Source organism: Rhinoderma darwinii, chromosome 1 (assembly GCF_050947455.1).
Source record: "Rhinoderma darwinii isolate aRhiDar2 chromosome 1, aRhiDar2.hap1, whole genome shotgun sequence".
Classification (NCBI taxonomy): domain Eukaryota; kingdom Metazoa; phylum Chordata; class Amphibia; order Anura; family Rhinodermatidae; genus Rhinoderma; species Rhinoderma darwinii.
This window is the reverse complement of record NC_134687.1, coordinates 593,384,580-593,528,758: the sequence shown is the minus strand read 5'-3', so window position 1 is coordinate 593,528,758 and position 144,179 is coordinate 593,384,580. Positions and strand designations below refer to the sequence as shown.

Here is a 144,179-nt window from a genome sequence, read left to right as displayed (position 1 = left end):
CACTGAACTAGTTCAGCCCAGATTGACAATAGTTTTGGGTGCGTTGAGCTTTGTTTGATGTGTATTCGGCTGCAGGGAATCGTGCATCATCTTGTTACTTGTATGGCTTATACTCATATACAACCCACTCAGTCATTAATAATTGTATTCATGTTCATGAAGGATAAGGATTCAGCTGCTAAAAATAGGCGTAATGATGATGAAGAGTCGCATTATGTTGCAATGTGCAAATTGGATAATAACATAGTGAGGGGGATTTTTAGTGGTCTAGGCGCAAAGCTGACATAACCTTAATATGATCTGATAAGACATGTACATTACAGCAGTGACGGAGTTATAGGAGTTGCACAAGGAGCAATCTCAACACCTTTGAGGCCAATAGTCGACCCATTCCCATAAGAAAGCAGTATGATAATAATGTGCTGCAATGACTTGCACAATAATGTAATCTTGCTAAATAATGCAATACAAATTATTATATTATATAATACATAGCTTCTATATAACATATCATCATTAGATACAGTGATGTCATCGGCAGTTGTACATTTGAGATAAAGGCAGGGGTCAATTATCAGTGCCGGTAGCTATAGCTTGAACTTCCAGATCATAGATCAACAGTCTGTCTTTTTGACAGATACAATAACATAGAATTTTCAAAAGGGAGGTTCCAAGGGCAGTGAAGCGACTGACGGAGATGGCATCATGCCCCTGCTTTATCTCTGACTTTGCCAACTTTCTACTTGTACTACATTACACACTTTTACCTAGGGTTGCGAGCGGATAGTGATAGTATGCCTGTAATATCCCTGGGGGGTCTGGGGTGGATTAGCAGATAATACCTAATAATTTCGGTGGTCTAGACTGCTAAAGGTGTTAATTTGGATATCAACTATCCATGGTGGTCTATAGGATGGTTATGGATACATATCTAAAATATCTGGTGGTCTAGAGGGGTTTTGTGCTTAACACATAATATGATATAATATTATAATTATACAGTTTATTATTAATTTTTTTAGGATGGTAAGGGGTTAATGGTTGTGGTTCCAGACAGGAATATGTACCTACAGTATAATGTAATTGTTTTTCATCTAAATAGGTCTGTAGTTCTTTATATAGTTTAAAGCTCTGGTTTTCTGATTCATCACTCTAGATCACGGGTCAGCAACCTATGGCACTGGTGCCACAGCTGGCATGTGGAGCATGGTATTCTTCCCTCTCCTGGTGTCCAGCGCCGCAGTGTGAATGTCTGTGCTGAACACAGGGAGAGAGAGCAATGCTTCATTGTGTTTGTCGCTGCTGAGCACTTGGTAAGCTCACAATGCAGCGACACTCTCTCTCCTGGTGTTCAGCATTGCCAAACGCATAATAAAGCGCTGCTCTCTCTCGGTGATCAGTGCCTCAAAGACGGAGTTTAGTTACCACTCTGTAAAGACGAAGGTTAGCAAAAGTTGGCATCTCTCTCTTCTATGTGCACCCCCCAAACTGGAGTTTAGTAGTAGCGGTCTCTTCTATGTGCACCCCCCAATCTGGTGTTCTGTAGTCACTCTCTCCTGTGTGCAGCGCCCCCAACTGGTGTCCAGTAGTCACGGTCTGTCTAATGTGCACCCTTCATGCTGGTGTTCAGTAGATGCAGTCTCTCCTATGTGCACCCCCCCTAGCTGGTGTTCAGTAGTCGCGGTCTGTCCTTTGTGCACCCCCCAAGCTAGTGTTTAGTAGCCACGGTCTCTCCTATTTGCAGCTGGTGTTCAGTAGTCGTGGTCTCTCCTATGTACACCCCCCCCCAAGCTGGTGTTCAGTAGCCACTAATCGGTGTGCAACCTCCCAAGCTGGTGTTTAGAAGCCGCGGTCTCTCCTATATGCACCCCCCAAGCTGGTGTTCAGTAGCCTTGTATGCACCACAGATGGGTCATCTTTGCAAAGAAAGTCAGGGACAAGCGTCACACTGAAAAGTAAGTTTAATTAACTGATTAATAGGTTTATGTCACATACGTGGTCTTATATGATTTTGATGTTTGCATGGCACACAGTACCTTATCTGTAATGATGGGGGTAGGGAAACAGACAAGTGAGCCCTAATCTACCCGCCACTCAGTCCCTGCCTACTTGCAACGACCCGCCCTAGGCGATGGGGTACAACTGGGCGACGGTCCCTACGCTCAATAAGTGCACGACAGACAAACAGACAAGGGTACAAAGAAGCTAAGGGAGATGGGGCAGTGAGCAACAAGAGTGGTGAACGAGCCGAGTCAAACCAGGAGTGTACGAGGTACCAAACGCAGAGCAGGAGAGTAGTGAACAAGCCGAGTCAAACCAGGAGTGTACGAGGTACCCAACGCAGAGCAGGAGAGTAGTCAGTAAGCCAGGATCAATATGAAGCAGGGTCAAATAGTTCAGAAGCTGCAGCAGGGCCAGGAAACCAAACGAGAAGAATCACAAGCAAGGAGGAACAGGAAAGGCAGGTATAAATAGACAGAGGGCGGAAGCTAGCTCCATCTGGCCAGGCTGTGATAGGCTCTCCCACTCCTAAGCCTGCCATCCTGAGTGGTGGAAGATGGAGTCAGTCTCACAGACATAGAAGCAGGTGCAGACTGATTACCTATGGGCGTTGACACAGAAGTTGTGCCTGGCAGATCCTTTACATTATCATTGATTTATTTTTATTTCTTGGGCCATACAAAATTATCAACTTAAAAATTAGCCTGCTATTTTTGGTCAAACATTGAATTAACTCACCCCTAATGTGATGGCTGGAACTGCTTCTATTTGGTGAGGCGTGTTATGATGTTAGCCGGTATTGATGTTGTTGCTAGCGCATCGGTCAGTCTGGAGTGCAGTCGACTCTTTGCAATGGTAAGTTGTGAAAAGAACTCGCAGCAGTAAGTTGTTCCGAATTACTTACTTAAAGGGGTTTTCCCATCAGGGACATTTATGACCTTTCCACAGGGTAGGTCATAAATGTCATATAGATGCAGGTCCCATCTCTGGGACCAATGGCGGATTATCATAGGGCATTTTGGGCGGCCGCCCGGGGTTCATGTGTACCCAGGACTAATAGACAAATGCATGTTACCATTTCCATTGTCAAGAGGAAGTGTCCCTACACAGTGTTATACTGTCAGCGATGGTTGGAGACTGTCAGTATGTAGGGACACAGCCATTTGACAAGGGGAATCGTAACAACTATTTGTCAATGCTCACACAAAAAGGTGCTGTTCTCTATAGACATGGCAGAGCAGTGGTGGGGAAGGGGGACCCAAGTTTGTGGAACAGCCCACGGCCTACTTAATCCGCCACTGTCCGGGACCCACACCTATCTCTAGAACGGGGCCTCCTAAACCCCGTTCTACTGCTCTGTGTTCTGGCTTATTTCCAACCATCAATAAGAAAACAGCGTAGCTCGCCGAGCTACGCTGTTTCCGTAACTCCCATAGTAGTGAATGGCGGTTACAGAAGCAGCGTTGCATGTGAGTTGCTCTGTTTTTGTAACTACTATTCAGTTCTATGGGACTTACGAAAACAGCGTAGCTCATCGAGCTACGTTGTTTTCTTATTCATGGTCGGAAATCATACACTAGAAAGGGTTTTAGAGGGCCACGTTCTAGAACTAGATCTTGGATCCGCACCTATCTGACATTTATGACATATCCTGTGGATATATCATAAATGTCCATAGTGGGAAAACCCCTTTAAGTCACCTGACCTCACTTCATGCATTTAGCATAGGTCCTTTGTCTACACTACAGCTAAATTTCTACATTTAGGCCTCAGCTAAGTTTACAATTTTTAGGTCAGGAACAGGAGGAGGGTAGATGGAGCCAAGTACTGTTATTCACTACCTAGTGAAAGAGGATGCGGTGGTCTGAGTGAGGAGGTCAGTGCATGCCGGCACGGAACTGGACCAATCCAATCACCTGACCTGAGTCACCTGATCTCACGTCAGATGACTCAGGTCAGGTGACTGGACCGGCCTCACTCAGACCACCGCAATACTTGGCTCAGACCGCCGCCCTCCTCCTGCTCCTACATGTGAGTGAGTAGGGCGGACGAAGCCAAGCAGGGAATGACACAGCAGCAGCGGCGGTCAGAGTGAGGTCGTTGCGTGCTGTGACTGGAGTGGACCAGTCCAGTCCCCAGACCTCACGTCACTGAACGGTCAGGTGACTGGACTGTGCCAGCCCGTGAGTGGACCAATCCAATCACCTGACCTGAGTCACCTGATCTCACGTCAGGTGACTCAGGTCAGGTGACTGGACTGGTCCACTCCCAGGCCGGCACGCACCGGCCTCACTCAGACCACCGCCATACTTGGGTCAGACCGCCGCCCTCCTCCTGCTCCTAAATGTGAGTAGGGCGGACGAAGCCAAGCAGGGAATGACACAGCAGCAGCGGTGGTCAGAGTGAGGTCATTGCGTGCTGTAACTGGAGTGGACCAGTCCAGTCCCCTGACCTCACATCACTGAACGGTCAGGTGACTGGACTGTGCCAGCCTGTGAGTGGACCACTCCAGTCACCTGACCTGAGTCACCTGACCTGTCCACTCTCGGGCCGACACGCACAGATCTCAATCATAAAGCCGCCGCCATACTTTGCTCCGTCCGACCTCCTCCTGCTTCTAAATGTGAGTGAATAGGGCGGACGGAGCCAAGTAGTGAATGACGTGGCGGCAGCGCTGTCTGAGTGTGGTCGGGCCAGACCAAATGATCTTGCAGGCCTTATACGGCCCATGGGCCGGACATTCCCCACCCCTCTGTTAAAGGATACCATTCTGGCTGCCTGTAGCTACCACTAGAGGTAACTCACTGCAAAGGGATTTATACAGCTTCCATTGAACGCAATAATAATTCAATATAAAGGGTGCTGCCATAGTGGGGACAGAAAGCATTTTGTTACTTAACTCAATGTTTACTAGGTAATCATGTTGCCCTGTATTAGGAAAATACCTTTACCCCAAGTTTACCCATGTGTATTAAAGCTTTTTCCTTTTTTAAAATACCTTATTTGCTTGAGGTTGCAGTTTCCTGCGAGAAAAACTTCAGTGCCTGTGTTCTCATGGCAAAATTCCTGCCCCTGTGCTCCATCAGCTCATAGCTATCATAAGGGAACTGAGCCTCTTAAAGAGGCTCTGTCACCAGATTTTGCAACCCCTATCTGCTATTGCAGCAGATCGGCGCTGCAATGTAGATTACAGTAACGTTTTTATTTTTAAAAAACGAGCATTTTTGGCCAAGTTATGACCATTTTCGTATTTATGCAAATGAGGCTTGCAAAAGTACAACTGGGCGTGTTGAAAAGTAAAAGTACAACTGGGCGTGTATTATGTGCGTACATCGGGGCGTGTTTACTACTTTTACTAGCTGGGCGTTCTGACGAGAAGTATCATCCACTTCTCTTCAGAACGCCCAGCTTCTGACAGTGCAGACAAAGCCGTGTTCTCGAGAGATCACGCTGTGTCGTCACTCACAGGTCCTGCATCGTGTCAGACGAGCGAGGACACATCGGCACCAGAGGCTACAGATGATTCTGCAGCAGCATCGGCATTTGCAGGTAAGTCGATGTAGCTACTTACCTGCAAATGCTGATGCTGCTGCAGAATCAACTGTAGCCTCTGGTGCCGATGTGGCCGACACGATGCAGGACCTGTGAGTGACGTCACAGCGTGATCTCTCGAGAACACGCTGTGTGTCTGCACTGCCAGAAGCTGGGCGTTCTGAAGAGAAGTGGATGATACTTCTCATCAGAGCGCCCAGCTAGTAAAAGAAGTAAACACGCCCAGATGTAACACACATAATACACGCCCAGTTGTACTTTTACTTTTCAACACGCCCAGTTGTACTTTTCCAAGCCTCATTTGCATAAATACGAAAATGGTCATAACTTGGCCAAAAATGCTCGTTTTTTAAAAATAAAAACGTTACTGTAATCTACATTGCAGCGCCGATCTGCTGCAATAGCAGATAGGGGTTGCAAAATCTGGTGACAGAGCCTCTTTAACATTTAAGCATTATCTACTTTCTAAAGCCAGCCTTAGAAATCAGGTGAAAGTCGATCAGCACGATGTGTCAATATAAATCTGGCAGCTTATTATTTTCTTCTGCTAAAGAAGAACCGGGCTGACACGTGCCCTGGATTCAGTAGCACAGTCCTAGTTTATATGTGCTGTCCCCAAGGTTTCCTTTCATAATCTCCCAAGAAAACCTACATTGAACTCACATTGGCAGATAAGAGAAGATGGAGGGGTCTAGTATATCTAGGCCTCCCATGTGTTTTGGATCAAGTGGGACAGCTATTTAGATTTTGGGCAGTGTCCAACGTGTCCTTTCTGTTTCTCAAAAGACCCAACAACTGGGAGAAGCTTTGGCACTCAGAAACCTGCTCTATAGTAATGTCAATGAGTTTATTCTCAGTGAGGAAAACAAAAAAAAATATGAAGTGGCTGCTCTTTCATGGAGGGTCGTAGGCTCTATGTCGGCATTTTATACATTAAGTAGACAATGGATACACTATTTATCGGCGAAAAGTATGGCACTCCTTGGATACGTTATGGAGCTATTTGGCTGTATATGAGCACAGTATGGCCCAACCGGGATTGGACACAAATTGGCTATTTGTAGACAATGCATCACACTCTCTGGGAAAACATTGGTGCTGTAGAGCTTTATTTATCACTATGTTGTCAAAATAAGGCACTCTTTAGGCACTGCTTGAAACTGTGGACACAGTATGGAACTCTCCAGCAAATATGTGTACTGTTATCTGGGTATTGTATAGCACTATTTATCCAGAGAACATGGGTACTGTTTGGCTATGTGGACACCATATGACACTATCTGGGCAAAGTATGGCACTTTAATAATGTAGAATGCACTACATCTGGACAATGTATGGTACTAATTTGACTCTCTACGTACAATCTGTGCACTATATGCAGTAAATGGGTGCTATATCATACTATCTGAAGACAGTATGTCCCTCTCTTGGTAATGTGTGCACTACTTATATGGGGAACTGTACGACACTAAGGTGGTATATTCATTTATGGGTGTTACTAGGGCGAAGATAAAAGTTTAAACAAACTGGGAATTATGCTAAATGAACTTCACATGCTGATCAGAAACTTGTAGGCATGGTACAAAATAATATTGGCAGAACTATGGCTGGTCCAGTTATTGAGAATTAGGTGCTGTTAATACAAAACCTAATTTGGGAGGTATGAGTAACCTACATATATGCCTGAGCAGAATGGACAAGTTAAGAAAGATAGATTAAAAACAGAACTATGACCAATCGCCCAAGAGCTTTCTAATATCTTTAGCCAGCTGAACACAAGAAAGGAAAAATGAATGAAATGTTCTAACTGGTTCATATAAGGACCTGTGTCCCTATGATAGCAATGAGCTCCCAAAGCACAAGGGCAGGAAATTCTCCCTGGGATGAAGGCATTTGTGACTTCCAATTAATTCTGAAGTGTTGCCAGTTCACGGATATTTGCATAGGGTATAAGGTGTCCCAATTCTCAGATCCAAATAGGGTGGCCCTTACTGAGAAAGGACATGGGTACCAGAGAAATTGTGCTTGCTTCTGATTTGGAATAGGTCTTGTGAGGATGACCAGGAGTAGGATAGAGGGAGCTATTGTACATACAGTAGCATAGTTGTCCTCTCTTAAGGAATGTAGAGGTAATGGAGGAGTAGTACTTTGACTGGGACTCCTCAGAGAGCAGCTGACTCATTCTAAGATCACTGGACTCCATATTTTATGCAGATGCTCATCGCTTTAGTTGTGTGCTCTACTTGAATATGCGGCTTTACAGAAACTTACTGGCTTCAAGTCTGCATTGCAGCATTGGAACGTGTCATGACAATGCCTCGTTTAATGACCTCTTACTATATATTTCTCTTCGTACCAAGCAGTAGCTAGGGCCAACATGTCACATGACGTCAATTTTTCTTGGCTCTAACTACCATAGGATGGGCCTTGTCATTTAAGAGGTTTGATGAGTATCGTGCCTAATAATCATGTAGAGACAGAACGCGCCATTAAATAAACTCATCTGGATAAAAATTATAGGGCACAGTTCTACCAAAGGCTAAATCAAATCAGACAGCACAGCAATAAAACATTATATGGAGGTTCATTAAAACCATGTTATGGCTTGAATCTTGTTATTGCTAAATCTAAAATCAATACAGCGTTTTCTACTTAATCCAAAATATAATAATAAATAGCTTTATCCTATAGTAATCACGCCGGGCAGGTACAGTACTGTCTGTTTATTCAGAAAGGCAACATTACTCCAAAATCATTACAGACATGAACTTTGTCAACAATATTGTTAGGTGTACTGATGCTTCTCAGTAATTGTATATAGCAGGACTTCATAGAACTCACTGTCAGATTCCCCTGCATAGATAAATACAAGTATACAAAATTACAGCCTCTTTAACAGCACCTTTCGTCCAATCAGGACTTCATCACTGAAGTCCTTATTGTACGAAACGCGTTGGTGCTGTCAGATGCCAGGTGCCATGTGTTGGATACTCCGGGCTGATATGGCTCGTATTGAACAGAGCGGGGATCATTAAGAATTCATATGGATATGGTCAAATTCTTAGGCTTACCTATTACTATGTGACTTATACAGAGCTACCCGAGATGTTTTCCACTTTACCAATCTTGCAGAACGCATGGTTTGTGAGTAATACTGGGATAAATTATCCATAATACAATATACGTTCTCTACAATCCCGCACAGTGGTCCCTCATCCAATTCTAATGTTATACAGTCACATTTTTAGCAATTGAGCCTTTTATGGTTATAGGCTATTTATTATAACTGTAATCACTGGTAACATTAGTTTGCTTGTGGACAGGTTCAGCTAGGTCTATGAAGCAGTATTCATTAATATTTCAGTATAAATTTTCGATATTATAAATAAATAATCTTGTTTACTTGATATCAGTCTGAGTGCTCATTGTGATCCCATAACTTTGTGTTTTTTGTTATTGATCTGTAATTGGTATATGTTGCACCACACAATAATTTCTTCTGCTTTGACCAATGAGCAGGGATAATATCACTTGTGTGGTTATTTGGTTATAACTACTATAATACTGCTCCCTATGTACAAGAATATAACGACTACAATAATGCTCCTATATACAAGAATATAACTGCTATAATACTGCTCCCTATGTACAAGAATATAACTACTATAATACTGCCCCCAAATATGTACAAGAATATAACTACCATAATACTGCCTCCTATGTACAAGAATATAACTACTATAATACTGCTCCTATATACAAGAATATAACTACTATAATACTGCCCCCTAATATGTACAAGAATATAACTACCATAATACTGCCTCCTATGTACAAGAATATAACTACTATAATACTGCTCCCTATGTACAAGAATATAACGACTACAATAATGCTCCTATATACAAGAATATAACTGCTATAATACTGCTCCCTAATATGTACAAGAATATAACTACCATAATACTGCCCCCTATGTACAAGAATATAACTACTATAATAATGCTCCTATATACAATGTAAGGGGATTAGGTAGCGGGACAGTCGTCTCCTGGGGTAGACGGGCACTCGGTATCAAACACGCCAGTAAATTTCAGTCCGCACAGCAAAGATGTGGTACTACTGGCCTCAGCCAGTTTTATTTACAGGTTGTACATGAATAAAAAGAAAACAAACAAAAAGAAAACTCTATGCCTGTCCGGCACTAACTATACAGTCAGGTATCCTAACTAACACAGTGCAGGCCTAATGCCTGGCACCATAAACCATGCAGACCATACAACCTGTTATGAATGCAGTGGTTTGCTCTGACAAGCTCCTCTCCCAAGGCTGAGAGAGAGTGTGACTGAACTGCAGCCTTTTTAAAGGGCTATCACACCTGACCCCTGACTAATAGCTAGACAGCCCAAGACCAGGACAGTGTGGATCTCCCCACTCCAACAACCAGGCCCTTTTCCAGGTTTTAGATAAAACCTATTGCAGAGGAAGAACCACATTCTCTGCTGAATTCAGTCCCTGGTTGTTTTCAGATAGCAGAAGACAGAAATCTTGGGGAAATATAGACACCATCCACAACCTCTCCACATGGTCTGTCACATTTCCTCCCCCCTGTTTCAGACTAGTGGCTGCAACACATCTGGTCACACAGCAATGAACTCGGGACAATGCCTCTGCATTTCCCATTTGAGTCCCTGGCCTGTGCTTTACAGTAAATCTATATTCCTGTAAGGCCAAGGACCATCTTGTGACCCTCCTATTTTTCTCTTTGTTTTCACACATCCACTTAAGGGGGGCATGATCTGTGACTAATTCAAAGTGACGACCAAGAAGGTAATAGCGGAGTGCCTCCAGTGCCCATTTAATAGCAAGGCACTCTTTCTCAACAATAGCATATTTTTTCTCATGGTCGATCAGCTTCCTACTCAGATATAGTATGGGATGTTCTTCCCCATTTCGTACCTGTGACAGTACAGCCCCCAGACCCACATCAGATGTATCCGTTTGTAGAATAAATTCTCTTTTAAAGTCTAGGGTAATCAATACCGGCTGAGCACACAAAATGTTTTTAAGAGCCTGAAATGATTGTTTAGCCTCTGGTGTCCACTTGACCCTTACAGAGTCTTTCCCTTTAGTCAGGTCTGTCAAAGGGGCTGCCAGTGAAGTTTGGTATAAATCTTCTATAGTAGCCTGTGATCCCCAGGAAAGCACGAACTTGCTTCTTGTTTACAGGGTGAGGCCAACCTTGGATGGCTTCAATCTTACTTACTTGGGGCTTCACCAACCCACGGCCAATTGTATACCCCAGATACTTGGCTTCCTCCAATCCAATTGTAGATTTTTTTGGATTAGCAGTAAATTCCCACCTCGGCAAGGGAATCAACAACTGCCTGTAAATGGGTTTCCCAATCTGGACTTTGGATGATGATGTCATCAAGGTATGCTGCTGCATACCGCATGTGGGGTCGTAAAATTTTATCAATAATTCTCTGAAAAGTTGCTGGTGCCCCATGTAAACCAAAGGGCAGGACAACATAATGAAACAACCCATCAGGCGTGGCAAAAGCTGTTCAGAAAGAGGTATTTGCCAGTACCCTTTAGTTAAGTCTAGGGTTGTTATATATCGTGCACTTCCTAGTCTGTCAATGAGCTCGTCAACCTGCGGCATTGGGTAAGCATCAAATTTAGAAATAGAATTGAGTTTACGGAAGTCATTGCAAAACCTCCAACTGCCATCTGGTTTTGGAATGAGGACTATTGGACTAGACCATTGACTATGGGATTCCTCAATTACTCCAAGGTCCAACATTTTCCTTACCTCCTCTGTAATAACCACTCTCCTTGCCTCTGGTATTCTGTAAGGTCTCAACTTAACCTTTTTACCTGGTTCAGTAATGATGTCATGTTTAATTAGACTGGTGCGACCTGGGATCTCAGAAAAAAAATCCTTATTTCTAATTAGGAAATTTTGCACTTCTACCTTTTGGGTATTTGCCAGGGTGTCCGGTACGGTTAACTCTGACAGCAATGGCTTCTTTGAGCCTACATGCTCAGGTTGAGACAAAGTTCCTGCAGCAAGAGAGTGTCTGTCTTTTCATGGTTTTATTAGATTTATATGATGCACTTGCTCAGGCTTCCTTTTCCCTGGCTGACGAATTTTGTAATTCACCTCGTTTAATTTTTTCATTACCTCAAAGGTGCCTTGCCACTTAGCCAGAAATTTACTTTCAATGGTTGGTATAAGAACAAGTACCCTGTCACCTGGTGCAAAAGAACGTACTCTGGCACTGCGGTTATACACCCTTTGTTGTGCCACCTGAGCCTGGGCCATATGTTCTTTAACAATGGACATTACTGCTGAGATTTGATCTTGCATTTCTGAAATGTGTTCAATGACACTTCTATAGGGTGTAGTTTCTCCTTCCCAGGATTCTTTTGCTATATCTAAAAGGCCCCTGGGATGACGACCATATAGCAATTCAAATGGAGAATACCCTGTGGATGACTGAGGGACCTCACGTTCTGCAAACATGAGATAAGGAAGAAGAAAATCCCAGTTTTTCCCATCTTTATCCACAACTTTCTTTAACATCGCCTTTAGTGTTTTATTAAATCTTTCTACTAATCCATCAGTCTGTGGGTGGTAGACCGATGTACGCAGTTGTGTGACCTTAAACAATTTACACAACTCCTTCATGACTCGTGACATAGAAGGTGTACCCTGGTCTGTAAGGATCTCCTTTGGCATTCCCACTCGACTGAACACCTGCACCAACTCTTTAGCGATGGTCTTGGATGACGTATTACGCAATGGTATAGCTTCAGTATAACGAATAGCATAATCCATAATAACTAAAATATGCTGGTGGCCTCGTGACGATTTTATAATAGGCCCTACCAGGTCCATTGCTATTCACTCAAATGGCACCTCAATAATTGGTAGAGGCACCAAGGGACTACGATAGTGTGGTCTGGGAGACGAAATCTGACACTCAGGGGAGGAATCACAATAATTTTTCACATCTTTGTGAACCCCAGGCCAACAAAAATCTTTGTAGGATACTCTCAGTGTTTTTTTCAACTTCCAAATGTCCCCCCATAATGTGGCCATGAGCAAGATCTAACACCGTTATTCTAAATGCTTTAGGGACCACTAATTGTTCCAAAAGATCTTCTCCATTTTTTACCACCTGATACAACAGGTCTCTTTTTATAGCCATGTAGGGAAAAGAAAGTCTAGTATCTGGCTCCACCAGTTCCTCATCAATAACCTTCACATTTTACCTGGCTCTCATTAGGGTGGGATCTTTTAACTGCTCAGCACTAAACAGATCTTTTCTCACTTCAAGATCAGGCATATTATCAGTCAGGGGGGTCTTCTCTCTCTGGATTGCTCTGACTCTCTGTAGGGACAGTATCACTATGGTCAGCGTCCTCAGAGTCTCCAGCTATGACAGAAAATGGAAAAGTTTGTGTGTTTACCGCAGCCACTCCCACAGGCATATATACTTCTGTACTAGCGTTACCCCTAACAGTTTTGTCCTCATATACAGGCAGTGTAATAGTAATTCTATTTTCCCACAACTTCCAGAAATGTGGGAAATCTCACCCCTCAATGACATCATGCATTAACAATGGTACTAAACCCACTGTAAACTTTACTGCACCAAACTGAGTGTTTATGTTCACCATAGCAGTGTGATAATCACAGGCATCCCCATGTATGCAAATTACATCGATGGTCTTATCCTGCCATTTTCAGGGGTATACTAAATCAGACTTTACCAAAGTCACCAAACTGCCTGAATCGAATAATGCATTTACATCTTTACCTTCCACAGAAATAGTGTACAATTGTTTCTCACCAGCTACATTAGGCAATGCAGTACATGCTGGCCGAGCATACAAAGACAAACTATGGTTTATATATGCAGCATCACATTGCATAGGTTCATCAGTCATTGGGCAATTAGCAATCACATGACCTGGCATATGACATCTAAAGCATCTTATTAAGTCTTTACTGAGTCGCTTATAAGCCACAGACCTCCCTGGCACAGTTTGCCAGTCTCTAGACCCTTCAGTCTCTCCAGAAGTAGGCACAATTCTATAAGATCTGCCAGCCTCTTTTTCCCTTAGAACAGTCTTACCAGGTAATCCTGTAGTTCACCGCTGTGGGGCTAGGGTGCGCTGTGGCAGATTCATCAGCTCCTTGGCTGCTGTGTACCTCTCCGCCATCTCTACTAGCTGGTCAGCATTTTTGGGATCCCCATGGCTTACCCACTTGCGTAAGGTAACAGGCAGGGACCTTAAGTATTGATCCATTACCACCCGTTCCACCATCTGTGGACCTGTCAGGATCTCCGGCTGCAACCACTTCTTGGTAAGGTGGATGAGGTCGTGCATTTGAGAGCAAGGAGGTTTGTCCATTTGGTAGGTCCAGTTGTGCACACGCGGTGCGGACGGAAACTGTAATTCCCAGTCTGGTTAAAATTTCCTTTTTCAGCTTGTCATAGTTTATGGCATCCTGGTTATCCAAGTTAAAGTATGCCTTCTGCGGTTCCCCTAAAAGGAACAGTGCCACAAGTCCTGCCCACTGTTCCTTTGGCCAACCCTCTCGTTCAGTGGTTCTTTCAAAGGTTGTTAAATAGGCTTCCACGTCATCTGCTGCCGTCATCTTTTGCAAAAAATGGCTAGCTCTTATTGCTGTAGAACTGGCACCTGCTACAGCTGGAACCCTTTCAACCACACTGTTTAGTTGCTGCACAACTCCTTTTAAAGTATCCCGCTCTTCTGTTTGTTCTGCCTGTGTAGCCTGCAGTCGGGCAGTCAGTCTTTTTCGGTTTGTTTCATCCAGAGCCATCTGCTGCACCCTGGTAGCCTCCTGTTGTGCTTTGATAGCCTCCTTTTGTGTTGCCACAGCATGCAGCATCGCTTTAAGCATCTCCTCCATCTTCTAAGTTGCAGAGTATCAGTCTTTGGAAAAATGCAATATATAAGGGACTCTGGCCCTTTTTAGTGTTTTTTTTTTTTCCCCCACAGTGCCTAAAGCTTCCTCCACCAATTGTAAGGGGATTAGGTAGCGGGACAGTCGTCTCCTTGGGTAGATGGGCACTCGGTATCAAACACGCCAGTAAATTTCAGTCCGCACAGCAAAGATGTGGTACTACTGGCCTCAGCCAGTTTTATTTACAGGTTGTACATGAATAAAAAGAAAACAAACAAAAAAGAAAACTCTATGCCTAACTATACAGTCAGGTATCCTAACTAACACAGTGCAGGCCTAATGCCTGGCACCATAAACCATGCAGACCATACAACCTGTTATGAATGCAGTCGGTTTGCTCTCACAAGCTCCTCACACAAGGCTGAGAGAGAGTGTGACTGAACTGCAGCCTTTTTAAAGGGCTATCACACCTGACCCCTGATTAATAGCTAGACAGCCCAAGACCGGGACTGTGTGGATGGAGTGGGGACCCACCCATCTCTCCCCACTCCAACAACCAGGCCCTTTTCCAGGTTTTAGATAAAACCTATTGCAGAGGGAGAACCACATTCTCTGCTGAATTTAGTTCCTGGTTGTTTTCAGATAGCAGAAGACTGAAATCTTGGGGAAATATAGACCCCATCCATAACCTCTCCACATGGTCTGTCACAACACGAATATAACTACCATAATACTGTCCCCTATGTACAAGAATATAGCCACTATAATACTGCCCCCTTTGTACAAGTATATAACTACTATAATACTGCCTCCTATGTACAAGTATATAGCTACTATAATACTGCCTCCTATGTCCATGAATATAACTACTATAATACTGCCCGCTATGTACAAGTACGTAACTACTATAATACTGCCTCCTAGGTACAAGAATATAACTACTATAATACTACCCCTAGGTACAAGAATATAACTACCATAATACTACCACTAGGTACAAGAATATAACTACTATAATACTGCCCCCTATGTATGAATTTTGAAAGCATAGGAAAATGTTCATATATGAGTAGAGCTGTTCAGCTCAGTAATTCGCATAGTTGCCCACATTTGAAATTTGTTTTCAGGGACACATAGGGTGTGGCATCTTTGGTGGGTGTGTCCTGTGGGGACATGGTTTATCTGATAAGTGTGACTAGTGGGGCATGGCTTTCCAGAATTTCTGCATACAAAAAAACAAACAAAATTTCTGCACTAGTTTGGCTGACAACTACTATGGTGGTCAGTATGTCTCCGGTTATCTGGTTCTTTACAGGCAAGTGATGTCTCACTTTATCACTAAGGCTAGCCTACATGGCAGCGTTCAAACCAGCATAGATAGTGGCACATTCAGTGCCCCTTGTAGATGGTGCTCCACACTGCTACCTGTAGATATTACCACACACTACTCCCTCTAGATGATGCCACACACTGCTCCATGTAGATATTGCCACACACACACTGCTTGCTGTAAATGATGCCACAGTGCCCCCTGTATATTTTTCCACATGGCTTCCCTGTAGATAGTGCCACAGTGCTCTCTGTAGATAATACCACAATGCCCTCTGTAGATAATACCTCAATGCCCTCTGTAGATAGTGCCACACCCACCCTGTAGATGATGCCACACACAATCCCTGTAGCTGATGCCACACAGCCCCCTGTGGACTATGTCACACATATCCCCTGTAGATGATACCACACAGAACCCCTGTAGGTGATGCCCCACAGACCCCCAGCAGATGATGCCACCCCCCCCATTGATGATGCCACTCAACCACCTTATAGATGATGCCACACACACCCCCTGTAGATGATGCCACACAGACCCACTGTAGATGATGCCACTCAGACTCCATGTAGATGATGCCACACAGACCCCCTATAGATGATGCCACACAAAACCCCTGTAGATGATGCCACACACAGCCCCCTGTAGATAGTGCCACACACAGCCCCCCTGTAGATAGTGCCACATACAGACCCCCTGTATATAGTGCCATATAGTCCCCCTGTATGTAGTCCCACATACTCCCCCTGTAGATAGTGCCACATACTCCCACTGTAGATAGCCCCTCCTCCCTGTAGATAGAGCCCTCTATAAGCGGATTCCCTGGCCGAGCGTCGGCAATGCTCTGGCCGGGGATTCCACTGCTGGAGGTGCCCCTGACATCACTGCCTTTATAAGGACAGTGAAGTCATTGGCTCATTCTATGAGTGGAATCCCTGGCCAGGCATCGGCAACGCTTTGGCCGGAGATTCCAGTGCGCGAGAAGGAGCCCCTTACTTCATTGTCCATATATAGACAGTGACATCGTCAGTGGCTCCCTCCATGAGCGGAATCCCCAGCCAGGCGTCGGCAATGCTCTGGCCGGTGATTTTGCTGCAGGAGGTGTCCCTGACATCACTGCCCTTATATAGACAGTGAAGTCATGGGCTACTCTTGGAGCGCCGGAATCCCCAGCCAAAACATTGCTGACACCCTGGCCGGGAATTCCGCTCAAAGAGAGAGCCCTGTCCATATAAGGGCAGTGATGTCAGTGGCACCTCCTGCAGCGGAATCCCTGGCCAGGGCGTCGGCAACGCTTTGGCAGGGGATTTTGCTCCAGGAGGAGTGAATGGCAGAGCAGGAAGCAGATAGTTTCCTGCTCTGCCATAGTATTCAATTGTATTTGCGTCCTGAGGACGTGGATACAATTACATTTGAATGTAGAAGTTGCCGGGACAAGTCCTGGGACAGTAATTTGCTGGGACTTTCTCTGTAAATTCAGGACTGTCCCGGCAAATTCGGGACAGTTGGCAAGTATGCATTGGTGGTAGACATTTGTAATTTGAACCCATTTTACTTTGCCGTGGAATCAACATGCTCACTGGATGTAAAAAAAAACTGATAATGGAAACTTTTGAGACTTGTGGTCTTATTTATTACAGAGCCGCACAAACAAACAGTGCAGAAAGGACAGTAGGCAAAACCGCAGAGAAAACAGTGAACAGCAAGGAGAAGAAACAAGTGGATCTCTGACCAAATCATGCCCAACTTCCTAAAAATAAAATAATTCCATAAATTTTTCTTGAAAGAGTTAAAGGCAAAAAAGGATAAAGACAAATCTAAATCATGAATGTTACCTGAAGACCCAAAAACATTCAGACATTCTGGAGAAACATTATGTGGTTAATTGACACCCTTAAACTTTACTGTTTGTTTGTATTTTTTGTTTTTTTACAAACTGACCAATGTATGACAGTATTATTTGATTACAGTATAAGGGTATTATATGGGTAATGTATAGACATGGTATAGCATGGTTGATTGAGTACTATATGGCAAAAATATTAAGGCTTTGCATGACACTAATGTTTTGGAGCTGTGTGACCTTCGTTTTTGCAGTATAATGCAGGAACTGTTAACACTCTATTGCAGTAAAGTATGGGTACTGTTCGCACTATATGGCAGTATAATATAATTACCATTTTCTATCCTATGGGATTATATTGTGGTTACAGTTTAGCAGTACTTGGGGCATGTTGTGCATTTTTAATTACTCTAGGGCAGGGGTCTCAAGCATGCGGCACCTGGGGCTGTCATCTGCGGCCCGTGGGACACAGAGCCGCTAGTATAGGCTCTGCTCCGAGACTCTGGAATTCCCTGACATCGCTGTACACATATGAACAGTGTGTCAGGGTCTTCCCCAGAGCGGAGACCCGGGCAGAGCGCTAGTATCGGCTCTGCTCCGGGACTCTGTGGAATTCCCTGACATCGCTGTCCATATATGGACAGTGTGTCAGGGTCTTCCCCAGAGCGGATACCTGGCAGAGCGCTAGTATCGGCTCTGCTCCGGGACTCTGTGGAATTCACTGACATCGGTGTCCATGTTTGGACACACGATGTCCGGGGCTTCCGCAGAGCCAGAGTCCCGGGCAGAGCGCTAGTATAGGCTCTGCTCTGGGACTCTGGGGAAACCTCTGACATCGCTGTCCATACATCGACAATGATGTCACGGGCTTCCCCAGAGCAGGAGTCCCAGTGATGTCAGGAGCACAGCTGGAGTCCCAGGAAGAGCCTACTAGCGCTCTCCCCGGGACTCCAGCTCTGGGGTTGCCCCTGACATCTATGTCCATATATGGACAGTGATGTCAGGAGCAGAGCTGGAATCCCAGGCAGAGTGCTAGAAGCGGCTCTGCTCCGGGACTCCAGCTCTGGGCAAGCCCCTGACATCACTGTGGCAGCATCTGCGGAGGGCACTGTGGCAGCATCTGCGGAGAGCACTGTGGCAGCATCTGCGGAGGGCACTGTGGCAGCATCTGCGGAGGGCACTGTGGCAGCATCTACGGAGGCCACAGTGGCAGCATCCACGGAGGGCACTGTGGCAGCATCTGCGGAGGGCACTGTGGCAGCATCTACGGAGGCCACTGTGACAGCATCTACAGAGGGCACTGTGGCAGCATCTACGGAGGGCACTGTTGCAGCATCTACAGAGGGCACTGTGGCAGTATGTACAGAGGACACAGTGGCATTATCTAGGGGTGTGTTGCATTATCTACAGAGGGCACTGTGGCATTATCTACAGAGGGCACTGTGGCAGCATCTACAGAGGAATCTGTGGCAGCATCTACAGAGGGCACTATGGCAGCATCCACAGAGGGCACTGCGGCAGCATCCACAGAGGGCACTGCGGCAGCATCCACAGAGGGCACAATGGCAGCATCCACAGAGGGCACTGTGGCAGCATCTGCGGAGGACACTGTGGCAGCATCTACGGAGGCCACTGTGGCAGCATCTACAGAGGGCACTGTGGCAGCATCTACAGAGGGCACTGTGGCAGCATCTACAGAGGGCACTGTGGCATTATCTAGGGGTGTGTTGCATTATCTACAGAGGGCACTGTGGCATTATCTACAGAGGGCACTGTGGCAGCATCTACAGAGGAATCTGTGGCAGCATCTACAGAGGGCACTATGGCAGCATCCACAGAGGGCACTGCGGCAGCATCCACAGAGGGCACTGCGGCAGCATCCACAGAGGGCACTGCGGCAGCATCCACAGAGGGCACTGTGGCACTATCTAAAAAGGGGCTGCCCAATCTTGACATGTGTGTCTGCCAAACGCTGCTAACTGAGCCGCCGGACTGCATTTAGCGACACTTAAACTGGAAAACTGGATTGTTGAAATAAGCACGTGGAGAATTCTCTCAAATTTTAAACCTAGAACTATTATTATAGTAATGTCATATTATTATTATTATAGTAATGTAGTATTGTTGTAGTAGTTCAAATAACTAATTGATTAACAATAATTTTGTATTGTATCAAATTTGAAAGTAATGCGGCCCGTCAACTTCCCATTTTTTCTGTATGTGGCCCACCTACCCGGCCAAGTTTGAGACCCCTGGTCTAGGGTATAATTCAAACTGTGGTACACTAGGCACTAGGTTTATGCCTCACAAGAAAAGTGCAGGATTTGGTCCCTTACACCATGCTTCTGTCATAGACTTATTCCTGCGTCTTTCAATTTTGAAAGTTCTCATATAGATGTAGCCAAGTTTATCTTGACTGATCACTTGCTGTAGCGTGATATCACACAACAAAAGCCATTGAAAAGCCTTTGAAAAAGTCAAGTTAAAGTTTCTTGCTACTGTGTATTTAATGTGTTAAAAGTCCAGATAAAGATGGCTACATTTGCATGTTGGGGCAATATTGCAGGCTTGCTCTTTTATTAGGGCACTGCAGAAAAATGGCTTTGTTACAGTACATGGGCTGTAGTCTCTGCATTATCTCACTGCAGTGAAATGTTTTTTTATTTTTTTATTTATTTTTATAGGGGCACTTCTCCTTGGTTTCAATCTGCTAATTTAATAATATATATGGTATGTTAACTCTTAAGTTTACCTGACTCAAGCTACGGTCTGTGATATCACAGCAAGTTTCCTGACTGCAACTCACTTGTGAGGACATAGATTACCTGACAAAAGACACACTTGTAATGTCATAGCAGTCTACCTGACAGAAAAAAATCTGTTGTGATGTCACATTAGTTAGGCATTTTCACACTACCGTCCGTTAGTATACGTTTATCTCTCTTCCGTCAGAGGAAGAGAGGATCGAAACATTAAACGGAAAGTGATGGTTCCGTAAGAATTACCATTGTAATTCTTATGTTTCAGTTGCTTTCAGTTTGTCTCTGTTTGCTAGGTTTCCGTTGCTTTGAACGGAAGCAAAAGTCCTACAGATTGTACTTTTGTTTCTGTTCAAAAAAAACGGAAATGTAGCGAACAGAGACAAACGGAATGCAACTGAAACAAAAGAATTACCTTTTAAAATCAATGGTAAGTCTAATGGTACCGTTACTTACCGTTTAATGTTTCGATCCTCCCTTCCTTTGATGGAAGAGAGGTAAAAGTATACTTACGCTAGTGTGAACTTAGCCTTACCTGAAAAAATCTTTCTTGTATGTCATATTAGCTTATCTGACTGAAATAGTTGTGATACCACAGCAGTTACCTGACTGAAAGACAATTGTGAATTCAAAGTATCATACCTGACTATACCTTACTTGTGAGGTCACAGAAGCTTACCTTACAGGAAGACATTTATGATATCACAGAAGCCCACCTGACTGCAACCCACTTGTTATTCACAGCAACTTACCTGACTAAAACTTACATGTGATGTCACAACAGTATACCTGACTGAAACCCACTTGTGATGTCGAAGCAGCTGACTTGGCAATAAAACATTTGGGATGTCACAAAAGCTTACCTGACGAAAACCCCCTTGTGATTTCACAGTAGCTTACCTGACAGATATACAGTTATGATGTCACAGCCAGGGCCTCTTTAACCATATGGAGCAATTTTACTGTGTGGGTTCAAAGGGGGCACTAATCCTGCATGACGCCTTAGATGTTGCTCTATTACTGTGTGTGGCTTATTGGGGGCATTATTACTGTGTGGATCACAAAAGTGGGAATTTTTATTGTGTGGGAAACCAAGGGGGGCACTATTACTGTCTGGGTCACTATCGATTTGGCACTATTGTGTCAGGGGCAGTAGGTGTCTGACACTGTCTGGCACTATTATTTATTTCTGAAGTACAGTATTTGGGGCACTGTGCAACACAGTAGGTACAGTCATGGGGGAAACAGGCAGCAACAGGCCCAGCATTGCAGGTAGCAGCAGGATGAAGAATTTGAGTAAAAGATGGGAAGGGTGCTGGAAAAGCAAGGAGCTAAAGATGTTCGGGCAGCAAACTCTGCCAAGACAAGTTGTGGCAGCAAAAACTCTTAATGGCAGTCTGGGCCAGAGAAGAATCAGGATTCAACTCAAATTAGAGAAGATGTCACCTGTGAGTCAAAACCTTTTCCATTAATGTATCCAAAAATGTACCCTGTAAAATAGATATAAAAGTTTTTCTGAGCTTTAATTTGCTGTGTAGACATTGGAAGACAAAGTACAAAAGGTTTAGGGGGCCCCATTCATAAAAACTTTGCCCTGGGCCCACCAATGCATTAAAACAGCCCTGGTCACAATAGCTTAGCTGACTGAACCCACATGTGATGTTATAGTAGTCTACCTGAAGCTCACTTGAAGAGCTCATCGCTGTCAATCAGTATACAATGATTTCACAGCAGCTTTCCTGATAGAAAGACATTTGTATATGTCAGAGAAGCTGACCTAACTGATACACATTTGTGAGGTCACAGTTTTAGCAATCCCGACAGTGATACTAAGTATTCCAAAGCATTATACAAGCGATCAAAGAATCAGTGCAAATGAAGTTTAATGTAGATAAATGTAAAGTTATGCATCTGGGTACCAACAATCTGCATGCATGATATGTCCTAGGGGAGCTACACTGGGGGAGTAACTTGTTGAGTAGGATCTGGGTGTACTTGTAGATCATAAACGAAATAACAGCATGCAATGTCAATCAGCTGCTTCAAAGGCCAGCAAGATATTGTCGTGTATTAAAAGAGGCATGGACTCGCGGGAAGGGGATATAATATTAACACTTTACAAAGCATTAGTGAAGCCTCATCTAGAATATGCAGTTAAGTTCTGGGCTCCAGTTCATAGAAAGGAAGCCCTGGAGTTGGAAAAAATACAAAGAAGAGCAACAAAGCTAATAAGGGGCATGGAGAATCGTAGTCATGAGGAAAGATTAAAATAATTAAACCTATTTAGCCTTGAAAAGAGACGACTAAGGGGGGACATGATTAACTTATATAAATATAATAATGCCACATACAAAAAATATGGTGAAATCCTGTTCCATGTAAAATCCCCTCAAGACAAGGGGGAAAAAAAGGTTCAATCTGCAGAGGCAACAAGCCTTCTTTACTGTGAGAACTGTGAATTTATGAAATTGTCTACCACAGGAGCTGGTCACAGTAGCTATAGTAGATGGCTTTAAAAAAGGCTTAGATAATTTCCTAGAACAAAAAAATATTAGCTCTTATGTGTAGAATTTTTTCCTTTCCCTTCTCCCATCCCTTGGTTGAACTTGATGGACATGTGTCTTTTTTCAACCGTACAAACTATGTAGCTATGTAAGTCAGTCCTAGTGGGACAAAGAAAATGTATTAAAAAGTTATAAAGTACCCCCAAATTAAACCTTTTTTTAGCCCCAAAATTGTATGTAAATGGTTCATCTTAAAAAAAAGAAATACATATTATGTACTGCCACAATCATAGCAACCGGTAGAATGAAGATTAATTAATATTTAGAATTAATTTAGAATGAAAAAAATGCAGGCGTATTTGTTGTTTTTTTTATATACACCATCCAAAATAGTAACAATAAAAACCACATTTTATCCCGCAAAAATTTTTGCCATCTTACGGCTACATCAGTGGAGAATTTCTTTTTAAGGCTCACGGAATGCACAAAAATTAGTTTTCTATAAAACATATTTTATTGTGCAAAAGTACTAAAATGCAAAAAAAAAAACTACATATTTGGTGTTATCTACATGTTATTTTTACAGTAAATGGTGGGGGCACACAAAAATCAAAGGCACAATTGCTGTTTTTTTTTTTGCTTTCCCTTAAAAAAAATAACACAAGATAATCAATAAATGATATGTACCGCAAAATGATGCCATTGAAAAATAAAAGTTGTCCCACAAAAAACAAGCCCTCATATACGCTCCTCAACATTGAAATTGCAACACCAATAAGGGCAAGCCAAAATGTTATGAAAATCGAGGAAGTAGCAGGTGTCAGGGTATAAAAGCCAGATGGGATAATTGTGCGATGCCTTCTGTTCTTCGGCGCGCCAGTTATTGACACTTGTCGCAAACTGAGAGGGACAGAATCCTTGAACTGAGAGATCTTGGTTTATCACTTTGGCAGATCACTATGTGCCTAGGCAAGAATGATAGCGCGTAGTGATCTATTCTGTACTGCCAGTGAAATTGGACATCAAATCCCAAGCCTAGGGCGGCAACCAGTGTTGGTACAAACAATGAAAAAGCGTTTGCACTACATTGGGCTACGAGCCAGACCACCAGCTACAGGTGTTCCATTGACCACATGCCACCGCTCTCAAACGCTATCATGGTGCACAGCAAGACGGCAATGAAGGCTGGAATGCAAGTCTATCCTCTTCAGCGATGAGTCCGGCTTTTTGTCACGGACGCAGTGATAGCCAGAGATTGGACAGAGACTACGTGGGCAACGCCATGAATAAAACTTCACAAGGGACAGTCACACTGGTCCTACTCCCGGGATTATAGTGTGGGGTGGCATAATGTACGGTAGCCGGACCCCTCTAGTCTTCATTTCAGGTACACTAACAGCTCAATTGCATTGATTTGGTCGTGTAACCAGAGGTACAGCCATTTCTCAAACTCATACTCGATACTAAATAAATCAAGATGTTTGGAATATTTTGTTTCCATTTTCTTATCGTTTGCATATCATTAACATGTCTATCGATCCTGCGATTTCCACAAATCCAATACTTTTCCTTCTTTGTGTTCATTTTTGAGAAGCGTAGCTACATTGACAGAAAAATAAAAAAAAGTTATGTCTCTTGTGATGTGAGATTGAAAAATAAAAAAATAAAAATAAAAAGTTTAGTAATTCAGGCCCAGACAGGTCTGGTCATTAAGCAGTTAGAGAGGGCCTGTCACCTTTCCTGACATGTCTGTTTTAGTAAATAATAGTATTCCCCATGTAATAACAATTTAGAAGCATCTTTTCTTATAACTCTACTTTGTGCTTTTTCTGTTATTCCTCCTAGAACTTTATGAATAAATTGTCAACTGGGTGTTACCAGTTGAGGGTTTGTCCCTACACAGACTGAGAGCTTATTCAGACGAACGTATAATACGTCCGTGCTACGCGCGTGATTTTCACGCGTGTCGCACGGACCTATGTTAGTCAATGGGGCCGTTCAGACCGTCCGTGATTTTCACGCAGAGTATGTCCACTGCGTAAAACTCACGACGTCCTATATTTGACCGTTTTTCGCGCATCACGCTGCCTTTTGCTGGAGTCCATGAGCAGAGCATCAGCTAGCACTTTGCTCGGGACTCCAGCATTGCTCCCGACTTTTGGTCAGTGACTTCAGGGGTTTCCTATAGCTGAAGTTCCTGAGCAGAGCATCATCTGATGCTCTGCTCGGGGACTCCAGTGCTGCTGCTGACGTCACTGTCCATATATGTCCAGTGACAGTGACGTTGGCAGAAATGCTGGAGTCCCCGGGCAGAGCCTCAGCTGATTCTCTGCTCAGGGACTCCAGCGATAGGAAACCCCTGAAATCACTGTCCATATATGGACAGTGACGTCGGCAGCATTAGTGGAGTCCCCGAGCAGAGCATCAGCTGATGCTCTGCCTGGGGACTCCCGTACTGTTGCCGACGTCACTGTCCATATATGTCCGCTTCTTGTCTGTTCGGCTTTTTCCGGAAATAAATGTATCGGTGTATGGACTCAATAGAAAGTCTATGAGCCTGTACTCCGATACATCGGCTTCCCGGAAAAGCCGAACAGACTCTAAGCGGCTGAGCGCATACACGAGCGCTTCAGCTGCTTCGTTCTAGTGATTGGTGGGGGTCTCGGTGCTCGGACCCCCACCAATCCAAACTTCTGACATGTCACTGTGACATGTCAGAAGTTTGTCAAATATTTAGCTACACTTTAAAGTACACTTTGTCACGAGAAAACAATCTTAGAATCGCTTAGCTAATTACCCCATAAAGTGACACATGTCAGATTTGAAAAATAGGGCTGCGTCCTGAATTTGCCAACTAGTCCACGTCCTTAAGGGGTTAAGCAGAAAGCCTATTTTGGCATGTAGCAGTAATTTTTTTATTTTATGTCGCTGCATTTCGAGACCCATAACCTTTTTACATATCCATCCATATAGCTGTGTGAAAGCTTTTTTGTTTTTTCTGAATGAATTGTATTTTTCAATTACATCATTTTAAGGGGCATATCAATTACTGATTCGATTTTCTTAATTTTTTTGAAAGGCAATAGAAAAAAGCAGCAATCCTACAATTTTTCAAAGACTATGTTGTTCACCATGCAGCATAAATAGCAGGTATTTTATAACTTTATTTTATGGGTTGGTAAGATTAAGACAATATCGCATACTAGTATGTATAGTTTTTTTATGTTTTACTTCTTTTTGAACACTAAAAGAAAAAAAAAGTTTGTCACCGATTTCTGAGAGCTATTGTCCCTCTGTCTAACTTCTTAGATGCCGTGTACACTATTGACCACGGCATCTAAGGGGTTAAACTGCCAGCATAGCAATTATCTCCGATCCTGGTCATTGTTGTCAGATGTCGCTTTTATATTACAGCGGGCACTTGCTATTCCTGTTTTTGGCACAGGTTTGGTGCCCGTGCTATCCACTGGACATACTATTATGTCCTATTGTATTAAGAACACTGCAATTAGGACATAATAGTACGTCCAATTGCGGGAATGGATTAAAGCGCTATTACCTTCTTTTATGTCATATCAACAGGTTTTGTCATAAAAGTTTGATAGGTTGGGGTCCCACCTCTGGGACCTCCTCCTACCAGGAGTACAGCGGTCCCCTGATCCCCTGTTTGTTCACGCTAGTGATGCTACTTATTGCATCTGTTATAGTTATAGGTAGTTGTGCTTGCATGCGCCTCTCAACAGGGAAATCTATGGGAGTTATGAAAAAAGTCAAGCAAGGATCACTGGGCTGGCGGGCGCTTTGCATCAGCAAACAGGGATCAGCGGACACCCTTTTTTACAAGAGTTTGGTTCCTAAAGGGGGGACCCCCACCTATGATCCACCTAATCTATGGATATGCCATAGATGCTTCTGATGGGAAAACCCCTTAAAAGGCTTTCACTAAGTTTTCCCTCCCCATGGCTCCTTCTGCACACCTGGTGGTGTCTCTCTCCTTTGTCATAAGATGTGACCTATATCAGTTCCTAGAGAATCCAAAAAACATAACGTAACCCAAGGCCACACATACCAGGAATAGACATTCCACTACTAGGCATACATCACTGTATAGCAGAGTTACAATGTAACTGATAATGATCCTGCTTTACATCTCATACCACTTTATAAATAGGTCAGTGAAATAGAAACAGATTGAATGACTTTTCAGGGTAAATTATGATCAGTCATATATGTTACAGTTCTTTTAATTCTGAAAAAAAGGAAACCCCATGTGACCTCAGATACTGCTCGAAATATGAAGAAAAGCATTATTGTGGTCTAGGAATAATCTTAGATTTGCAATCAAATCTTATTTTATTTATAAAGGATCACTTATACACACAAAAAAAACCCCAAACACATGTGAAAGCGAATAGTATTATAGTAGCTACATACTTCCACAGGATCCGTATTATAATAGTTTTATTCTTATACATAGGGAGCAATATTATAGTAGTTATATTTTTGTACATATGGGGTAGTATTATAGTAGTTATATTCTTGTACATAGGAGGCAGCATTATAGTAGTTATATTCTTGTATACAGAGGGTAGTATTATAGCAGTTATATTCTTGTACATAGAAGACAGTATTATAGTAGTTATAGTCTTGTACATAGGAGCAGTATTATAGTAGTTATATTCTTGTACATAGGGAGTATTATAGTAGTTATATTCTTGTATATTGGGGGCAGTATTATAGTAGTTATATTCTTATACATAGGGAGCAGTATTATAGTAGTTATATTCTTGTACATATGGGGCAGTATTATAGTAGTTATATTCTTGTACATAGGAGGCAGCATTATAGTAGTTAGATTCTTGTACATAGGAGCAGTATTATAGTAGTTATATTCTTGTATATAGGGGCAGTATTATAGTAGTTATAGTCTTGTACATAGGAGCAGTATTATAGTAGTTATATTCTTGTACCTATGATGCAGTATTATAGTAGTTATATTCTTGTATATAGGGGGCAGTATTATTGTAGTTATATTCTTGTACATAGTAGACAGTATTATGGTAGTTATATTCTTGTGCATAGGGGGCAGTATTATATTAGTTATATTCTTGTACAAAGAGAACAGTATTATAGTAGTTATATTCTTGTACATAGAATTTTTTTTCTGATTTAGGCCTCGGTAGTCAATGCAAGGTCATAGCGATCCATCTTTTTTCTTAATAAAGAAGAACCCCGCTCCGGCCGGGGATGAGGATTTACGAATGAAACCCCTCTCCCGGTTCCCCTTAATGTAGGCCAACATGGACTGGGTCTCTGGCAAAGAGAGAGGGTACACTCTACCACGAGGAGGAGACGATTCAGGAACCAGGTTGATCGGACAATCGTATGCCCGATGTGGCGGCAAGGTCTCAGCCTCCTTTTTGTTGAAGACATCGGAGAACATGGAGAAACAAGAAGGCAACCCTGTCAATGGCTGAAGAGGAGCAGGCTGTGGTGACTGGATATGGCCCAGACAGCGGTCAAGACACTTTGGGCCCCACTGGAGAACCTCTCCAGAGTTCCAATCCAGGACGGGGGCATGCCGACAGAGCCAAGGCAAACCCAGCAGCACGGGGTTGACGGCCTTGGACAGGACGAACAGGGAGATGAGTTCAGCATGATGGGCTCCCACTTGGTGTCTCAACGACTTGGTCACGGACACAACTGGGTCAGGCAATGGCAGCCCATCCACCGAGGCAACGATCAACGGCCTTTCAAGCAGGATAGTAGGCAACTGAAGAAGATCCACAAGGTCTTGGCAGATGAAGTTGGCTGCAGAGCCGGAGTCCAGATAGGCAGAGACTGGATGGGACCTCTCGCCAGCAATGATGGTTACGGGAATGAATAGTTTGGAATAGAGTTCTCTATTCAATGTGTTGACGCCCAGGGTTGTCTCTCCAACCAAACCTAGGCGCTGTTTTTTTTTTGGCTTCCTAGGGCACAGACGCACAACATGGCCAGCGAGGCCGCAATATAAGCAAAGTCCAGAGGTGCGCCTGCTCTGTTTCTCCTGGACCAATAATTTTAGTCGGTCTACTTGCATCGGGACCTCGGGCAAAGCAATAGAAGGAGGCAAGAGGGGTTGCTGGAATTTGGGCGCCAGTCTAGGACGCCGACGCTCCTGACGAACCTCGTGAGATCTCTCCCTCAGCCTTATGTCTACCCGAGTTGCAGGCAGAATCAAGTCGTCCAAGGCAGAGGATAGGTCTCGAGCGGCCAGTTCGTCCTTTATCTCGGACAATAGGCCATGCCAAAAGGATCCCACCAAGGCCTCATTGTTCCAGGATAGCTCTCCTGCCAGAGTCCGGAACTGGATCGTATATTCGCCCACGGATGAGTCCTCTTGGCAAAGGTTGAATATAGCAGTGGCTGCCGATGAGACTCGCCCTGGCTCCTCGAAAACAGTTCGGAATATTCGCACGAACCCCTGGAAATCTTGGTTCACGGGTCCCTGACGTTCCCAGATAGGATTAGCCCATGCCAGGGCCTTGCCAGTCAGGAGGGATATGATGAATGCGATCTTGCCTCCGTCCGACGAAAATGCTCGGGAGTGCAGGGTAAAATGTATGTGGCATTGGTTCAGAAACCCCCGACATGCACTTTCGTCTCCATCGAACTGAGAGGGCAACGGCAGCGAGAACTGAGGATCCGGACCGGAACTGCCAGGAGGAGTAACAGGAGGGTCGGCTTGAGGGGCTTGCATAGAGGCAGGAAGAGAAGCAACTAGTATCCCTAGCTGCTGCACCATAGAGTCCACTGCCACAAGGAGCTGATCCTGACTAGCTTGGAGATCCAGCAGGTCCGCCTGCATGGCTTGGGAGGGTGACATGCCTTTGAATTGACCAGCGGAGTCCATGGCCAGAGCGTACTGTCACGTAGCGGGGAGTGGACCCACTGTGCCGTACCGCGTAGCGGGATGGCAGCTAGCCAAACAGGTAACGTACAGAGTTCAATACTTCAGCGAGGATACCTGAGGCAACGTAGACAGTAGCGAGGCATGCACGTCCAGGACCAGGCGGCGGGAAGACGTCAGGTGAGGCGTAGCAAAACAAGTGTAGACTGTAGCACAGCACGGCAACAGCACAGCACGGCACTAGAACTGTGTAACACGAAAACAGGATACGAGATACAGGAACAAGGTACACTGGGAAACTGGATGACACTGAGAGACCATTAGCAGGACAAACTATGGGTAACAAACAATGCTCTGGCAAAGAGCAAGAGGGCAGAGCCCTTTTTATAGCCCAAGGCATCCTGGGCTAGATTGCAGACTTCCTGCAAAATGCGCGATCTGGCCCTTTAAGACCGCGCACGCACGCCCGCCAGAGATTGTCTCGATGTCCGGAAGTGAGTGCCGGCGCCTCACAGGAGGACGACGCTGCACACAGGTAAGATGTCCATGGCCATGGCCGTCAAGGTTTAAGTCAGAACGACGGGCCATGGCCATAGACGTTACAGTAGTTATATTCTTATCTATTGGGTGTAGTATAATAGTAGTTATATTATTTTCGGGGGAAAAAACAAAATCTTATAAACTGTGTTTATGATGTAATGTAGGACTGAATATTGCTCCAATCATGTTAATATGACAAAATAAAAGAGCCATTTATTAACCTAATGTGACTTTGAACCACACAAAAATATTAACATCAAAATCCAAGGTACAGTTATCGTATCCTATCGTATCCTAACTGCAGAGTTTCAGACATTTCAGAGTTTTGCGCATTTCATTTATTTCCCTTATAATTGCTTAAGAACGAGCTCTGTGCAGCTTCCTGTCTTGTCTCCTGTTCTGAGAAGTGGATGTTAAATTCATAATATTAAATTATCTTCTCATCAACATCCAGAGAACCAAAACAAGGCAGCGCTGAGAGCAGCTGATTACTGATATTCTCCGGACTCGCCTCTCTGACTTTCATATCGTCTATTGACATGAGGTTTGAAAGGTAACTCCATTCAAAACATACAACTCTCCTATTGCTCAGTATCATCTTATCCCGCTTTTATCTTTGAAACTAGTTTCACATTTGAGTTCTTCATGTAATGTAGACATCAAATTTATTCTACTGTGAGTGCCACCATTTTTTGTTTTAGAAATACTAATTGGTCAGACTTTAATATGTCAACAAATTGAGTACATTTTCCTCCATAACTGAGCAATTTACAGTATAATGTTTCTATGCAAGGTACCGGGTCCCTATTACAAAGATAACCATAGTGCCCAGTGGTGTAACTACCACCTTATTAGCCATAGCAGCTACTGCAGAGCCAGTGGATTCAAGGGGACCCAGCACACAAGGGCCTTATGCTGGGGTCTGATTTAATTTAGGGGTCTGGTCTGGGGTCTAAATGAATTTTGGGGTCTGGTCTTGGGTCTGAATTACTTTAGGGATCTGGTCTGGGGTTAGAATTCATTTTGGGGTCTGGTCTGGGGTCTAAATTTTATAGGGGTCTGTTCTGGGGTTTGATGTTTCCACCATGCCCTATACTGCATTTTTTACTTATATCGCTGAGTTATAGTTTCCCAAGAGTTGTGATTCCTGTCCTGTGAAACTACAACTTTGTGGTCTGATGACAGTCAATTGTCAGCCCATGTTGGGAATTGTAAAGGAGTTGTGTTTGCTGTTTGGACCAGCACTTTCTAGCTACACCCCTGACGGTCCCAAATTATGCCAGTCAGCTTCAGTGCCTCCATTGCAGTGCCAACTACAGTTACCCCCATAACAGAGCCAACCAAAATGCCCATGTAAAAGTCAACCACAATTGTGTTAGTAACAGTGCCATAATTACAGTACCAAACAAAGAGCCCTCAGAACAGAGCTAACTACAGTGCCCCCATAGCCAAGTTAGCCATAGTAATACACTTACGTACTTACAACTTGTATACACCATAGAGACAGGGCACATATTCCAGGGAATATGTGTTTAAATACGCTAGTTTACACTATCGGAAAATATTATTTAGTTGTAAGTATTATGGTTTCATTAGTTTGCCGAATCATAAGGTTGTTCCAGCAAAGAAGACTGAACACATGACTAATTCTTACCATAATTATCTATTACTGAGATTATCTTCATATGGCAATTGTGAACATAATGGCACCAATACAACTACATTCTCCTGACAGACATACACTCATAAATCTTGAGATGACGTACAGGCGGAGGCCGGATATTGACTTATTAGAAAAATTTGATCCCAAATAAACACGTTATTGAGCAGAAGTTTGTATTTTTGTCTTCAGTATATAATTATGTTCTCAATTCTCCTATTAAAGTCTCTGAAACTTTAACGTTAAAAGCTACACTAATTGTAGTGTTTACGGTTATGTAAAATGATTGAGAGGAGATTTTTTGTTGAGGGATTAAAAAATAACCAACCATCAGCTAAGCAAATCATAAGATGTCCAAGAATAGACAGCAAAGGCCCAATGAGTTAAAATATAGCTAGAATTGACCAGCACATGCTCTATATAAACTCTGCCAAGCTGTGGCAGGATAGAGTATCATAGATGCAGAAATGTGAATGCTTGCGTCAGCAGCTGCAGACTGCTGAACGCAGCAGGCTGGGAGCCAAACAGAAAATTAAAAATAGGAAATACAATCCATCCAAAAGGACACCTACTGGCCCAAGAAAAACACCTTCAGCATGCTCGTCCTACAATGGACAGTGTATTACTACTTCTATACCTGGTACCTCAGTAGCCTCTTTGGTTCCCCCTACACTAACATCTGGGATACCAAACACCCCATCGTTTATGGGGACAAACAGAGATGTCTCTGGGAGAAATATCATGACCACAGTAAATATGGGTCCCGTAGCTATGAACCTGCAAATACCTTCTCCTCTATTCCTTTTTTAGGACTACACAGTGCATCGTGGAGTCAGATCAAATAACGCCCAGTGGGAATCACTCCTCAGACGAAATGCAGATAGTCAATTTGTCATGTGTCCAGCTGAACTCACAACAAGAGATGCTTTTACATAAAGGTTTATCTTACACCCCCACTCCCGCCTTTGATGAGTTTACCTGGACAAAAGACATTAACCTATTTGCAAGGAAACTCTGAGGCTCTGTCACCGGATTATCAAATCCCTATCTCCTATTGCATGTGATCGGCACTGCAATGTAGATAACAGTAACGTTTTGTTTTTTTTATAAACGATAATTTTTGGCCAAGTTATGAGCAATTTTATATTTATGCAAATGAGCCTTTCTAATGGACAACTGGGAGTGTGTTTTCTCTTATTTCCAACTGGGAGTGTATTGTGTTTGTAACATCTGGGCGTGTTTACTTGTTTTACTAGCTGGGCGTTGTGAATAGAAGTGTTTGTCAGCATCATATGTCAGCATCATACACTTCTATTCACAATGCCCAGCTAGTAAAACAAGTAAACACGCCCAGATGTTACAAACACAGAAAGAACTGCCTTGGATGAACTTTGTAAAAATGATGAAATTATATTCAAGCCATCTGACAATCGGGCAATATTGTTATCCTAAATCGAGTGGACTACGTCACCATGGTCCACAGGCTTTTGGACGAAACCTCTACATATATCATCTTAGATAAAAATCCCACTGACCGCTATTTACCGGAGTTACGCTCCTTACTCAATGATGCCAAATCTAATGGCCTAATTTCTCTAGAAGAATTCAAGTTAATGTTCAACCCCAATCCTACTTTAGCAACATTCTATGCTTTGCCCAAAATTCATAAAGACGTTTCACCGATACCCGGTAGACCAATCGTCTCGGTGAATGACAATTTAACACAGGGGATCAGCATGTATATGGATGAGATCTTATCACCCTTTGTCACAGCTCTGCCATCCTTCCTACGGGATACTAAGGACACCCTTACCAGGATCCAGTAGATTAATGTTTCTTCAAAAACTTTAATAGCCAGCATTGATGTAGAGTCACTGTATACCAACATCAAGCATGACCTGGGCCTCAATGCTGTGCAACACTTTCTAAACACTAAAGGGACCCAGTTTCAGGCACACAATAGAATTACTCTATCATTACTTCAATTCCTACTCACTCATATTATTTTCTTTTTGACAGAAAATTCTATCACCAACCTAAAGGCACTGCCATGGGCACTGTTTGTGCACCCGCTTATGCAAATCTATTTTTAGGGTGGTGGGAAGACACTTTGATTTTCAATGAGCATTTTTTTTTTCACATGTCACATTTTATTTTGGGGTAGATATATCGATGATATACTCATTTTTTGTGATGGTGATATTGCCCTCTTTTCTGATTTCATGGACATCATCAACAATAATCACATCGGCATGAAATTCACTCACACCATACACACGAACTAAATTAATTTTCTTGATCTTAAGATCTCTCTGGATCCTGGTGGCGGTGTCCAAACCAACATTTTTAGAAAATAAACTGCTACAAACAGTTTCTTACATTGGGGAAGCTTCCACCCACTAGCTCTTAAGAAAGGCATTCCAATTGGTCAGTACCTGAGAGCTAAGAGGAATTGTTCGGAAGAACATACTTTCAAACTTGAATGTGACACTTTATACAAAAAAATCCTAGCACGCAGGTATCCAAAGAAGACTCTGCATAGAGCTTATGCTAGAGCTAGAGTAATCAATCCTCTATTATCAGATGCATAGGGAACTTTGACGCTTGCTCCTATCAAATTAGGAATATTTTACAAAAACATTGGTCCATCCTACAGGCAGATTCAGATTTGTGTGATACAATTTCTAGCGTTCCCAATATCACCTATCGGAGAGGTAAGAATTTCCGGGAATTTCTTACACACAGCCATTACTCGAGACCTTCTACCTTGTGTAGCAGTTGGCTCCGACCCCCCACACATGGGCCCTTCCCATGTGGTAGATGTTCCTTCTGTCCATTCATGCCCACAAGCAAGACCTTCTCCAATCCAGTTGATGGAAAGAATTTTACTATCAAACAATTCATCAATTGTCAAAGCAGCGGTATTATCTATGCAGCCCAGTGCCGTTGCCCCAAACTGTATGTGGGCAAGACCATTCAACAGCTCCGAAGGAGGATCTCAAAACATATCAGTACTATTAACACCAAAGAGGACACCCCTCTTTCTAAACATATTAGATCCGTTCATCAGGATAACATTAGTGCCCTCAAATTTTGGGGCATCACCCATATCAAACTGGGTCCCAGAGCTGGAAATTTGGATAAAAAGCTTTTGCAGGAAGAAGCCAGGTGGATCCATAGATTAAGCTCTTTAAGCCCTAATGGGTTAAATGAAGGCTTCACTTTTGTAGCCTTCTTATAGTTCTTGTATCTGTATGCCTATTGTACACTTATTCATATTCATTGACATTATGTCGACATTTTACTATAATATTGACTGTATCACTATTGTAAATATATGTGGTATCCTTACTCCATAAATAATTTAACTGTCACCAATCTGTTTGTCCATTTGGGTTGATGCCATTCCTCTTCATCGTTAAATCGAGATACTCGGTAATAAAATCCGTTCACAGAACACCATTTTCCTCTTACAGCGCATTGTTAGGCATGCTTAGAAGTGTATTTACTCCGGTCTATTCATTTTCAATAAATATGATTAACTACCCCATAGTGTCTATATACCACATAACACTAATGGTACTACTTACTATTCCTATACATAACGTAGCCTGCCGACCTCCTTAGCATCAGGAGTTAAGTCTCCTATACATGGACTTCTAGATCTAACTTAGGTATTTGTTCTTTTGAACGCCTATCCATCACTTATCTATCAATCCAGTATATAGAATTCCAATATCGCGGACTCTAAGTGCCCAGACATGCGCACTTGCCCTTTGAAGCATCAAATCGGCTAAGTCCAGTCTGGGACGCTATCCGCATGCGCATTCTGCGCGTACTAATTGGACCTTGCACACACCTCCCTGATTGGCTAACTTGTATGCCAATCCTGCTATATGGAGGCTCGCCCCTGTTTGGGGAATCCTATTGGTTCCCACACAGGTGAATCCTGTGTGAGGCACGTCCGAGCTTCTAAATGAAGAGGAAGTAGAACGCGCGCTCACTAGCCCCATTGTGATCCCCTGAGGACGCTGTGTCTACAGCGAAACATGTCGGGGGGGGGGGGCTAATACAATTTTAATCGCTATATCGTACCAGCCTTGTACTACTATTCACTGTGACACCAGCGTACGTTCAGCAGTCTGCAGCTGCTGACGCAAGCATTCACATTTCTGCATCTATCATCTAGCTATATTTTAACTCATTGGGCCTTTGCTGTCTATCCTTGGACATTTTATTAGCATACCATTAAAAGTTATATTTTATTAACACTCAGTAGTTGGGAAATTGGTTTTCATTGTTCCTCTGGCACATTAGTTTTTCGATTTAATCATATACCTGCCAGCTACTAGGGTCTTCTTAGTATCTAAGCAAACCATAAGGACACAGAGAGGTGATAAAGGATTAGAAATAATACAACCCAATTTATGGCTCACTGCTAGTGTTTTCCCAGCAAAGTGATCTGGAAAAGGTGAGTCAATCTGCCAACATGTCTTCCTGTTCTACCAATTTGGTGTCAGACAAACACATTCTCCACCCATAGTAAATCCATGCCAGGAAACCAGTTTCTTGTCACATTACCATGGATCTGTTCTAAAACAACTAGAGACAACAAATCACAGATCTTATCCACTGTAGTCTAAATTTTACTAAAGTTTCAGCTACCACCAATTTAGATGTTATGCAAATGGACGATGTGTTACCACCAGCCACAGTACATGGAAAATGTCCTTTAAGGCCGGGTTCCCACAGGACGGATATGCTGCGTAAAAACCATGCAGTGTATCCGACCTGGAACCCGCAGTACATTCCGTCCGAAAACCGCACCACATTTATATATCTATCCATAGAGGAAGCTTAATGTAGTTTTTCCTTACAGAGCAGTCCTCAGCGACCGACTTTTACCTCTTTCGAAATGTAGTATTATGTAGCATCTTGGTACAAATAGTCTTAAGTGGCATCTGATAATCTATTACAGGCCATGGTAACCCTTCGCAGGCCACCATCGGATGGAACTTCTGCTGTGGTAAGCAGCAGTAAAAACAGCTCATACTTACGTAGGTCGTTGTTATGGCGACGCGTCTCTCCATCGCAGTCCGGCCTCCCTGGATGACGCTGCAGCCCATCTGAACAGATGGACTGCAGCCTTGATTGGCTGCAGCGGTCACCTGGAATGCAACGTCGTCCCAGGAGGCCGGACTGCAGGAAGGAGGAGGACATTCTGGGTAAGTATGATTTTTTAAAATTTTCTGTAGTTGTGATCTTTGCAGCGTAATTGCTGCGAATACGCTGCAAAAGTCGCAACCCTGGACTTTCTGTTGCGGGTCTTGCATCCCCATTGAATTCAATGGGGAAAAGCCACAATGAAAAATCAACAAAAACGCTGCATAAATTGATATGCTGCGGAATTAAATTCCACACAGCAGGTCAATTTATTCATGTTTAGGCTGCATTTTTTTTTTTTCCACAGCGTGGGCATGAGATTTTCTGAATCTCATCCACTTTGCTGCTGCTGTAAATGCTGTGAAATTTACGCACAGTATTCTGTTGCGAAAATTCCGGAGCATTTACGCTACGTGGGAAAATGGAATGAGTAATACATTTTGAGAATCAGAAATATGTAAAATCCCAGGAGTACCTAGAAGAGAGGTAAGTGGGTCCCAATGCAAAAATTATAATGTGGTGGTTGTTCATGATGCCTATTTCTCTCATTTTTATCCATTGTAGACGAGATAAACAGAATGGCTCTTGCGTTAGTTCCTTCACAATTATCATGCTGATCTACAGGGGGCAAGGGTGGTGGGGCACAATCTGAAACCATAGCCTTCGGAGCATGCCTGCCCTCACCTTAGTTTGACTCATGGAGAAGTCGAATAGAGCCACCTAAACAGGACCCTGCCTACACTATAAGCCCCATGGCATATGGCTGCCTTGAGGGTATGTACTACCATAAGCAAAATCCATATTTTCATCAGTAGGAAGTGATATCAACATGCTCAGCTGTGACTGTTCCTCACTCTTCTCTGACAATGAAGAACAGTTTCATACCATAATCAAAGAGCCCAGGTTCAGGACTTGCTTTGGTTAGGAGAAGTTTTAAGGAGGCTCAGCATCATGGAGCTTAAAGTTAGGAGTCAGAAACGATGAAAATTATTCGTATTGTATTCATGCCCATTAATCCTCATGCACACTTTCGTTGGGTGTCGTACGGCCGCTAATGACGGATCCGTGAAACACGGACCACACACGGATGGCTTCCATGTGCGGTCCATTGTTTCCACGGACCAAATTAATGAAAAGTCCGAGACTGTTCCATAAAAAAAGGACAGGAGTAGGACCTGCTCTATTTTTATCGGAACGGCCACACGTTTCCGTTAAAACAACGGAAGTGTGCATGGCCCCATATAAATTAATGTGTCAGTGCGCCATCCGTTAAAAGAATGGATTGCACACTGAAGAAAATAACTGAAGTGGGCATGAGGCCTAACTGACATACCGTGACCTCATACCTATGTTCTTGTATATACTATATGTGCATATGGACAAAGCCACATGATACTGACTATACGTTGACAAATTTTTTTTGAAAAAAGTTGCGTAAAGCTGTAGAAAACCTGAGATGAGGAATAAAATTACTTTGATAATTATGCACCTAAATGTAATGTATGTTAACGGCCCATACTGAATATACAGGTATGGGCTATATATATATATATATATATATATATATATATATACACACACACACACACACACACACACACACACACACACACACACACACACAATGTACAGATAATGAAAGGGATGCACAAATCTTTCTATAACAATGTTGTATTTAATAGCACATGAAGTGTATCCAATGCAAAATCAACTGCAATAAGGTATATGTACAAAGCTTACAGCCGTCATCTTAATATGAAATTTTGGCCATTATGATCTCTTCTATAAAAAGGAAAAAAAAAATCATTATAAAAAAACAAAACAAAAGCATTGTCTGATGATAAATTTAATATATTGCAATTGCAGTCAATGGTCTGGCCTGGCTGGTAGTATTACAAAAATGCCCATTGGAGCCACACATACATGGTAGTGGATTTATACATTGTATATGCATCAAGTATATCCATGGCTCTGGATCTACTAATTCTTAATGACGCCGGCCATAGACATTTCATTACTGCCCAGTTTGGCCAGGTTATAATTGAAACAATGGGAAAGAAAAGGATCTTACGGGGCGCTGCTGCATGGCTGATGCAAGAAGGGGAAATGGCAAGCAAAGTATTTAAAATATATATCTGTTTATTCAAACAATGGTGGCTACGCGTTTCAACGCTGTACCAGCGTCTTCCTCAGGCCAGTCTGGCCAGGTTGGAATTCTCTTGCCATTCATTGGTGAAAATGGTCTTGGAGACCAATCACGAATGACTGGTCTCTATTTAATCAGAGTTTCCTTTGAGTGTAGGACATCATAGAATGATTCCAAATGACCAAAAAGTCGTGCAATTTCTTAGGTGTCTCACCTGAACGATTATTTGCCCATGTGCCACCAGACTTTCCACTAATATCCATGGCCAGTTTAGAGTTTAAGCTTATCTCCGCTTGCTACACAAAGTCTTGCCCAAGCCTCCCACTCAATACACAGATAGCACGTGACGTACAATCTATCTTGATCCTGTACTTTTAACCCCCTTCTCTTAATGTTTTTCAGCCTATAACTGCATGATGCCAAATATCACAGTGGGAGGGATCTCAAACAAGCCTGTGTAGCGTGGACAGGGAGTCTCTTGTACAGCAGAGAGAACTTCCTGTGAGAACTTAAATGAGCAGAAAGAACTTCCTGCGAACACTTAAAGGGGTTTATGTGATACGAAAAACATGGCTGCTTTCTTCCATAAACAAAACCACATGTCGACAGGCTGTGTTGAGCTGTAGTACCAAACACAGTCCATAGAGTCGCACAGTTTCTATAAGAAAGCATCCAAGTTTTTCTAATCCCATACAACCCCTTTGAGTATATCAAGTGGTACTGATTGTGGTCACCCAAACAGGAAGATAGGTGGTCGCTAGGCAACATGAATTGCGTGTCCCACATAATACACTAAAAGGGAGCTGAAAGATTTGGCAAAAGTATCCAATGTTCATTAAACTATATGTTTGTAGCTACTCCGGGAGAGGTAATATTTCAGGGCATGGTTAATACTAATAAAATTTGTAATATTTGCAATTGGTTGCTCCCTAAAAATATGACAAATAATATTGATTGATCTAAGAAAGGTTACTTCGTTATAAACTCAGTGTGCTTGCATTCAGTGCTATAAGGAGCAATTGACAGGAGAAGACATGGTGTCACATAGCATTATTTAAGATGGGTCCCCCAATCTTGTGCTGGTTCATGCCACCAAACCCTAATCCCTGGATGAGAGGGTTCAGAGCTTGCACACTCCCTTCTCTACCTGCCCCTAATAGGAGAGATTGACAGCCTGACCATTGGAGGTTCCATTTCCCCCTATCCGGTAACATTGAGGAGCCTGGAAAAAAAAGAAGGTTGATGGGTATAACCCGAGCTGGACCTTCCTCCTCTCCAAAGGCCACGTAGTAGCTATAGGGGCTATTTCTATGGTGCACATGCCATTGAGAAATGGGATTAAATACGGTGCTCTTACATAACTCAATACCACAGTCCAGAGATGCTTTATGTACAGAGCATGATAAGGAAAGACGTATCTGCTCAAAAGCGGAAGACGTTTCTGCACATCTGACAAGCTACTAATAGTATACAAAAAATATCTAATGTCTAAGACACACGGAGGTCAACCGCCGTCTTGTTCTTGGCTAGTTCCAGCCATGTTATGAGTATTCAGTCCTCTAGTGGCTGCCTCTTTAGATCCTCTCTTTATGTTTGACGTTGGCCAACTTGACATTCTCTTGTTCAGTAGACTCTGGCGCAGGAACAATGTGGCAGCCAATCATTAGTTGGTAGACCAGAACTCCGGCAACGGCTCCCAGTAAAGGTGAGACGATGGGGACCCACCACCACATTTCGCCAGCACTATAAGAACAAAGTGAATTTTATTGATATGTTACATGGAAAAAATACAACATGAAAGTTGAAGTTAATCTACAAACATTTATGTATACACTATATGGCCAAAATTATGTGGACACCCCTCCTAATTATTGAGATCAGGTGTTTCAGCCACACCCATTGTAAACAGATGCATAAAATCAAGCACACAGTCATGTAATCTCCATACACAAACATTGCTAGTAGTATGGTTCATACTGAAGAGCTTAGTGGCTTTACACCTGGCACTGTTATAAGTCAGGCCTTGACATTTCTGATCTGCTACATCTGCCCCGATCACCCATAAGTGCCATTATTGTAAAGTGGAAGCATCTAGGAGTAACAACAACTCAGCCATGAAGTAGTAGACTGCACAAACTCAGAGTGCCGAACATTGCTGCATAAAAATCGCCTGTCAAGGCTGAGATCTCGGCTATGCAGAAAATACCTTAAGGTACACTAGCACCTATTTATTACTTTACAGACCGAATAAGCTGAAAAAATGCATACTACATGTAATAACATAAGCAAAATACCAAATACATGAACAGATTCTACTGCCTGGAGATTCCATTTAATAAATGAGGTAGTGATAGATCATCTTTATTTTACTTTCTTACGGACTAAAGGAATTTAACTACTATTTTTGTTGTTGGGGGATGTGATCCAAAAAAAGTTGTAACCTAATTAACAATTTCTACACTTACGTGAAAACTTCTGTGCCCCAACCAGCCAAGGCAGTGAATAGACGTGGTCCAAAGTCCCTAGCTGGGTTGACGGCATAACCAGAGTTAAAGCCCATAGACAATCCAATGACAAGGACGACAAACCCAACAGTAAAGGCCTCAAGCCCACGGGGGATGGGGTTGTTGTAAGGGTCAACGATGGCCAAGACACAAACGACTAAAGCTGCAGTGCCAATAAACTGGAAGAGGTAAAAAAGAGACACTTTTTATATTAATAAAATAAAAAGATTAAAACACAAAAAAAAACATAAAATGTACAAGAAATTCTTTAGTCACCCCATCCTGTTTCTGGGAAAGCTTGGTGACAAATAATTTGGCTGCCAATACATCTCCAATATGAGTTATCACTCAACTTTCCAGAATCCTGAATGGCAAATCTTCCTAGTTAGGCAGTAATACAGACATTGGGGATGTCTCGCTATATAACTAGATAGATGTGCTGTGCTGAACTGTAGGAAAGCAGGATGACAACACATGTGGGGACTCAGTAGCCTCATTTATGATCACCCAGCTTTCCCAGAAATATTTTTAACAAATATACTGATGAAAACAAATCAGAGGAATTTTTTTTCCTTTAAGGGAGGAGTGCTATTTAACTATTTCCTGACCAGAGTCCTGGAGGGTTTAATGGATGTTTGTTTTCTTGAAGTCGAACAAAGACCTTATTGAATCGGGAGTAGGGAAGAATCATCTGGTGTATTGTCAAGGTCAGATTTTTAAGGCATGTGAGGGGATATTTAATTACGGAGACATGTCTGAAGGTCATCGGAGGTTCGGAGATAGTGCTGAAGATGAATGGAAAAGCTCACTGAGCACTACTGATCTGAAACACATATGTCTGTGTATACATCACATTGCCACAGGCAAAATACTCTACAAGAACAATCATGAAATAATCCTAAAAACTGAAGTTAGAAATGTACAATGTACAGGAGATGACAGTCCCACTGTGGATTGTATTGTGGGGGGAAAAAAAATCACCAAAAAGGACTTAAAAGTATTACTAAACTTTAATAAAAGTTTTATAAAACTTTCTATTAAACCCATACACCACTTGCTCGGCTTTCTGTGGAAAGCCGATCAGAAACTAAGCGTCACAGCGCTCCCCCGAGCGCTTCTGGCATTTTGTTTTAGCGATTGATGGGGGTCTCAGTGCTTGGACCCCCACTGATCAAATCTTCTGACATGTCACTGTGACATGTCAAAAGTTTTATAAAAGTTTAGTTACACTTTAAAGTGAAGCTCCGCCACTGGACATCACTTTACAGACTACATGTAGAACTAAAGGGGTTGTCCCATGATTAAATATTCTATTTTTCTGTTAGATTAGGGAAAACATAATTTTTTTAAATTGGAATAATTTAAAAAAATGCTTCCGTGTGTAGATATTGCTATTACACACTTGTTACATACAGTGTTCTTTTGGTTCCCTCTCAGAACATTCACCTAATGTGTCCATTGCTGGTGGTCACACATGCTCAGGAGCTCAGTTCAACCTCCCGAAATTCTCTCATTCAGGGGAGGCGGAGTGATTCCTGCTATTGTGCATGCACTGGACACATTAGATGGACATTCTGAGAGGGAATCAAATGACAAGAAGGTGCGCCATAACAAGTATGTAACACTTGTATCTAGACACAGGAGTCGTTTTTAAAAAAATATTCCAATTGAAAAATTGTTATGTTGTGGAGATCTACAAAAGAAATGTAATATTTAATTGTGGGACAACCCCTTTAATCTATATATAAAGTTGAGTGACTTTGTAATACAATACATTACTTTTCCAGTATTGATCCTAAGTTATAGCTCGAGGAGGGGAAAGGAGCCACAAAATATTCCCATCAGAGCTCTAGTTCTTGGCTAGCTTTTATAGGACACCTTATCGTAGACCTGTTCTGGCAATTCTGAAATCCACATTATACCTGAATATTTATTCACATGTAATATACATGGCCTGCATACCATTAGGAGGGGTTCACAACCCCTTTGTTCCTTCAGCAAAGGAAACAACATATGCCTAGATGAGAGTAATAGGTTTTCTATTAAATGCTCCTTACATATGAACTCTTGTATGCGACACGATACAGTGGTCTGAATATTTCCATCTTTTCCATTTTTGTATCAGAAGACATTTCTTTACCTGGTCAAAGAAGCCATTCATCAGAGTGAGATGCTCCGTGGGGTAGGTGGCAAAAATACCAGCTGTGCCATTCGCACCGATTACATAGAGATTGTCATTTGCAAAATACCAGATGGCATCTGAAATTATAGGAAAGGAAAAATGTTATCTAAAGCCTGCTCTCAAAGGAATATGCAGTGCCAAACACAAGGCAAAATCTGTACCATAGTCACCCCTACCCTCCAAACTACCATATACCATTTAGGCCTGGTCCAGAGGCGGTGGATAATTCCCACCGTGAATTTGAAAATCCGCAGCATTCTCTGATATCCGTGTGGAATTTTTCAAGTAAATGTGAATGGGGTTTTGCAAACCGAATTCACTACTAGTGTACTGTTAGTTGCTGTAATATCTATCCAGGTTTTAAACAGAGTAAAAAAACAAACAACTATACACATATCCCTTGATAGGTCACTCCTGAGCCCGGGGGTCAAGGCTCTTTGTTTTTTTTTATGCAGAGTTCCAATTCCCTGCAGACACATAGTTACATTTTGCATATTTGGCTGCCTGCTTGTTGCATCCATTTATAAAGTGAACTCAATGATAAAACAGTATGCAGTAAGCTCCCCCTAGTGGTGACTGCAAGCAGCCAAAAATGTGTGGCATAGATATGATTTTCTGGCGCGAGGCTTGCCAGAGATACGATGAATTTATTAAAAGGTGCTATAAATTAGGGACATCTGACTCCAACGTGTTTAGATTAAGACTGGCATATCAAACGTCGATCTTAATAAATTCCCCCCTCTGTCTATCTCAAAAGGTAGACATTCATTTTAAAGGGGTTTTCTGGTTTTATATAAAGTTTCATCATTGTATAATGAAAAGTTCTTAAGCTTTCTGAAATACTCTGAGTTTAAGTACCTCATCAGTAGCAAGATCTCTGCTTGCACGCTATAAATAAAACAACTCATTGTTTGAATTTATAGCCTGAAAACTAGTCCTGACCTGGTCTGTCTTAGGGCTTGTCCACACGTAGCAGAATTGCTGTGTGTTTTCCATCCGGAATTGCAGACGGTCAAAACGCAGCAGAATCTCATCCACACGCTGCGTAAAATGTCTGACCAGAAATTGACCTGCGGTGCATATTTGTCGTACCGCAGAATGTCAATTCCTGCTGCGGAAAGTGGACTGAGCTGCTGTGTTTTTCAGAGGAGATATCACGATCTCTTGAGAAAAACTCCTAAAATCTGCACCATTTTCTGCAGTAAAAAAATGCGGTGTTTTTTTCGCAGCGGAAATCCTACTAGTGTCTGCGCCATTGCTGCAGACATTTTCTGCAGCAATTCCGCTACATGCGGACAAGCCCTTAGGGGGAAGTCACATGTGGCGTATTTGCCTTGTATTTCTGCAGCGTAAAAATACGCTGTGAAAAGCGTTACAATATAAGCCTATGGGGAAAATATTCCGCAACGCAAGAAATTGAGAAATCTGTCTGAGTTGCAGAATATTTTTCCCATAGGACTTTCTACATTTTTCCGGCGATGCATCTGTCTTTTCTCTATACCTTTCCTTCACTTTGGATACACTTCTGGCTTTGGCTAAAAAATAGAGCCAAAAACTGCATCCAAAACTGCGTGTGTGATCCTGCCCTTAACCTGCATTTGTTTCCAACACACAATTGAAATAATTGTTTGCAACACATAATAAAGAGATTGCAAACAATGACACTCAATAATATTGTTGCAATTTGTATTTTTTTTTTACCTCCTTGGTTGAAGTCCAACCGTTTTCAACAACCTGGTGCTGGTGGAACCTGTTCTGGTGGGTTTATCATCCAATTGGCTCTCTAACACATAATCAAAATACTTCAAAATGTCGCGTGTGAACGCTGCCCCAGGTAATTGTCACATCCTGCAATTTCCTAATGGCTTTATTTTTAGTTATATTTCACTCATGGAACAAAACTCTTGGGTGGAACCTGCTGTGTTTGGCAGGAAAATTATAGGTTTATAAGTGGGAAAACCTGAACAAGCCGCTTATGACATTTTGTATTTAGGAAGGTGGGGAGGGGGGGGGGTGGACATTCTTCTACTGTGATTTCTGTGCAGGAAAAAAAAATGTCCATATAATCTTCCCATATATTCAGTATTGACTCTACTTCATGTTGATACAAGTTACCTTACAATGTTATGCAACCCAACTGCTGCATCCAAAAGACTTGAAAGTCAAGTGGTAATTCTGGAGCCTTGGATGTATTTACTTATTTACAATTCCATTAATGCCATTACTATTTCTTTCATTTTTACAATTTGATTATTTTTATTTTAGATTCATTTTTTTTTTTTTTATTTATTTCATTTTTTTTTTCGATTTTATTTTTATTTTATTAATTTATATTTTATTTTTCTCTTTGTAAATCTTTGTAAATGTTTCTCAATAGCTCTTGTGAAAATACATATTTTACAATGGTGTAAATACTTGTGTTTTAAAAATTTGGCCTTGAAAATTGCTGCACCCTCTTAGGCCTCCTGCACGCGGCCGTAGCTGTGTGACGGTCCGTGATTACGGCACGGATGAGCCGCGGCGTGTCATCTGCAGGCAGTCCGCAATCACGGACCGTGCACACACAAGATGTGCATTTATTTCAATGAGCCTGGACTGCAATTGCGGACCGTATAAAGACATGCCCTATTTTTTTTTGCGGTCTGTACTCCGTGCTATGCACGGACCGTGGAAAACCTGGTTGTGTGCATTGGCCCATAGGTTAGCATGTGTTTTATGCTATTCAAAATTGTGGTTCGTATATAGCGGATAGTATACAGCCGCAAAACTATGGTCGTGTGCATGACGCCTTAGGCTGGGTTCCCACAGTACAGATTTGCTGCAGATTTTGCATGTATTTTTTAAGCCAAAGCCAGAAACGGAACCTTAACAGCAGTAATATATAAAGAATAGCCTTTATGTTTCCCCTCCTGGATCCAATTCAGGTTTTGACTTTCAAAATGCAGGCAGAATCTGCAGCAAATCTGCAGCAAATCTGCACTGTGGGAACCCAGCCTTATACAAATATCTCCAGAATATATTTTCTAGGTGTCACGTGCATTATTTATGGTGGCAAGTGGAAATATTTGTAAATGTAGTACAATTACACGGTTCATATCTCAGTGCAAAGACACATTATGTGGGGATCAGGAATTATTTACTTATTGGCCACTTTCACACAGAACAATTTTGCTCATTTTTTGCTTAAAGTGGTTTTCCCATAATTAATATTTATCACCTATCCACAGGAGGATGGCCGAGCATGCGCACTACTACTCCATTCCTATGGGGCTCCCAGGAACGGCAAGGTAAGCCCGTTCTCCAAAACTGACATAAGTATTTGGAAGGCAAAAACAAGGAGTTGGTCCAAAACACGGAAGAGGTGCAAATCTTTCCAACATGCTTTTCAGCTGTCAGGGCATGCTAGGAGTTGTAGTTTTGTGACAGCTGGAGAGCAACAGGATGAGGACCAGTGTCCTACTGTATATAATGTTCTGTATTTCACTTACCATAGTACAAGCCATAAACAATGCCGGCTCCAAGGAACGCTCCTAAGGTTTGTGCCAAGGTGTATACTGGGAACTTAATCCAAGGTTCTCTTGCCATAATACACAAGGCAAATGTTACAGCTGGATTCAAATGGCCACCTGCAGAAGACAATGAGCATTGTAAGAAATGTAACAATGGAAAGGAAAATTTCTCTGTGGAGAATGTAAATAGACGAGTTCAATTACCATGGATAATTAGTGTTTCTCTGAACGTGTGGCATTTGTAAATTAAAGGTACAGTAACCTAAAATATTCTTCTTAAAGGGGGGCTCCAGTATCTAAAATTAATATTTGCTCTATTTCTTTGTTGGTTTGGCTAAAGTTTTCCTGCACGGCAGTATTACTTATTAATTAATTCTTCATAAGATCCAATGTAGTTATATGACAACCATAGGACTTCATTTTTTATAAAAACTCTTTGAAGTTGTCACAGCCCCTCCTACTGCTAGCAACTTGGAAAAGTGATATAGATTTGTTTAAAGGGAGTCTGTTAATAGAAGGATTGAGGCATATGAGTTAGGGTATGTTCACACGCACTAATTACGGACGTAATTCGGGCGTTTTTGCCCCGAATTACGTCCGAAAATAGCGCCTCAATACCGCTGACAAACATCTGCCCATTGAAAGCAATGGGCAGACGTTTGTCTGTTCACACGAGGCGTATATTTACGCGCCGCTGTCAAATGACGGCGCGTAAATAGACGCCCGCGTCAAAGAAGTGACCTGTCACTTCTTTGGCCGTAATTGGAGCCGTTATTCATTGACTCCAATGAATAGCAGCGCCAATTACGTCCGTAATGGACGCGGCGTTCAAGCGCCTGCACATGCCGTTACGGCTGAAATTACGGGGATGTTTTCAGGCTGAAACATCCCCGTAATTTCAGCCGTTACGGACGCCCTCGTGTGAACATACCCTTAGGCTGGATTCACACGAGCGTGGCGTTTTTGCGCACGCAAAAATGCGGCGTTTTGCGTGTGCAAAAGCCACTTAACAGCTCCGTGTGGCAGCAGCATATGATGCGCAGCTGCGTGTTTTTCGCGCAGCCACCATCATTATGACACTCCATTTGGATGTTTGTAAACAGAAAAGTTTGACAGCTGTTGCGCGAATGACTTCAATGGGTGCGTGATTCGCGCAAAACGCCCAAAGAACGGACATATCGTGACTTTTTTCAGCAGACTCACGCTAAGTAAAAATCACGGACATGTCTGCACGGCCCCATAGACTAATATAGGTCCGTGCAACGCGCGTGAAAATCACGCGCGTTGCACGGACGTTTTTCCCGGTCGTCTGAATAAAGCCTTAGGGCTTGTTTACACGAGCGTGTTATTCGTCCGTGAGACGCGTGTGATTTTCACGCGTGTCGTACGGACCTATAATAGTCTATGGGGCCATGCAGACAGTCCGTGAATTTTGTGCAACGTGAGTCCGTTGCAAAAAACTCACGACCTGTTCTATATTTGTGCGCTGTTCGCGCATCACGCACCTATTCAAGTCAATGGGTGCGTGAAAACCACGCATGTCACACGGAAGCCCTTCCGTCCGAACAGCGTGATTCGCGCAACAGCTGTCAAAAGGATGAATGAAAACAGAAAAGCACCACGTGCTTTTCTGTTTATAAACATCCAAACGGAGTGTCATAATGATGGCGGCTGCGCGAAAATCACGCAGCCGCGCATCACATGGTGATGACACACGGAGCTGTTAAGTGCCTTTTGCGCACGCAAAACGGCAAATTTTTTGCGTGCGCAAGACGCACACGCTCGTGTAAACGAGGCCTTATCCCAGTGCATTTGATTTTCCTTCGGCTGGTTAATTTGCACACTTGATGCAACCAGTAAATTGTGATTGTTTTAGCATCTTACATCCCCCGACATTAGAAGGGCTTGTGATGTAAATAAAGTTTAATCATTACTGTCTGTATAATGGGATTTTTTGAGACTTTCTAAAACACTTTGCATTTCAGTTCCTAATTTTTTAGGATATCTGATTGCTGTCAGTAAATGGGAACAATTTTGAAAGGCCAAATACTTGTACAGACCTAAGGGTAGGGCCACACAGAGCAGCCCTGACATGGTCACAATGCGGCTAACAACCGTGCCGGCACCACGTTCGGTGCGGCTGTCAAACAGCCTGTTAGTGGCCGCATGTTAACGGGGGTAAACCGTCCCTTTATCTGCAAAATCGTGCGTCCATGAATTAATACACCCTTTATGGCCGAACGATTTTGCAAATTACAACAACTTACCCCCTATTCATTCTCTATGGCAGCGCCGGAAAAAGCCGAACACTGCACTCGGCTATCTCCGGCGCTCCCACAGGGAATGAATGGAGCGGCAGTGCGCATGCATGTAACCGGAATACCTCTTAACGAGGTAATTGTCAGCCGCTCCTACATGACAGGGCCGCTCCATGTGGCCCTAGCCTAATAGGTCTCAAAGATGAGAGTTTGTTACAGTATGTATATCCAATCCAGGCAATCTTCTAAGCCTGGGTTAAAAGATACATTTTACCTGAAAGCAGTGGCATAACTACCGCGGTACCAGCCGTATCGGCTGCTACGGGGCATGAGGGGGCCGTGCCGCCAGCCGACACGCCCCCCCATATGCCCGGTGGCGCCGCTAGCAGCCGTTATGGCTGCTACAGCGGTGGCGCCGCTACTATGGGGCCCACGCTGCCGATCCTCCAACAAGTATGGGCCAGGCGACACAGGCCCTCTCATGCCTGTAGGTGTCGCTAGCACCGGAGGGGGCCCCGGTGCTAGCGACAGCCAAATACATGCATTAGCACTGAATGGCAGGGCAGGTTCCGTGCCCGACCATCCAGTGCCTTACAATGACGCTGATTGGCTAGCGGCGCGATGACATCATCGTGCCGCTTCCATGCTTGAAAGGTGCTGATTGACGGGGCAAGTCATTCTGCCACGCCAATCAGCGTCATTGGACGATGCTCGTTCAGCTCCATCAGACATGCTCAGAAGAGAGCATGTCTGCATCGCCAGTGAACAGCGTGGGAACGGGATCATTTGAGTATGTCAAGTTTATCTTTTTTCTCATAAAACTGTGAGTGGCATTATTTATAGTGGGGGCTCTATCTACAGGGGGGTCATCTATATGTGGGCCAATATATACAGGGGGGGTCTATATGTGGGTCACAATATACAGGGGGGGTCTATATGTGGGGCACTAGCTACAGGGCCGGTCTGCATGTGGGGATGTGGGCCACTATATACAGGGGGCTCTATATGTGGGCCACTATATACAGGGGGCACTATATGTGGGCCACTATATACAGGGGGCTCTATAAGTGGGCTACTATATAAAGGGGGCTCAATATGTGGGCCACTATATACAGGGGGCTCAATATGTGGGCCACTATATACAGGGGGCTCTATATGTGGGCCACTATTTACAGGGGTGGTCTATATGTGGGGATGTGGGGCACTATCTACTGGGGGGTCTATATGTGGGGCACTATATACAGGGGGAGCTATATGTGAGACACTATACAGGGGTGGGCTATATGTAGAGCACTATCTATAGTGGAGCTATTTTTTTAGGGTACTTTCTATAGGGGTGGGCTATATGTGGGACACTATATACAGGGGTGGGTTATCTGTCGGGCACTAGCAACAGGGTGGCTATATGTAGTGCACAGTCTACAGGGGTGGGCTATATGTGGGACACTATATACAGGGGGAGCTATATGTGAGACACTATCTACAGAGGTGGGCTATACGTGGAGCACTATCTATAGGGGAAGCTATATGTAGGGCAGCACGGCGGCTCAGTGGTTAGCACTATTGCCTTGCAGCTCTGGAGTCCATATGTGGGCACTATCTACAGGGGCTTCTATGTAGGTCACTATCTACAGAGGCTCTATGGGGTCACTATGTGTGTGAGTGACAGTGTATGGTACTATTATAATCAGGGACACAGTGTATGGCGCTATTATAGTTAGAGGTGTAGTGTATGGTGCTTTATTATATTTAGAGGTGTTGAGAATTTTAACTTTGTTTATAGGTGCAGAAATGTTTTAAAAGTGAGAAGCTGAAGACATCTGAGCGGAAAACTGCAGAAATGGGTCATGGCCGGTAGAAATCCATCATAGATGTCTGGACCGGAGGGAGAAGAAAAGACCTAGAATCTGAGACGTCACCGGTGAGTCACTTAATGTAAATATTTATTCTGCCTCTAATCAGTATTGTAGTCACAGTGTGATCTGCAGCGAGATGATGGGTGGTATGATATTTTTTTGTGAAACAGCATCTCCCAGCATATCCTTACCATTGTTCGGGCCATGCTGGGAGCTGTAGTTTTACGCTGTACAAACCTATACAGCAGGGGTTGCACTAAATTGAGCTGTATTTGTTCTGGTGTTGTATATATCTATTGATCTTGGTTCTGATGCTGTATGTAAGTACTGAGCTTGGTTCTGGTGCTGTATATACGTATGAGATTGGTTTTGGTGCTGTGTATATATGTAATGAGTTTTGTTCTGGTGCTGTATATATGTACTGAGCTTTGTTGTAGTGCTGTATTTATGTACTGAGGTTCGTTCTGGTGCTGTATTTATGTACTGAGGTTGGTTCTGGTGCTGTATATATGTACTGAGCATTGTTCTGGTGCTGTATTTATGTACTGAGCTTTGTTCTGGTACTGTATACATGTCAGAGCTTTGTCCTGCTGCTGTAATTATATAGGATATATTTATAATAACAAAATTGCAGGGCAGATGGAATTGTTCTCAATTCATTGTATATTTAATAGGAATCTGTCAGGTAGTTTTAACCCCTTGAATCACCACCATGCGGTAATACATGACCTGACAATATTTCCAAACATTCCCTTGTATGTTTTTTTCAGATGCAGCAAAATCCGTAAAATCCACTTTTACAACGGCGCACACTATATGCTAATTACTCCTTAGAGGGTCATGGGGCGGTGCCGCTATGCTGAAGAGACACATAGTCCTGCCTCCAAACCCACCTTTCCATGTTTGAGTGAAATCTCCCTGGCTTATACAACTTTCTCGGATGCGCCATTGCCTTGTGGCACTATACACAAGGGGGGCTGTGTGGCACTATACACAAAGGGGGGCTGTGTGGCACTATACACAAGGGGGAGCTGCGCAGCACTATACACAAGGGGGAGCTGTGTGGCACTATACACATGGGGGAGCTGTATGGCACTATTTACAAGGGGGGCTGTGGCTCTATCTACAGAGGTCTGTGTGCTGCACTTTCTACTATGGGGGGGCTGTGAGCACTGTATACAAGGGAGTGGGGCTGTGTGGCACTATATACAGTGGGAGCTGTACAGCGCTAAATACAGTGGGGGCTTTATGGCGATATCTACAGGGTTCTGTATGGCACTATCTACAAGGGGGAGGTGGGGGCGCTATCTACAAATGGGGTGTTACACTGTCTATAGGCGGGGCTATATAGCACTGTCTACAGGGGGCTGTATGGCACATTCTACAGGGGGCACTATTTATAAGGGGGGCTGCTTGTGGCACTGGGGGGGGGGGGGCCCGGTCAAGAGTTTGCTATTGGGTCCAGTCTTCCCTAGTTACGCCCCTGCCTGAAAGGATACATTGTCGAAAACTGAGGACAGGAGAGAGTTTTGCTTAGAATGAATACAAATGCAGCAAACACTCAGCTGTGTGAACAGGACTAGGTAGGGCAGAACAAATTTTCTGCCTGTGGATGTAAACAACAATGCTCTCAGTTACTGACAGTAAGCAGACCAAAATGGTGAGGAACCAGTTGCAAAATATTTCATTATATAACAAGAAAGAAGTTTTCTCTGTCCTGATCCATAACATTATAAATGGATAACGCTACCCAAAACGTCCCCTATATCATCTCTAACGCTAGCCTCCTGCAAGGTGAAAGAGAATAAGAATACATCATGAGGAGAGGCAAAGGAAATAATGGGAGTTTACACAATTGGGAGGTTCACTGTAGCAGTTATAGTGTACGGAACATATTAGAAGAAGGATTCATTATCCAGAAAGTGTCCAAGGCTATTACATGAGAAACTGCACTTTTTGCTGTAACTTACCTGAGATCTGTCCTGAGATCAGGATACCTAGCATGACGGCAAATCCAAAAGCCAGATTAACAGTCAAGAAAAGACCATGGGAGCCTTTACTAAGGACGACCTGCGCCACAGAGCCACAGCCGAACATCTGCAGAAGAGAAAGAGGCCCCATCATTATTACCAATTCTCTATACATTCTGCAATTACAAAATACTAAATGGGGAGTAACTGAGCGAGACAAGACAGTTATTATTTATCTGTTGTCTATGTAACAGTGGCTGGTTCTCTCATTAGTTTGCATATACTGGCTCTTAAACAGGAGCTGTCACCTCTCCTGACATGTCTGTTAGTAAGTAATTGTGTTCCCCCATGAAACAATTCTGTAGCATCTTTTCTTAGAACTCTACGTTCTGCTGTTCCTCTGTTATTCCTCCTAGAAAATTAATTTTTTTAACCTGACAACTGAGTGTTATAATTTCCCTTGTCAAAGAGGTGTGTCTCTACACGGTCTCAGTCTGTCAGCCTTGATTGGTCATTGTCAGTCTGTGTAGGGACACACCCCCAGCTAATAACACCCAGCTGTCAATTTATTCATAAATTTCTAGGAGGAATAACAGAGTAACGGCACAATGCGGAATTCTAAGAAAAGATGCTCCAGAATTGTTATTTCATGGGGAAAACAATTCTTTACTAAAAACAGACATATAATCTACAGTTGCATCACAGGGTTATAGTTATATGGTTTTAGTTTAACGAAACGAATCCACAGCTTTTCAGCGCAAAATCCACATCAATCATCTGCATCAGAATAAGCTGTAGATTTTTCAATCCTTGTTGTGATCATTATTCTGCATGGATTTTTTATCAAACATGCGAATGGGGAATAAAATACCCCAATGCGCTCCTATATCCTCACAGAATCCACATCTTGTGAAGATGGCCCACACATCAACGCTTTAGCTTGAGACATTGTGCAACTGGTAGTAGTGAGATGTGAGGCCTTGCCGCCTCAAAGATAATCAGAACCCAACAGAATTCTAAATGCAGCTCTGGATGTGACTGGAGGCGGTGTACGATATAAGAAAACAATGCATTCATACAGTTACAGAATTTTGTACTATATGTAGATTTAAAGGATTTAAAACATTTGAAAAATAGGCTGCAGGCAGGGGACGTGCGGTTTACGTATACCGGAAGTGAGGGGATTCTGTTGCAACAATGTAAGGGATGTAGCCAATCACTGTCCTCACCGGTGATGCTGACATGAACTTTGCGTCATCGCTCAGGTCAGTGATTGGTTACAGCGGTCACATGGATGAAACAGAACGTCATCACTTTAAAAATAAACAATTGGCATGGAGCACTGGAACGGTGGGGAATTTACCAGGTGAGTATTACTTATTTTGTTATTTTATCACATCCCCTGCCTTCAGCCTGTTTTTTTAATTTCCTGGAAAACCCCTTTAATTAACTAGATTTTTCAGTTTTCATTACATTACTTACAAAACATTACATTACTTATCTTCTACCGGTTCCGAAATACAGCATGTATTATACTCTAGAGCTGCATTCATAATTCTCCACTCCATAGAGATGAAATCTCCCAGCAATCCTTGCTTGTTAAGTTCCCGCACATTGCTTGCATTCCGGGAAATTTTGTCTTTACGCCAGGCTTTGTTTGATGTGAGAAACTAACATTCACCCTCAATTTTACGAGCTCAAATAAGTTGTTAGGAGTATGTCTGAGAAGCTTCTGTTTCCAATAACAACCTGAAGAAGTCTGAATACAGCTCCGGAGTATAATACAAGCTTCAGGATCAGTAGATATGTATTAATCTTTACAAAGTGACTCCACTATTTACATAGATTATTCTATATATGAACAGGTTGATGATGCTCAGTAGAAATGAGGACTGACAAACTGGGTCCAACTTTGAACATCTAATTATGATTCACCATGTATTCAGGATCTTCCTATCACACACACATTTGGTTTCAACAGGTCATTCATAGTCCATGATTGTTGTTTGTTAGCCCCTTCATGTGATTTATTTGTCATGTCTATTCTTATTTATTTATCAGCTGAATACTGCATATAGACAGGGAGGTGAAGGCCCATCATATCCTTTGCTGCCAGACGAGTGGTACTCTTTGCGGAGGGCAGTAGTGTTGTGTGTGTGTATTTGATTCAACAAAAAATTGCCATAGTGTAGGCCTATGTACGCATCTGTCTATGTACACAAAAAGCAGTATAAATGTTTGGTAACAAAGGATCCTTGGCCGATGCCAAAAAACAGACACCCACGTGTTCGGACACCGGCCTTTATTGCAAACATCCAGAAGAGGATTATGATAAACACGAAGAAAACTACGCGAAAATGATCTCGGCAGAACAACGTGTAATGAAATCGCTTCACCTAAACCAAATACCGAGTGTCAGTTGTGCAAGAGTTATAGGATGGGGATAAACAGAAGAGTGGGGTGTATTGCAATTGGCTACCAGATATGATTGTTTACGGACACTTGGACCTGTTGTAATATATCATGTCCGATGAAGCGTGGTTTAATCTATCCGGGTGTGTAACTGTACAGAATAATAGGTACTGGCACACAGAAAATGTACACGAGCTGCTACTTCATGATCCAAAAATTGGCGTTTATTGGGCGGTTATATGTACGCGGATTGTGGGTCTAATATTCATTATTGGAAATGTGAACACAGCCGTGTACATGGAAATCTTTGAGCAATTCTATGCACAGTTATCTGATCACGAGCGTCAGTATGGTTTCTTTCATTAAAACTGGGGGACTTGCCATGCGTAGCACACGTCCATGTGCCTAGTTCATGAGGAGTTCACAGAAGAACGTACAGTGAGCAAAGGGATGAGGCCTCTGCGGTCACCAGACCTAACTACTGTGTGCGACTTTTATCTGCGAGGTTACTTGAAGGTTAGTGTTTATGAAACTAATCCCCAAGCAGTCCCCAAACTGAAACAGCAAATTGAAATTCATGTCTGGAATATGGAACATGTGGTGTTGCAGAAGGCGTTCCTGAACATGATAAGACGGGCACAACTTTGCATAGCCTCTGGCGGTAACCACTTCTAGTATCGCCTGTAACTGGCAAATACGTCATTCTTCTATTATCCTGTACAAACCGCACAAGGTAAACAGGCCTCTATTTTTCGTGGCCCACCCTGTGCAACTCTGATTTTATCTGCTAATATCATGTTTAGTGATACTATAAGAATATAGGACTTCATATCTGTCAATAGTAAATGTGATTTCCTTACTGGTCTAATTAGCAAAAACCAAATAGTGCTTTCTGGGTGAATGGAAAGACCCATTTATAGAATAAGTGATATCATGGCACTGTCCCTGTCACATGCAGCGCTGTCCTCACTGAAATCATCACATGAATAGACGGGAAACTGCCGCTCACTAGCACAATTCCCTCCAGAAATACTCTGTGCTGCTTGGGACCCTGCTCCTTCCTCAATGCAAATGCCCACAACCGTTGTGTGTCGGCAAGGTCCTGTCCGTGATCCGTGCAAATATAGGACATGTCCTATCATTCCACGGATCGGAGAATCGGCTGAGTTTTCACGGACCCGATTCACCCGCTAAAGTGAAGGGATCCATGAAAATTATTGGGTGTCGCACGAGTGCCGTGAAAAACGGCCCAAGCCGTACTCGGTCGTCTGTAACTTCACTAAGTCTGTGACCTCCCACAAGATCAGCATCCTACTCTCCTAAAATATCCTGTGCTGCTGTGAAGGACCCTGTTTCTTCCCCTGTGTTAGGCCTCGTTTACACGTGCGTGATATACGTGCGTGCGACGCGCGTGCATTTCACACGTGTCGTACGCACCTATATTAGTCTATGGGGGCATGCAGACAGTCCGTGAGTTTTGCTCAGCATGAGTGCGCTGAAAAAAACTCACGACATGTCCTATCTTTGTGCGCTGTTCGCGCATCACGCACCCATTGAAGTCAATGGCTGCGTGAAAACCACGCATGCCGCAGGGAAGCACTTCCGTGCAAACTGCGTGATTCGCGCAACAGCTGTCAAACTCTGAATGTAAACAGAAAAGCACCACGTGCTTTTCTGTTTACAAACATCCAAACGGAGTGCCATAATGATGCCGGCTGCGCGAAAATCACGCAGCCGCTTATCATACACTGATGACACACGCAGCTGTTAAGTGCCTTTTGCGTACACAAAATGCAGCGTTTTTCGCGTGCGCACAACGCACACGCTCGTGTAAATCAGGCCTTACTCTCACCTCCATAATTCGTTCCTAAAATGCTGCCGGGATGTAGTGAGAATATGTTCTCAATAGGGAAAAGGAAGTAAGCCACTGCCAGACAACTCTGGCAACGGCTTATCTCCTCACAAACAAAAGGATCGGGCATGTTGAAATCCAATATCCTAATTCTTATCTCGCCCCCCACATCTGTCGTCATGGTAGAGGTGGGACACCACCATAAACATTAAGGCCACGTTCGCACGTGGCAGAATTTTTCAGCTGCAAATGTTGGTGCAGATTCGGGGCAATTACGCGACGAATCTGCAGCAACATTTACATATTTGACAGGTAATTCAGACGTTGTGGATTTCACAGCGGACTCTTGCCACAGATTTCAGTTTTTGCATTGCAAAGGCTGAAATCCACAGTGAAATTCTGCTTCTTCTCCGCAACATAATGTGCATGCTGCGGAGGGAAAATTCTGCACCGCAGCCTAAATTCCGCACAGTTGTTTTCCTCAATGTCTGAACTAATTTTCCTAAAAATGTGTAGAAACAAATATAAAAAAACGACTGCTGCAGAATTCCAGTGCGGACTATCCGCAGCGGAATTCAACAGGAATTCTCCCACGTCTGAACGTGGCCTAAATGGGCAGCCAGTCCCGCCAAAATATGGCGGGTTCAGCTGACACATCTAATGCATATGGCCACCTTTAGCACTGTTTAGCAGACGTGGCTCACAGACCAGGATTGTATTACCCACTGAGTAGATGAAGTGCCTGCAGTGAACATGAAATAGTTGCAGAGCTTGTGAAACCCTCAATTTATATTTACAATCACATGAATAACTGGAGTCATAAAATCATCACACTGGAGGGATCAACACTGCGTTTCATGAACCTCTGAAGCCTGTCATGCTGCCCATTATAAATGTCAATGCAGCTCAGCACGTCACACCTTAAAACGATTAAACATATCCTGTGCACATGACACTATCAAGTAGAGAATAAAAGGGGAGAGGTTGCCGAAAATTACACAACTGTGGGTTAACTGGTTTCTTCAGAAATACACAGTTATTGCAACATTAAAAGCATAACGTTGGTTTTGATTGCAAAATAGTTTGGTGCTAAAAAAAAAGAAAAACAGAAGAGTAACAACTGTGATTACTTAGAAACATCATCAAATAAATCTGTGCAGATATATGATCTTATCCTTAGAGGACAGTATTACAGTATAGTAATATTCTTATCTATAGGGGACAGTATTATAGTAGTTATATTCTTATACATAGTGGGCAATATTATAGTAGTTATATTCTTGTATATAAGAGCAGTATTATAGTAGTTATATTCTTGTACATAGGGGGCAGTATTATAGTAGTTATATTCTTGTATATAGGAGGCAGTATTATAGTAGTTATATTCTTGTACCTAGGGGGCAGTATTATAGTAGTAATACTCTTATCTATAGGGGACAGTATTATAGTAGTTATATTCTTATACATAGTGGGCAGTATTATAGTAGTTATATTCTTGTACATAGGGGCAGTATTATAGTAGTTATATTCTTGTACATAGGGGGCAGTATTATAGTAGTTATATTCTTATACATAGTGGGCAGTATTATAGTAGTTATATTCTTGTACATAGGGGCAGTATTATAGTAGTTCTATTCTTGTATATAGGGGCAGTATTATAGTAGTTATATTCTTATACATAGTGGGCAATATTATAGTAGTTATATTCTTGTATATAAGAGCAGTATTATAGTAGTCATATTCTTGTACCTAGGGGGCAGTATTATAGTAGTAATACTCTTATCTATAGGGGACAGTATTATAGTAGTTATATTCTTATACATAGTGGGCAGTATTATAGTAGTTATATTCTTGTACATAGGGGGCAGTATAAGGGTATGTTCACATGGCAGCGTCCGTTATGGCTGAAATTACGGGGCTGTTTTCAGTAGAAAACAGCACCGTAATTTCAGCCGTAATGGCACGTGCAGGCGTCTTTCGCTGCGTCCATTACAGACGTAATTGGAGCTGTTTTTCCATGGAGTCCATGGAAAACGGCTCCATTTACTTCTGAAGAAGTGACAGGCACTTCTTTGACGTGGGCGTCTTTTTTACGCGCCGCCTTTTGACAGCGGCGCGTAAAAAAAATGACCGTCGGCACAGAACATCGTAAGACCCATTCAAATGAATGGGCAGATGTTTGCCGACGCTTTTGAGCCGCATTTTCGGACGTAATTCGGGGCTAGAATGCCCGAATTACGTCCGTAAATAGTGTGTGTGAACCCAGCCTTATAGTAGTTCTATTCTTGTACATAGGAGGCAGTATTATAGCAGTTATATTCTTATCTATAGGGGACAGTATTATAGTAGTTATATTCTTGTACATAGCAGGCATTATTGTTGTAGTTATATTCTTGTACATAGGGGGCAGTATTATAGTAGTTATATTCCTATACAAAGGGGGCAGTATTATAGTCGTTTTTATTCTTGTACATAGGGGGCATTATTGTTCTAGTTATATTCTTGTACATAGGGGGCAGTATTATAGTAGTTATATTCCAGTACATAGGAGGCAGTATTATAGTAGTTATATTCTTATCTATAGGGGCAGTATTATGGTAGTTATATAGTTGTACAAAGGGGGCAGTACTATAGTTGTTATATTCTTATACATAATGGGCAGTATTATAGTAGTTATATTCTTGTACATATGAGCAGTATTATAGTAGTTATATTCTTGTACATAGGAGGCAGTAGTATTGTAGTTATATTCTTGTACATAGGGGGCATTATTGTAGTAGTTATATTCTTGTACATAGGGGGCAGTGTTATAGTAGTTATATTCTTGTATATAGGGGTAGTATTATAATAGTTATATTCTTGTACAAAGGGGGCAGTACTATAGTAGTTACATACTTGTACATAGGGGCAGCATTATAGTAGTTATATTCTTGTAAATAGGGGGCAGTACTATAGCAGTTATATTCTTGTACATAGGAGCAGTATTATAGTAGTTACATTATTGTACATAGGGGGCAGTATTATAGTAGTTATATTCTTGTACATAGCAGGCATTATTGTTGTAGTTATATTCTTGTACATAGGGGGCAGTATTATAGTAGTTATATTCCTATACATAGGGGGCAGTATTATAGTCGTTTTTATTCTTGTACATAGGGGGCATTATTGTTCTAGTTATATTCTTGTACATAGGGGGCAGTATTATAGTAGTTATATTCCAGTAAATAGGAGGCAGTATTATAGTAGTTATATTCTTATCTATAGGGGCAGTATTATGGTAGTTATATAGTTGTACAAAGGGGGCAGTACTATAGTTGTTATATTCTTATACATAATGGGCAGTATTATAGTAGTTATATTCTTGTACATATGAGCAGTATTATAGTAGTTATATTCTTGTACATAGGAGGCAGTAGTATTGTAGTTATATTCTTGTACATAGGGGGCATTATTGTAGTAGTTATATTCTTGTACATAGGGGGCAGTGTTATAGTAGTTATATTCTTGTATATAGGGGTAGTATTATAATAGTTATATTCTTGTACAAAGGGGGCAGTACTATAGTAGTTACATACTTGTACATAGGGGCAGCATTATAGTAGTTATATTCTTGTAAATAGGGGGCAGTACTATAGCAGTTATATTCTTGTACATAGGAGCAGTATTATAGTAGTTACATTATTGTACATAGGGGGCAGTGTTATAGTAGTTATATTCGTGTATATAGGAGGCAGTATTATAGTAGTTATATTCTTGTACATAAGAGACAGTATTATAGTAGTTATATTCTTGTACATAATGGGCAGTATTATAGTAGTTATATTCTTGTACATAGGAGGCAGTATTATAGTAGTTATATTCTTGTACATAGGGGGGGCAGTATTATAGTAGTTATATAGTTATATTCTTATACATAGAGGCAGTATTATATTAGTTCTATTATTGTATATAGGGGCAGTATTATAGTAGTTATATTCTTGTACATAGGAGCAGTATTATAGCAGTTATATTCTTGTACATAGGAGCAGTATTATAGTAGTTATATTCTTGTACATAGGGGGCAGTATTATAGTAGTTATATTCTTGTATATAGGAGGCAGTATTATAGTAGTTATATTCTTGTATATAGGAGGCAGTATTATAGTAGTTATATTCTTGTACATAGGGGCAGTATTATAGTAGTTATATTCTTGTACATAGGTGGCAGTATTATAGTAGTTATATTCTTGTACATAGGCGGCAGTATTATAGTAGTTATAGCCTTGTACATAGGGGGCAGTATTATAGTAGTTATATTCTTGTACATAGGAGGCAGTATTATAGTAGTTATATTCTTGTACATAGGGGGGGCAGTATTATAGTAGTTATATAGTTATATTCTTATACATAGAGGCAGTATTATATTAGTTCTATTATTGTATATAGGGGCAGTATTATAGTAGTTATATTCTTGTACATAGGAGCAGTATTATAGCAGTTATATTCTTGTACATAGGAGCAGTATTATAGTAGTTATATTCTTGTACATAGGGGGCAGTATTATAGTAGTTATATTCTTGTATATAGGAGGCAGTATTATAGTAGTTATATTCTTGTATATAGGAGGCAGTATTATAGTAGTTATATTCTTGTACATAGGGGCAGTATTATAGTAGTTATATTCTTGTACATAGGTGGCAGTATTATAGTAGTTATATTCTTGTACATAGGCGGCAGTATTATAGTAGTTATAGCCTTGTACATAGGGGGCAGTATTATAGTAGTTATATTCTTGTACATAGGGAGCAGTATTATAGTAGTTATATTCTTGTACATAGGGGGGCAGTATTATAGCATTTATATTCTTGTACATAGGAGCAGTATTATAGTAATTATATTCTTCTACATAGTCGCAGTATTATAGTAGTTATAGTCTTGTACATAGGAGCAGTATTATAGTAGTTTTATTCTTGTATATAGGGGCAGTATTATAGCAGTTATATTCTTGTACATAATGTGCAGTATTATAGTCGTTATATTCTTGTCTATTGGAGGCAGTATTATAGTAGTTATATTCTTGTACATAGGGGTCAGTGTTATAACGCTATATCTTTTGACTCGATTTGCCCTTTTATGAACTTAATCTTTCAGGTAGTAAACGAATCACCAATCAATATGTCCACACACAGAGCTTCAGTGTATAATACTTAGAAGTAATGTTTATATGAGTTATGCACACTACTCAGTCCGTCAATAAACCCCTAATGTGTAGTCAATGGAAATTACTGTCATTAACAGACCTACTTCTACTGAGCAAACATAGATGACTAGAGAAACTACGCAGACCTGTGAAATGCTGCAACTGCTCCGCTGATGAACTTTTGGACACATTACCCATGATTTTTTTTTTTCTGTTTTTTTTTTGTCTATGAAGGGTAAACTATTTCTCAACAATTGGATAAATAAAGAGTTTTAAGTGGAACATTTTTGGATTGGCAGCCAGCTGGCAATACCAGCCTGTGGATCCTGTTTTTGTTTGTAGAGAGTGAAGATCCTGTTGGGCATGCATCCACATGAAAGCTGAGACTATTGTACAGGAGTGCGCAGCGGACTCTTTGGGGACTGTAAGTAAAGTGTGATGTGGCACCACAATATGGAGTCAATTTAGATTTTACAACCCATTATGAGTGGAAAACTTGACGTCATGGCAGATTTTAAAAAACATAGGCAGAGACATAAATAGTGAGACAGAGAAAAGTCTGTCCCAGGACCTCCAGCAGATGTGTCAGGGACCATCCTACATTGACATGTACCCTTAGATTTAAGGCCATGTTCAGACGTGGCGGAATTTTTCCGCTGCAAATATTGGTGCAGATTTGGGGCTATTATGCAACGAACCTGCACCGACATTTGCAAATTTGACATGTAATTCAGACGTTGCAGAAATCACAGTGGACTTGCCACAGATTTCAGTTTTTGCATTGCAAAGGCTGAAATCCTCAGTGAAATTCCGCTTCTTCTATGCAATGTAATGTGCATGCTGTGGAGGGAAAAATCTGCACCGCAGCCTAATTTCCGCACGTTATTTTCTGCAAGATCTGAACTAACTTTCCTAAAAATGTATAGAAACAAATGTAAAAAACCACTGCTGGAGAATTCCACTGCAGACTGTCCGCAGCGGAATTCAACAGCAATTCCGCCACGTCTGAATGTGCCCTAATACAGCCTGCTTCTAAATAATGCATACTTGGATTTACATGAATATTATTTGTTCATTGGTGTGCCTTCTCCACGATTAATGGGTCTTGATTGGGTGGGCCAATCAACACCCAATCAAGGCACCATAGAGAAGTAATTAATTGGGGTTTATGTGGTTTTGTCCTTATGGGAAACGATTGGGCCACATCATTTCTTGCATGTGATTGCTCAAATATGAGGCAAATGGAGAAAGGACCAAGCTACAAGGGTCCCTTCATGGATGTATTATCTGACAGCAGTACATCTCGTTTTGCGCCAATTGTGGCCCTGCCCTGACTAAAAGAACAGTCAGTAAGTGTAACTCATACGTTGCCCTAATGGAGGAAGACAATTTGATATTTATACTCCATGGGTCTGTCAATGAGACATTCCCTCAAACAAAAGTATAATTGAGTTCAATTTGTGACATGCATAAAAGGATAGGGGGTCCCATAACATAAATTAAATTGAAGCCCATATGCTACTGCTGGTTCCCCCAATCCCTAAAAAGGAGTGCAAACTACTTGTTCAATCCTCTCATCTTCCCTACCCTTGTAAGAGGGTCAGCGTAAACCTCAGGTCATTTCCCTCACCCATTTCTTCCTAATTTTGCTGGTTTCTCTCTGAGCTGGGGCTTTGCATCCCCAAGGGCTACATATATTGTACAGATATTTTTGTGAACAGTCTATATGGTGTGGCTTCATATAATGGGGACACCAAGCTTAGCTTCTAGAAGAACAATGGAGAAGTTAACAACAAAAGGACATTATAGGGTAAATAGTATTCAGTCAGCGCCCTCAATTTATCTAACATTTTACTTCTAAATTTAACCTGAAGACATCAGTCTGCGCCCATTACAAGATCGGCCATCGACACATAAGCTGGGAAACGTTTTGCCTCCTTGATATCTGAGGCCTCATACCCTTCATACGGTGTGAAGGAACCTGAGCCAAGGAATGTGAAGTTGCCATTCCACTTATGCAAGACACAGAGCTATATTTACACTCAGGTTAACAGGATAAAGGCCAATAACTTCAGAGGTATTTGAAAACTATTGCTTCTTAAATTAAAATAGTCCCAAGTCTATAAGTAGATGTACTGAGGATAGACATGAGATAGATAGATAGATAGATAGATAGATAGATAGATAGATAGATAGATAGATAGATAGATAGATAGGCGGATCATCATAGGGCGTTTTAGGCGGCTGCCCAGGGCCCGAGGCTCCTGGGGGGCCCATGACTGCCCAAAGTACAATGTCGTTTTGCCGCAAATTGCGACAAAAACTGCGACAAAACAGCATTGCATATGTCCTGAATAAGGACTTTTAGGCTGGGTTCACACTGAGTTTTGTGATGAGTTTTTTTACGCGGAAACCGCACCGCAAAACGCACCAAAAAACCTCAGAAAATGCCTCCCATTGATTTCAATGGGAGGCGGAGACGTTTTTTCCCGCGAGCAGAAAAACCGGCTTGCGGGAAAAAGAAGGGACATGCCCTATCTTCGGTCGTTTACGCCTCTGACCTTCCATTGACATCAATGGGAGGCAGGGAAAGTGTATTTCGCTGTTTTATGCCCGCGGGCAAAAAACGCTGCGAAAAACGCCGCGAAAATCGACGTGCAGACAGAGGAAAATCTGTTTCAAAATTCTAAACGGAATTTTGAGGCAGATTTTCCTCCAGCAAAAAACTCTGTGTGAACCCTAAGGTCACGTGACCTCATCTCAGAAGTTCTTACTACTGTTTAGAGACCTGCTGGTCCAGAATAAATATTGGGATGCACTCCTCAATTTGTTGGTGTGGTGCTAGTAGGGTAGTTATGAAGATCCCACAATATGAAGAAATATAACCCCAGCACACACAAAGGTACAAGAGAGATTAAGATGCAAACTATATTTACTATATTTATATTTTATTGCAACAAAATGATGGTATTGTAGTAGTAAGCGACTAGATAGGACGTTTCGGCCGACCCACGGCCTTTGTCACTGATTGTAGATGTCTCTGGTATGGGATGTCCATCGGATCAGCCCTGTGTGTCAGACAGTCAGACAATACCATCATTTTGTTGCAATAAAACTTAAATATAGTTTGCCTCTTGATCTCTCTTGTACTTTTGTGTGTGCTGGGGTTATATTTCTTCATAGAGACCTGCTGGTCACATGACCGCAGCAGCAGCAAAATTCCACAGAAAAGACTGTGGAGAGCTGCTATGTAAGTATAAGGGGATGGATTTGTTTAAGGGGTCTGTATTTAGGGGGCCTGGTTTGGGGTCTGTATTTAGGGGGTCTGGTCTGTATTTAGGTCGTTTGGTGTCTGTATTAGTTTAAGGCTGGGTTCACACGACCTATTTTCAGACGTAATGGAGGCGTTTTACGCCTCGAATTACGTCTGAAAAAACGGCTCCAATACGTCGGCAAACATCTGCCCATTACTTTCAATGGGCTTTACGATGTTCTGTGCAGACGACCTGTCATTTTACGCGTCGCTGTCAAAAGACGGCTCGTAAAATTACAGCCTCGTCAAAAGAAGTGCAGGACATTTGGGACATTTTTGGAGCAGTTTTCTCATAGACTCCAATGAAAACAGCTCCAAAAACGGCCGTAGAAAACGCCGTGAAAAACGCTGCGAAAAACGCGAGTTGCTCAAAAAACGTCTGAAAATCAAAGGCTGTTTTCCCTTGAAAACAGCTCCGTATTTTGAGACGTTTTTGACTCTACGTGTGAACATACCCTAAGGGGTCTGGGATCTGTATTTAGGGGGTCTGGGGTCTGTATAAGTTTAAGGGGTTCAGTCTGTATATTTAGGGCCGGGTTCTGTGTTAGTTTAAAGGGAATGTGTCGCAAATGAAACCTTTTTTTTTAAGTGTCGTTACTTATTTCTATTATATTTTTTACGTTTTTTGCTGTATTTTTTTTTTCTTTCCGTCTGGGGTCTGTATCTAGGGGGTCTGTATTAGTTTGACGTCTGTATTTAGGAGGCCTGTTCCAGGGTCTGTATTAGTTTAGGGGTCTTTATTTTATTTAGGGGTCTGTATTTAAGGGTCTGTCTGGGGTCTGTATTAATTAAGGGAGTCAGGTCTGGGGTCATTAGTGTAGGGTTACGGGGCCCGCAGCATGAGGGGGTCCGTGCTGCCCCCCGGCACAGCCCCCTCCATGGCCGGAGGCTCCGTTAGCAGCCGCTACGGCTGCTAAAGCGTGACGCCACTGAAGGGGTTGTTCCTACAAAAGACATGCATCCCCTATCTACAGGATAAGGGATACATGTGGGATCACTGGGACGCCCAGCGATAAGGAGAACGGGGGGCCAAAAGTCCCCCGAAGTTCTCCATGACAAACCTCGGACTTCCGGGGTCTGTCGGCAGCTCCATAGAAATTAATTGTGCACCGGTCGCGCTTGTGCGCATGCGTGACCAGCGCTCCTTTCATTTTTATTGAACTGCGCAGACCCCGGAAGGCCGAGGTTTGTCATGGAAAACTTTGGGGGACTTTCGGTCCCCCGTTCTCCTTATCGCTGCCAGCGATCACACATGTATGCCCTATCCTATGGATAGGGGATACATCTCTTTTGTAGGACAAACTATAGGCCGTTTTTTTTTTTTGTTTTTTTTTGGGGGGGGGGGGGGGGGGGTTGGGGGCTGTCTGGCGTTATCTACAGGGGGGGTCTGTATGGCTTTATCTACAGGGGGTTTTGGGGTTGTATGGCGTTATCGACAGGGGGGGTTTGGGGCTGTATGGCATTATCTACAGGGGGGACTGTATGGCGTTATCTACATTATCTACAGGGGCGGCTGTATGGCGTTATCTATAGGGGGTTTGAGGATGTATGGCGTTAGCTACAGCGGGGCTGTATGGCTTATCTATAGGGGGGCTGTATGGCGTTATCTACAGGGGGAGGGCTGTATGGCGTTATATACAGGGGCGCTGTATGGTGTTATCTACAGGGGGCTGTATGGCGTTATCTACAGGGGGCTGTATGGCGTTATTTACAGGGGGAGGGCTGTATGGCATTATCTACAGGGGGAGGGCTGTATGGCATTATCTACAGGGGAGGTCTGTATGGCGTTATCTACAGGGGGCTGTGTATGGCGCTATCTACAGGTGGGCTGTATGGTGCTATCTATAGGGGGCGCTGTGTGGCGGAATCTGTAGGGTGGCACTATCTACAAGGGGGGGGGGGTTGTGTGTTACCCAGGGGAGGGGGGACCGCAGTCAAAAGTTTGCTATGGGGCCCAGTCTTTCCTAGTTACGCCCCTGGTGTAGGGGGTCAGGTCTGGGGTCTGTATTTAGGGGGTCTGTATTAGTTTGAGGTCTGTGTTTTTTTGAATTCACATCCAAATCTGCATTGAGATTTATTTTGGTTTCCTCTTTGCAAAGAGCAGCGCATTGTGGGAGCTTAGACGACAACTACACTAAGCTGTTAGGTCACATGACTGACAGAAAAGTTTAGACCATCTGTTTCCTAGGGCAACCAGCAGAATTGTGAATACAGCTCTGGATATAACTGAAATATAAAACAGGATACAGGTCAACTTCAGGACAAAAACAGTCTATATGTAGATATGTAATATCTGTAAATAGAATTGTCTCCTGGTGATTTAATAGCCAACAAGATGTCTGCCAACGTGCCAAGGTATATAGTCAACAGGTAGATATGAAATTGCCTGATATGATAATGCAATCTTCTGATAGCTTTTCACCTTAGAAGATTCTCCAGCATGGTGGGACAGAAGGACTAAGGATGGGCCGATGTGCTACTGTCCAACGTTTTCTATGGCAACCCTAACAATCTACCTTATATTTCTCTGTGGCCACAACTAATAATGGCAGACATGAATTAGAAACTGGCATCAGTGGGTTTTTCCCAATTCCTTAGTGGCTCCGATCATTATAAAGGATCTAGCTATTTTACGTATGATGTGTGCACAGTGATTAAAGAGATTAAATATAATGGCGCCCTGCCCAGCCAGAAACCATTGAAATGTATTAACCCTTCCTCATCTTTGTGTCTTGCATTGCAAAACACTGATAGGTAACACGTGAATGGCATGGAACTAGTGACTAGGGAAAGCAAGTGGGCATGGATGGTATGGTTGTCCAACACTGCTTTGAATTAGAAACCATTATTTAAAAAAATATATGGAATTTGCTGCACTTACACTCTCACACCCATCTTTCCCATGCTACCGAATGGCAAATCTGCCTGGTTATACCGCAATGCATTAGCAAGGCATATATTGCTGCCATTCACTACTCTGGGAAAGCTGGGTGGCAACTATCAAAATCCTATATCTGTTTCTGGAAAAGCTGGGTCATAATCAATAAACTGGTCAGAAGGAGACAACTCGAATGTTAATATTTACTGGGGATTCTTGAATTCTATTGGAAAACACTCTTATTTTAGGATTTCTTACCCCTCAGATACAGGCGTGGTGTCGTATGCATTGCAGATGTGGCTAATCTCCCGCAGGTCCTGGCACCATCTAACTTCACTTCAGGAAAGGGACTTTGGACTTTATCGGCCCTTCTACAATGTAAACAGAAACTTCCTGGGCATCCTGCAGTCTTCTTGGCACAATAAGTCCCAGTGTTGGCCAGAAGGATTGACTTTTCATCGTCACAGTGGGTGAGAGTTATCTCCTCGTCTGCAGAAATCTTTAATTCTGCACCAGGCAAGGAATGAGCTGTAAGGGTATGTTCACATGCTTAGCAAAATACGTCTTAAAGTCCGGAGCTGTTTTCAAGCGAAAACAGCTCCTGATTTTCAGACGTTTTTGTAACAACTCGCATTTTTCGGGCCTATTTTACGGCCGTTATTGGAGCTGTTTTTCAATGGAGTCAATGAAAATTGCCTCCAAAAACGTCCCAAGAAATGGCATGCATTTCTTTTTCGCGGGCGTCTTTTTACGTGCCGTATTTTGACAGCGACTCGTAAAATTAAGCCTCGTGGGAACAGAACACCGTAAATGCCATTGCAAGCATTGGGCAGATGTTTGCATGCGTAATGGTGCCGTTTTTTCAGGCGTAATCCTAGCCCGAATTACGTCTGAAACCAATGCGTGTGAACATACCCTAACAAGGAGCTGTCTGCTATGAGCAATTAATTAATTACGCCTTTAATTCCTCTTGTTAGAACATGACAGATATAGGGCACGCTGCTGGCACCCTGCACCCACTAAACATGGCAGCATCTAATTTAATCATCTCACGCTAAAAGCCATAGCTTTTCAAATGTCTCACATGAAGTTTACATGGGAAAATATTAGCTGTTCATTGATCCTGGAACCCCTAGCAATAGGAGAATAGCATACTTAGAGCTGAACATTCCACACAATGTGACGTGACACCATATATAATTTGTAGTTTTACATAAGACTGCAGGCAAATCATATATACTTAGTTTTCACCATTTATCTGTAGTGTTACATAGGACTGCAGGTAAATCTACTGCCTTATCTGTATTCAGAGAGTGGTCACTATGCGTTAATTGTGGTGTTCCATAGGACTGAAGGTAAACCTACCACATTATCAATGCTGATTACCATGTGCTATCTGCGGTGTTACATAGTATTGCAGGTCAAATTACTCCAATATGTTATATTCAGAGAGGGATCACCATATGTTCTAGGTGGTTTACATAGGACTACAGGAGACATCTATTGCATTATCTGTACTAAGTGAGTTATCATATACAGTGGATATAAAAAGTCTACACACCCCTGTTAAAATGCCAGGTTTCTGTCAACTCAAAAAATCAGTACAAGATCATTTCAGAACTTTTTCCACCTTTAATGTGATCCATAATCTGTACAATTCCATTGAAAAACAAACTGAAATCATTTAGAAGGGAAAAATAAAAATACCAAAACTACAATAATGTGGTTGCATAAGTGTGAAAACCCTCTTATAATTGGGGATGTGGTTGTGTTCAGAATTAGCCAATCTCACTTAGGCCTGATTCACACAAACGTGTTAAACGTCCGTGGGACGGCCGTTGAAACAGCGGTCGCCCCACGGACCTATGTCATTAAATGTGGTCGTTCACACAGCCGTTGTTTCAACGGACCGTGTGAAGGGTCCGTGCGAAAATTGGACATGTCCTATCTTTTCACGCATCACTCATCCCTCCATAGACTCTCAACTATGGTGGATGTGAGACATCGCGTCCCGCAGCGCTGAGCACGGATGCACCTTGAACGTGAAAAACGGCAGTTTTTCACATTCAAGATGTGCAACGCTCGTGTGAATCAGGCTTTAAACTCATGTTAAATAGTAGTCAGTACACAGCTGCCATTATTTAAAGTGATTCTAAGTAACCCCTTATAGAGTTCAGCTGTTCTATTAGGATTTTCCTGCCATTTTCTTTGTTGCATGTGACAGCAAATGCCATGGTCCGTAAAGAACTTACAACACAACAAAGGGATCTGATTGTTGAAAGGCATCAGTCTGGAGAAGGGTACTAAAGAATTTCCAAGGCATTAGATATACCATGGAACACAGTGAAGACGGTCATCAAGAAGTGGATTACATTTGGCACAACAGTGACATTACCAAGAACTGGACGTCCCTCAAAACTGATGAAAAGACAAGATGAAAATTGGGAGGCTACCAGGAGGACTACAGCAACATTAAAGGAGCTGCAGGACTTTCTGGCAGGTACTGGTTGTGTAGTGCATGTGACAACATTCTGCCGTATTCTTAATATGTCTGGGCTGTGGGGTAGGGTGGCAAGACGGAAGTCTTTTCTAACAAAGAAAAACATCCAAGCCCGGCTATGTTTTGCAAAGACCTACATCAAGTCCGCCAAAAGCATGTTGGAAAACGTGTTATGGTCTGATGAGACCAAGGTTGAACTGTTTGGTCATAATTCCAAAAGGTATGTTTGGCTCAAAGCCAACACTGCACATCACCAGAAGAACACCATACCCAAAGTGAAGCATGGTGGAGGCAGCATTAGGGTATGTTCACACGTAGTCAACAAAAACGTCTGAAAATCCAGAGCTGTTTTCAAGGGAAAACAGACCCTGCTTTTCAGACGTTTTTTTACCAACTCGCATTTTTCGCGGCGTTTTCGCGCCGTTTTCGCGGCGTTTTTTACGTCCGTTTTTGGAGCTGTTTTCATTGGAGTCTATGAGAAAACAGCTCCAAAAACGTCCAAAGAAGTGTCCTGCATATAATGTATATAAGTGTCCTGCACTTCTTTTGACGAGGCTGTATTTTTACGCGTCGTCGTTTGACAGCTGTCAAACGACGACGCGTAAATAACAGGTCGTCTGCACAGTACGTCGGCAAACCCATTCAAATGAATGGGCAGATGTTTGCCGACGTATTGTAGCCCTATTTTCAGACGTAAAACGAGGCATAATACGCCTCGTTTACGTCTGAAAATAGGTCGTGTGAACATACCCTTATACTTTGGGGCTGTTTTTATGCAGCTGGAACTGGAGCTTTAGTCAAGGTGGAGGGAATTATGAATAGTTCCAAATATTTGGCAATATTGGCACAAAACCTGCAGGCCTCTGCTAAAAAGCTGAAGAAGAGGAGAGGAAATTCACCTTTCAGCACGACAACGACCCAAAGCAGAACCTCCAAATCAACAAAAGAATGGCTTCACCAGAAGAAGATGAAAGTTTTGGAATGGCCCAGCCAGAGCCCAGACCTGAATCCCATTGAAAATCTGTGGGGTGACTTGAAGAGGTCTGTACACAGGAGATGCCCTCGCAATCTGACAGATTTGGAGTGCTTTTGCAAGGAAGAGTGGGCAACAATTGCCAAGAAAAGATGTGCCATGCCGATAGACTTCTACCCAAAAAGACAATGCGGTCATAAAGTCAAAGGGTAATTCAACAAAGTATTAGTTTAAGGGTGTGCATATTTATGCAACCACATTATTTTTGTTCTTTTATTACATTTTTTCATCCCAAAAGATTTCAGTTTGTTTTTTAATAAAATTTTTACAGATTATGGGTCACATTAAAGGTGGAAAAAGTTCTGACATTATTCATCTTAGACTGATTCTGTAACATGACAAAAACCTGGCATTTTAACAGGGGTGTGTAGACTTTTTATATCCACTGTATATATATATATATGACCAGATTTGGACTACAACATGGTCGCGTAAGGTAGGTATAGATGAACAGATAAATCGGTCGCTATGACCAAACGTTCCTACAAATAATCTCATAGTCTATTCTTTCCAACCAAAGGAAATTTGGTCGGACATCTTTACAAATATTTCCCAAAAACATGCTCTTCTAGGTATTTAAAAATAATTGATCAAGAATTATCTATTTGGTGAAATGCAATCATTCGGTCCTAGCAATCAAATTGCTTATAATATGCATGATGTTGGTATTTTGTACAAGTAGAGCACGTACATAACCTGCTGTAGAGTAGCCTACAGTTACTATGTAAAAATGCAGATTTGGAGCTATGCCTCTAGTGGTCATAAATGGTACTGCAGCCTCCATAGATAATGACAATATTTATTCTATTTGGTTAACTTGAACCATCACCTCTCCCTTAAAAAATGTCATTGACCTCACATACCTCTCTCATACAACATATTAACTTAATCAACCCCCCTTATATAATAGGCTGCTCCCACCACCCCATATTCCTATTCTATGATGTATTGCCCCCACCTCACTAATGTACAACCTGTGAACTCCACGCTTTTCTTTTATTGCACAATGCACAACAGATTTGTGCACAATCATTATTTGCAACAACAAAAAACGAAGTCACTGCACACCGTCACATCGCCATCATTAACCTCAAGATTTCATGACCATCACACCCACTTCAAAGCTTCCCTAAAAAGTTCGTATGACCCTTTCTGTTTTTTCAGGGTGACTTGCAAATATTTAGATTTGCCTGTTGATAAAAATGTACAGTGCAGATGGCAAAACCAAAATGTATACAGAATAGAAATAAAAACAGTGATAAATTTATAACATCAACCCTTCTAAATGTGTACACAGGAGGAAGCGGGAGAACATTTCCCCCTAAAATCAAAGTCCCCGGTAAATAATAAAGTCATTGAGTCATCCTCTTCTTTCTAGTCTTAAATTTTATCCAGCCTTTTGTTGAATATATCTATATCTAGAAAAGCTAGTAATGAAATTTCATCCACGGATACAGCTTTAGGGCATGTTCACACGTGGTGGAATTGCTGTGGAATTTTGCAGCGGACAGTCCGCAGTGGAATTCTCCAGCGGACGTTTTTTTACATTTGTTTCAATACAATTTTAGGCAAGTTAGTTCAGACATTGCGGAAAACTCCCCTGCGGACCATAAGCTGCGGTGCAGAATTTTCCCTCCGCAGCATACACTCTCTGTTGCAGAGAAGAAGCGGAATTTCACTGCGTATTTCAGCCTTTGCAATGCAAAAACTGAAATCTGTGGCAAGTCCGCTGTGTTTTCTGCAACGTCTGAATTACCTGTCAAATATGCAAATGTTGGTGCAGATTCGTTGCGTAATTGCCCCAAATCTGCACCAACATTTGCAGCGGAAAAACTCTGCCACGTGTGAACATGGCCTAACCAGGGCTGATACCGTCATGTAACAGGTTCTGTCTATTTGACATGTTTTTTTCTACTCTTAAAAATGTCCTGAGGGAAGATTAATTTTTCCGACTGAAGCAGTAGGTCTTAAATATGTCAAACATTTGCACTCAAGGTGCAACAACAATAGTAAACTGGTAGTATCCCTTTAAAAGATTAGCAAATACTTTTTTCAGACGTATTTTACTTGCTTGTGCTGTCCGTTGAAATAACTGACATTACACGGACCCATGCAAATCCATGGGGATATTCACACATGCATGATTTTTCACGCAGCATGTGTCAGTTGCGTGAAACTCACTGCATGTTGTATTTTACTCCATTTTTGCGGACCACATCGCCCATTGAACATTCGTGTGCTGTCCGTGTTTCACACATCAGTTGCTAAAGAAATTCTGACAAAAAGAAGAAAAAAAAACACAGGCAGTGCAGAAACACGGATGAGAAAAACTGATGCCATACAGAAAGCATACTAATGCCACACGGAACTAAAATGCATGAAATACGGTCCATTATTGCGGGCGCAAAACTGACATGCTCGTCTGAATAATTAACACCTCTCTACCCTCTAAAAGACTTCCCTATAAACCAGCACCCCTTGTCTCAAAATCAGTGCATGGGGCAGTAGTGTTTTGGTGCCAGCTGTGTGAGATGTCTCTATGGCATGTGTGCCACAAGGTCACGCAAAACAGGAGAATGTTCCTATTAGCAGAACATTTTGTTAGTAAGATCGGAATTATTTCATGATTGGGCCACTGGAGATTTTTTTTACAGATTATGATTAAACACAGTCAGGTATAGGAATGAAAATTAGGACATGTCCGAATAACGTATATGTGCCCGTCAGCAAGGCAGTCACATGGGGAGAGAAGCTGTTTACACACTTCTCACTGTTACATTGTGCCGTATGTCTAGTATTGGGCAATGGAACTGGAAAAATTGAAAAATGTATCAGATCTAGAAAAAGGGGGGTACCCAACACTGCAACAGTTTACAAGTAAGGTCCCAAAAACTGGGACATGGAATATTCCTGTTTACTGATTTCACATCCACCTCTGGTTGGGGTCATATACAGGGACTGTGGATTTTTTTGGGAGGAGTCACACATAGGGCGGGTTCACACATAGTGGAATTTCACTTAAATTCCGCTGCGGACACTCCGCAGCGTTAATCCGCAGCGGAGCCGTTTCTCCATTGACTTTCACTTTAATTTAGCAGTGTTCGTTTACACGATGCGTACAATTCCGCTGCGGAGCATAGGCTGCGGAGCGGAATTTGGTGTCCGCAGCATGCTCTGTCTGTTGCGGAGCAGTGGCGGACTGGTTGCGGACTCATGGCGGAATTTCTCCATTGACTTCAATGGAGAGTCAAAATTCCGCAATGAAGTCCGCAGATGTTATGTGTGGTGCGGAGCGTAACTTGACATTTCTTCATTCTGGCTGGACCTATGTATTTCTAGGTCTACAGCCAGACTGAGGAAGTCAATGGGGCTCCCGTAATGACGGGAGCGTTGCTAGGAGACGTCTGTAAATAGTCACTGTCCAGGGTGCTGAAAGAGTTACGCGATCGGCAGTAACTGTTTCTGCACCCGGGACAGTGACTACCGATCTCAATATACATGTATCTGTAAAAAAATAGATAAGTTCATACTTACCGAGAACTCCCTGCGTCTGTCTCCAGTCCGGCCTCCCAGGATGACGTTTCAGTGTAAGTGACGGCTGCAGCCAATCACAGGCCAAGCACAGGCTGCAGCGGTCACATGGACTGGAGCGTCATCCAGGGAGGTCGGGCCGGATGCCGAAAGAGGGACGCGTCACCAAGACAACGGGCGGTAAGTATGAATTTCTTTGACTTTCACTAGGGAAAGTGCTGTCCCTTCTCTCTATCCTGCACTGAATAGGGAGAAGAGAAGCACTTTTCCTGCAGTCCGCAGCGGCCAGTCCGCATCAATTTTCTGCACATTTTGTGCAGATCCGCTGCAGAATCTGCAACGCAGATTCTGTGCGGCATTGATGCGGACAGTTGCGGAGGAATTCCGCCATGTGTGGTCATGCCCATATACAGAACAGATACTATATACAGAACTGTTACAATGTGTCAGTGTAGGTAACAGCTGGAGTTCAGAACAAGAGAGAGAGATTTGTGCTGCTGTGGTGTTTAGCTCATAGAGGATTGACTACACAGAGTCTGTAACAAACTGCAGCTGTAGGACAAGGACGCCTTTTTTAGCCTTTGAATCTAAACAAGCATTTCTTCATTCACTGACAGCAAGCAGTGATTTAAAAAATAAAAAAACATTGAGGAATTGATACACAAAGCTGTCTAATGTCTAAATTGGCTGAATAGTGGATGCAGTTTACAGTACACACAAAACTCTGATTCAGAGCTATTGGGAGATCTCAATACCCCCAAAGTTAACCCTTTATGCGCATCATATAAATACCCTTTTCTGTCTCCATTGCAACTTATTTTTGTTTGTAAACTTATTACAATAGAAGTTTGTACTCAAGATGTCACTATAGTTGTTAGGGCAAGGAGCAGAGGTGCTGTTTAGTTTGGCTCAGGAATGGTCCCTGAGAGGGGTTCTTAAAGGGTACCTGAGTCACACCTGTGAAAAGTCCCAAAAATAATTGTGAAATTGAATTTTAAGCTGAGTTTAGGTTTCAGTTAACCCATTTAATACCTGTAATGCTACAACTTCTTCTTCACATCACATACTATGATGAGTTACTTTTTAGCCAAGGAGATCAGTGTCTACTCCTCACCTGAGAGGTTCCTTTAAGGCCGGATTCACACGAGCGTGTGCGTTTTGCCCACGCAAAAAACGCGGCGTTTTGCGCGCGCAAAAGGCACTTGACAGCTCCGTGTGGCCTCAGCATATGATGCGCGGCTGTGTGCTCTTAGCGCAGCCGCCATCACTATGACACTCCGTTTGGATGTTTGTAAACAGAAAAGCACGTGGTGCTTTTCTGTTTTCATTCATCCTTTTCACAGCTGTTGCGCGAATCACGCTTGTCCCACGGAAGTGCTTCCGTGTGGCATGCATGCTTTTCACGCACCCATTGACTTCATGGGTGCGTGATGCGCAAAATACGCCCAAAGAACGGACATGTCGTGACTTTTTCGCAGCGGACTCACGCTGCAGAAAAATCACGCAACTGTCTGCACTGCCCCATAGACTAATATAGGTCCGTGCGGCGTGCATGAAAATCACGCGCGTTGCATGGACGTATATCCCGTTTGTCTGAATAAGCCCTAAGGCTGGGTTCACACGACCTATTTTCAGACGTAAACGAGGCGTATTATGCCTCGATTTACGCCTGAAAATAGGGCTACAATACGTCGGCAAACATCTGCCCATTCATTTGAATGGGTTTGCCGACGTATTGTGCCGACGACCTGTCATTTACGCGTCGTCATTTGACAGCTGTCAAACGACGACGCGTAAAATGACTGCCTCGTCAAAAGAAGTGCAGGACACTTCTTTGCAACGTAAATTGAGCCGTTCTTCATTGAAGTCAATGAAGAGCAGCTCAAGATTACGGGCGTCAAAGACGCCTCGCATATTACTAGGAGGAGCTTTTACGTCTGAATCAAGGCAGCTGTTTTCTCCTGAAAACAGTCTGTCTTTTCAGACGTAAAAGCCTGCTACCATGTGCACATACCCTTACAGTGTATATGGTTCCTCTATGGCTGGGCTCCTCGGCTTCTATACTCGCTACTCTGATAGTGGTGTCCTTGCTAATTATTAAAGATGTTAACGGGGGGGGGGGACTGAGAGAGATCTGGGCACCAGGGAAATGAATGTTATGGGCCCCTTGTCAACAACTATAGCAACAAATATACTTGATTTGCGCTAATAAGATACATTTGAGGAGCACTTATTACTTGCATGGTCCCCACTGGCAATGGATTCTCTGCATTGCCCTAATGGTCAGCTTGGCCCTAGATGTGAATGATATTGCAAGCGGCCCCCATATAATTTGCAGACTTTAGGTGGACGGGCCAGTTAACCAACTATAAGGCTATGTTCAGACGTGGCAGAATTTTTCCACTGAAGATGTTGCTGCAGATTCTTTGCGAATTTGCAGCAACATTTGTATATTTGACAGGTAATTCAGATGTTGTGGATATCACAGCGGACTTGCCACAGATTTCAGCCTTTGCAATGCAAATGCTGAGATCCGCAGTGAAATTCCGCTTCTCCGCAACATTATAAGCATGCTGCTGAGAGAAAATTCTGCACCGCAGCCTTAATTCCGCACGGTTATTTTCTGCAACGTCTGAACTAACTTTGCTAAAAATGTATAGAAACCTATGAAAAAAACGGCTGCTGCAGATTTCCACTGAGGACTGTCCACAGCGGAATTCAACAGCAATTCCGCCACATCTGAATGTGCCCTTAGACAACCTGGGCTGGCCCTGTAACCGCTGAACCTCTGAGTCACCAATCTACAATTACTAGCTGGTGGCTTGTAACCTCAGATGAACTTTTCATACACTCCGATATCTCAGAAACCACACCCGGTGGTGCCCAGCAAGTCTTTGGGTAACCACACGTGGTGTATTTGTTGTGTATTTCTCTGCAGCAAATCCACAGTGAATCCGCAGCAAACTCTGCTTGCGTTACATGTGGATATTGCTGCGGATTCACAGCAGATTTCACCCCTTCTACATTCAATAGGTTGAAATGTGCTTTAAAAATCTGTAACAGAATCAGCATGGTGCAGATTTGAAAATCCGTAGCATGAAATTTTCAGCAGCATGTGAATGAGATTTGTTCTCATCCATGGCTTGTACTATCTAATGTGGATTTTCCGTAGGCAAATACCACACAAAATAGTTAGGGCGCGTTCAGACGTGGAAGAGTTTTTCCGCTGCAAATGTTGGTGCAGATTTGGGGCAATTACGCAACGAATCTGCATCAACATTTGCATATTTGACAGGTAATTCAGACGTTGCAGAAAACACAGCGGACTTGCCACAGATTTCAGTTTTTGCATTGCAAAGGCTGAAATCCACAGTGAAATTCCGCTTCTTCTCCGCAACAGACAAATTCTGCACCGCAGCGTCTGAACTAACTTGCCTAAAAATGTATAGAAACAAATGTAAAAAACGGCCGCTGGAGAATTCCACAGCAATTCTGCCACGTGTGAACCTGCTGTTTCTAATTAACATTTCCCATATGTTTACTTCATATTGGCATCATTTTTTTGAGCGTCCTTTTCTTTTTCTAGGACGTTACAAGGCTTATAAGTTTAGCAGCACTTTTTAACATTTTCAAGAACATTTCCAAAACCTATTTTATTAGGGACCAGTTCAGTTCTGAAGTGGTTTTGAAGGGTCTATATGTTGGAAACCTCCTATAAATCACCCCACTTTTAAAACGACACCCTTTAAAGTATTCGAAACAGCATTTTAGAAGTTTCTTAACCCTTTAGGCATTTCACAGGATTTAAAGAAAAGTGAAGGTGAAATTTGAAAATGTATTTTTATTTGCAGATATTTAATTTTAATCCTGTTCTTTCTGTAACATAGCAAGTGTTAACCGGGACAGGCAACTCAATATTTATTCAGAGCGCAATATGTGATGCCCAGCTTGCGCCACCATGAAAAGACAGCTCTCTAATTATTATGCTGTGTATCCCGGTTTTAGAGACACCCTACATGTGGCCCTAATCTTTTGCCTGGACATACAAAATGGCTCAGGAGTGAAAGAGTACCATGCGCTTTTAAAATACAAAATTTAGCGGTTTACACGGTATTGGTTCCCAATTGCAGAGGCTCAGATGTGAAATAATAAAAGAAAGCTCCGAGAAGTGACCCCATTTTAAACTACACCCCTAAAGGCATCAATTAAGGGGTGTACTGAGCCTTTAGACTACATAGGTGTTTTCCAGAAATGAATGCGCAGCAGATGGTGCAAAGTAAAAATTGGAACTTTTCCACAGATATACCATATCAGTGCGCAAGCTGTAGTTTTTATTGGTACCATTTTGGTACACTTGACTTTTTGATCACTTTTCTAAAAAGTGGGCTTATCAGGTGGATGGGGGGCCGCCAGTGGCCCAACAAATTTACTATATTTTATGCCAGAAATTGGTGTAAATTATAGCGGAAATCTACACAGCTCATAGATGCCATAGATTACAGTTTGTGGCACCCGGACAGCCCAAGATATCTCAAGTATATTAAAAGACTGATGCATTACATTCCCCCATATCTAAAGTGGGATAATGGGTTGGAATTTATGAAGTCTTCTGCCCCAATTTTCTGGCGTAGAAAAGTCGCAATGTGCGACTTTTGCATTTTTATGCTGCCATGGTTTAGCAAAAGTGAGCGGGGTCTGCTGCAGCCTGGCAAATTTACTATAATTTATGCCAGAAATGATAGTGGAAATGTACGCCAGCACGTAGCTGATGTAGATTTTCCATTCAGGCGCAAAGACGGCCAGAAATGCACCTAATTTATTAAGATCTTACTCCAGCGATCTTTATATTAGGACTGCGTATGAAACTCCAGTCTTAATAAATCTCTCCCATTGTGCAATGAATAATAATGAATTTTCCCCCATCGTGTAATACACGCAATCAATTCCATCCCGCCATCGTCGAGTGATACTTGTTATTTTTGTGGCTATTTGTTTATACTGCAGCAGAAACAGCGTCCAGCTGTGGACCTGAATGGCGCACATGGCTCCAGGCCGCAGTTTTTTTCAAATATATTAATGTTAATTATTTCCAGCAGAGTTGACACTCAGCAGAGATTTCTAGAGGAACACTGCCCACTTATTCTCTCAGTCACTCCCCCGGGGTTCCTATTTAATTCACTGGCTTTATCCCATCTGGTAGACCTTTGTGCTAATGTTATGCCAGTATATTGAATGCTTCAGCATGTAATGTAGGACAGAATACAAGTATGGAGAATGGTCATAGATGTTATTTGCTATTCTGTAACATATGGTGCAAGAGAGTTGTGTAAGTCCAGGTACGAGCTGTTAAGCAAATGATGTCAGCTGCTGAAATAACAATTCCTTAATATCTCTATTTCTATCTTACACACAAGATGTATCACTCCCATCTTCCCAGGAGCTCACAATCTAAGGCATCATTTACACGAGCGTAATATACGCGCGTGCGACGCGCGTGCTTTTCACGCGTGTCGTACGCACCTATATTACTCTATGGGGCATGCAGACAGTCCGTGGGTTTTGCGCAGCGTGAGTGCGCTGCGTAAAACTCACGACATGTTCTATATTTCTGCGTTTTTCGCGCATTACGCGATCAAGTCAATGGGTGCGTGAAAACCACGCATGCCGCACGGAAGCACTTCCGTGCGAACTGCGTGATTCGCGCAACAGCTGTCAAACTCTGGATGCAAACAGAAAAGCACCACGTGCTTTTCTGTTTACAAACATCCAAACGGAGTGTCATAATGATGGCAGCTGCGCGAAAATCACGCAGCCGCGCATCATACACTGATGACACACGCAGCTGTTAAGTGCATTTTGCGCACGCAAAACGCCACGTTTTTTGCGTGCGCAAAACGCACACGCTCGTGTAAATCAGGCCTAAGGTTATGTGCACACACAAAATCAAAAACGTCTGAAAATACGGAGCTGTTTTCAAGGTAAAATAGCTCCTGATTTTCAGCCGTTTTTAATCAAACTCACGTTTTTGGAGTTGTTTTTCTATAGAGTCAACGAAAAATGGCTCCAAAAACGGCTTCTTTTTTACGCAGCCATCTTTCAAAACGGCCACGTAAAACGGCCGAAAATAAGCCGTGTGAACATACCCTAAGGCTACATTCACATGAGCGTGATAGATTTACACACGTAAAAATCTGGTCCGTGTACGTTGCGTTATGCATCAGTGTGCTTTGCGAGTCGCATGTATTTTTCACGCACTCGCAAAACACTTTTTTCAATGGAATTGATGTGCGAATCACGCACAGCACACGGATGTGCATCCGTGTGATGAGCGTGGTTTTCACGCACCCATTGAGCGCGCAGGTGCGTGAAAACGCACCAATATAGGACATGCAGTGAGTTTCACGCAACGGACTCTCGTTGCGTGAAAACTCACGCATGTGTGAACAGCCCCATTAAAATCAATGGGTTCGTGTGCTGTGAGTGACTTACACGTACGAGAATCACGCTTGTCTGAATGATTCTTAACCCTTATGTGTCACACAATGTATCACTTCCATCATGCCTGTTCCAGAAGCTCAAAATGTAACCAACCTACCTCACACAGTGTAGCACTCCCATCATCTCTATCCCCAAGAGCTCACAATCTAATCTCCCTATCTCAAACAATGTATTGTTCCTATCACCTGTAACTCCAGGAGCTCACCTTCTCTCCATGCACACGCACTAGGACCAGGACCCACGTGCCTAGATGTTAATGATATTGCAAGCGGCCCCCATGTAACTTGCAGACTTTAGGTGGACAGGCCAGTTAACGATCTATAAGACATCCTGGGTTGGCCCTGTAACCGCTGAACCTCTGAGTCACCAATCTACAATTACTAGCTGGTGGCTTGTAACCTCAGATGAACTTTTCATACACTCCGATATCTCAGAAACCATACCTGGTGGTGCCCAGCAAGTCTTTGAGTACCCACATGTGGTGTATTTGTTGTGTATTTCTCTGCAGCAAATCCACAGTGAATCCGCAGCAAACTCCGCTTGAGTTACATGTGGATTTTGCTGCGGATTCACAGCAGATCTGCTGCGGATTCACAGCATATATGGACAGTGACGTCAATGGCAACTCCTTGAGCAGAATCCCTGTTGCTGTTGAACTGGCTGGGGATTCCACTCCTAAAGGAAACCCCTGAGGTCACTCTCCATATATGGACATTGACGTCAGAGGCTCCTCCGTCCAGAGTCGGCAACATGGATTCCGCTCAAGGAGTAGCCAATGATGTCACTGTCCATATATGGACATTGACATCAAGGCTTCCCTCTAGGAGCGGAATGCTCTGGCCTATGCTCTGGCTGGGGATTCAGCTCCTAGAGGAAGTCCCAATGGCGCTATCTACAGAGGGGTGGCACTATCTTCAAGGGGGCTGTGCACTATCTACATGGGCACTGTGGCACTATATAGGGGCACTATCTACAGGGGACACTGATGTTATCTACATGAGCACTGTCACTTTCTACAAGGGCCCTGGCACTAGGGGCACCTAAGGGGGCATTATACTGTATAAGGACAGCTAGGGGGCATTACACTGTATGGGGATGCTATTGGGGCATTATGCTGTATGGGGCAGCTTTGGGGGCATTATGCTGTATGTGGGCAGCTATGTTGCATTATACTGAATGGGGCAGCTATGGGGCATTATACTGTATTGGGACATCTGTGTGGGCATTATACTGTATGGGAGCATTATACTGTATGGGGCAAATATGGGGGCATTATTCTGCATGAGGGGAATTTGTATGGTTATTATACTGCATGGGGGTATCTGTATTGGCATTATACTATATGGGAGCATCTGTGTGGGCATTATACTGTATGGGAGCATCTGTGTGGGCATCATACTGTATGGGGGCATCTGTGTTGGCTTCATACTGTATGTGTGCGTCTATAGGGCAGTATACTCTATAGTGGCAGTTATGGGGGCATTAAACTGTATAGTGGCAGGTATGGGGGCATTATACTGTGTGGGGGCAGCTATTTGGTATTATACCTTGTGGGAGGCACTATGGGAGCATGATACTGTGTGGGCTGAACTGGGTGTGTATGGGATTGGGTGGGATTAGAGGCGTGGCTTAAAATAAAACATTGCTGCAACGCGCTGCGCGCGCCGCATTAGTTGTCCCTCTTTGTAAGTTCGGAGGTATGCCAGGATGACCTATCAGTCTTTATTTGGAGTGTAGGAGGAAACTGTAGAACCCAGAAGAAACCCACAAGAATATGGGGAGAACTACAAACTCCATGTAGGTTTGGCGTCTGCTCAGATTTAAATCCAGGAGCCCAATGCTGCAACCACTGAGCCACCGCACCTAGGACAATCTGTACCCTGAATGTCATTCACAGAGTATAGACTGCTGCAGATAGATGCTGGGGGGAACCTGTGAGCAATCTACCAGTTACCATGCAATAGGTTGTGATTTTAGTTAGGAGCTACACAATCTATCTTTGCTACAAACTTTGCTAGATTTATTTTTAGTGACCTGGTACTGCATTCCAACTCCCAGCATTACCTGACAACCAGTCAGGGCATGCTGGGGGTTGTAGGTTTGAAACAGCTAGAGGGGCACAGGTTGTAGGCCTCTGCATAATTCATACAGGACAATGTAACATATCAGCTATCAGTAATGTTCCAGGTTCCATAGTCACCATATAGTAGGTAATCTGCCCCTTTATAGATGTGGATGGACTACAAATCTCATCATGCCCTCTAGTATCAATCTCACATGGCCTGTTTGAAATTGTAATTCCACAGCAGCAAACAAGCAGGCTACAAGAACGAATATATTTGTTTTCTGTTCCAATCATGTAACCAATAACCAACGCATTGCTGTGATATATCCAAGTCATCTTAAAGGAACAGAAACTATGAACTAAAACATCTGATTATAAAATCAGCATCCAAGCAGCCCATTCATATAACATAACATCGCAAAAGTTCTGCTCCACCTATTAACACGCCGCTATTTTCTATGGTTTATCTATGATGAGAGCTAAGCAGCTGCCAGGCATCCCTGGTGCCACTTATCCCTTAGAAAATTGGAAGATTGGCTGAAAATCAAATCCAAACATGGCCAATCCAATTGGTTTATCCAGACAGGGCAGCCAGTGAACATAGACATTAAACCATGGCAAATCTGGTCGAAAATGAATGGATCTGCCAAAAGATAAACTAAACTGCAAGAACTCATTTTTACCACTAAGAGTTAAACCAATGAAACATTTTAGATGAAATATTATAATGCCTGGTAAAACTAACTGTGCAGTTTAGCAGTAAAGTATAAAGCATGCTACCACATATACAGTATATCTATCTGCATGTATGTTCCCACCCCAGAGAGAGGAGGGTAATCTGGAAAAACATTTATATGGTCACTAAAAGTCTAATCCAATGTGACAGCACGTAATAATGATAAAAATAATGTCAAATATAATAAAGTAAAATAATAATAACATAAAATATAATAATAATAAATATATAATGATTATAATAGAAAGAAATATAATACATACAATCAATACATATAAAATATAATAATAAGGTAAAATAATAATAACAAAATATAATAATAATATATAGTGATGATGATAATAATATATAGAAATATAATAATAAACTATCAATATATATATATATATATATATATAAAATATATTAATAATAATAATATATAGTGATGATGATAATAATATATAGAAATATAATAATAAACTAGCAATATATATATATATATAAAATATAATAATAAAGTAAAATAACAACCTAAAATATAATAATAATAATAACAACAATCATAATAATAATAATGATAATATTATATATGATGATGATGATGATAATCTGTATAGAAATATAATATATAAAATATCAATACATATAAAATATAATAGTAAGGAATAATAATACATAATATTAAAGTTACTTACAACAAGTATTAGGGTGCCCAGGCATTCAGCCAGCGCCTGTCTGAGCAGCTTGTTCCTGATGCGCAGCATGGCAGAGATGCTGTTGAGAACCTCCTTTTGGCGCCCCATGTTGCTGAGCCTCTAGGTCAGGGGAGAGCTGAGATGCTGCAGGCTGAGTAGTGAATATGAGTATGTGTTGTGTTGTGTGAGAGCTTATAAGTTTGGAGCTGGACACCTCCCATCCTCTGCAGACAGTCACTCCTCTCCCCACCCAGAGCTGCACACACGTCAAGTCTCGGGAGCACTTCACCTTGCACTTGTCAGGGTGTTCACTCTCATCATCCCTCACCCTGGAAAATTCCAGAATCCCAGTAAAGATGAAATCTCAGAAGACGGGTGATTGTCATCTCTGCACATATTTGCCCTTTACCTTCTGTACTGTAATAAATTATTAGAACATTGTATCACAGGTCATTTTATGGCCGAGGTGTTTACTTCAATTTTACTTTCTATTTCTGCATCTGTACCTAGAAGAAATGAGACCCCATAGATAATATCAAAATGATGTCCCTTCCTAGAGCTGGTTACTGCCACCACAGCCCCCCAATTTTAGGACAGAGGGGACAAGGCTTATTCTCCGTACACCCATACTCACCACCCTATTCACCCGTCCAGAAGGGTGGTTTGACCCTCAGGCTGGTACCCACTTTTCCGTAATATTGCAGTATATAGAATCGGACTAACACGAGCTGAGGCCCCTGTCAATGGGAGGGAGGGTTAAGTCTCCATGGGCCCCCGTAGTATCAGCAGCATAGGCTGTATCTATGGTACATAGCCTATCGCATCAATCCATGCCCACCATGTCCAAAGAGTTGGCATGTACAAGATAACAGTGTACGGCCAAGAGTTTATACAATGATTTCATCTTTTTGCTACGTAGATGATCTGTAAATATTTTCCCCTGAATGCCTTTATTGCAACATTTGTCGATCATGGAATTCAATTCAAGTTGACATGTGGGGGAAGGGAAGTGACAGCCAGCCTTTTAATGTTCAGAGCAGCAGTTGTCACTTGTTTATTCCACACCCAATCCCGAAGACCCAGCCCATAGTGACTGCGCCACCTACTGGTTTACGTGATATAGTATACGTTTCTTTTTATATGGAATGCATCGCCTACACATTTTTTTTTACTAATTAAAATCAGATAGTGAAACATTATTTTTTTCTAATCTTTTTTGTTTCTAGAATTTTGTATTCTATTTTGTGTACATGATTATGGGGCAGTCATCTTGCCTGAGCTGCTAACAGCATTTCGAGAGATACTTTACAGCAGCCACATGGTCCATAGGAAACAATAGTCTGGAGCTGGCCCATTGACTGCCATGGGAGAGTGTAGTGGGCATGCTCTGTGACCTGTGCCAAGGTCATTTTGCAGGGAGGGGAGAAGGGGAGTTGTATCCATCACCTACTGTAAATGCTCGATACTGTGTTATCTATATATACACGTAGGTGTTACCTGGCATTGTAATCCGGCCTGCGAAGATAGATGACTGCTGAGAAGTGATCTCTACAGAATAGGAAGGGTCAGTCTATTCTGAGGCTCAGTGGCCAGAGTGAAAACTGCAAGATTGTAGGATTACTTATTTTTATATAGATAACGACATAGAAAATGGGAAAAAAAACCACTGAAAATTCTTTAAAAATATGTTTAACATATCACCCTCATGCCAAGTACCGAAAGATTTGGGCACCCTGGTTTGAATTCTGCAAAAATGGCTCCTTTCAACACCTATGGGGTGCAGACTAGGATGATGGTTATTCTAGTAGGGGACTAGTTCCTAAACCTTCACACTGGGCCTGATGTTATTGGAGGCCTCACTCCTTGCACGTTTCTTTTCCCTCCTTTTCTATCCCCTCCCTTTCTACCCTTTCTACCCCCTCCCCTTGACGTTGGTGCAAGTGGTGTGAACATACGCCAGGATGCTCATACTTTCTTATGGTTCTGTTCGTATGATATGTTCTGTTTCATTTTGATATAACGTAATGTACATGCGAGTCTTCTTATTGTGAATTCTAACAATTACTCGTTTACTATATGTACTGTGGCGCTTATGCATATTGTCATTCGCATTCGGCCTTTCGGTAAAACTTCAATAAAATTTTATTTTGCAAAAAAATATGTTTAACATAAAAACTTGATTTAAACAATAGGTAATTTTCTGACGACACATCCCCTTTAAGTGTATTTGCCCTTTAAGGGGATGCCTACTTTTGGGCAACTACTGTGTCCCCTGTATTCATAGATACAGGAAGGGTTTATCTTATCTGGAGCCATGTTCTACTAATCATTGCTCCTGAGCTACGGAGTTTCCATTGGTAGAAATAGGCAGCTGTCCATGTTTAGCCTTTACTAGAGAATCCCTTTAAATTATGGGTTTTCTGAATTTATATATGTAAACCTTTGAAAGGCATTTTTTTCCTTTAATAAACAGTGTATCAGTGTTCTTTGTGCAACTTTACAAATACTTTTTATTTAATTATTTTTACATATTTAGATACAGCTTCATACTCTATACAGAGCAGCTGTATCTAGCACTATTCACTGAATCCGTCAGTCCCGCAGACCTGACGGGTTCAGTGACAGCGGGTCCTGCGTGTCTCTGAGACACAGGATCCACCTGTAAACTAAGTTCATAACTTAGATGTGATAAGGTGTACATAGCCTTTAATCATTTTTAAAATGAAATGTTCTGCCACATTCTACTATACTTTTTTTTTTTCCTCACCATTTTCAAGATCTCTGCTTTTTGCCAGTGAATAGGGACATGGAGAGGCTGAAATCCCTTACAGCCCTAAAACTTCTCACAGCTGGAGGTTTGTTAAAATTGTTTCCAGTCTAGGAAATTAGCTGTGAGCTAAATATATCAGTAGCACAAATCTCTTTCATATTCTGATAGTTTGCTACAATGTATCAGTGTAGGTAAAATTTATTATTCCGGAGTCCAGGCTGTTTAGCTTACAGAGGTGTGCCTAAACTAGATCCAACTGTAGCAAACCCTCAGATTTTAGAAATATCTAGACAGGTTTTTAGACCCTGGGTGCAAACAGTAAGCCCATGTTCGCACGTCGCGGAATTTTTCAGCTGCAAATGTTGGTGTAGATTCGGGGTAATTACGCAACGAATCTGCACCAACATTTGCATATTTGACAGGTAATTCAGACATTGCAGATATCACAGCGGACTTGCCACAGATTTCAGTCCTTGTATTGCAAAGGCTGAAATCCGCAGTGCAATTCCGCTTCTTCTCCGCAACATAATGAGTATGCTGCGGAGGGAAAATTCTGCACCGCAGCCTAATTTCCGCACAGTTATTTTCTGCAACGTCTGAACTAAGTTTCCTAGAAATGTATAGAAACAAATATAAAAAACGGCCGCTGCAGAATTCCACTGCAGACTGTCCGCAGCGGAATTCAACAGCAATTCCGCCACGTCTGAATGTCCCCTTAGGCTATATTCACACGGCCGATTTTCACCTGTGCGGGACCCGTTTTTAGGGATCCCTCATAGACTTGACTCTATTGATGGATCCTGGAAAACAGGCAAAAATAGGACATGTCCCATTTTTTCCCGGGCAGTTCACACGGTCAATTAAAAAAACGGCCGTATGAATCGCAATATAGACATGCATTCATTTTAATGCAGCCATGTGACGGCCGTTAAAAAAAAAAGTCTGGCACACGGCCCACTTTCCCTGTTCTCTGAATAAGCCCTAACAACAAGCAGAGATCTTGAAAAAATTTAGGAATTGAGATGCAAAGTACGTTAGAAAATGGCAGGAATATCCTTTATACTCTTCTTCTGTATATAAAGGTCATGATCTCCCCCTGACAAGGATAGGGAACATGCATTACTGTCAAATAATATAAACAGGAAAACAAAACTGCAATTGGGAGTCTACATTGCATAAAAAATATGTTTGCCTGCGAAGAAGTGTGAAGTTATATATGTATTATTTACCAGTAACACATGTCTAAAAACAGCCACTATAGTGCCCATGGGGCTTGTCTCTCTGCCTTCTAGATATCCTAAATACAGAACATTATGCAGAATTTCATTCCTCCCTGCTCTCATTGCCCTGTGTCAGTCTTCACTGCCATTCTGGCATTCTATTAAAAAAAACAGGAAGCTAAGGATATGCAGTGCTATAAGGGTATGTGCACACGTAGTGACCAAAAACGTCTGAAAATCCAGAGCTGTTTTCAAGGGAAAACAGACCCTGCTTTTCAGACTTTTTTGACCAACTCGCATTTTTCGCGGCGTTTTTCGCGCCGTTTTCGCTGCGTTTTTTACGTCCGTTTTTGGAGCTGTTTTCATTGGAGTCTATGAGAAAACAGCTCCAAAAACGTCCAAAGAAGTGTCCTGCACTTCTTTTGACGAGGCTGTATTTTTACGCGTCGTCGTTTGACAGCTGTCAAACGACGACGCGTAAATAACAGGTCGTCTGCACAGTACGTCGGCAAACCCATTCAAATGAATGGACAGATGTTTGCCGACGTATTGTAGCCCTATTTTCAGACGTAAAACGAGGCATAATACGCCTCGTTTACGTCTGAAAATAGGTCGTGTGAACCCAGCCTAAGCCATGCCCATAGAATTTTGGCAGGACAAAGAACAGGTGAGAATAATACATTGATTAAAATAGGACAAGTGATTACCGGGGGCCTAATGGGATTCTATGAGGGGATGCATCAGCTTGGACTAAAGTTGAGGAGTGGGGACAGCATATTGTAGTATAGCTGAGCATACAGTACATGCCATTAATACAGGTTTTTTTGTGCAATTATGCAATGATAAGGCTTCCTGTTATGCTGTTAGTCTGGTCTTATAAGATAAAAAGGGTGGACTGACCACATTACTACAGGAGAGGCTTCCAACTGGACAAGCCAAGAACGTTTACATCTGCTAAATGGTGCAGAATTATTTTTTTTAACCTTTAGGGCTTGTGCACACGTAGCGGAATTGCTGCGTATTTTCTGTCTGGAATTGCGGATGGAAAATACGCAGCAGAATACAATAACAGCAAAGAGGATGAGATGTAACAAATCTCATCCACATTCTGCGTAAAATTTCAGACCAGAAATTGACCTGCGGTGCGTATTTTTCTTACCGCAGCACGTTAATTCGAGAAAACCCAGCAGAATTCGCGGTATTGTCTGCAGTAAAAAACTCAGGAAATGGTGCAGTTTTTCCGAGCGGAAATCCTGCTACTTTCTGCGGAATTACTGCAGAGAAGCCCTGGTCTGAGGCCACACACAGGTGACTGTTGGAAGACAAAATAACAAAATACAGAAAAATTCCTTTTATTCGGCTTTGACAGGACTTGTCATAAAAAAGTATGTAAAGCTGGCCATATACATATGGGGAAATTTACTAAGACTTGGCGATCTGCTCCGCTGGAGCAAGATACAACAGATTTATTAAGAAGTGCATGAATCTTAGTAAATCTGTCGCATCTTTCCGCTGGCCATGTGCCATCCATCGGACATAAAATAAAAAATATGGATGCTCACCTCACCACTCCTCTCCTCCGGGTCCCCCCAGCATGCGGTGACTTATAAAAGGTCCGGAAAAATGTATACACTGCATTTTTTTGTTTGTAGCGTTTGTGTGGGAATTTTGTGAACAGTGACGTTTTTTCTGGCGATTTTTTTCCCTAGGCTTCTCTGTTGGACTTCAAAAATGCCATAAAATACGCGTGTTACATTTTAATTACGCTGCTGTCTTTAGAAGCGTTCGAAACGCCAGAAAATATCTGTGTGTGAAGAGGGACTTAGGCCTCAAATCCCGGGCCGTGCACATCGCCGCGTCCATTATTTTCTATGAGCCTGGACGGCAGAACACGGCTGTAATAAGACATGCCCGTTCTTTCTGCAGTCCGGGCTCCTGGGCCATGCACGGACCGTGGAAACCCCTTTCCCCCATGACGCGATCACGAAGTGCTGATCATTGTCATGGTAGTTTGGGGGCCTAATGAAGGCAAACAGGTCTGCCATCTTTGTTCTATAGGGCTTAATAGGAGCCTGTCAGAATCACGATATACATTAATATTGCAGTATATCATGCAAGCGAACCAATGAGTTCAAGTGTCTTGGGGGAATAATAAAAAAAAAAGGAAAATACAGTGAAATTATTTTTTTTTTAATATATATAAAAAAATAAAAATATGAAAAATTCAAAAAACGTCCCTTTTCCTATTCTCTTTTTGTATTAATATAACAAAAAATCTTTCAATAAATATAGTTAAAGAATTTTTTTTTATCATAACTGGTATTGCCGCGTCTGTAAAAGTCAGAACTATTACAATATAACATTATTTAACCCGCACAGAGAACGTCGTAAAAAAAATATTAATTAAAACACCAAAATTGCTGTATTTTGGTCACCTCATCTCCCATAAAAAAACCATATGTACCCAAAAATAGTAACTATATAAAAAAAATATATAGATGATTCTCAGAATATGGCGACACAAATGTTATTTTTTAACAATTCGTTTTTTCCTTGTAAAAGTAGTAAAACATTAAAAAAATATATATAAATTTCGTTTTGTAAAAAAAAATGGAGGAATCAGTTGTTTTACCCATTCCACCCCACAAAGATTTTTTTTCCAGTCTCCTAGTACATTATATAGTAAAATAAATAGTGCCATGAAAAACGACAACTCGTCCCGTAAAAAAAATTGTTCCCTCATATGGTTATATCGACGGAAAAATAAAAAAGTTATGACTTTTGGAAGGTGGGGAGGAAAGAAGCGAAATTGAAACTCTGAAAAATGGCTGTGGAGAGAAGGGGTTATAGACCAAGGTATCTAGTATCCATATGACTTATATGACAATATGAGGCAAGTATTGATGTTCCTCATCTGGATTTCTCCTTGTTCCAATCCCATGAATTTGATTTTTGTTTGGTCTCTTTCTTGTTGTGGAGTCCTGACCATTGACCACAGCTGAGGCTCAAGATTCTGCGTGTCTGTGATTCTGGACTGTTCTGTGACTTCCTGGATGAGTTATAATGTCTTAGTAAGAATCAATATTACTCCACGTCTTCTCCATTTGGAGATAATAGGGCAGATTATCTATTGTGTCTGGGTCTAGAAAATATATCACTATAAACTTTTTAAAAGTTTCTCGAGAAGGGGGCGTGGCTTGGCAGGAAATGGTCGTGGCTTACTAGAAAGGGCGTGGTTTAAAATACGCCACAGTGCGCCAAAAATTTGCCAAAAAACGGACACAAAATTCTGGCGCAAAAAAGGTAATATAAGGAAGAGAAAAATGTAGTGCAAGATGCACCAAAATTATCATACAGCGAGCACCACCAAACCCTTAGAAATGGCCTGGCAACCCTTTGAAGACTGATAGATTTCAACAACTTTTGATCTTTTCTTCTGGAGTGCCCTCAACTTTATTCTCAGGCCGGATTCAGACGAGCATGTGCGTTTTGTGCACGCAAAAAAACGCGGCGTTTTGCGTGCGCAAAAGGCACTTAACAGCTCCTTGTGTCATCAGCGTATGATGCGCGGCTGCAGGACTTTCGCGCAGCCGCCATCATTATGACACTCCGTTTGGATGTTTGTAAACAGAAAAGCACGTGGTGCTTTTCTGTTTACATTCAGAGTTTGACAGCTGTTGCGCGAATCACGCAGTTCGCACGGAAGTGCTTCCGTGTGACATGCGTGGTTTTCACGCACCCATTGTCTTGTGACATGTCGTGCGTTTTACGCAGTGGACTAAAGCTGCGCAAAACTCACGGACTGTCTGCACTGCCCCAAAACCACGCGGGCTGCACGGACGCAAAACACGTTCATCTGAATCCGGCCTCATGGTAAGGTTCAATAAGGACGCAGCCTAGTTTGGGCCTTAAGGGTATGTTCACACGTAGTCAACAAAAACGACTGAAAATCCAGAGCTGTTTTCAAGGGAAAACAGACCCTGCTTTTCAGACGTTTTTTTACCAACTCGCATTTTTCGCAGCGTTTTCACGCCGTTTTCGCGGCGTTTTTTACGTCCGTTTTTGGAGCTGTTTTCATTGGAGTCTATGAGAAAACAGCTCCAAAAACGTCCAAAGAAGTGTCCTGCACTTCTTTTGACGAGGCTGTATTTTTACGCGTCGTCGTTTGACAGCTGTCAAACGACGACGCGTAAATAACAGGTCGTCTGCACAGTACGTCGGCAAACCCATTCAAATGAATGGGCAGATGTTTGCCGACGTATTGGAGCCGTATTTTCAGACGTAAAACGAGGCATAATACGCCTCGTATACGTCTGAAATTTGGCCGTGTGAACATACCCTAAGGGCTTATTCAGACGAACGTAAAATACGCGCGTGCAACGCGCGTGATTTTCACGTGCGTTGCCCGTAGCTATATTAGACAATGGGGCCGTGCAGACATGGCAGCGTTTTTTGCGCAGCGTTGCTCCGTTGCAAAAAACTCACGACATGTCCGTTGATTCAGCGTTTTCAACGCATCACGCACCCATTGAAGTCAATGGGTGCGTGAAAACCACGCATGTCGCACGGAAGCACTTCCGTGCGAACTGCGTGTTTGCGCAACAGCTGTCAAAAGGATGAATGTAAACAGAAAAGCACCACGTGCTTTTCTGTTTCCGAACATCCAAACGGAGTGTCTTTGCGATTAGCGAAACCCGACAACCGAAGCGAACTTCACCGGGTTCGGCCAAACTCGTTTTGGCCGAACTCGGCAAAAAAAATTCCGGTCCGCGACGTCGGGAGACATTCACTGTGCATGGTGCTGAAAGAGTTAAACTGTTTCAGCACCATGGACAGTGACTTGCGATCCCAAAATACACGAACCTGTAAAAAAAACCGAAGTTCTAACTTACCGATTACTCCTGTCTCCTTCCTGCAGTCCGACCTCCCGGGATGACACTTCAGTTCAAGTGACAGCTCCAGCCAATCACAGGCCAAGCACAGGCTGCAGCCAATCACAGGCTGCAGCGGTCACTTTGACTGCCGCGTCATCCAAGGAGGTGGGCTCGATGTCAAGAGAGGCGCGTCACCAAGGACGCGTCACCAAGGACGCGTCACCAAGGCAACGGCCGGGAAGTTCTCGGTAAGTAGGAACTTTATCTTTTTTTTTAACAGGTTTTTCGCTGTTGTGTTCGGCATTCACTGTCGAGGGTGCTGAAAGATTTAGCTCTTTCAGCACCTTGGACAGTGACGGGCGTTTACAAGCCTCATCTCTATGATGCCGGCTGCGCGAAAATCACGCAGCCGCGCATCAGACACGGATGACACACGCAGCTGTCAAATAGTGTTTGCGCGCGCAAAACGCTGCGTTGTTTGCGCGCGCAAAAACGCAACGCTCGTGTGAATCCGGCCTAAAGCTCAGAGCTCATTTTTCAAATCTGACATATTTCACTTTATGTGGTAATAACGTCGGAATGCTTAAACCTATCCAAGTGATTCTGAGATTGTTTTCTCGTGACACATTGGGCTTCATGTTAGTGGTAAAACTTGGTCAATATAATCATTGTTTATTTGTGAAAAATTGCAAAATTTAGAGAAAATTTAGAAAAAATAGCATTTTTCTGAATTGAAATGCATCTGTTTGTAAAACAGATGGTTATACCACCAAAAATAGTTACTAGTTCACATTTCCCATATGTCTACTTTAGATTGGCATCATTTTTTGAACATTCTTTTATTTTTCTTGGACGTTACAAGGCTTAGAACATAAACAGCAATTTCTCATATTTTTAAGAAAATTTCAAAAGCCTTTTTTTTAAGGTACCTGTTCAGTTCTGAAGTGGCTTTTAGAGGCCTACATATTAGAAACCCCCATAAAACACCCCATTTTTAAAACTAGACCCCTTAAAGTATTCAAAACAGCATTTAGAAGTTTTTTTAACCCTTTATGCATTTCACAGGAATTAAATCAAAGTGGATGTGAAATTTGCAAATTTAATTTTTCTTGCTGAATTTCAATTTTATTCTATTTTTTTCTGTATCACAGAAGGTTTTACCAGAGAAACACTACTAAATATGTGTTGCCCAGATTCTGAAGTTTTTAGAAATGTCCCACATGTGGCCCTACTGCGATCGTGGACTAAAACACAAGCCCTAGAAGCAAAGAAGCACCTAGTGCATTTTGAGGCCTCTTTATTATTAGAATATATTTTAGGCAGCATGCCAGGTTTGAAGAGGTGTTGAGGTGCCAAAACAGTGGGAATCCCCCAAAAGTGACCCCATTTTGGAAACTACACCCCTCAAGGAATTCATTTATGGTTGTTGTTACCATTTTGACCCTACGGTATTTACTCAGCACGTATTTGAATTGGGCTGTGAAATTAAAAAAATGATTTTTTTCCAATAAAATGTAATTTTTCATCAACATTTCTTATTTTCACAGGGAACAAAATACCTCATTTTGTTGCCCAATTTCTCCTGAATGCAGCAATACCCCATTTGTGGCGATAAACTGCCGTTTGGGCCCATGGGAGGCCTCAGAAAGGAAGGAGCGCTATGTGTTCTTTGGAGTGCAGATTTTGCTGGATTGGTTTTCGGTGCCATGTCGCATTTGCAAAACCCCAGAGGTATCAAAGCAATGGAAACCCACCAAAAGTGACCCCATTTTGGAAACTACACCCCTCAAGGAATTAATTTATGGGTGTTGTGACCATTTAGACCCCACAGTTTCTACACAGAATTTATTTGAATTGGGCTGTGAATTAAATAAAATGTAATTTTTTCCAATAAGATGTAGTTTTGGCTTAAAATGTCTTATTTTCACAAGGAATAAAATACCCCATTTTGTTGCCCAATTTCCCCTGAGTGCAGCAATACCCCATTCGTGGCGATAAACTGCCGTTTGGGCCAATGGGAGAGCTCAGAAGGAAATGAGCGCTATGTGTTCTTTGGAGTCCAGATTTTGCTGGATTGGTTTTCGGGTGCCATGTCGCATTTGCAGAGCCCCAGAGGTATCAAAGCAATGGAAACCCACCAGAAGTGACCCCATTTTGGAAACTACACTCTTCAAGAAATTCATTTATGAGTGTTGTGACCATTTAGACCCCATAGTTGTTTCACAGAATTTATTTGAAATGGGCTGTGAATTGACAAAAATGTAATTTTTTTCCAATGAGATGTCGTTTTGGCTAAAAATGTCTTATTTTCACAAGGAATAAAATACCCCATTTTGTTGCCCAATTTGTCCTGAGTGCGGCAATATCCCAGTTGTGGTGATAAACTGCCGTTTGGGCCCATGGGGGGGCTAAAAAGGAAAGGACCACAATTTTGCCTACTGGGGATTTCATGGTACGAAGTCATGTATGCAGAAGCCCCTGAGGTACCAGTACAGTTGAAACCCCCAAGAAGTGACCCCATTTTAAAAACTACACCCTTGAGGCATTCATCTAGAGGTGTAGTGAACATTTTGACCGGAGACATACACCCCATAAACTGTAATGTGGGTTCTCCCGGGTACGGCAACACCTTCAATGTGGCTGTTATCAGCTGCCTGGGCACACGGCAGGGCTCAGAAGGGAAAAATGAGTGGGATAAGATGTGCGGAGGGCATCAGGGTAAGTAAAACTGGGGTAGATTAAAAATCAAGGGATGTATGATACATTTTAAAACACTCTTTCATACAGAGCCTTAGTTTTTCGGGACACGTGTCACATTGATATATTGTGTCCTTCCTTATCCCCCTCCTATAGAAGACTTTGCACCTCTGACTTTTTCCCTTCTTGCCAGTTTGGGGAACTTTTCGGTATGATGTGCACGACCAGCTTCTTATACCACACCGCATGGCGCTGTAGGGCTTCAGGACTTGATCTGACAAGTCCACCCCTCCCATGTACCTATTGTAGTCCAGGATCCAGTCTGGTTTGGGGGTCTCTGTACTGGTACCTCGTACAGGTACATGGGTACTGGTGTTACATCTATCTTGTCCTTGTACTTGACACACAATATGTTGCTACTAGATTGTGCCCTGGTTTCACCCCTTCTGAGTGTTTGCCCTGCAGAGTCTTAGGGAGGCCTCTCAGATTTCTTCTAGCCGTGCCGCATGCCGCAGGACTTCTGGAAGCGAGGCAGTTGAAGAGCGGGACGCTGATATAAAAATGATCCAGGTACCGTGTTTCCCCGATAGTAAGACACCCCCGATTGTAAGACGTATCGGGGGTTTCAGGGGGGTCGGCTAATATAATCCGTACCCCGAAAGTAAGACATATGTCTTACTTTCGGGGAAACACGGGGGTATTGCCGCCTCCTGCCCACTTCCACTCCCACTTAACGCCGAAGGACGGATATATCCGTCCTCAGCAGCTGCTAGTTCGCGCAGGAGGACGGATATATCCGTCCTGTGATGGCGCGGGTACTGAGACTGTACCCACGCGATCAGTGGCAGGAGCACGGCTGTTATACACAGCCTGGCTCCTGCTGCAACTGCCGGAATCGAAGCGCGCGCCGATTCCGGCAGTTTAACCCATTAAATGCCGCTGTCAATAGTGACAGCGGCATTTAATGTGTTTGACAGAGGGGGGAGCTCCCTCTGTCACCCGATCGGCGCCCCCGCAAACAAATCGCGGGTCGCCGTCGGGTTTCCATGACAGCCGGGGGTCTAACAAAGACCCCCAGGTCTGCCTTCAGCATCTGCCTATTAGGCGATGCCGGAGGCATGACCTAATAGGTTGCCTGTCAGTTTTACACTGACAGGCAATAATGCTTCGGTATACTAAGTATACCAAAGCATTATATATGCGATCGGCACATCGCATAGTGAAGTCCCCTGGTGGGACTAAAAAAAAAAAATGTAAAACAGTTAAATAAAGTTTGTGAAAAAAAAAAAAAAAAAAAAAAAAAATGGTTTCCAATATAAGACATACCCCGAAAGTAAGACATAGTGGGGCTTTTGGGGATAAAAAGAAAGTAAGACACTGTCTTACTTTCGGGGAAACACGGTAGATGTGGTGCTGGGGGCTGAATACTGCTGTCCTTCCCTTCATATATCCTAAGGCGGGATTCACACGACCGGGTCGTTCCCGAGCCCGAGTGTCGGACGGTAAAATCGGCCATTTTGCCCGGCCGGTTTGCATAAAGTTATGCATCCGTGCCGGGCCGGGCAGATCCGGACAGTGACATCAGCGGCAGCTCCTGAAGGGGAATCCCCATGTGTTCGGGGATTCCGCTTCAGGAGTTTCCCCTGATTGATGTCACTGCCCAGATATGGACAGAGACATCAAGCGCTCTGTCCAGGAGCGGAATCCCCGAAAACACGGGGATTCCGCTCCTTCAAGGAGCTAAAGTGCGGCTAGCACATAGCAGAGCGGGGAGATACCTCCCTGCTCTGCTATAGTGGCGTCGCTACAGTAGTAGCAGCCGCAGCAGCAGCAGCGGCTGCTACTACTACTAGCGGCGCCATCGAAGGTGTCGCCGAGCCAGGGTGCTTTTAACAAGCAGGGGAAGGGAGCCAGCGCAGCGCTCCCTTCCACCTGCTGTACACCCCGGCCCTGCAACACAGTGTACAGCGATGCCATTCGTCAGAATGGCATCAACTCCTCCTCCTTACATGCACTCTGCGCTGTGAGGAGGAGGAGATAGAGCGCAAGCACCGGGAAACCCGGCCATCACTCGGAACACATTCCGGTGATGGCCGTGTAATACCCGGCCCCATAGACTTCTATGGGAGCCGGGCGGCCGGGTGCCCGGGCAAAGATAGAGCATGTCCTATTTTTTGACGGCCGGATTTTCCGGCCGTCAAAAAATCGGTCGTGTGAATAGCCCCATTAGGGGTCTATCATTCCTAATGCAGCCGGGTGCCGGCCGATTTATGAACGGCCGGCACCCGGCCGGGAAACCCTGCCGTGTGAATGAGGCCTAAATTTGTAGGTGTACCCTGATGCACTCTCACACGCCTTATACATCTTCACGCCATACCTTGCCCTCTTACTCGGCAGGTACTGGCGGAATTGAAGCCTCCGTTTAAAATGTACCAAGGACTCATCAATAGAAATACACTTCTCGGGGGTGTATGCTTGGGAAAACCGGGCACCGAAACGGTCTAATAGGGGTCTCAGTTTATACAAACGGTTAAAACTGGGGTCATCTCGGGGTGGGCACGGCTCATTATCAGTATAATGTAAGAAGCGAAGTATTGCCTAATTTTATTTATTTTTTTAGGTTACAGTTCAGTTCTGAAGTTGCTTTGAGGGGCCTATATATTAGAAACCCCTATCAAACACCCCATTTTAGAAACTAGACCCCTCAAAGTATTCACAACAGCATTTAGAAAGTTTATGAACCCTTTAGGTGTTTCACAGAAATTTAGAGCAAAGTAGAGGTGAAATGTACATTTTTTTTTTTTGTCAGAAAATCCTCTTTATACCATTTTTTTTATAACACAAAAGGTTTTACCAGAGAAACACAACTCAATATTTATTGGCTGGATTCTGCAGTTTTGAGAAATATCCCACATGTGGCCCTAGTGCGGTAATGGACTGAAGCACCGGCCTCAGAAGCAAAGGAGCACCTAGTGGATTTTGAGCCCTCCTTTTTATTAGGCACCATGTCCGGTTTGAAGAGGTCTTGTGGTGCCAAAACAGTGGAAACCCCCAAAAGTGACCCCAATTTGGAAACTAGACCCCTTGAGGAATCCATTGTAGTGTTCTTGGGGTGCTTGCGGCTTTTTGATCAGTTTTTATTCTATTTTTAGTTGGCGTGGTGACTAAAAAAAGCAATTCTACTATTTGTTTTTTTGTTCTATTCTTTTTACAGCGTTCACCGTGCGCTATAAATGACATATTCACTTTATTCTGCAGGGCGATACGATTACGGCGATACCAGATGTTTATAGTTTTTTTTATGTCTTATGGCATTTGCACAATAAAATACTTTTTGTAATAAATCATTCACTTTTTGTGTTACCTTATTCTAAGAGCCAGAACGTTTTTATTTTTCCTTCAAGAAAGCCGTGCGGGACTTATTTTTTGCATAACGAACTGTAGTTTCGAACAGTACCATTTTTAGGTACATGCAACTTTTTGATCTCTTTTTATTCCATTTTTTAGGCGGTGAAGTGACCAAAAAATAGTGATTGTGGTTCGGTTTATTATTATTTTATTTTTTTACGGCGTTCACCGCGCGGGATAAATAATAAAATAATTTTGTAGTTCAGGCCATACGGACGCGGCGATACCAATTATGTACAGTTTATTTGTTTATTTATTTATTTATTTTAATAATAAAGACTGATAAGGGAAAAGGGGGGATTTTTACTTTTATTACTTTTAAAACTTTTATTTTCTTATTTTTACACAACTTTTTTTTACTTTTTTTTACCTTTATTACTTTGTCCTACTAGGGGACTTGAGGGCAGAAGGGCCTGATCGCTATTCTAATACACTGCACTACATGCGTAGTGCAGTGTATTAGAACTGTCATCTACTCACTGACAGCAAGCATAGTGGGTCCTGACTGTCAGGACCCACTAGGCTTCCGTCGATGGCATAGCCGGACGCCATTGTTTGGTGTCCGGTTGCCATAGTCACCATCGCCGGCCGCTATCGTGTAGCAGGCCGGCGATGGCGGATTAACCCCTAAGAAGCCGTGATCGCTATTGAACGCGGCTTCTGAGGGGTTAATCTGCGGGGACACAGCGATCGGTCCCTGCACATTGAGCTGTGATAGCCTGTTGTCGGAAACAGCAGCTATCACAGCTCATGAACGCGCCCCGCGCGAACGGCGCCGTGTTTACTCCATGACATACTATTATGTCATGGAGCGCGAACGATGCACTTACCATGACATAATAGTATGTCCTGGAGCGTTAAGGGGTTAATGAAGTTTAGATTTAAAGGGGTTGTCCAGACACAGACAACTGAAGACCTTTCCACAGGGTAGATCATCAGTATATGATTGGTGGGGGTCTGACACCCGGACCCCACACCGATCAGCTGCTCTGCCTTGCTCCGGGCACCCGATGTCCATGCCGGAAGCAGTTGGCTCTGTACGCTGTATAGCGGCCATGCTGCAGAACAGCAACTCTGTTTTCTGTTCACTTGAATAGGAGCAGAGCTGCACTACTGCAGCTCGGCCGCTATTTCGTGACCGGAGCCATCTGCTTCCGACATGGACATCTGGTGCCTGGAGGCAGCTGGAACATCTATGTGGGGTCCGGGTGTCGGACCCCCACCGATCATATACTGATCTATCCTGTGGATAGGTCATCAGTTTTCTGTGTCTGGACAACCCCTTTAACAGTGATGTGAGCTATATCATAAAGTCTACAATGAATGGCTGAGCCAGTAGTGATACACAAAAAAGACAGACCTCACCACTGCTGTAGGGTCTGGGAGGAAAGAGCAACAACCCTAAGCACAATGAAGACGTTTTTTTATGAGCCCCACTCCGGGTATTGCTGCCAATCTCAGAAAAGAAGAGGTAGAAACGTATGAGCTTGCAAAGTGTTGGAGAATTAAGGTATGTTCACACGGCAACGCCAATTACGTCTGAAATTTCAGACGTTTTGCCAAGTGCACGCGTTTTTCGCGTCATCTTTTATGGACGTAATTGGAGCTGGTTTTCATTGGAGTCAATGAAAAACGGCTCCAATTACGTCCCAAGAAGTGACATGCACTTCTTTGGAGCGGGCGTCTTTTTACGTGCCGTCTTTTGGAGCCGTTTTTTCGGCCGTAATTTGAGGAGTAAAACGCCTGAATTACGTCCGTAAATAGGGCGTATGAACATACCCTAAGGGCTTATTCAGTCAAATGTGATATACGTCCGTGCAACGAGCGTAATTTTCACGCGTCTCGCACGGACCTATATTATAACTAATAGCCTCCAGAAGCAAAGAAGTATACTGGGCTAGGTATTGTCCCAAGGAACATCCTCCCATATGTATTGATAAGGCAACTCTATAATAAGTATATGAATATAAGCAAAACAGAGTCTGTAGCCAATATATTATCGGAAAGTATCAAAACAGAACTTTATTTAAATATGCAAGATAACAAACATTTAAAAAGATATGTATAACAGGAGAAACTCAGTAATAAGTGACATAGAGATACATCAGGAGAGCTAGAGTCATAAGTAGTAAACCCTAGTTGTATAGGTTAGCAGTAAGAATATAACTGGCATAAGGTATGGAAAATAGAACTCAATGCATATGTTAATGCTTAAAGAGGCTCTGTCACCACATTATAAGTGCCCTGTCTCCTACATAAGGAGATGGGCGCTGTAATGTAGGTGACAGTAATGCTTTTTATTGAAAAAAACGATCTTTTTTCACAAAGTTAGGAGCGATTTAAGTTTATGCTAATGAGCTTTCTTAATGCCCAAGTGGGCGTACTTTTACTTTCGACCAAGTGGGCGTTGTACAGAGGAGTGCATGACGCTGACCAATCAGCATCATGCACTCCTCTCCATTCATTTACACTGCACTAGCGATATAGTTATAGCACTATGTGCAGCCTCATACACAAGCCCTAACATTACTACAGTGTCCTGATAATGAATACACATGACCATCCAGCCTGGACGTCATGTGTACTCAGAATCCTGACACTTCTGACTCTTTTTTGTGAGATTCCAGCAACGGATACGAAATCTCGCGAGATCACGGAGCTAAACGAGATTTGGTTTCACTTGCCGGAATCTCACAAAACAAGATTCAGAAGTGTCAGGATTCTGAGTACACATGACGTCCAGGCTGGATGGTCATGTGTATTCATTATCAGGACACTGTAGTAATGTTAGGGCTTGTGTATGAGGCTGCACATAGTGCTATAACTATATCGCTAGTGCAGTGTAAATGAATGGAGAGGAGTGCATGATGCTGATTGGTCAGCGTCATGCACTCCTCTGTACAACGCCCACTTGGTCGAAAGTAAAAGTACGCCCACTTGGGCATTAAGAAAGCTCATTAGCATAAACTTAAATCGCTCCTAACTTTGTGAAAAAAGATCGTTTTTTTCAATAAAAAGCATTACTGTCACCTACATTACAGCGCCCATCTCCTTATGTAGGAGACAGGGCACTTATAATGTGGTGACAGAGCCTCTTTAAGCATTAACATATGCATTGAGTTCTATTTTCCATACCTTATGCCAGTTATATTCTTACTGCTAACCTATACAACTAGGGTTTACTACTTATGACTCTAGCTCTCCTGATGTATCTCTATGTCACTTATTACTGAGTTTCTCCTGTTATACATATCTTTTTAAATGTTTGTTATCTTGCATATTTAAATAAAGTTCTGTTTTGATACTTTCCGATAATATATTGGCTACAGACTCTGTTTTGCTTATATTCATATACGGACCTATATTAGTCTATGGGGTCGTGCAGACAGTCCGTGATTTTTGCGCAGCATGAGTCCGCTGCGTAAAACTCACGACATGTCCATTCTTTGTGCGTATTTCGCGCATCACACACCCATTGAAGTCAATCGGTGCGTGAAAATCACGCGCACCACACGGAAGCACTTCCGTGGGACGCTCGTGATTCGCGCAACAGCAGTGAAAAGTATGAATGAAAACAGAAAAGCACCACGTGCTTTTCTGTTTACAAACCTACAAACGGAGTGTCATAATGATGGCGGTTGCGCGAAAAGCAAGCAGCCGCGCACCATATGATGCTGACACACAGAGCGGTCAAGTGCTTTTTGCGCGCGCAAAACGGCGCGTTTTTTGCGCGCGCAAAACGCACACGCTAGTGTGAATCCGGCCTAACTGTTCCAACATGTCATGTGTATGGTTGGCCATAAATTAGCATTTCTATAAAACCACATAATGGAACCTTGACCAGAGGCGTAGCTAGGTTCTCCTGCACCCGGGGCAAAGATTCAGTTTGGCGCGCCCCCCCCCCCCCCAACTTATTTCCCGACATCTCCTTCCCCCTCGCCATGTTTTCTTTCCCTACCAATCAATGAGGTGTAATTTTTTTTCACAATTTTTTTCATGTAACGCGAGTATAAAAGCATTTCTACATTTTACAAGCGATATAGTTCTATAATGTAATTAACATAAAAATAAATTAAAGAGGCCACACACAGCCCCCCTTGTAGATAGTGCCACACACAGCCCGCTTCCCCCCTAGTAGATAGCGCCACACTGTGAACAGACCGGTGAGCAGTAGCCTACCGCTACCACTCTCCGCTCTGCCTGGTGTGACTTACCGGAGGAGCCAAGGAGGTCATTCGGCGCAGGCAGCGGCAGAGTTTCTTCTGACGAGGGTTGGTGACAGCCAGGGCCGGCCTTAGGTTGGATGGCGCCCTGTGCGGGACTCTCTACTCGCCCCCTACACAAACCAAAAATTAACCACATATATGGACACGCTGGAACATATATACTGTAGATACATAAACACAGATATTTAGACATACAGGCAAATATACATACACACATCAGGAATATATACAAACAGGTAAATATATAGAGGTACAAACACATATATACACACACACACACACACACACACACACACAGATAAATTCACAGACAGGAGCATATACAAATACATAAAAGGCACAAATATACAAGCACAAAGACACATTCACAAACAGACCCATATATACGCACACAGGCACATATGTACACAGCACAGATAATGTAGTAGATGTTACCTGCAGTCCTATGTAACACCACAGATAACACAGTGATAACTCTCTGAGTACTGATAATGTAGTTGTGTCCCCTGCAGTCCTATGTAACACTACAGATAACACATTGTGCTAAATTACAATCTCAGCTCTGCTACACGGTACAGATAATGTAGTAGATGTTACCTGCGGTCCTATGTAACACTACAGATAGCACCAGGGGCGTAACTAGGAAAGACTGGGCCCCATAGCAAACTTTTGACTGGGGCCCCCCCTCCCCTGGGTGTCACACAACCCCCCCCCCCCTTGTAGATAGTGCCTTTTTTTACAGACCCCCCTGTAGATATCTACAGAGGGGGCTGTATGGCGTTATCTACAGAGGGGGCTGTATGGCGTTATCTACAGGGGGGCTGTATGGCGTTATCTACAGGGGGGACTGTATGGCGTTAACTACAGGGGGGGCTGTATGGCGTTCCCTACAGGGGGGGGCTGTATGGCGTTCCCTGCAGGGGGGAGGCTGTATGGCGTTCTCTACAGGGGGGCTGTATGGCGTTCTCTACAGGGGGGGCTGTATGGCGTTCCCTACAGGGGGGGCAGTATGGCGTTCCCTGCAGGGGGGCTGTATGGCGTTCCCTACAGGGGGGCTGTATGGCGTTCTCTACAGGGGGGCTGTATGGCGTTCTCTACAGGGGGTCTGTATGGTGTTCTCTACAGGGGGGCTGTATGGCGTTCTCTACAGGGGGGCTGTATGGCGTTATGTACATGGGGGTCTGTATGGAGTTATCTACAGGGGGGGGCTGTATGGTGTTCTCTACAGGGGGGTCTGTATGGCGTTATCTACAGGGGGGTCTGTATGGCGTTATCTACAGGGGGGCCTGTATGGTGTTCCCTGCAGGGGGGTTGTATGGCGTTATCTACAGGGGGGCTGTATGGCGTTATCTACAGAAGCGTTATCTACCCCCTTGTAGAGAACGCCATACAGCCCCCCTGTAGAGAACGCCATACAGCCCCCCCCTGTAGGGAACGCCATACAGCGTCCCCCCTCCCAAAAAAATCCGACCTACAGTGTGTTCTACAAAAGACATGTATCCCCTCTCCCAGGGGCGTAGCTAAAGGCTCATGGGCCCTGGTGCAAGAATTCAGCTTGGGCCCCCCTACCCCTCCCCAGCACCACCATCATCATCAGACCCCTGAGCGCTCCTATGCCCAGACGCCTTGCCAAACAGCCCCCATAGTATAATGCCCCCACACAGTTAATGCTCCCATAGCGGCCCCCACACAGTATAATGCCCCATAACATATACTGCCTCCCCATAATAGCCCCATACCGTATAATGCTCCCCATATTAGCCCCCCATACAGTATAATGCCCCCCCCCCCGCAATATCAGCCCCCCCATACAGTATAATGCCCCCATATGTGCATAATTACTTACCTATCCCCGTTCCCACGTCGAGTGGAGGATCCTTCGCCTCCTCCGGTGTGTACTATGAGTGACTCGGCGCAGGAAGGCGCGATGATGTCGCTACATCCCGCCTGCCTGCGTCGAGCCGCTCACGGCACAGGGAATGCTGGATCAAGGAGATGTCAGCTCCTTGCTCCAGCATTGATTGGAACCGGGACCTCGGTGAGTGACTCACGAACCCCCAGGGGGACGCAACCCACAGTGTAGGGATGTCACGATACCAAAATTTGGACTTCGATACCGATACTTAGTTTACTTTGCCAACAGTAATAAAAATTAAAAAAAAAGTTCTTCCATTTTCTGATGTGAGGCACGAGGTGTGATGATGAATTTTGAATGTGCCTCACAGTAATTAACCCCATCATGTTTCTCAGTCATAATGGGTTAATGTATAAGGTACATGATGGGGTTAATTACTATTAATGTGAGGCACATGGAGGTTAAATTCATCATCGCACCTTGTGCCTCACAATTAGGCCCCATGCACACGACCGTAAATAACCTCCATTCACTTTCATTGAGCGCGGACACATTTCCGTAGCACTACGGATGGGTGTCCGTGCCGTAGAAATGTTCCGAAAATTATGGAACATGTCCGTCCTTTTGCATTTTGCGGGCCGTTCTCCCATACTTTGTATGGGAGCACAGCCCGAAAATGCGGGCGGCAGTCGGCGGCCGGCCGTGCCCGCAATCGCGGGCCGTGATTGCGGGCACGGTCGTGTGAATGGGGCCTAAGTGATAGAAAGCAATTTTTATTTTTTTACAGAGTACACATCATAAATGATGCAAAAAAATTGTTGTGCAGGTTATTACGGCCGCGCCAATACTGATTATGTGTATGTTTTATGTATTGAGACTTATTTTAATGTTTATTATAAAAAAGGTGAATGTGTAATTTTTTTATTTAACATTACTTTGTTTTTATTTTATTTTTAAACTTCAATGTACTAGCCTATAGCTATAAGCCAGTACATTAGCCTGTGTACTGATAGTACACAGGCAGTTGTTAGGACATACCTCAGTATGCCCTAACAACAGGAAATATGGTAGGACAGCCCTGGGGTCCTTCAACAGACCCTGGGCTGTCTGCCCATATATGGTATGTCCCTTAATCGCGTCACAGGAATTCCCTGTGACGCGATCCAGGGGCATCCCCCCTTCTCATTTTCCCTTGAATGCTGCAGTCAGCTTTGATCACAGCATTCAGGAGAATAGCGGCGGAGATGAGAGGTTTCTCTGATCTCCGCCGTTATAGAGCGGGGCTGCGGCTGTGTAATACAGCCATTGCCCCGCTCCTGATATAAGTGCGCGCGCGGTCAGCATGAGGTGATGCGGCCGGCGCTGCACTAATGAGCGGCGGTTCAGGCATTGAGGACAGAACATGGGGGTGTTTTGTAGCGCGCCCACCATGTTCTGTCTTCAGTGCCGACGCTCATTAGTGCAGCGCCGGCCGCATCACATCATCCTGACGGCGCGCACATGTCAGGACTCAGGAGCGGGGCAGTGACTGTATTACACAGCCGCAGCCGCGCTCTCATACACTCGTGTACTATACTGTATTGTGCAGTTTGCGGTGGAGGAGGGGGGGGGGCTGTGATTTAACGCTCCCCCCCTCTCCACCGCATACAACACAATACATTACAAGGCATCACACACATTACATTACAATACATAACATTACAACACAATACATTACATTACACTGCAGCTTACCTGGAGTCCTCCGCACCGACTCTTCTGCTCTGTCTGGAAGCCGTGTCACGTGACAATACGGTCACATGGTACACTAAGTGTACCATGTGACCGTAACCCGGAAGTGACGGCTTCACGGCACAGAAGATTTAGTTAGAAAACATGCTGTATGGCAACGGGGGCCCGTGGGCCCCCCAGGCTTATGGGCCCGGTCGCAACTGCGACCGCTGCGACCCCTATAGCTACGCCACTGCCCTCTCCACAGGATAGGGGATACATGTGTGATCGCTGGCATTGATAGGGAGAACGCGGGACTGAAAGTCCCCTGAAGTTCTCCATGACTAACCTCTGACTTCCGGGGTCTGTGTCGGCAGCTCAATAAAAATGAAAGGAGCGCTGGTCACGCATGCGCACAAGCGCGACCGGCGCTCCATTCATTTCTACGGAGCTGCCGACACAGACCCCGGAAGTCCGATGTTTCTCATGGAGAACTTCAGGGGACTTTCAGTCCCCCGTTCTCCCTATCAATGCCAGCGATCAAACATGTATCCCCTATCCTGTGGATAGAGGATACATGTCTTTTGTTTAATGGCAGAGCGGGGAGATACCTCCCTGCTCTGCCGTAGTGTTCAGTGGCGTCGCGCTGTAGCAGCCATAGCGGCTGCTAGCGGAGCCTCCAGCCATGGTGGGGGTCCGTGCCGGCGGGCGACACGGGCCCCCTCATGCCGCGGGCACCGTAGCAGCAGCTACGGTTGCTACGGCGGTAGTTACGCCACTGGATAGCACACTGATAACTCTCTGAGTACTGATAATGTAGTTTTGTCCCCTGCAGTCCTATGTAAAACCACAGATAATACATTGTGCTAAATTACAATCTCAGCTCTGCTACACAGTACAGATAATGTAGTAGATATAAGAGACAAACACATGCAGACACAGACAGACAGAGACACACAGACAGACAGACAGACAGACACACAGACAGACACACACACACAGACACTCACCATGTCTCCTTGCTGACAGGTGAGGACGGGCTGTGGGCGGAGCTTCCTCTCTGCTTCTCGGCAGAGCACGGAGCACAGAGTAGAGGCAGATGCAGGGAGGCTGCAGCACGGGAGTGGACCTGTCCCCTGACCTGAGTTCATCTGACCTCATGTCACTGACGTGAGGTCAGGTGACAGGTCATGTGACTGGACTGGTCCACTCCATGGCTGTCACAGACCCCAGTCAGAACGCCCTATATTTCCTGGCTCTTCCTAAGCTGCTGCAGGTGTCCGACATACGGGGCGCCTGTCAGCAGCGATCAGCTGATCTTCGGCGCCCCCCCTTCCCTTGCGCCCGGGGCACATGCCCCGCCTGCCCACCCCTAGCTACGCCCCTGCCTTGACTACAACAGAAGGAAAAGGTAATTCAATGTATCAAAAGATCTGTGGTTGATTAGAGACCTGGACTTCCTGCCATGCATCCAGGTGTTAAATCAATAAGATACAACTGAAACCAGCAGAGTAACGATCGGCACTCGCTTGCTCCTGTCACAAGAGTCGACTGCGCTATTGATTCCGTCAGAAAACCGGAAACCTGCCGGAATGGTGACGAACGGAAACCATTAGCAATATTTCCGTCACCATTGATATCAATAGTGACAGAAACGGAAGCTGTGGTATCACTTTCACTTTCCGTTGCGGGGTTCACGCGACGGAAAACTCAGACGGAACCCCGGAACGGAAAGCGAACGCTGATGTGAACAGGCCCTTACTCCTAATCATACCTACATTATCTATTCAGTAAAAGAAGGGAAAAAAGAAAAATCTTGCAGCACTCCAAGTATAAATGTAGAAAACGTAGTGATTTATTCAGCCAACATAATGCAGTGCGACGTTTCAATCCCACACTGGGAATTTTCTCAAGCCAGTGTGGGATTGAAACGTCACGCTACACTACCTTGGCTGAATAAATCACTACGTTTTCTACATTTATACTTGGGGTGCAGGTAGATTTTTCTTCACTTGGATCAGTGTTACTTGCTGGGCACCCGCCTTTTACTCTATATGTTAGAGTGATGCTGCTTTTCTCGTCTTTATCTATTCAGTAGTTATATGATCATATCATGTTGGGAGGTGTAGTGTTCTGGGCCCCATAGCAAACTCTTGACTGGGCCTCCCCGGGCCCCACCAGGTGCCACACGCATCCCCTCTTATAGAGAGTGCCCCCTGTAGATTGTGTCTAACACCCCCCTGTAGACAGTGCTATACAGCCCTGCCTATAGACAGTATCACACCCCACTTGTAGATATCGCCATAAAGCCCCCCTGTATATAGCGCTATACAGCTCCCACTGTATATAGTGCCACACAGCCTCCCCTGTATATAGTGCCACAAAGCTCCACCTTGTGTATAGTGCTACATAGCCCTCCCTTGTGTATAGTGCCACTCAGCTCCCCCTTGTGTATAGTGCCACACAGCTCCCCCTTGTGTATAGTGCCACACAGCCCCCCAAGTACTACAAGGCAATGGCGCATCCGAGAATGTTGTATCAGCCAGGGGGATGTCAATCAAACATGGAAAGGTGGGTTTGGAGGCAGGACTATGTGACTCTTCAGGATAGCGCTACTTCTCCATGACCCTTTAATGAGTAATTAGCATATAGTGTGCGCCGTTTTAAAAGTTGATTTTAAAGATTTTGTTGCATCTGAAAAAAACATACATTTGGAAATATTATCAGGTCATGTATTACCGCATGGTGGTGGTTCAAGTGGTTAAAACTACTAGACAGATTCCCATTAAATATACAATGACTTGAGAACAATTTTGTTATTAGAAATATATCCTATATAATTACAGCTCCAGAACCAACCGCATACATATATACAGTACAACAACCAAGCTCAGTACATAAATACAGCACTAGAACAAAGCTCAGTACATATATACATCCCCAGAACCAAGCTCAGTACATAAATACAGCACCAGACCCAAGCTCAGTACATATATACAGCACCAGAACAAAGCTCAGTACTTAAGTACAGCATCAGAACCAAGATCAGTACATATATACAGCACTAGAACCAAGCTCAGTACATATGTACAGCACCAGAATGAAGCTCAGTACATAATTACAGCACCAGAACAAAGCTCAGTAAATCTATGCATCCCCAGAACCAAGCTCAGTACATATATACAACACCAGAACCAAGCTCACACATATATACAGCACAAGAACAAAGCTCATTACATAAATATAGCACCAGAACCAAGATCAGTACATATAAACAGCCCCAGACCCAAGCTCAGTACATACATACAACACTAGAACAAATAAAGCTCAATTTAGTGCAACCCCTGCTGTATAGGTTTGTACGACGTAAAACTACAGCTCCCAGCATGGCCCGAACAATAGTAAGGATATGCTGGGAGATGCTGTTTCAGAAAAAAAAATCATAACACCCATCATCTCGCTGCAGATCATACAGTGACTACAGTACTGATTAGAGGCAGAATAAGCATTTACATTAAGTTACTCACCGGTGACGTCTCAGATTCTAGTTCTTTTCGTCTCCCTCCGGTCCAGACCTCTATGATGGATTTCTCCCAGCCACAAACCATTTCTGCAGTTTTCCGCTCAGATGTCTTCAGCTTCTCACTTTTAAAACATTTCTGCACCTATAAACGAAGATAAAATTCTTAACACCTCTAAATATAATAAAACGCCATACACTGCACCACTAATTATAATAGTGCCATACACTGCGTCCCTGATTATAATAGTAAAAAACACTGTGTCCCACACCGTGCCCCTTGTAGATAGTGCCCCCATAGCCCCCTGTAGATAGTGACCCCCATACAGCCCTCTGTAGATCGTGCCCACATATGGACTCCAGAGCTGCAAGGCAATAGTGCTAACCACTGAGCCACCGTGCTGCCTTACATATATCTCCCCTGTAGATAGTGTCCCACAGGTAACCCACCCCTGTATATAGTGTCCCAAATATAGCCCACCCCTATAGATAGTGCTCTATAAATAGCTCCCCCTGTATATATTGCCCCACATCCCCACATATAGACCCCCCTGTAGATCGAGCCCCCCTTCCTCACATACAGCCACACCCCGTGTATAGTGCCCCACATCCCCACCTATAGACCCCCACTGTAGATAATGCCACTCACAGTTTTAGTAGAAAAAAATATATAAAAATCGATACTCACCCTGATCCCGTTCCCGCGCTGTCCGGTGGCAATGTAGATCTGCTCTCTTCTGAGCAGGTCTGCTGGAGCTGAACGATGCAAGTGGCGCATCGTTCAAAGGCGCTGATTGGCAGGGCAGAATGACTTGCCACGTCAATCAGCGCCTTTCAAGCACGGAAGCGGCACGATAACGTCATTGAAACTATAGCATCATTAAAAAGCGCTGATTGGCGTCATTATGCCCCACCAATAAGCGTCATTGTAAGGCGCTGAATGGTCGGCCACGGAATGTGCCAGGCCATTCAGCGCTAATGCATGTATTTGTACCTACGTGCTATAGACACAGGTGCAAATACTGCAAAAGGGGATGGCTGTCGCTGGCACCGTGGCCCACTCTGGTGCTAGCGACGCCCCCGGGCATGAGCGGGCCCATGCCGCCCGGCCCATACATGGTAAAGGCTCGGCGGCGCGGCCCCCGTAGTAGCGTCGCTACCGCTGCAGCAGCCATAACGGCTCCTAGCGGTGCCACGGGGCATATGGGGGGGCGTGTCGGCGGGCCGCTATAGCTGCTACAGCGGTAGTTACGCCAATGGTTGTAGTGTTCTATGTATAGAGTATAATAGAATTGTATTATGGTCATCTCCAGTGGTCGGGTCATGTTGTGAGATGTAGTGTTCTATTCTATGTATAGAGTATAATAGAATTGTATTATAGTCATCTCCAGTGGTCGGGTTATGTTGGGGGTTGTACTGTTCTATGTATAGAGTACAATAGAATAGTATTATGGTCATGTCCAGTGGTCGGGTCATGTTGGGGCTGTAGTGTTCTATGTATAGAGCATAATAGAATTCTATTATAGTCATGTCCAGTGGTTGGGTCATGTTGGGGGCTGTACTGTTCTATGCATAGAGTATAATAGAATTGTATTATGATCATGTCCAGTGTTTAGGTCATGTTGGGGACTGTAGTGTTCTATGTATAGAGTGTCATAGAATTGTATTATATTCATGTCTAGTGGTCGGGTCATGTTGGGAGGTTTAGTGTTCTATGTATAGAGTATAATAGAATTGTATTATGGTCATGTCCAGTGTTTGGGTCATGTTGGGAGGTGTAGTGTTCGATGTATGGAGTATAATAGAATTGTATTATAGTCATGCCCAGTGGTCAGGTCATGTTGGGGGTTGTAGTGTTCTATGTATAAAGTATAATAGAATTGTATTATAGTCATGTCCAGTGGTCATGTCATGTTGGGGGTTGTAGTGTTCTATGTATAGAGTATAATAGAATTGTGTTATGTCATGTCCAGTGGTCGGGTTATGTTGGGAGGTGTAGTGTTCTATGTATAGAGTATAGTAGAATTGTATTATGTCATGTCCAGTGTATGGGCCATGTTGGGGGCTGTAGTGTTCTATGTACAGAGAATGATAGAGTTGTATTATGTCATGTCCAGGGGTCGGGTCATGTTGGGGGTTGTAGTGTTCTATGTATAGAGTACAATAGAATTGTATTATGTCATGTCCAGTGGTTGGCTCATGTTGGGGTTGTAGAGTTCTAGGTATAGAGTATAATAGAATTGTATTGTAAAGGATCTGCCAGGCACAGCTTCGGGGTTAACGCCCATAGATAATCAGTCTGCACTTGCTTCTATGTCTGTGAGACTGACTCTATCTTCCACCACTCAGGGTGGCAGGCTTAGGAGTGGGAGAACCTATCACAGCCTGGCCAGACGGAGCTTGCTCCCGCCCTCTGTCTATTTATACCTGCCTTTCCTGTTCCTCCTTTGCTTGTGATTCCTCTCGTTTGGTTTCCTGGCCCTGCTGCAGCTTCTTGTACTTGTCCTTGCTTCATATTGACCCCGGCTTGCTGACTACTCTCCTGCTCTGCGTTTGGTACCTCGTACACTCCTGGTTTGACTCGGCTTGTTCACTACTCTTCAGCTCTGCGTTTGGCACCTCGTACTCTCCTGGTTTGACTCGGCTTGTTCACTTCTCTTGTTGCTCACGGTGTTGCCGTTGGCAACTGCCCCTTTCTCCCCCTAGCTCTGTGTACCCTTGTCTGTTCGTCTGTCGTGCACTTATTGAGCGTAGGGACCGTCGCCCAGTTGTACCCCGTCGCCTAGGGCGGGTCGTTGCAAGTAGGCAGGGACTGAGTGGCGGGTAGATTAGGGCTCACTTGTCTGTCTCCCCACCCCCGTCATTACATGTATTATGGTCATGTCCAGTGGTCGGGTCATGTTGGGACGTGTAGTGTTCTATGTATAGAGTATAATAGAATTGTATTACAGTCATGTCCAGTGGTCGAGCCATGTTTGGGGTTATAGTGTTCTATGTATAGGGTATAATAGAATTCTATTATGTCATGTCCATTGGTTGGGTCATGTTGGGGGCTGTAGTGTTCTATGTATAAAGTATAATAGAGTTGTATTATAGTCATGTCCAGTGGTCGGGTCATGTTTGGACTTGTAGTTTTCTATGTATAGAGTATAGTAGAATTGTATTATAGTCATGTCCAGTGGTTGGTCATGTTGGGAGGTGTAGTGTTCTATGTATAGAGTATAATAGAATTGTATTATGTCATGTCCAGTGGTCGAGTCATGTTGGTTGATGTAGGTTTCTATGTATAGCGTATAATAGTATTGTATTATGTCATGTCCAGTGGTCGGGTCATGTTGGGGTTGTAGTGTTATAGGTATTGTAATGTCAGGATAGGGAGACAGACAGGTGAGCCTTAATCTACCCGCCACTCAGTCGCTGCCTACTTGCACAGCCCGTCCCAAGCGATGGCGTACAACTTGGCGACGGTCCCTACGCTCAATATGTGCACGACAGACAAAAGAAGACAAGGGTACACTGAAGCAACGGAAGTAGGGCAGTTGCCCACGGCAACACCGTCAGCAACAGAGTAGTGGACGAGCCGAGTTAAACCAGGAGTGTACAAGGTAACAAATGCAGAGCAGGAGAATAGTCAGTCAAGCCAGGGTCAATGTGAAGTAGAGGTCAATGGTACAGCAGGAACAGCAGAGCCAGGAAACAAGAGAATCACAGGCAAAGGACAAGCAGCAAATGAAGGTATAAGTAGACCAAGGGCGGGAGCTAGAACCGTCTGGCCAGGCTGCGATAGGCTCTCCCACTCCTCAGCCTACCAGCCTGAGTGGTAGCAGATCGAGTCACTCTAGCAGACCTAGGAACAGATGCAGACTGATTGACCACGGGCGTCGACACAGAAGCTGTGTCAGGCAAATCCGTTACAGGTATAGAGTATAATAGAATTGTATTATGGTCATGTCCAGTGGTCGGGTCATGTTGGGACGTGAAGTGTTCTATGTATAGAGTATAGTAGAATTGTATTATGGACATGTCCAGTGGTTGGGTCATGTTGGGGGCTGTAGTGTTCTATTTATAGAATATAATAGAATTGTATTATGTCATGTCCAGTGGTCGGGTCATGTTGGGAGATGTAGGTTTCTATGTATAGAGTATAATAGAATTGTATTATGTCATGTCCAGTGGTCGGGTCATGTTGGGCTTGTAGTGTTCTAGGTATAGATTATATATCCTGGAACAATGAGGCCTTTGAGGCATCCTATTGGCATGGCCTGTTGTCCGAGATCAAGGATGAACTGGCTGCTCGAGACCTGCCTTCTGCCTTGGACGACTTGATTCTGCTTGCCACTCGGGTAGACGTAAGGCTGAGGGAAAGATCTCACGAGGTTCGTCAGGAGCGTCGGTGCCCTAGACTGGCACCCAACTTTCAGCAACCCCTCTTGCCTGCTTCTATTGCTTTGCCCGAGGTCCCGATGCAAGTAGACCGACTAAAATTATCGGCCCAGGAGAAACAGCGCAGGTGCACCTCTGGACTTTGCTTATATTGCGGCCTCGCTGGCCATGTGGTGCGTCTGTGTCCTCAAAAGCCAAAAAACCCCAGCACCTAGGTTTGGTGGGAGAGACAACCCTGGGCGTCAACACATTGAATCAAGAACTCTCTTCCAAACTATTGATTCCCGTAACCATCATTACTGGCGAGAGGTCCCATCAGGTCTCCGCATATCTGGACTCCGGCCCTGCAGCCAACTTCGTCTGCCAGGCCCTTGTGGATCTCCTACAGTTGCCTACTATCCCGCTTGAAAGGCCGCTGATCGTCACCTCGGTGGATGGACTGCCATTGCGGGACCCAGTTGTGTCCGTAACCAAGCCATTGAGACTCCAAGTGGGAGCCCTTCATGCTGAACTCATCTCCCTGTTTGTCCTGTCCAAGGCCGTCAACCCCGTGCTGCTGGGTTTGCCTTGGCTTCATCTGTATGCCCCTGTCCTGTTTTGGAACTCTGGAGAGGTCCTCCAGTGGGAGTCGAAGTGTCGTGACTGCTGTCCGGGCCATATCCAGTCACCACAGCCTGCCCCTCTTCAGTCTTTGACAGGGTTGCCTTCTTGTTTCTCCATGTTCTGCGATGTCTTCAATAAAAAGGAGGCTGAGACCCAGGTCGATCGAGCATATGACTGTCCGATCGACCTGGTTCCTGAATCGTCTCCTCCTCGTGGTAGAGTGTACCCTCTCTCCCTGCCAGAGACCCAGTCCATGTCGGCCTACATTAAGGAGAACCTGGAGAGGGGTTTCATTCGTAAATCCTCATCCCCGGCCGGAGCGGGGTTCTTCTTTGTTAAAAAGAAAGATGGATCGTTAGGTCCTTGCATTGACTACCGAGGCCTAAACCAGATCACGGTGAAAAACAGGTACCCCCTGCCTTTGATTTCTGAACTGTTTGATCGCATACGGGGGGTGAACATTTTTTCTAAACTAGACCTGCGGGGGCCTACAATCTGATTCGGATTCGTCGAGGTGACGAGTGGAAGACCCTTCAGCCTGTGTAACGCCCCCGCAGTATTTCAAGAATTTGTCAATGACATTTTTCGTGATCTCCTTTATGTTTGTGTTGTATCTCGATGTAATTTTTATTTTTTTCCCCAGATCCAGTAACTCAAGAGTCATGTCCGCCAGGTGTTCCTCCATCCAAGAGAGAATCGCCTTTATGCCAGGTTGGAGAAGTGTGTTTTTGAGAAGAAGTCTCTATCCTTCCTGGGCTATATCATCTCCGATCAGGGCCTCAAGATGGACCCCCAGAAGGTAAAGACTGTCCTGGAGTGGCCACGCCCCCAAGGCTTAAGGGCCATACAACGTTTCCTAGGATTCGCCAACTTCTACCGACTGTTCATCCCCAACTTCTCATCTTTGACTGCTCCTATCTCCACCCTCACTAAGAAGGGTATGAATGCTAAGATGTGCACTTCGGAGGCTGAAGCCGCATTTGAAACCTTAAAGAAAGCCTTCACATCTGCCTCCATTCTGCACCATCCTGATGTGTCCCTACAGTTTTCGTTAGAGGTGGACGCTTCCTCGGTTGGTGCTGGTGCACTGTTGTTCCAGAAAAGATCGAAAGGCAAGGCTGTGGTATGTGGCTACTATTCCAAGCTGTTTTCTTCCGCAGAGCGCAACTACTCTATTGGGGACCGGGAGTTACTGGCCATCAAGCTGGCTCTGCAGGAGTGGAGACATCTACTGGAGGGCGCGGTTCATCCTATCCTGATCTTCACAGATCACAAGAATTTGAAATACCTATGGACGGCCCAGGTGGTCGTTGTTCTTTGCTCGGTTCCGGTTCGAACTCCACTACCGACCCGCCGACAAGAATGTGAGGCCCGATGCCTTTTCTAGATCTTTTGAAACTGAAGACGCCATGGAATCTCCACAGAATATTATTGACCCATCTTGCATCTTCTCTGTGAATCCCCTGCAAGTTAGAGACATTCCTCCGGGTAGGACTTTTGTACGTCTGGCTGACCGAGGAAGAATACTTCACTGGGGTCACAGTTCTAAGCTGGCAGGTCACGCGGGCACTCGTAAGACCCAAGATCTAATCACCCGTCAGTTCTGGTGGCCCACGCTACCCAAAGACGTTATGGACTTTGTCTCCTCTTGCACGGTATGCGCAGCAAATAAAGTTGCTCACTCCAGACCTGCTGGTCTGCTCCAACCACTGCCTGTGCCCGTTGCCCCGTGGCAACATGTCGCTATGGACTTTGTCACGGATCTTCCTTCTTCTGCGAGTTGCAGTGTGATCTGGGTGGTGGTGGATCGATTTTCCAAAATGGCTCACTTCATTCCCTTGACCGCCCTGCCGTCTGCTACGCGATTGGCTGACCTTTTCATACAACACATCTTCCGTCTGCACGGCTTGCCCCTGCATATTGTCTCTGACTAAGGGGTCCAGTTCACCTCGAAGTTTTGGAGAGCACCCTGTGGCCTCCTCGGTGTAAAATTGGACTTCTTTTCGGCCTATCATCCCCAGTCCAATGGGCAAGTCGAGAGAGTTAACCAGATTATGGAGAACTATCTACATCACTTTGTTTCCAGGCGCCATGATGATTGGGTGCAGTTGCTCCAGTGGGCAGAGTTCTCTAATAACAACCACACCAGTGAGTCGACCACCTCCAGTCCATTCTTCATCGTTTACGGCCAACATCCTCATATACCTCTTCCTGTTTCTACTATATCCCAGGTGCCTGCGGCCGATTCTACCTTCAGGTACTTTCTACAGATATGGCAACAGACCCGATCTTCTATCCTGTTGGCGGTGGACCGCACGAAGCGAAAGGCAGATACAAGAAGACGGGTGCCTCCGCAGTTCCTTCCAGGGACTAAAATCTGGTTTTCTTCTAGGAATATCCGGCTGAAGGTGCCGTCGTGCAAATTTGCTCCTAGGTTTCTCGGCCCCTTCGAAATCCTGCTACAGATCAACCCGGTATCCTACAAGCTGCGGCTCCCCCCTATCCTCAGGATTCCTAACTCCTTTCATGTCTCCTTGCTGAAACCCATGGTCCTGAACCGCTACTCCAGGACTCCTAGCTCCACAGTGGCCCCTGGCGGCTCATCGGGGACTTTCGAAGTAAAGGAGATTCTGGCTACCAAGAAGGTGGGAGGAAGGACATTTTATTTAGTGGATTGGAGGGGGTTCGGCCCAGAGGAGAGGTCTTCGGAGCTAGAAGAGAACATTGATGCTCATGTCATCGTGAGGAAGTTTCTCTCCCGTTCTGGTCCCAAGAAGAGGGGGCGTAAGAGGGGGGATACTGTAACGTCTATGGCCACGGTCCGTCGTTCGGTCGTTAACCTCAACGGCCGTGGCCATGGACATCTTACCTCGCTGCAGCATTGTCGTCCTGTGAGGAGCCGGCACTCACGTCCGGACTTCGAGTGTCTCCAGTAGGCCAGTGCGTGCATTTTTGCAGGGCGTCTGCAATCTAGCCCAGGATGCCCTGGGCTATAAAAAGGGCTCTGTCCTCTTGCTCTTTGCCAGAGCATTGTTTGTTATCCATCGTTTGTCGTGCTTATGGTCTCCCAGTGTCTTCCAGTTTCCCAGTGTATCTTGCTCCTGTATCCCGTATCCTGTTTCCGTGCTACCTAGTTCTAGTGCCGTGCTGTGCTATTGCCGTGCTGTGCCACAGTCTACGCTTGATCGGCTATGCCTCACCTGACGACTTCCTGCCGCCTGAACCTGCCTCGCTACTGCCTAAGATTGCCTCAGGTACCCTCACTAAACGAATTTATCTCTGTACTTACCTGTTTGGTCAGCTGCCATCCCACTACGCGGTGCGGCCCAGTGGGTCCACACCCCACATCGTGACATCGGGTCATGTTGGGAGATGTTGCGTTCTATGTATAGTGTATAATAGAATTGTATTATGGTCATGTCCAGTGGTCGGGTCATGTTGGGGGTTGTAGTGTTCTATGTGTAGTGTTTTATGTAAAGAGTATAATAGAATTGTAGTATGATAATGTCCAGTGGTCGCATCATGCTGGGAGGTTAAATGTTCAACGTATAGAGTATAATAGATTTATATGATAGTCAAGTCCAGTGGTCGGATCATTTTTGGAGGTGTAGTGTTCTATGTATAGAGTACAATTGAATTGTATTATAGTCCTGTCCAGTGGTCGGGTCATGTTGGGTGTTGTAGTGTTCTATGTATAGATTATAATTGGATTGTACTATGGTAATGTCCAGTGGTCGAATCATGTTGGGAAGTGTAGTGTTTCATGTATTGAGTATAGTAGAATTGTATTATAGTCATGTCCAGTGGTCGGATCATGCTGAGAGGTGAAGTGTTCTATGTATAGAGTATAATAGAATTGTAGTATGGTAATGTCCAGTGGTCGAATCATGTTGGGAGGTGTAGTGTTCTATGTATAGAGTATAATAAAATTGTATTATGGTCATGTCCAGTGGTCGAGTCATATTGGAGGTTGTAGTGTTCTATGTGTAGTGTTTTATGTATAGAGTATAATAGAATTCTATTATGTAATGTCCAGTGGTCAGGTCATATTGGGGGCTGTAGTGTTCTATGTATAGAGTATAGTAGAATTGTATTATGTCATGTCCAGTGGTTGCGTCATGTTGGGGTTGTAGTGTTCTCGGTATAGAGTATAATAGAATTGCATTATGGTCATGTACAGTGGTCGGGTCATGTTGGGACGTGTAGTGTTCTATGTATAGGATATAATAGAGTTGTATTATGGTCATGTCCAGTGGTCAGTCATGTTGGAATGTGTAGTGGTCTATGTAAGGAGTATAATAGAATTGTATTATGTCATGTCCAGTAGTCGGTCATGTTGGGAGATGTAGGTTTCTTTGTATAGAGTATAATAGAATTGTATTATGTCATGTCCTATGGTCGTGTCATGTTGGGGTTGTAGTGTTCTAGGTATAGAGTATAATAGAATTGTATTATGGTCATGTCCAGTGGTTGGGTCATGTTGGGACGTGTAGTGTTCTATGTATAGGATATAATAGAGTTGTATTATGGTCATGTCCAGTGGTCAGTCATGTTGGAATGTGTAGTGGTCTATGTATATAGTGTAATAGAATTGTATTATGGTCATGTCCAGTGGTCTGGTCATGTTGGGGGCTGTAGTGTTCTATGTATAGAGTATAATCGAATTGTATTATTTCATGTCCAGTGGTCGGGTCATGTTGGGAAATGTAAGTTTCTATATATAGAGTATAATAGAAAGGTATTATGTCATGTCCAGTGGTCGGGTCATGTTGGTGCCTGTAGTTTTCTATGTATAGAGTATAATAGAATTGTATCATGGTCATGTCCAGTGGTCAGTCATGGTGGGAGGTGTAGTGGTCTATGTATAGAGTATAATAGAATTGTATTATGGTCATGTCCAGTGGTCTGGTCATGTTGGGGGCTGTAGTGTTCTATGCATAGAGTATAATCTAAATGTATTATGTCACGTCCAGTGGTCGGGTCATGTTGGGAAATGTAGGTTTCTATGTATAGAGTATAATAGATTTGTATTATGTCATGTCCAGTGGTCGGGTCATGTTGGGACGTGTAGTGTTCTATGTATAGGATATAATAGAGTTGTATTATGGTCATGTCCAGTGGTCAGTCATGTTGGAATGTGTAGTGGTCTATGTATAGAGTGTAATAGAATTGTATTATGGTCATGTCCAGTGGTCTGGTCATGTTGGGGGCTGTAGTGTTCTATGTATAGAGTATAATCGAATTGTATTATTTCATGTCCAGTGGTCGGGTCATGTTGGGAAATGTAAGTTTCTATGTATAGAGTATAATAGAAAGGTATTATGTCATGTCCAGTGGTCGGGTCATGTTGGTGGCTGTAGTTTTCTATGTATAGAGTATAGTAGAATTGTATTATAGTCATGTCCAGTGGTCGGTCATGTTGGGAAGTGTAGTGTTCTATGTATAGAGTATAATAGAATTGTATCATGGTCATGTCCAGTGGTCAGTCATGGTGGGAGGTGTAGTGGTCTATGTATAGAGTATAATAGAATTGGATTATGGTCATGTCCAGTGGTCTGGTCATGTTGGGGGCTGTAGTGTTCTATGCATAGAGTATAATCGAAATGTATTATGTCATGTCCAGTGGTCGGGTCATGTTGGGAAATGTAGGTTTCTATGTATAGAGTATAATAGAATTGTATTATGTCATGTCCAGTGGTCGGGTCATGTTGGGGCCTGTAGTTTTCTATGTATAGAGTATAGTAGAATTGTATTATAGTCACGTTCAGTGGTCGGTCATGTTGGGAGGTGTAGTGTTCTATGTATAGAGTATAATAGAACTGTAGTATGGTTGTAATGACAGGGATAGGGAAGCAGACAAGTGAGCCCTAATCTACGCGCCACTCAGTCCCTGCTTACTTGCAACGACCCGCCCTAGGCGACGGGGTACAACTGGGCGACGGTCCCTACACTCAGTAAGTGCACGACAGACAACCAGACAAGGAAGCACAGAACAAAGGGAAGCGGGGCAGTTGCCCACGGCAACACCGTGAGCAGCAAGAGTAGTAAACGAGCCGAGTCAAACCAGGAGAGTACGAGGTGCCAAACGCAGAGCAGGAGAGTAGTGAACAAGCCGTGTCAAACCAGGAGTGTACGAGGTACCAAACGCAGAGCAGAAGAGTAGTCAGTAAGCCAGGGTCAATACGAAGCAGGGACAAGTAGTTCAAGTAGCTGCAGCAGGGCCAGGAAACCAACAGAGAAGAATCACAAGCAAAGGAGGAACAGGAAAGGCAGGTATAAATAGACAGAGGGCGGGAGCTAGCTCCGTCTGGCCAGGCTGTGATAGGCTCTCCCACTCCTAAGCCTGCCATCCTGAGTGGTGGAAGATGGAGTCAGTCTCACAGACATAGAAGCAGTTTCAGACTGATTACCTATGGGCGTGGATACAGAAGCTGTGCCTGGCAGATCCTTAACAATGGTAATGTCCAGTGGTCGAATCATGTTGGGAGGTGTAGTGTTCTATGTATTGAGAATAGTAGAATTGTATTATAGTCATGTCCAGTGGTCAGGTCATGTTGGGGGCTGTACTGTTCTTTGTATAGAGTATAATAGAATTGTATTATGGTCATGTCCAGTGGTCGAGTCATATTGGAGGTTGTAGTGTTCTATGTGTAGTGTTTTATGTATAGAGTATAATAGAATTCTATTATGTCATGTCCAGTGGTCAGGTCATATTGGGGGCTGTAGTGTTCTCGGTATAGAGTATAACAGAATTGCATTATGGTCATGTCCAGTGGTCGGGTCATGTTGGGACGTGTAGTGTTCTATTTATAGAGTATAGTAGAATTGTATTATGGACATGTCCAGTGGTCGGGTCATGTTGGGAGCTGTAGTGTTCTATGTATGGAGTATAATAGAATTGTATTATGTCATGTCCAGTGGTTGGTCATGTTGGGAGATGTAGGTTTCTATGTATAGAGTATAATAGAATTGTATTATGTCATGTCCTGTGGTTGGGTCATGTTGGGACGTGTAGTGTTCTATGTATAGAGTATAATAGAGTTGTATTATGGTCATGTCCAGTGGTCAGTCAAGTTGGAATGTGTAGTGGTCTATGTATAGAGTATAATAGAATTGTATTATGGTCATGTCCAGTGGTCTGGTCATGTTGGGGGCTGTAGTGTTCTATGCATAGAGTATAATAGAATTGTATTATTTCATGTCCAGTGGTCGGGTCATGTTGGGGGCTGTAGTGTTCTATGCATAGAGTATAATCGAATTGTATTGTGTCATGTCCAGTGGTCGGGTCATGTTGGGAGGTGTAGTGTTCTATGTATAGAGTATAATAGAATTGTATTATGGTCATGTCCAGTGGTCAGTCATGTTGGGAGGTGTAGTGGTCTATGTATAGAGTATAATAGAATTGTATTATGGTCATGTCCAGTGGTCTGGTCATGTTGGGGGCTGTAGTGTTCTATGCATAGAGTATAATCGAATTGTATTGTGTCATGTCCAGTGGTCGGGTCATGTTGGGAAATGTAGGTTTCTATGTATAGAGTATAGTAGAATTGTATTATAGTCACGTCCAGTGGTCGGTCATGTTGGGAGGTGTAGTGTTCTATGTATAGAGTATAATAGAATTGTATTAAGGTCATGTCCAGTGGTTGGGTCATGTTGGGAGGTGTAGTGTTCTATGTATAGAGTATAATAGAATTGTATTATGGTCATGTCCAGTGGTTGGGTCATGTTGGGGGTTGTAGTGTTCTTTGTATAGAGTGTAATAGAATTGTATTATAGTCATGTCCAGTGGTCGTGCCATGTTGAGGGCTGTAGGGTTCTATGTATAGAGTATAATAGAATTGTATTATGGTCAGTTCCAGTGGTTGGGTCATGTTGGGGGTTGTAGTGCTCTTTATAAAGAGCATAATAATAGAATTGTATTATGGTCATGTCCAGTGGTCAGATCATGTTTGGGTTTGCAGTGTTCTATGTATAGAGTATAGTAGAATTGTATTATGGTCATGTCCAGTGGTCGGTTCATGTTGAGAGGTGTAATGTTCTATGTATAGAGTATAATAGAATTGTATTATGTCATGTCCTGTGGTTGGGTCATGTTGGGACGTGTAGTGTTCTATGTATAGAGTATAATAGAGTTGTATTATGGTCATGTCCAGTGGTCAGTCATGTTGGAATGTGTAGTGGTCTATGTATAGAGTATAATAGAATTGTATTATGGTCATGTCCAGTGGTCTGGTCATGTTGGGGGCTGTAGTGTTCTATGCATAGAGTATAATAGAATTGTATTATTTCATGTCCAGTGGTCGGGTCATGTTGGGGGCTGTAGTGTTCTATGCATAGAGTATAAACGAATTGTATTGTGTCATGTCCAGTGGTCGGGTCATGTTGGGAAATGTAGGTTTCTATGTATAGAGTATAGTAGAATTGTATTATAGTCACGTCCAGTGGTCAGTCATGTTGGGAGGTGTAGTGTTCTATGTATAGAGTATAATAGAATTGTATTATGGTCATGTCCAGTGGTTGGGTCATGTTGGGAGGTGTAGTGTTCTATGTATAGAGTATAATAGAATTGTATTATGGTCATGTCCAGTGGTTGGGTCATGTTGGGGGTTGTAGTGTTCTTTGTATAGAGTGTAATAGAATTGTATTATAGTCATGTCCAGTGGTCGTGCCATGTTGGGGGCTGTAGGGTTCTATGTATAGAGTATAATAGAATTGTATTATGGTCAGTTCCAGTGGTTGGGTCATGTTGGGGGTTGTAGTGCTCTTTATAAAGAGCATAATAATAGAATTGTATTATGGTCATGTCCAGTGGTCAGATCATGTTTGGGTTTGCAGTGTTCTATGTATAGAGTATAGTAGAATTGTATTATGGTCATGTCCAGTGGTCGGTTCATGTTGAGAGGTGTAATGTTCTATGTATAGAGTATAATATAATTGTATTATAGTCATGTCCAGGGGTTGGGTCATGTTGGGGGTTGTAGTGTTCAATGTATAGAGTATATAGATCTTTTATCGTGATGTTCATGCTTCCTACAATGATATAATTTTCATAGGAGTAAGTATAGTTCCCTCGCTAGCACACTATAATGCTGCTGCAGTAGTTTGTGGGTGTTCATTCATTTCCCATGTTCTAAATGACATTAGAATCCAGTAAATCTTCCTAATTCTCTAACATTGCTCCTTATTAGCAGGATTGTATCCTAGTAAGGAAGTTACATTAACTTCTGGAATCTGATGCAGCGTCTTATATTTTCACCACTTTAACAATGACTCTGAACACTTCAGTGATCTCTCGCTAAGCTTTGGGATTAGATGGCAATTTGCACAAGGAAATGGAGAGTATAATGACAGAGTGTAAATCCTGCCCAGCAGAAGAATGAACCAGACTGAGCGATGATTATTTTATAGGTTTTCTTGTAAGAAAATATCTATGGAGATTAGAGAATTTATTGCTACTTAAAGTAGTAAAGTCAGGGTTTTATACCAGCCCTTTACAACATATGTACCATAGCTCCCAACCATCCCTGATCCAGCGGGACAGTCCCGGTTTCTCACCGCTGTCCCGCCGTCCCGCCGTCCCGGGCGGTCTGCAAAATGTCCCGCTGGGCACTGCAGCTGTATCAAAACAGCTGATCGCTGCTGACAGGCGCCCTGCATGCCAGACGACTTCAGCAGTGATCAATAGAAGGCAGGAGTCTTGCGGCGGTGTTCTCACTGGGATCGATGCCGGCACGGGAGTAGACCAGTCCAATCACCTGACCTGTCATCTGACCTCACCGTTAAGGTGACAGGTCAGGTGACTGGACTGGTCCACTTCCAGGCCGGCATCGACACCAGTGAGAACGCCGCTGCAAGACTCCTGCCTACGTCTGACGGTGAGTGAAAGCAGAGCGGAGAGTGGCAGCAGTAGGGCCAGCTACCTCTTATAAGGGGGTTGTGTTGCGCTATCTACGGGGAGCTATCTACAGGGGGGCTGTGTCTGGCGCTATGTACAGGGGGGCTGTGTGGAGCAATCTACAGGGGGGCTGTATCTGGAGCTATCTACAGGGTGGCTATGTGTGGAGCTATCTACAGGGGGCTGTATCTGGAGCTATCTACAGGGGGGCTGTGTCTGGCACTATGTACAGGGGGGCTGTGTGGATCAATCTACAGGGGGCTGTGTCTGGCGCTATGTACATGGGGGATGCGTGGGGCGCTATGTACATGGGGGCTGTGTGTGGAGCTACCTACAGGGGGGCTGTGTGTGGCGCTATCTACAGGGGGGCTGTGTGTGGAGCTATCTACAGGGGGGCTGTGTGTGGAGCTATCTACAGCCGACTGTGTGTGGAGCTATCTACAGGGGGGCTGTGTGTGGAGCTATCTACAGGGGGGCGGTGTGTGTAGCTATCTACAGGGAGGCTGTGTGTGGAGCTATCTACAGGGCGACTGTGTGTGGCGCTATCTACAGGGGGGGCTGTGTGTGGAGCTGTCTACATGGGGGCTGTGTGTGGAGCTATCTACAGGGGGGCTGTGTGTGGAGCTATCTACAGGGGGCTGTGTCTGGCGCTATGTACAAGGGGGCTGTATGTGGAGCTATTTACAGGGGGCTGTGTCTGGCGCTATGTACAGGGGGCTGTGTGTGGTGCTATCTACAGGGAGCTGTGTGTGGCACTATCTACAGGGGCTGTGTGTGGCGCTATCTACAAGGGGGCTGTGTGTGGCGCTATCTACAGGGGCCTGTGTGTGGAGCTATCTACAGGGGGCTGTGTCTGGCGCTATGTACAGGGGGGCTGTATCTGGAGCTATCTACAGGGGGGCTGTGTCTGGCGCTATGTACAGGGGGGCTGCGTGGAGCAATCTACAGGGGGCTGTATCTGGAGCTATCTACAGGGTGGCTATGTGTGGAGCTATCTACAGGGGGGCTGTATCTGGAGCTATCTACAGGGGGGCTGTGTCTGGCACTATGTACAGGGGGGATGTGTGGAGCAATCTACAGGGGGCTGTGTCTGGCGCTATGTACATGGGGGATGCGTGGGGTGCTATGTACATGGGGGCTGTGTGTGGAGCTACCTACAGGGGGGCTGTGTGTGGCGCTATCTACAGGGGGGCTGTGTGTGGAGCTATCTACAGGGGGCTGTGTGTGGAGCTATCTACAGCCGACTGTGTGTGGAGCTATCTACAGGTGGGCTGTGTGTGGAGCTATCTACAGGGGGGCTGTGTGGAGCAATCTACAGGGGTGCTGTATCTGGAGCTAACTACAGGGGGGCTGTGTGTGGCGCTATCTACAGGGGGGCTGTATCTGGAGCTATGTACATGGGGTCTGTGTGTGGCACTATCTACAGGGGGCTGTGTGTGGCACTATCTACAGGGGGCTGTGTGTGGTGCTATCTACAGGGGGCTGTGTCCGGCGCTATGTACAGGGGGCTGTGTCTGGCGCTATGTACAGGGGGGCTGTGTCTGGCGCTATGTACAGGGGGGCTGTGTGTGGCGATATCTACAGGGGGGCTGTGTGGCACTATCTACAGGGGACTGTGTGTGGAGCTATCTACAGGGGGCTGTGTCTGGCGCTATCTACAGGGGGGCTGTGTCTGGCGCTATGTACAGGGGGACTGTGTGTGGAGCAATCTACAGGGGGGCTGTGTGTGGAGCAATCTACAGGGGGGCTGTGTGTGGAGCTATCTACAGGGGGCTGTGTGTGGAGCTATCTACAGGGGGGCTGTGTGTGGAGTTATCTACAGGGGGGGCTGTGTCTGGCGCTATGTACAGGGGGCTGTGTGTGGAGCAATCTACAGGGGGGCTCTGGTGGATGATTTTTCCATTGACCGGTAGCAGAGTTACACAACTGGAAAAAAAAATCCCCATCATGTAACTCTGCTACCTGTCAATTGAAAAGTCATCAACCACAGGGTCTCCTTCTTGACTTTCATTGTTCTCAGCCTTTTGGTTTTCCTGCAGCTGCTGCCGTGATGAGCAAATGTTATACCCAAGATAGGAAAAGTAACATAAAGACGATATAACCGGATCCATAATATCTGTGATATCCAGACAGTCCAGAGATCCGCAGTGAGAATGTGCGCGTGTTATTTGCAGAAGGATCTGGCCGTGATTTGATGTGTTGATGCGGGATATTGGGCGTGGTTAGGGGGCGTGGCTTAAAATGTCCCTCTTTTCCGATTCAAAAGTTGGGAGGTATGTATGTACTTATATAGTTTCGACATATTCCACAGTGCTGTACGCAGATTACAATGACTCCCATCATATCAGACCTCAGGAGCTCACTATCTATCCTATCACTCACACAATGTATCCCATCATCCATGAGCACAAGAGCTCACAATCTAATTTTCCTATCTGACACACAATGTATCACTCCCATACAAAAGCTCAGCAGGCGGTTTCACACATAATAGGCTCAGATGCACTGACTCATTAGACTGTATCACACATGCTAAGCTTAGATACAACAGCTCAGCCAACAGCGTCATACAGGATAGGCTTTGATACACCGGTTCATCAACACAGTATCACACATACGCTCAGATACACTGACTCATCAGACTGTATCACACTTGATAAGCTTAGATACAAAAGCTCAGGAGACAATTTCACACATGATAGGGTTAGATACATCGGTTCATCAGACAGTATGAAACTTAAAACTCTTAACTAAAACAGCTAATTAGCACGGTATAACACATGATAGGCTCGTATACCCTGACTCATTAGACTGTATCACACTTAATAGGCTTAGATACAACAGCTCATCAGACTATCAAACATGATATTGTTGTCATGAACAAATAAACAGTAAACAGTGAGGTCCCTGTTCTTCCCAAACCTCTGTCCCTACCTACTTGTACGACCCGACCTAAACGACAGCGCACAACTGGGCGGCGTTCCCTATACTGGTACAAGTGAAACTGACAAACAAATAAGACAGAGACAGAACGAAATAACAAAGGGTCACCTGGGAAGTACACGGAGGGAGAGGCAGGGCGATTCCGCGGCGGACAAGTCCGGGTGCAAAAGGCGGAGTCAGGCAGGCAGGGTCAAACCGGGAGAGTGCGGAAAAAACAAAAGTCAGAAGGCAAAGAAAAGTCAGGAGTCCAGCCGACGTCAGGTCACAGGAAGTCAAAATGCAAGTCGCTCAGGGGAGTCTGAAACAAGGGAAAGCACCAGACAAGGAAACTCTAAACTCTAATTACAGACATAGGCCAACTATCCCAGGCTGAACTAAATAAGAAGCGGGCGGGAGCTCACGAACATCAGCCAGGCTTTGATTGGCCTGACGCTCCTGAGCTCTAATTGGCTGCAGACTGCCTCAGTCTGCCAGGCCGGGCAACGCCCAAGCGAGTAACTCTCGATTTCCTGTAGACCGAGGGAGCCGCAGGCAGAGAGTACGTGACAATTGTATAGCGAAATGGAAAAAAGTATGGCACACATGGTGCTTCATCCCAAGGTATTTAAATGTATAGCATTAGGTAAGAAGTGGTGCTCACCTGATAGCATTGTGCTGGGAGCACAACGTCCTTGCTGGTAAAATGAATTACGGAGGTCTGCAGACTGGGATTCTTCCTGTGACCCGTAGGGTTCCATTGACCAAAGGTTGAAATTCAAGAGGAAAAAGGAAAATGAATCTCACTGGATGGCGCTGTTTCTCCCCAGTGAATAAGTCTGGCAGGTCTCGTCGGTAAAAGGTCACTGGTTTTGTTCCAAAAACCTCTAGAAAACTACAGAGTGATTGACGTTGTCTGTTTATTATTGTGTTTTGTTTTTTTAAATGATGAAAAGGAGAGCTACGCGTTTCAAGACCGGACCGGTCTCTTCATCAGGCTTGGAAAAAACACAATGACGGTCACCTGCCTTGACCGATATTATATAGCCGGTCATGGAACCACATAGAGGTCAAAGTTTATACCTACTAGTTGGAGTACACAAACGAGGAAATAGACGCAGCACTCCAAGAGTAGTTGCAAAGATAGTGGTTTATTCACCCATGTACAGAAATAGCTACGTTTCAGTCCTCTCAGCAGGACCTTTGTGTATCCAATTCAGGACCGTGTGGATGACGGTCAAGGACGCATAGCACCATGATACTTGAACTCTCTGAAGTGCTGCTTTTTTCTACCTACTATACTAGTTGGAGTAGATATGATGATTTATAAAACATTTCTCCCATTCAATACAAACTCATTACAAACAAATATAAAATGTAGCTATTGTTATCGTAAAGCCTTCAATGTGTGCAATCTCAAAAAGCACATTATCGGCATGAACACTCAAGAACTCCATAGTAAATGAATGACAGCATCTATACTTGCATGATAAAAATTAATCAATAATCAAATGTAACTAACAATATATAAAAATATAAATATATATAAAAATGTAAATGCGAGTGGATAAAGTGAAGTTATTCCACCCGAATTCTAAATGACGCGTAAACAGCTGCTCGAAGAGAGGTTTCACCCAAATGGTACATGCTCACCACGACAATCTGGAATACAGTTTGTCATCCCCAGCAGCCGGCTGCAAGCCACTCGTAGACCCCAGGGCCAACCCGAGGGAGCCACCAAAAATAGAGAGAGAGAGAAGAAGAACAGCCCCCACCGGAGCGCACTCCAAAACGTCCCGAAAGGACACCCAAGGGAAAGAGAACCACCCCCAGACTCCGGGATGGACATGCCTGAAGGGGGAACCTCCCACATGATGGAACACCAACCATAAATTGTAAGTGAATGGATTATAGACTGTATGTATTAATAGTGATAAATTCTAAGGCTAATTACTTTGCCTTTATTTATTGTTTTGTTAAATAATGGTTTCAGTGATAATATTGAGACCTATGAGACTGAATGTATTTTGTACATCCAAAAAACTCGTTTATTCAAAGTGTTGAGGCTGTTGTTCATCGCCAGGATCAATATAGTTTATTGGTATGATAGTGTAGCAATTGAAATCTCTATTGTGATATAATGTACAGTGTCTAGATACACTGTGTTGCATGAAACCTTTCATGCAATTCGATCAATGCTTATTTAGCCTACAGTGTAACGATTGTGTAGTTCTCCCAATATATTGTAACGGGCAGGAACATTGTAGTAGATAGATAACAGATTTTGACTTGCATGTGAGCTCATATTCAATTTCAAAAATATTCCCTGAGTAAACAGATGAAAATGTGGTTTGTTTGTGTTTGATGATATTACAACACAAACATCTATTTTGACCACATTTAAAACTCCCTTTTCTCATCGTGGGGGAGGTGGGGTGGTTTGGAAAAACCCATTGTCTGACTCTGCTTGGGGCTAATACATTTTTGAAAGAAGGGGAAAGTTACCAAGGGTTTGGTTGGAAGTGCATATTCAAGGTAGGGATCAAGTTGTAATATATGCCAATGCTTATTGATGGTACTGCAAATTTTATTATGTGCTACATTGAAAGTAGTTACAAAATTCAAGTTTTCCTTGAAATTTGAGGATTTCCCTTGGTTACCCAGATTTTTTGGTGGTTTAGGTAACAAACAATCTTGTTGAGTCAGGCTTTGGGTTTTCTTGAAGGCATGGATTAATAATTGTTTTGGGTACCCCCTCTCTCTAAAGCGTTTGTTCAGAATTTTGGACTGGGCTGTAAAATCACTGTGTCTGGTACAGGTTTTTCTTATTCTTTTGAACTGACTGAAAGGAATATTTTTAATCCATTTATACCATCCAATGGCCACTTGTGAACTCAAGATAACTATTAGTATCTACTTTCTTAAAGAAAGTACGTGTGGTGAAGGAATTGTGTTCAGATGAAATATGGAGATCTAGAAACCTATTTCTGTTTGATTGATGGTACTGTAGTACCCAAGTGTTCTCGTTTAGGGATTTACAAAAAAGAAGGACTTTTTTTAACCTCTCTTCGAGCAACTGTTCATGTGTCATTTAGAATTCGAGTGGAATAACTTCACTTTATCCACTCGCATTTACATTTTTATACTTATATTTTTATATATTGTTAGTTAGATTTGATTATTGATTCATTTTTATCATGCAAGTATAGATGCTGTCATTCATTTACTATGGAGTTCTTGAGTGTTCATGCCGATAATGTGTTTTTTGAGATTGCACACATTGAAGGCTTTACGATAACAATAGCTACATTTTATATTTGTTTGTAATAAGTTTGTATTGAATAGGAGAAATGTTTTATAAATCATCATATCTACTTCAACTAGTAGGTATGAACTTTGACCTTGTAGCCTCTATGTAGTTCCATGACCGGCTATATAATATCGGTCAAGGCGGGTGACCATCATTGTGTTTTTTCCAAGCCTGATGAAGAGACCGGTCCGGTCTTAAAACGCGTAGCTCTCCTTTTTATCATTTAAAAAAAAAAACACAATAATAAACAGACAACGTCAATCACTCTGTAGTTGTATAGAAGTTTTTGGAACAAAACCAGTGACCTTTTACCGACGAAACCTGCCAGACTTATTCTCTGAGGAGAAACAGAGCCGTCCAGTGGGATTCATTTTCCTTTTTTGTCTATGAAACATGATAGGCTTAGATACACCTGCTCATCAACACAGTATCACACATGATAGGCCTTAGATATATTGACATTCATCTGACTGTATCACACATAATCAATTTAGCTACAGTGGATCAGTAGTCTATAACACAAATATTAAACTTAGGCCTTATTCACACGGCCGTGTTCAGTCCATAAAGCACGGACCATATGTCGGCGGCATTTCCTGAATCGCATACAGTTCAGGGAGTTGTACTCCTAGCATCATAGTTATCTAGGAGTCACTGCCTCCCCGCGGGAATACATACCTCCCAACTTTTGAAAAAGGGTAAGGCCACACGGAGCGGCCCTGACACGGTCGCAAATCGGCCAACAACCGCGCTGGCAGTATGTAGGAGCGGCTGCCAAATACCTTGTTAAGGAGAATTCCACTTACATGCGCATGCGCACTGCCGCTCCATTCATTCTCTATGGGAGCGCCGGAGATAGCCAAGTGCAGTGTTCGGCTTTTTCTGGCGCTGCCATAGAGAATGAATAGGGGGTAAGTTGTTGTCATTTGCAAAATCGTGCAGTCATAAAGGGTGTATTAATTCATGGCCGCACGATTTTGCAGATAAAGGGACGGTTTACCTGCGTTAACATGGGGCCACTAACAGGCTGTTTGACAGCCGCACCGAACATGGTGCCGGCGTGGTTGTTAGCCGCTTTGCGATCGTGTCAGGGCCGCTCCGCGTGGCCTTACCCAAAGAAGGACATTTCTAAGCCATGCCCCCTAACCACGCCCACGCCCAATATCCCGCATAAGCACATCAAATCACGGCCAGATCCTTCTTCAAATAACAAGAGCATGTTCTCACTGCGAATCTCTAGACTTACAAGAAAAACAAACTATGGATATCACAAGTATTTTGGATCAGGTTATGTCTTCTTTATGTTACTGTTCCTAACTTGGGTATAGCATTTGCTCATCACGGCAGCAGCTGCAGGAGAAACCAAAAGCCTGAAAACAATGAAAGTCAAGAGGGAGACCCTGTGGTGGATGACTTTTCAGCTGACAGGTAGCAGAGTTACAAGAAGGGGAATTATTTTTCATTGACGTCCAGTTTCTATTGCAGCTCAGGGAAGAAGCCAGATGTCGCTGGAGGTGAGGAGTTTTTTTATTTTTCATATTACTAACTTTATTTTTTTGGTTTTGCAGGTTCCGCTGGACTGTTTGCACTATATCGTTAATTTGTTGCATTACTTCGATTTTAATAAAACGGTCAAAGAGGGTTGTGTGGAGGAGTTCTTATTTCAATAAAAAATATTTTCTTATCTCTGTGTTTTTTTTAATACTTTATTAGCACTTTGCTAATGGCAGTTGTCTAATGGACAGCATCCATTACTAAGGTGGGGCTTAGTGTGAGCCAGTAAAAAGGCTAGCACTAACAGCCCATTATTACCCTGGTACACACTGCTACCAGGGGTGCTGGGAAGAGCCGTGTACGATCCAGTACCTGACATCTGTAGTGATGGGCGGGCACTGGGGAGGCCACAGGCTGGTATTATTAGGCTGGAAGAGGCCAGAAACAGTGGCCCTTCCCACCCTGGTAATGCTAGCCTGCTGCTGTGTTGTATCTGGCTGGTTATGAAAATGGTGGGGACGCAATGTCGTTTTATTAATTTAAAAAAAAAAAAACTACGTGGTCTCCATTTTTTATAACCACCCAGATACAACATAGCAGCAGCAGCCTAGCATTACCTGGATGAGAAGGGCCACAGTTGTTGGCCCTTTCCAGCCTCATAATACCAGACTGCTGCCACCCCAGTGTCCGCCCTTCACTACATATGGTCAGATACTGGATCACACCCGGCCCTTCCCAGCACCCCTGTTGGCGGTGGGTACCGGGGTAATAATGGGGGTTTAGTTGCAGCCTTTTTACTGGTTAACACTAAGCCTCACTATAGTAATAGACGTTGTCAATCAGACTACTGCCATTACTAAGGCGCTATTAAAGTATTAAAAAACACAGAGACATAAAAAAATATTTTTTTATTGAAATAAGAACTCCCCCACACAACCCTCTTTCACAATTTTATTTTACAAAAACGTAGATCATCGCAGTAGTCCCAAGAATCTACAACATAGTCCAAACAGTCCAGCGGAACCTGCATCCCCCACTGTAGATAGCTCCACACACAGCCCCTCCTGTAGATAGGTCCACACACCGCCCCCTGTAGATAGCGCCACACACAGCCCCCCTGGAGTTAGCTCCACACACAGCCCCCCAGTAGATAGCTCCACACACAGCCCCCCTGTAGATAGCTTTACACACAGCCCCCCCTATTGATAGCTCCACACACAGACCCCCTGTAGATAGCTCCACACACAGCCACCCTGTAGATAGCTCCACACACAGCCCCCCTGTAGATAGCTCCACACACAGCCCCCTTGTAGACAGCACCACACACAGCCCCTTTGTAAATAGTGCCACACACAGACCCCCTGTAGATAGTGCCACACACAGCCCCCCTTGTAAATAGAGCCACAGACAGCCCCCCTTGTAGATAGCACCACACAGCCCCTCTTGTAAATAGCTCCACACACAGCCCCCTGTAGATAGCTCCAAACACAGCCCCCCTTGTAGATAGCGCCACACAGCCCCCCTTGTAAATAGAGCCACACATATCACCCCTTGTAAATAGCATCATGCACAGTCCCCCTCGTAGATAGCGCCACACAGCCCAAATTGTAAATAGCGCCACGCACAGCCCCCTTGTAAATAGCGCCACACACAGACCCCCTTCTAGTTAGCACCACACACAGACCCCCTTGTAGATAGCGCCATGCACAGACCCCTTGTAAATAGCACCACGCACAGCCCCCCTTGTAAATAGCGCCACACACAGCCCCACTTGTAGATAGTGCCACGCACAGCCCCCCTTGTAAATAGCGCCACATACAACCCCCTTGTAGATAGCGCCACACACAGCCCCCTTGTAGATAGTGCAACACACAGTCCCCCTTGTAGAGGTAGCCTACTGCTACTACTCTCTGCTCTGCCTGACATCACTCACCATTAAGAGAAGTCGTGAGATCTTGCAGCAAAGTTCTGACTGGGGTCGGTGCGGGCCCGGGAGTGGACCAGTCCAGTCACCTGACCTGTCACCTGACCGGTGAGGTCAGATAACAGATCAGGTGACTGGTCTGGTCCACTCCGGGGCTGGCATCGACCCCAGTCAGAATGCCGCTGCACGACCACCTGCCTCCTTCTGACGCTGATCGCTGCTGCAGTCGTCCGGCATGCAGGGTGCTTGTCAGTAGCGATCAGCTGTTTTGATACAGCTGCTCTGCGGTGCCCCCCTCTTCCCGACCTCCGAGTTACGCCTGGGGAACCGTGGCGCCCAGCGGGAAATTTATCAGACCACCCGGGACGGCGGGACAGCGCAGAGAAACCGGTACTGTTCCGGCAGATCCGGGACTGTTGGGAGCTATGGGAATACTGTCCCATACTGTACTCATGTTTTCAATATAGGATGGTAGTGACTCAAAGCATTATTGACTATGGTGCTAGGAGTTCGGCTCCCTGAACTGTGTTCGGCCCGGGAGATGGGGCCAACATACAGTGAGTATCTCACGGACCGTACACAGCCATGTGAATAAGGCCTACATACATGGGCTCAGCAGCTCAGTATACCACATGATAGGCTTAAGCCATGTTTCCACTTGCACAGTGGCTTCTGTTCATAACTGATACCGTGATATGATGGATTCCACCTGCACTCCACAGACCCCATTACTTGGGATCCATTGAAGTTCTCTAGTGGTGTCTGTCGTTTTGACAGAAAGAATAGCAATGCTGCATTACACATGAGAGGCTTAGATACACCTTGTCAGCAGCACAGTATCATACATTATAGATTTAATAACACCGGCTTGTCAGTTCGCTGTCCCTAATGTGCCAGTGTGTTGTTTTGGGATCTGTTTCACCAGCTGCCGATTAGACCATGGGTTATCATGTCAATTCTTAGTTTATCTTTAAGGGTATGTTCACACGGCCTATTTACGGACGTAAATCGGGCGTTCTTGCCCCGAATTACGCCCGAAAATAGCGCCTCAATAGCGCTGACAAACATCTGCCCATTGAAAGCAATGGGCAGACGTTTGTCTGTTCACACGAGGCGTATATTTACGCGCCGCTGTCAAATGACGGCGCGCAAATAGACGCCCGCGTCAAAGAAGTGACCTGTCACTTCTTTGGCCGTAATTGGAGCCGCTATTCATTGACTCCAATGAATAGCAGCGCTAATTACGGCCGTAATTGACGCGGCGTTCAAGCGCCTGCACATGCCGGTACGGCTGAAATTACGGGGATGTTTTCAGGCTGAAACATCCCCGTAAATTCAGCCGTTACGGACCCCCGCCGTGTGAACATACCCTAATGCTGAAACCCATTATGTTGCTGCAGAGTATCACGCCATCCTTTAGCCGTGGTGTGATCCTGATCGGTAGAGAACAGGTCTATGGTCATGACCTCCTTACTCTTCAGGTTCCGTTTATGAAACGTTAAAACATTCATAACAAATTTTTGTATTCTTGTGTTTTTGTACTGAGTGCAGTTTGTCCAGTGTCCTCCCTGATACATTGTATCAAGTAACAAACACCAGAGCTTGAATGTTCCTGTAACAAGAATATGTTCTTAATAAGTTGTGCAACAATGCAATTTAAATAAAGGAGACCGTTTCAGAATGATTTTTTTTTTCTCCACGTCTTTTGTGTTTGTATCGCTACTTTGGCTGGTGTTGCAGGTGGAAATTGCTTCGCTTTCAAATAATGCAAAAAGTGTCTGACAGGTCTCAGGAAAACGCCATCCAATGTCTCCGGAAAACGCCATCCAACGTGCTGGTGCTAAGTAGAATGTATGCAGGAGAAAGATTTGTGCTGCTGTTGTGTTTAGCTTTCAGGGGATTGTCTAGACTGATACATTGTAACAAACCCATCACTCCAAAAGTGAAAATTAAAAGTGTGACAGGACACAAGAATCATTGGAGAAAGAGGCATTTTTCTTTAATAATATGTATTGCAAAGTTTCTTATATTCGATTGTATTATTGTTTTATGCAAAGTTTGTTGAAAAGTTAGTGACCATTTTTAATGAGTCTGTAAAAGTTAAAGTACACTGCAATACATAAGTATTATTGTATAGTTTATTGTACCAGCATTTAAATGATCCCCTAGTGGGACTAAAAAAATGTAAAAGAAAAAAACTGTTAAATAAAGTTTTTTGTAATATACAAAAACATTTAAAAACTTAAAAAACAAACGTTTTCCTATTTTGCCCTAAAGTAATGTAAAAGAAAACAACATAATTTATATAGCTGAGCTATTCTAATATAACGTTATTTAAGCTGCAGGGTAAACGCTGTAAAAAAGAAAATAAAGCGCCAGAATTGATGTTTTTTTGGCCACCTTAGCTCTCCAAAAAAATGGAATTAAAAGTGATCAAAATCTGGTATGTACCCAAAAATGTTACGAATAAAAACTAAAGCTTTACCTGCAAAAAACAAGCCCTCACACCACTCCATAAAAGAAAAAGAAAAGTTATGGGTCACTGAATATGGTGACACAATACAATTTTTACTTAAAAAAAAAAAAAAAGTATTTTTTTGCAAAAGTAGTACATCATAAAAACAACTATTGTATATATATGTGATATCAGCGTAATCGTATTCAACCAAGTAACATATAATTTTTACAGCTCGGTTAACACCGTAACAACGAAACCCAAAAAACAATGGAGTAATCACAGTTTTTTTCCATTCCACCTCACAAAACAATTTTTCAGTACCCCAGTACAAATAAATGGTGCCATTAAAAACTACAAGTTGTCCCATAAAAAACAAGCCTTCATATGACTTCATATGTCGACATAAAAATAAAAAGTTTATGGCTTTTGGGAGTTACCGTGAAAATGAATATCAAATTTTTTTTCCACAAAAGTGTTGCATTTTTTCATTTTCACAAAGGATAAAGGAGAAAAAGCCGCCCAACATTTGTAAAGCAATTTCTCCCAAGTACGGCAATACCCCACATGGCCATAAATGCTTTTTCAGTATAAATTAATTAACCCTTTCAGGAGTGATCCATTTTTTGCTTTTACATTTTAGTTTTTCCCTCCCCGCTTTCCAAGAGCCATAACTTTTTTTATTTTTCCGTCAATAGAGTAGTGTGAGGGCTTATTTTTTGCGGGAGGAGATGTAGTTTCTAGTGACACCATTTAAAGTTCCATTTAATGTACTGGGAAACGGAAAATAAAATTCTTTGCAGGCTGAAATTGGAAAAAGCTGCGATTCCTCCATTGTTTTTTAGGTTTTGTTTTTACGGCTTTCACTGTGCGGTAAAAACAACACCTTAAATTTTTTCTGAGTCTTAATACGATTACGGTGATACCAAATTTATACTGTTTTTTTATATTTTACTACTTTTACAAAGTAAAAACTGTTTGTTAAAAAAACATAACTTTTTGTTTCACCACATTCCGGGAGGCATCAGTTTTTTTATTTTTTGGTCGATTGAGCGGTGTGAGGGCTTAGGTTTTTGCGGGACGAGCTGTAGTTTTTATTGGTCCAATTTTTTTTTTACATACAACTTTTTTATCACATTTTATGATTTCTTTTTTTTAAGAGCTAAGGTGACCAAAAAAACTGTGATTTTGGCGTTTTAAATTCTTTATTTTTTAAATTTTTTATTTTTCCCAGTGCGAGTTAAATATTGGTATATTGTAATAGTTCGGACTTACGGATGCAGCGATACCAATTTTGTTAATTTTTTTATTTCTTACATTACTTTAGAGGAAATATGGGAAAGGGGGATTTTTTTGAACTTTAAATATATTATATATTTTTTTCACTAATAATAACTTTTTTAACTTTTTTTTACACATTTTATTAGTCCCTTTAGGGGACTGGAACGAGCGATCATTAGGTCACTAGTACAATACACTGCAATACTAATGTATTGCAGTATAATATCATCTTTACAGGCTCCTGTAACAGCACGATCGCTGTTCCTGTCCATTAGTCCCGGGTGTCAGCTGTAATACACAGCTGACACCTGCAAAATATGGAGCGGGTGCAGCGCATGAGGCCGCTCCATATATAACCCCCCCCCTCGCACTACGACATGCTATTAAGTCATGGTGCGCGAAGGCGTTAATGCGCAGAGGATGGTGCAAAGTGAAAATTAACATTTTCCACTGATATGCCATTTTAATGCACAATACGTTGTGCCCAGCTTGTGCCACTGAAGACAAATACCAAATACAATGTTGAGCGGGTTCTCCCGGATATAAATTGTCATATATGTGGACGTAAGCTGGTGTTTGGGCACGCTGTGGGGCTCAGAAGGGAGGGAGCGCCATTTGGCTTTTGGAGCGCAGATTTTGCTTGGTAACTGTTCTGTTTCGGGTTTTGCTGGTATTTCAGTTTATAATGTGGGGGCATATGTAAGCTGTGCGGGGTACATCAGGGTATAATAAGAGGGTATAATCATGCGGTAAATAAATAATTCATAGATATGTGGCCGCTGTTGCACTGATAAATGGTGCCCCATCTTATCCGCTTTTGGACACTGCACAATTTCTGTCGCTATATTCTGAGAGCCAGAACTTTTTTATTTTTTCTCCACCGGAGCCGTGCAGGGGCTTATTTGTTGCGAAACAATCTGTAGTTTTCATTGGTACTACTTTAGGGTACTTGTGATTTTTTTATCACTTTTTATTAGATTTTTTGGGCAAGCAAAGTGACAAAAGAACATAAATTCTGAAGTTTTTTGTCTTTTTTTTTTTTACAGTGTTCACCGTGCGCTATAAATGTCATTTTACTTTATTCTGCGGGTCGATACGATTACGGCGATACCATATGTATATCGTTTTTTTTTTTTTCTTTTTTGTGGCTTTTGCGCAACAAATTCACTTTTCGATAAAAAATATTTTTTTTGTGTCACCATATTCTGAGAGCCATAACTTTTTTAATTCAGTCAAAAAAGCTGTGTAAGGGCTTGTTTTTTTCGGGGACGAGTTGTAGTTTTTATTGGTACTATTTTAGGGTACATGCGACTTTTTAATCACTTTTTATTCTATATTTTGAGAGAGTTGATGACCAAAAAAATAGTGATTCTGACATTGTTTTTTAATTATTTTCTTTGCGGTGTTCACCGTGCGGGAAAAATAATATTATAGTTTTATAGTTCGGGTCGTTACGAACGCGGTGATATCAAATATGTGTACTTTTTTTAACATTTACATTTTTTTCCTATAATAAAAGACTTATAGAAAAAAAAGCTAATTTATGTTTTTGTAACTTTTTTACTTGTTTTTACACTTTTAGGACGGATTTAGACGAGCGAGATATACGTCCGTGCCACCCGCATGTTTTTCACGCGTGTCGCACTAACCTATGCAAGTCTATGGGGCAGTGCAGACTGTCCGTGATTTTTCGCGCATCACGCACCCATTGAAGTCAATGGGTGAGTGAAAATCACGCGCACCACACGGAAGCACTTCCGTGGGACGCGCTTTATTCGCGCAACAGCAGTCAAATGTATGTTTGGAAACAGAAAAGCACCACGTGCTTTTCTGTTTACAAACATCCAAACGGAGTGTCATAATGATGGCGGCTGCGCGAAAATCACGCAGCCGCACATCCTATCTGATGACACACGGAGCTGTTAAGTGCCTTTTGCGCACGGAAAATGCCGCGTTTTTTGCGTGCGCAAAAAACGCACACGCTCGTGTAAATCCGCCCTTATAAAACATTTTGATTACTTTTTCTTTTTACTTTTTGCTTGTTTTACTTGAAGACCTGTAGCTCTGATCGCTGCTATTATACATTACACTACCTAGGTAGTGTAACGTATTTTAAACTCTCAGTGTGACGCTGAGAGTCACACTAGCAGGAAGCCTATGAGGACCGGACTCCGGCTGGTACTCATAGGCTGTCGTGCATGGCAGACCCGGTGGATGATGTATGGCCTCCGATTTTGCCATGCAACTGACTGCATCACCCGCAATCGGTCCCCGGGAAAGTTTGTTATAGTAAGAAAACGTACCAGTTCGTTGCTACAACAAACTTTCCCTGTGATCACATGATTGGGACCTGAACCAATCAGGTCACGATCATGTCTCCGGGACCATAGGCAGGGGTTAACAGCGCGGGTGTCAGCGCTACTCTGACACACCCGGATTGCGCTTTTAACACCGACCATGAATTCACGTTGGCGCTGCACAGAGCCCAGCAAGTGCCAACATGAATTTACTGTGGGCGGTCGGGAAGCGGTTAATGTCAGTAAATATATGAGGCAAACAACATGCTACAAGGTGTGATGTAGTGTAATAAAAGACACATCAGTCAATTACTTTTTCGATATCAATTATACATCCGTATTGGCCGCATCCTGAATAAACTGCATAAAAAATGGCGGTTTTATATTTACACAGCTACTATTATTAGACTCCTGGAGCTCTGTTTATTCTCAGTCCAGGAACAGGAAGTTATTGAAGAAGAAAATCCCCAGATCCAGCAAAAAATAACAAAACTGACGAAGAAGAACACAAAACTCAGGTCCAGAGTGTGAAGATGCTGCTGAAATAAGAGGCAGAATGTAAAAGTAGACTCTGTGTTATTATATTTTAGCTTCTAAGTGTCTTGGATGAGGTAAGGTTGGTGTATGTACCATGACCTCTCTCCATTATGTATGTCAAATAAGTACTTAAAGGGTATGTAAACATGTGAAACTACTTGCAGTCATGTGTTGCTCTATTCTATCTGTTCCTTCTCCTTGATGGCCTTCAGACAGACAGATAAAGAGGGGGCAGAGGATGGGGTGTAAAACTTGACTGCAAGATCAGTCTACACAGGGTTTGTTTGTAGTCTGTAACCATGGAAACACATAGGTTTGCATAGAAGCTTTATACACAAAATGGTAAAACATTTTTCATCAAGTCTATTTGCTCCCCTGCTCAAACACATGGGCTGTATGGGTCATCCATTATTATGTAAAGTCAACTTAAAGGGGTTGTCCAGGAAAAAAAAAATTCTAAAAAGTGTCCCCCAGCCTTGGTTTGCCTTCCCTAATACCCCCTATTAAACGTCTA

General features: G+C 43.5%; 1 protein-coding gene across 1 annotated transcript; it reads right to left on the bottom strand.

Annotated features, from left to right (window-relative positions):
* Window positions 1-38,843: 38,843 nt before the first annotated feature.
* AQP3 (aquaporin 3 (Gill blood group)) lies at window positions 38,844-86,466 on the bottom strand. Its single transcript, XM_075840395.1, has 6 exons — window positions 86,288-86,466; window positions 53,614-53,740; window positions 47,509-47,646; window positions 43,979-44,097; window positions 41,800-42,017; window positions 38,844-41,077 (listed from the first exon to the last, which is right to left on the bottom strand). The coding sequence occupies exons 1-6, from the start codon at window positions 86,393-86,395 to the stop codon at window positions 40,909-40,911; spliced, it is 879 nt and encodes a 292-aa protein (XP_075696510.1). The 5' UTR covers window positions 86,396-86,466; the 3' UTR covers window positions 38,844-40,908.
* Window positions 86,467-144,179: the final 57,713 nt, after the last annotated feature.

What these genes read in the sequence shown, in the direction of transcription:
- AQP3 (XM_075840395.1), bottom strand. Translation starts at nt 86,395, where the DNA reads ATGGGGCGCCAAAAGGAGGTTCTCAACAGCATCTCTGCCATGCTGCGC. An exon ending in GATCTCAGGACAGATCTCAG is followed by an intron (nt 47,647 to 53,613) that starts GTAAGTTACAGC and finishes TGTCTTCTGCAG; the next exon opens with GTGGCCATTTGAATCCAGCT. An exon ending in TGTTTATGGCTTGTACTATG is followed by an intron (nt 44,098 to 47,508) that starts GTAAGTGAAATA and finishes CTATAATTTCAG; the next exon opens with ATGCCATCTGGTATTTTGCA.